Source organism: Amyelois transitella, chromosome 7 (genome assembly GCF_032362555.1).
Source record: "Amyelois transitella isolate CPQ chromosome 7, ilAmyTran1.1, whole genome shotgun sequence".
Lineage (NCBI taxonomy): Eukaryota > Metazoa > Arthropoda > Insecta > Lepidoptera > Pyralidae > Amyelois > Amyelois transitella.
Window position 1 is genome coordinate 818,794 of NC_083510.1, and position 144,179 is coordinate 962,972.

Genomic DNA, 144,179 nt, shown 5'->3' on the forward strand with positions numbered 1-144,179 from the left:
CTACCCCGCAAGGGATATAGACGTGAACATATGTATGTATGTAGTATTATTTTTACTATAAAATATACTATAGTTGAGTTAGTATCTCGTAACAAAAGTCTCGAACATACTTCGAGGCCAACTCAATCTGTGTAATCTGTCCCTCATTTTAATTAAAATAATTAATTAATTTCATAATAAAAGTGGCTTACAATTCATAATAACACTAGCACTAAAAAAACGGTAGGGTTTTTTTGTTGTAAATCTTGGATCAAAAAAGCAATTTTGATTGGACTATACATAAGACCACAGCTGCATCCGGAGGCCCTCATTATTTCCGTAACAACAAACGTCGACTCGCTTTGAAGATACCGAATAATTATGATGCATACATACATACATATCATCACGTCTATATCCCTTGCGGGGTAGACAGAGCCAACAGTCTAGGCTACAATCAGCTGTTAAGCTTAATGATAGAATTGATATTTAAATAGTGACAGGTTGCTAGCCCATCGCCTAAAAGAAGAATCTCAAATTAAGAAGCCTATCCCTTAGTCGCCTTTTACGACATTTCTTTTTACCATGGGTAAGATGTGGAGTTGTCCTATTCTGAAGTACTGGGAATAAAATCAATAATACCCAATTGATTTAAATCTGTTTTAATTAGATTTTCAAAAGAGACATGTCCCATGCAACCATAGGGATCTTCTGAATGGAGACTCGAATAATGGAAAAAGTTAATTGTTAAACCCAATATACTTCGTGTAATATTCGATCAGATCTGTGGATGTCGTAAAATGCGACAAGGCGACACGAGCATTAACAATAAGTGCCGTATGTGATTCTTGGAACTTTAAAACTGTCCGTGTGTTTCTTTTATAGACTGGACTCTGCTTACCTCGTAAAGCATATAGACGTTATTGAAGACAAGTGCTTTACAATATTACCATCCAGTTCTATTGATTCATTTATAAATAGTTCAAGATTTTTTTATGAGTTATCCAATTTTCAAAAAAATACTTGAATTAGATTACTCATAAAAAAACTTGTTCTATTTAGAACCTCCTCCTCCTTCGAAGTCAGTTAATGAAAAGCCAGTAAATTCTCAAAAATATAATCTATCCTCACCATACAATATATTTATAACAACCTATAAAAATTCCTCTGACAAACACCGACATAAAAAACACACATCACACAAAACCACTTGTTTCAACATGTCCTTTGAAATTAATAAATTCTAGTTGAATGTTCCAATGTGCTCAGTAAGAGTGATTTGTTAGGTATTGTTAGAAAACCAGTAAACAAAATTGGCTAAGCTAAGATACAAATGTTTCAAAATCAAAAATCATTTCTAAAGATTTGTTAGTTTAATAGCGCTTTCGGAGTTCAGTGAAAACTTGAAGACGCCATTTTAAATCGAATAAACCCTCATAGGTAGTCTCGAATCCCAAAATTATCAATAGTACTAAAACTATCGTAAACTTTGTAGAATGCACAATACGTGTTTCCTGATAAGATGTGAGTTAGTAATTTTAGACAAATGTTTATTTAAATATTCTGGTTAACGTAAACCATAACCTTCCTTATTGCCGTATATGTGTAATGGAGACGTGCATTATTTACAAAACAGTTATACTGCTCATTAGTGTTACGACTAGCTTTCGATATTTCATTAAAATCACAAATAGTGGTAAAAGATAATATCGTCAAAACAACATTCATCATTTCTTTCCAAGTAAATCGTCTAACAGATCTTGATTGGATAAATTAGAGTCTCCGAGTAAATTCGTTCTGGATTCCGTTCTGGATCCCCTCCTGCCCGATAAAGATCTTTTTCTTGGAACGGGTACATCCGTAAATACTTGATCTGTCAGCATTTTGAAATTATTATTCAACTCTGTCAATGCTTCCGCTGGTATCTCGCCGTTTGAATTAACGAAATCATTAATCTTATCCACAGCTTGTAACTGCTGCACCAGTTTATCACTCTCAAACTGAGACGTATTGAACTGTTTCAAATGCCTGTCTATAACTTTGCTACTCTTTTCAATGTCTTGAATTATATCTTTGCAGTATTTATCAATTGGTTTAGCTGCCAATATCTTCTCCAGGTTACTGTTTTCTCGTTTCGGTCTTACCATCTCACTTTCAATTCCTCCTACTCTTCTATCCAAGTTACTGGTTTCACGTTTAGGTTTCTTGTCATGTTCAATTTCATTATGGCTATTTATTGTGACCGTCGTAGTAGTTTCTTCCACGGTGACGTCGCCATAAAATGACACATTAGAATTCCTTCTACCTCTCGATTTTGGACGTTCCTGTACTTCTTCTTCCTCAATTTGTTCCTCAATGGATTCTCCTAAAGACCCTCTTCTCAATGCACTGGACTTTCTGGAAGACGGCTCTTCATTATTTTTAATTTTGGTAAGAAGTTCAACTTTCATACTTTCTATTTTTTTCTGAACTTCGTCAGGTGAAGAATTTTTGAAGTCTACATCATCGAATATTGCTAAGTCGGCCATTCCATCTTGAACGGTTTTAGCTAATTCGATCATGTTATCGTCAGATGAACTCTTTGAACTTTTTCTCTTGTGATTGGGAGTGGATCTGCTTGTAGAATTTGTCCTGCTTCGGGCGTAAGCTGAACGCGGTTCAGTTGACGAAGAAGTGTCATCATGGGATAAGGAACTGCTAATGTTGCGTGAGTTTTCACAAAGTTTCGCGAGGAAAGATTGCTCAGCCTGCAAAATAAAAATTATATCAAATAGGTAGATAATATATGTAAGTCCCTTTTGAGATTCCATATAGTTGGTTCAGCTATTAAATTTCATTTTCTTTTTTCTCATGTAAAGAACAATGACTGTTTAAATGAGTCGGTTTTAATTTGATTTTGGAGTAAATTTTTAGCTAAAAATTAGAAGAGGTTGAATAAGGACCGTTTTGCGCTATGCAATGAATTGTTATCGTAAGCAAGTACATATTAGTAAATACATATATCATTCTGCACATACATTACGTTCATCAGATCTTGTATTATCTGGTCCTGGTTTGGTTTTACTGACTGGGCGTGGCATGGCCGTCATTGATGATGATTTTACTGGTGATTTCACGGAACGGCTAGCGGCTGTACTCAACATCTTTTCTTTCATCTGAAATATTTTTGCTTTCTATTATTCATTCTAAGTGTCCCTCTAAATATTTCAGTCAAAAATACTAAATGTACAGACAAAATATTTTTACTGTTTTATTACATGTATAGATAAACGTTTAAATGATTGAATTGACGAAGCGACAGAAGTAGGTACTCTCTGCCTGTCACTTCGGAAAAGAGTATTTTATGTACCATGATATATAATTATTCCAGGGAATAATGTTAATTATTCCCTGGCATAAATAATAATCATTGTAATTATTATAATTAACCTCAATAATAGTCGACAGTTTATCAGCATTGGTGATGGCCAAGTCCAGGTCGTGCCTCGTGTCCTTGTGCTTGTTTATCTCGTTTTGTAGCTGATGTCTGAAGTTCTTCGCTTCCAACGCTATCCTTCGCTGGAGCATGCTTATCGTCTCGTTCTGCGAGTTCACCTTCAGCGTCAAATCGGAGACTTGCGCCTGGAGTTTCTCACGCTCGAGAAGGTTCCTGGAGATATTATTTATTTGTTAAATTAAATAGAAGTGTAACGTCAGCTAAGTTGGTTGGCAGTTGTTTAGTTTATGAAAAGTGCTTAAGAAAATGAGATGAAGACACCTTTTCGTCTTTCGCCACTATGCTTCGTTTACCGACATATTTTATCCGGTCTGCGACGTCTTCAGTTTTAAGGTCAACGTTAAGACAAAAAATCATACTTATTCTTTATTGAAAAGCAATGGCGATATATATTTCATTGGGCTTATAAAGATAGATCTTATTTGATTATTACATCAAAACTTTTAGTGAAATATTTATTGCAAATACCTATATTTTACTAATTTTTATGCAAAAAAAAATATTGTCAGTACCAGAAAATGTTACAAGCTAGATAGACAGATAAGCGGTCCAACCACCAAAAACAATTAATAAAACATTGTACGTATCGTTGATCAAAAAACAGAATATTTTACAGATAAATCTTTCACAGTCCGTAACAATTTAAATTCAAAATGCGAAAGCCAAATTCCAAACGCAAAACATCGTTACAGAGATTCTTAATCTCATCCAGGATAATGGCCCGTTTAAAGATACCACTATTATCTGTAGTCCAGATAAAGATACAAGAACCAAACTCTAAGCGAAAGGCTTAGACGTACCCTATTAGCATTGTCTGCTGGAGGCAACTTTACGTAGCTTTGTGTTACAAAGAAAATATTTTCCCTTTATTAGTATTATGAGTATGAAGGTTGAGGTTTCGTGTAATTTAAAAATTTTCCTGTTCATATTCTCAGAATCGTAAGAAAATAAGGTCGTCGATGTTTTTCAACTGTTCTTTGTAAATTTGCACCTGTGACTTAATCAATCCTTTAAAAGGCATTCGTGAAAGAAAAAGAAAATAAATGTAGCTAAATATAAAGATTTTTTATTTTTCTAGTTACTGTTCATCTGATTTCGATAGAAGCTTTTCCTCGCCTTTTTTATAATGCCTTCGTAGTTCATTTCAATAAGATACATTCCCATTTTACTCACCAAGGTACATGATAACGTGTTACGAACAGACAAAAGAGGAACAGAATATTTTTCTTTAGGGTACTTTCCAATTTTCGCTAAAACTTTTTCATCAACTTCATAATTGCAATTCAAATACAAATATCGTATATTCAGTATGTGTTTACAAAAGCTTGTTGTACTGCCCCCATTTAAGGTTTCCCTGTGGTATATGAGTCAGGATCCTTCCGATTTTAAGGAAGTGTGAATGGGACTGTTGGAGTGAGAAGGCCTAGACGACGTACCTTGATCAAATCGGGGACGTTCTAGTAAAAGGTCTGATCAAGAGTACCCGCAACCGACGAGCTTATGAATGTGGATGAAGCAAAAGAAGAGTGCAGGGATCGTGGCAAATCGAAAGATGTGGTCTCTGCCCCTTCGGGAAAGAGGCGTGATTTGTCAATCAAATTGTAATTATCTACCTGTCCTTACTCAACTCCAACAAATGTTGGTGTTCATCCTTCAGCTGTTGCAACTGCATCTCCCTCTCTTTCAGCTTCTGTGTCACTTCTTTGTACTGATGCTTCAGCTGCTTGTACTTCGTCTGCTGCACCCTCATCTCCTCGCTATGGGAGTTCAGGACTTGAGGCAGTTCCGCGTTCGAATTCTCGTACCTGTTTGGAATTTGTATTTAAGGTCTGAAGAAATTTACCAAGCAACAACACTAGAGGTAGATTAATTTTTGGACCAAAAGTAGTAATTGAACATTGTAATGATATATATTTACTATGAAATTTTCCAAAATAAAACTTGTTTCCGACAAATAGTTATTTATATCTAATGCATTATTTTTAGAAGTTCAAAATGAAGTCATGTTTCGCTTCATAATGTATTACACAAACATTTTGAGCATTCATTCATTAATATTATATTATTTACATTTAAAATATATATTCTGCTTAATTTGTGCGGTAAATGAGATTCAAATCGTCATAATTATAATACTATGCAAGTCCCTAAGCAAATAGCTGTCGAAAATTTAACCCAAATTTAATATCGACTTTTAACAAAGGATTTCATTTGTCACAGAAACGCCGATATATTCAAATCAAATTCCGTTCTATTTCTGAACAAATTCGGCAGTATTTCCTTAAAAGCCTTCCGATACAACGAACAATCACGTTTAAGGAAAACGGGAGGTACGGTCGACAAATAAATAATGTGAATATATGTATTTCATCATCGTCATTTTCCTGAAATTTTATCCCGTCACGCGTAAGAGTTAATATTACATAAACATAATAAATCAATATCTTCTTCCTCCTAGACCCTGGATTGGGTGAGTCATGTTTTTACACGATGCGACTCCCATCTGACCTCGCAACCTGTGCAGGTAAACCTAACCCGTATTGGACCGATCATGATAAATCGCCGTAAGAGTATCAGCTAGTATTCAAACTAATGTACCAAAAGTGTTTCTATAAATAATTTTACTATTCAGGTAAAATTATACAGATTGAGTAAGCTTCGAAGTGAGTTCAAAATTAGTGTAACGAGATACTAACTCAACGAAAAACAGACAAAAAACGATATGACAATTATTAAATGTCGTTGAAATGTCCAACAATAATAAATGCAAAAAATTTTGAATTTGATACTATGTTTTATAATATATATTTATATTGATAACCTTTGAAGACTCAGATCAAGCAGGAAAAGTTTGTTTATCATCATGCCCCGGCCGGGATTCGAACCCGAGACCAAACAAGCGCACTACCGCTACGCCACAGAATATCGTCATTACTAAAAACTTTGAGTGCATTTACCTCTGCAGCGCAATTTCTTGTTTCTTTTGCAACGCTCTCAAAACACGGTTCTCATTGCTAAGCTCCTGAAACAAAATATAATATTTACATTGAAAGCAACAAATGAACAGACGGCTCACATTACGTACACGAACCAAGTTCATTAATAGTTTTGAACTAACATTTGCAAACTAATTGCTTACATACATTTCTGGATTAAATCGTACAATCCGGATTTATGATAAAGTATATTATCGAATCTTTTAAAAAAACCGTGGCCTTTTAGTTTTTTCATGACGTTTCGTTGACTCTGGTTGCCCCGTAACTTCATAGTGATAAGGACGTAATTTCATAATGTGTAAACAAACAGTCAACTGGCATTTTAGAAAAGTGGAAATTTGACTTTGTTCTTTTTCTCCCTCCCGGCTTTAGTCCCGGTTGCATCCTCACCACTTTGTAAAGGAGTCCGGGGTATGCCTTTGACTTATGGAAAAGTTAACTTTATTAATTTTGTCGTAATTTATTTGTCGTCTAATAACAAACCGAGGTCTCTACGGGGCGTTAAACTTTATAATTGATTCAATTTAAGCTGCAGATTTACCGTTCCTAAGTAGCCACTTACTCCTAAACTTGTAAAGTACCTGAGCTTTAATCAAAATTGAGTGCACTTTGACGTCGTGCTTTCACTTTACGAGCTTTCATTAATTGACACCCGTCCAAGCCATGTCCAAAATATTCTTGTTTAAATTAGTTAATTACTTAAATACTGTTTTAGCAAATACGAAAGATTAAATTTAGTTATTTCAGTCTTTTACGCTTGTTGTAAGGATTCAACAAATTTTTAACTAACCATAGTCCAAGAAGTAAATATTCAAGGGTAACTCATAAATATAGAGTGATAAACCTCCATGATCATGTTAGCAGGTGACATTTTTAGCTGTGTCGCTTAGAGCCCTATATACTATATACTAGCTTACCTAGACGATTTGACGATGTAGGTAGCAACTATCATCCAACTTTAGCAACCGGAACTAGAACCACGAATTGATAGATATATTATAAATCTATTCGTGGTTCTTCTCTTCAGGATGTAATTTATGTGTAACAATGATTCTGTGGCGAAATCTATACGCCACAAGTCACAAAAATAAAAAATAGAGTCACGCGACGCTATCAGTCATAAACAGCGAAAAACCTAAATCGCGCTTGCAAAAATTTCTAGGATTGGAGCTATATATACAACCTCCGACGATGTTGTGTCGGAGGTTGTATATATCGGTTCCCCAGGCATAACACCTAGCCTGGCGGAAGATCTTCCCTTTGATGGCGGTCGAGTTACAGTTCTAACCTGCAAATGATAGTGCGCATCCGCCAGCTGGTTCTGCAGCTGCTTGACCCTGTGCGTTTTCGCCGACAACACCCGCTGCGTCACATACTTGTCGGGGCGGCCGTTGACCGTGTGGTTGGACATCGCCTCGCTCAACGGGTTCAGTCTCTTGCGCTTGTTGAGTAGATTCAGCCGCGAGTTGCTGCTGTAAACGCTTTCTAGCGATTCCTTTCTGGAATTATAAAAGGGTTAAGGATTGGTACATCGATTCTGAAACTGATATATCAATCTTGTCAACAATAAAGGCAAGAACGTGAGAATAGGTTGGCAATTAACTAAGGCTCGGACCAGGTGGTGAATAACTTTATTAAACAAACGCACAAACCAACCACTAATACCTTTCCGCCTGAATGAAATACATCCGGAAACTTTGCCAATTAATAATTGAGTTGTGTAAATTGTTGCAAATAAACCACTATTATTGACATATGTGCCGTGTGGTTTCCGGCACGGACGGAGGACCGGAGGACCACTCCATCTCTTTCCCATGGACGTCGTAAAAGGCGACTAAGGGATAGGCTTACAAACTTGGGATTCTTTTTTAGATTCTTATTCACAATTTTAATATTAAGATTATCAGCTAAATGTGACCTATCAGTCTTTCAAGACTGCTGGCTCTGTCTATTTCGCAAGGGATATAGACGTTATTATATGTATATAGCCTTAACAAACTGTCTACTACTCCGCGGTACAAAAAAGCTGCGATATGATAAAAGGATTAAGCCGAATCCGATCGATTTTCCGACCATTGATAACTATAATGTAGGCTGCCATGCATAACTTATAACAAAAAGCTTTCGACCTAGATTGCCTAGGTATTAGATATAATGCTATACGATGGAAAGACAACAATGGTTTTGTAGAGTAGCGCAATGCGGTGGCAGCAAGTTGAATTGACCACAATTTTCAAATAGCATGGTTACCTTTTTTTGTGATACTAGGTAGAATAAGCCCGCAGCTTCGTCCGCGTGTATAGTTAATTTCCCTTCTTACTTCCTACTAGATACATACATATAGTCACGTCTACATCCCTTGCGGGGCAGACAGAGCCAAAAGTCTTGAAAAGACTGAAAGGCCACGTTCAGCTTTTTAGCTTGACGATAGAATTGAGATTCAAATAGTGAGAGGTTGCTAATCCATCGCCTAAAAGAAGAATCCCAAGTTTATAAGCCAATCCCTTAGTAGGTTTTTACGACATCCGTGGGAAAGAAATGGAGTGGTCCTATTCTTTTTTTATTCGTGCCGGGAACCACACGGCACTTACTACTTAGACTAGCTTGTCCCACACTTTTTTTTTATGAAATATATAAGTATTTGACCAGCAAATAATGAAATATCATACATACCCTCTCTTCCAAACCGGTATGAATTTTTGATTGATCATTTTCTCTCCTCAAAAAAAAGGATAACACTTAATTTTTCCCGAATTTACCGCAAAAATTTGGGACTTTAGTTGAATTCGCTTCTGTGCAAAAGTTTAACCGCAATTTATTTATTTATTATTTTCGGCAGACCAAAAACCATTTCCAAAAAAAAAAACGCCACGTATTTAAAACAAATGGTCAACTACACGACCTCACTGATACAAAACACTATTACAATTATAATTTAGTATAGGGGCCTATCGAAAAATTTGATGCAAATTTAACTGCACTTAGTAATTAACTCTGTGGGAAGAGAAACACGACCGCGCTAGCCTAGACAGGCAAGCAAGCTACCTTTGACAATGGTGTTAGTACTAAGCTGACCTATGTAGGTTCTGATGACATAGCATTTTTAACTCTATCAACATTTGACATGATCTTGACATAATTTGTACAGTATGTACATATTTTATTGTATATTTATTTTATTTGACAAAATATTCGTATTGACATAATCAGTTCTACATTCATTCATGTTTTTTAATGTAGACAATGTGCATTCGTCCACGATTTAGATTTAAGAGATCTATATTTGTAAATTGACGTCCGATGAAAATGCTGCAGTGTAGTTTGTTCCGCCGCTTCTTCTACACATGCGCTTTGGAAGCGGTAGTACTTATAATTAGATTTAAGTTATGTGACGTCAATAAGTGATACCTTGTATCCAATTTTGAAAATAAATCTATTCTATTCTATCAGACTTGGCTTATTAAATAATTTAAATTAGATTAAAATAATATCTATAAATTACATTAGGACCACTCCGTATGTTTCTGATGGATATTGTAAAAGACGACTAAGGGAATGACTCATGAATTTCTTGTAGTAGGCGATTGGCTAGCGACCTGTCACTAGGTATATAAATATTAATTTTATCATGTGTGTGTCGTGTGGTTCCCGGCACCAATACAAAAATGAATAGAACCACTCCATCTCTTTTCCATGGATGAAGGGGTAGGCTTACAAACTTGGGATTCTTTTTTAGGCGATTGGTTAGCAACCTGTCACTATTTGAATCTCAATTCTATCATTAAGCCAAATAGCTGAACGTGGCTATCCAGGCTTTTCAAGACTGTTAGCTCTGTCTACCCCGCAAGGGTTATAGACGTGACCATATGTATGTATTTTATCATTAAGTCATACAGCTAATGAGACCTTTAGTCTTTTCAAGACTGTTGGATCTGTCTGCCCTTTGAAAATGTGTTAATAGTGAGATGTCAAGTGACAAGCAATTGAAGAGTATAGAAGGGGAAAAGGTACGTAGCGATAAGGAAAATAGAATAACAGGTAACTAAAATACGAGCAGGTAAATACAATATATATAACTAGCTGTGCCCGCGACTCCGTCCGCGTGGAATAGTTATTTTGGGCATCATTGAAGCCCTCAAGGATGAATAATTTTCCCCGTTTTTTTTCACATTTTCCATTATTTCATCGCTCCTAGTAGTTGCAGCGCGATGTTATATAGCCTAAAGCCTTCCTCGATTAATGGTCTATTCAACACAAAAATAATATTTCAATTCGAACCAGTAGTTCCTGAGATTAGCGCGTTCAAACAAACAAACTCTTCAGCTTTAGAATATTAGTTATAGCTTAGAGCCATTCTCGACAAATGGTCTATTCAACACAAAAATAATTTTTCAATTCGAACCAGTAGTTCGAAACAACGAACAAACAAGAAAAACGAACAAACTCTTCAGCTTTATAATATTAATATAGATTACAAATCTTCGGCCAAGCAACTAGAATAGCATAGTGACGTATGTATAACACAAAAATTATACTTGCCTGAATTCTTTTTTCCTATCTTCTGGTATCAAACTGAGCACGGACATTCTCACAGAAGGAACACCATTTTATAAAAAATATAAAATTCACGATTATAAATAATATTTTGATGAAAGTACGAGTAATTCGTGAGCGATTTGTTGTGTTCGCTCGTCTCCACGGTTACCGATAACTTGTCAATCGATTATTTTATTTTTTATGTGGTTATAATGCTGGCCGCTTCTTGAATGATCTGGGAAGACACTTCAACACAGAGCACAGAACCCTTAGCAATGTTGTATTTGTTCTGTGCGCTCGAATTTTAACAGTCTTAACAAAACTGAGTGAAAGGTTGCTTGTCCATCGCCTAAAAGAGTTTATAAGGCCTATCCCTTAGTCGCCATCCACGGGAAAGAGATAGAGTGATCCTATTCATTATTCTATTGGTGCCGGGAACCACATGGTACCACACTTCACTTTATCGAACCTGATTCGTTCAAATATGTGATACAAAATTATTGTCTAGCCAAAATTGATGTAATGTTTGTAATATAATTAAGCTGCAATATATGGAACTAGTTAATTTACCGCCATCTAGAAAAAGCGACGAATTTAAATTTAACGCCATCTAACAAAAAAAACGATGTAATCTACAAAAATTAACGAATCAAATGCCATCTACAAAAAACGGCGGATTTATCGCCACGAATACAGGTTTTATCTCATTTCATCACGGGAACTATAGTATTAACCGGAATGAACCCGTACCAATGTCCTTCTCCAGACCTAATTACATCGATACGGAAGAAATGCCAAGCAATTTCTTGAGTTATTTAGGCAGGTATGTATAAGATACAAAATAAAAACGAACCCACGCTGTTCGTCGTCTCCATGACGTTTATTTTAGAATATTTTCTCAGATCTTAAATACTTATCGGTAAACTGTAACAACGCCATCTAGTGTAAATCGGTGGAACTACAACGCAATTAATACATATTGTTGCGTGTTCACTCCTAATAAGTCCCGAGAAACCAGTTAGATGGCGCTGTCGGTAGACAATACGTGACATTTCAATAAGATTAGATAGAATCACGCCTGTTTCCCATTGGGGTAGGCAGGGACATTTCAATAAGATTGATTCAGTAATAACCCGTGAAGAGGTAACAAACAAACAAACAAATTAACTTACCTCCGCATTTATAAGGTAGTTGGGTTTTCAATAACAGTACGCAGTAGAATATTATTCCTATCATATTTTCTTCTTTCGCGAAATATACAAACATACAAACACGCCTCTTTCCCGGAGGGGCAGGCAGAGACTACCTCTTTCCACTTGCCACGATCTCTGCACACTTCCTTCGCTCCATCCACACTCATAACTCTCTTCATGCAAGCTCGGCGGTTTCAGGTACTCTTGACCTGACCCTTTACCAGGACGTCCTTAATTTGATCAAGATACGTTCGTTTCGAGATATAAAGGGTCGAATACAATAAAACAATAGATTTTAATAAAATAATATACTTATTTAACATTTTCTGTACAATTACATGCGTTAACAATATTTACATGTAAAACATATTGATTAACAATTTCTCATTTACAAAACCAATCACACTTTCATAAATAGCTTTAGACTTTTTAACTTTAACCGTATTCAAAAATGACTCTTGTTTACGAGTATATAAACTAGTTTTTGCCTGCGGCCTCACTCTCGTGGGAATTTCCATAAATTTTCTTCAGTCACCTGAGGAGTTAGTTCCAGTTTTGTTCGTTCAAACGCGCCGAGCAAGTTAACGCGAATTTGTATGTAATTTGTTCAGCGCCATCTATTGGTACCATACAAACTCGCGTTTACTTGATCGACGCGTTTGACAGAGTAAAACTCGCACTAACCCCTCTGTACCTGTTCTTTAGTCAAGTGTTCTTTAGTCAAGTGTTCTTTAGTCAAGTGTTCTTTAGTCAAGTGTTCTTTAGTCAAGTGTTCTTTAGTCAACTGTTCTTTAGTCAACTGTTCTTTAGTCAACTGTTCTTTAGTCAACTGTTCATTAGTCAACTGTTCTTTAGTCAACTGTTCTTTAGTCAACTGTTCTTTAGTCAACTGTTCTTTAGTCAACTGTTCTTTAGTCAACTGTTCTTTAGTCAACTGTTCTTTAGTCAACTGTTCTATAGTCAACTGTTCTTTAGTCAACTGTTCTTTAGTCAACTGTTCTTTAGTCAAGTGTTCTGTAGTCAACTGCTCTTTAGACGGTAGGTTTCACATACAATAATGTAAATTTTGTTGATTCATTTCATATAACTGTTGCCCACGACTTTGCCCCGCCTTAAATCTCTATAAATTTTTACGTTTACTCATTCCAATGTCTAAGCTACATTACTGCCACGGATGTCGTAAAAGGCGACTAATGACGACGATGGGATAGGCTAGCAACCTATACACTATTTCAATATAATTAAGCCTAACAGCTGAACGTGGCTTATCGGCCATACAAGACTGCTGGCTCTGTCTGCCCCTGCAGGGGATATAACCGTGATTATATGAATCAAAATGAAAAAAGTTTCATGAAAATCCGTTTTGTAGTAGTTGCGTAAATAAGTAACAAACACATCCACACATCTTTACAAATTTTCGCATCTATAATATTAGTAGGTTTTCACCAGAAATCAAGAATATGAGTTTCTTCATTTACGAGGTAGGATATTTAATTTATCTATAACATTTAACATCGTTTACATTATAATCTAAAATTATTTAACTTTTGTCACAGCTTTATACTTGTAATGTAATAATTATAAATTTGGCATACATTGAAACAATTTTTTGATTAGGTACTTAAAATATTCCATGAAATCAATAAGAATCACAGACCTTATGACTATTATTTTGGTTAAGATCGGAATATAACCGACTTTGATAAAATTACTGCGAACAAAAAGAAAATGTGTAAATTCGTCTTTTGACGTTATTCGAAAATTAATACGAAATAATATTGTACAAACACAAAAACATTATACAAATAAGACAATTTCTCATAAATATACATTGGTTTTACTTTTAAAAATATTTTAACATAATATTTGCAATGTAATTTGTATAGGCTGTGTGGTTCCGGCATAGTAGTATAGCACCACTCAATATCTTTCCGTGGGTATCGTAAGAGGCGATCAAGGGCTGCGGTAACCAACCCGCCAGCCCCGTGGTGACTGTGGGTATAATCCCCCATTTCTGGGGAGGCCTTAGTCCAAAAGTGGACTTACATAGGCTTTTAAGGAAGGAAGAATAGAAGGAACATTTATAATCTTTTACATGTTGTAAACAGATTTCGCGACATTATTATTTATAACATAATTACAGTTTGACCAAAAATATAACATACCACGCCATATTGAGAATTAAAAATTTTATTTGAGAGACGAATTCGAATGATATTTTGTAAACATATAGTTTACAAACCCGCATTCCAACATAGGATTTTTTTCAAACATCAACTTCTTAAAATACTAAAATGGGCAGTGATTAGTTTGTATAGACATCAATAAATAATGCTACCGCCCGTGGCTAGCCGCTTGTATTTTATAAATCGCAGAACTAGCGCCCTCATTGACAGATCCGTTATGTCAAACATTATATTCGAGTCGGCCATATTTATTTACTTGTCAAACTGTCACTTTCACACAAATTGAGTCGTAACATTCACTTGAGACTCGCGTCCCTATTCTGTTTCTCCCAGAGTCTATAATACAATGATTTCGGATTGTTTATAAGATCCGAATGTTTCCCCCTCTCGGTGATGCTTCCGTGTTCCAATACGAATATTTCGTCAGCATCGGCGACTGTGGAGAGCCGATGGGCGATACATATTGAGGTGCGGCCCACTGTGGCCGCTTTCAGCGCTTGGAGAATCGCCTGGGAAACAAAAATATACATACATACATACATACATACGATCACGTCTTAATCCCTTACGGGGTAGACAGAGCCAACAGTCTTGAAAAGACTGATAGGCCACGTTCAGCTGTGACGGCTTAGTGATAGAATTGAGATTCAAATAGTGACGGGTTGCTAGCCCATCGCCTAAAAGAAGAATCCCAAGTTAATAAGCCTATCCCTTAGTCGCCTTTTACGACATCCATGGGAACGAGATGGAGTGGTCCTATTCTTTTTTTTATTATTATACAAAAATATAGTTTATTTATTTATATATATAGCAGGTTGACTAAGCAGATATACAAGGAGAGTGTGGTGGGAAAGGTCGGAGTGGGAAGACCTAGACGAACGTATCTTGATCAAATTAAGGACGTCCTGGTAAAGGGTCAGGTCAAAAGTACCCGAAACCGCCGAGGATGTGAGGATTCAATGTGGATGAAGCGAAGGAAGTATGCAGAGATCGTGGTAAGTGGAAAGAGGTAGTCTCTGCCTACCGCTTCGGGAAACAGACGAGATTTTATGTATGTATGTATAGTGGGAGAAGTTTTGTTTTTTGCTTTTATTTAAATCCTTTTTTTTAGCTGACCTCTTACTTATTTTTATGCTGGCAACATTAAGAGATAGAATAGGGAGTCTGTGGTACGATTTAAGACGTAAAAAGATGTGTTTTGAAGAAGTCTAAGTGTTTTCGGCACCAATACAAAAAAGAATAGGACCACTCTATCTCTTTCCCATGGGTGTCGTAAAAGGCGACTAAGGGCCTTTCCCATGGGAAAGGCTTATAAACTTGGGATTCTTCTTTTAGGCGACGGGCTAGCAACCAGTCACTTCATACGATTCTCAATTCTATCAGTAAGCAAAACAGCTCAACATGACCTATCAGTATTATCAAGACTGTTCTCTCTGTTTACCCCGCATGGGATATAGACGTGTTTATATGTATGTATGTATATTCTCTGTTTACCCCACCAATGGATATAGACGTGTTTATATGTATGTATGTATATTCTCTGTTTACCCCACCAATGGATATAGACGTGTTTATATGTATGTATGTATATTCTCTGTTTACCCCACCAATGGATATAGACGTGTTTATATGTATGTATGTTTATTCTCTGTTTACCCCACCAATGGATATAGACGTGTTTACATGTATGTATGTTTATTCTCTGTTTACCCCACCAATGGATATAGACGTGTTTATATGTATGTATGTATATTAATATGTTCGTCCACAATACTCACATGTTCAGTAAGAGAATCGAGGCTCGACGTCGCCTCATCGAACACAATGATCGGGGAATCTTTCAAAATGGCGCGCGCAATCGCGACACGTTGTTTCTCGCCGCCGGACAGTTTCAGACCCCTTTCGCCAACTTGGGTCTCGTAACCCTGGAATGTTAATGTTACAAATAAACAAATGGCCATTCGGTCTTTTCAAGACTGTTGGCTCCGTCTACCCCGCAAGGGGTATAGACGTGACCATATGTATGTAATGTAAATAAATAAATATGACGGTGGTGGAGTGTGGTCACCGGCACGAATATAAAAAAAAAAGAATAGAACCACTCCATTTCTTTCCCATTGATGTCGTAAAAGGCGACTAAGGGATAGGCTTATAAACTTCTGGATTCTTCTTTTAGTCGATGGGCCAGCAACCTATCACTATTTGAATCTCAATTCCATCATAAAGCCAAACAGCTGAACGTGGCCTATCAGCCATTTCAAGACTGTTGGCTCTGTCTACCCCGCAAGGGATATAGACGTGATTATATGTATGTATGTATCTACATAGATGTATGTAACGCATACCTTAGGCCAAGTCTGCACGGAGTCGTGTAACTCCGCCATTTTACTAGCTTCGTACACTTGGTCCATACTCTTGGTGAGATCGCCGTAATGCAGATTGTGGTATATCGTGTCGTGGAACAAGACGCAATCCTGGAAAAAATAAATGCGGTCGAATTGAGAACCTCACTTTTTGAAGTGGGTTTATAAAATCAAATTCATACTAACAACTTATTGTTTGCCGGTTGGTTGACTGAAGAGATCCCTTCATGGGATAAGTCCGCCATTGCACGTGATTTTTTTCTTTTATAATAACTATGTACTTACTATTTTCTTGTTACTGTGTAAATTTCTATGCAATAACGGCCTCTGTGGCGCAGCGGTAGTGCGCTTATCTGTGTCACCGGAGGTCCCGGGTTCGAATCCCGGCCAGGGCATGATGAGAAACGAACTTTCTCTGATTGGCCTGGGTCTTGGATGTTTATCTATATACGTATTTATTATAAAATATAGTTGAGTTAGTAGGTATCTCGTAACACAAGTTTCGAACTTACATCGAGGCTAACTCAATCTGTGTAATTTGTCCCGTATATATTTATTTATATTTATATTACAAACAAACAAATAAACAAACTGAGATTCTTCTTTGTAGGCGATGGGCTAGCAACCTGTCGCTATTTGAATCTCAATTATATCGTTAAGCCATATAGCTGAACAAGTTGCGAGACTGTTGGCTCTGTCTACACGGTAAGGGTGGCAATAAGGACGTGATTATATGTATTATTAAGCTATTCAAAAAATAAATTAATTAAACACTACCGACTACCGACTGCAGTCGATAACGGTTAGCATTATAATGATACAATTAACCAATAACAGATGGCGCTATCACACTTATATAGTTTTTTTTCCTTATTTTTGTATTAATATAAAAGAGGAATTAAATTAGTTTTCATACCTGTGGGACTATAGCTATAGCCTTCCTCAAACTGACTAGATCCAAATCTTTTATATTCTGACCGTTAATGAATATTTGACCTGACTGTGGCTCGAAGAATCTGAATAACAGACGGACTAAAGTTGACTTTCTGTAAGAAGAAAAAACATTTTTAGTTATAGTAGCGTGATAAATGGATGACTTGAAAGACGACTAAGGGATGAGCTTTTAAACTTGGTATTATCTACATTCATTACTCTTTTAATACCCGATGTTTTCCACATCGAGATTCGAACAGTAAGTGTATAGACAATGTAATAAGGTTGGAAACTAACCAACAGAAACTCAAGTCTGGACCCTCGGCCATCATTCTCTTAGTCACAGGTTCGTTTCTCGGTGTGAGAAACTATGTCAAAAATGAGAACTCTAGCCTTAAGCCAAGTTTTCTAGCATTTGGCAGGCATTTAATAGTAGCCCTAGGTTAAAGTCCCGGTGAGAGAAATTTATCACAAGTGTGGAACTTGATCAAATTAAAGACGTCCTGGTAAAGGGTCAGGTCAAAAGTACCCGAAACCGCCGAGCTTGCATGAAGAGAGTTATGAATGTGGATGAAGCGAAGGAAGTATGCAGAGATCGTGGCAAGTGGAAAGAGGTAGTCTCTGCCTACCCCTCCGGGAAAGAGGCGTGATTTTATGTATGTATGTATGTCTGTATGGAAACTCACCCGCTGCCTGATCCACCGACTATTCCAATCTTCTTCCCGGCCGGTATAGTGAGAGAAAGGTTGTTAAAAATCGGCTTCCCGTTAATGTATTTGAAGCTGACATCTTTGAATTCAATGTTCGCAGTTTTGGCGTCCACTATTAGCGGTGGCGCTTTCTCTTTCTCCTGCAAACGTAAAAGCACAAAACCGTTGGCGTTTCTCACGATAATAATCTCTCTCTTTCTCTACAGTCAACTCCATATGGAGTTAGCGAGAATTTGTCTCTATTACGACATCATAGAGTAAGAAGTTCTCAATATATAAGATATGTCTTATGCCTGTGAATGTTAGTGAAAAAGTAGTTAGGGAAATTAATTTAATAAATAATTATATTATTTTTTTACAGACCGGAATTTAGATCAGTGCTATTTGTCAATTATTTATTTACATTTTCCCAAAATATAAGATAAATCATTCATAAATAAATGAGTGTCAAATTACACATATTTAAACATAAATATTATTGGGAAGACAAATGATTACAATATGTGACAAAAATAGTTATAAAAGAAGCGAATTACAGGTCCTCACAACTAAAAATAAAAATAGATCTTAGAAAAAAAAAAGAAGATTTGAACATTAAACTTATTATTTATGATACGTTCTCCATATAGAATAAAGACGCACGGACCTGAACCCGCGACCGCACAGTCATGAGCGTGAACATGGTCTGCATGTCGACGAGCGCCTGGCGCACCTCGCGGTACACGGAGCCCAGGAAGCCCAGCGGCACCGACAGCTGGAACAGCAGCCCGTTCACCATCACCAGGTCGCCCACCGACATGCGGCCTGCGGGAGGGGGGGGGACGTGATGACCAGAGATCGGAATAGGTACATTGATTTTTTTTTTCTTTTTTTACACTGATTGAGTTAGCCTCGAAGTAAGTTCGAGACTTGTGTTACGAGATACTAACTCAACGATACTATATTTTATAATAAATACTTATATAGATAAACATCCAAGACCCAGGACAATCAGAAAATGTTCTTTTCTCATCATGCCTTGGCCGGGATTCGAACCCGGGACCTCCGGTGTCACAGACAAGCGTACTACCGCTGCGCCACAGAGGCCGTCAGCTTATGTCCAGTCAGTCAGTCGCGTGTCATCACGTCTATATATCTACCAGTCATTTTATGTACTTGCATCATGAATTACCATAGAAAGCACAACATGGATAAGCCTCTTTTCCGGGATTCCATTTCAGTACTTACACTTACAGTAAACTACAGTCCGCGGGTAACATAGGACTACAATTAACGTGAACGAAGTCGACGGAAAACAGCTACCACTAATATATTCTTCATACAAATTGTAAAAATTCCGGAAAAAATCTTAATTATTTACAAATCCCGCAATCCCGGACGGAGGCATGTCCATATTAATATATACGTTTCAGTTCATTGACCCCAATTCAAATTAACTATTCCGATCTTTAGTGATGACACCACTCTGGAGAGGAGCCCGAAGTATGCCTTTGACCATGGATTGGGTGAGTCAGGTTTTTACACGAAGCGACTCCCGTCTGACCTCCGCAACTTTTGCAGGGGAACCTAACCCGTATTGGATACATTGTTACACATCAAGTTGCCTGAATGCGCAGGTTTCTTCACGATGATATAAACTTGGGACTCTTCTTTTACGCGATGGGCTAGAAACCTGTCACTATTTGAATCTCAATTCTATCATTAAGCCAAACGGCTGAACGTGGCCATTCAGTCTTTTCAAGACTATCGGCCCTATCTACCCCGCAAGGGATATAGACGTGACGTATGTTTACCTTTAACAATCTCGTTGGCGGCCATTATCATGATGGCACTCAAGCCGGCGCTGAATATCGCGTGCTGGCCGAAGTTCAACAGGGCCAAGCTGGAGGCGGTCTTCAGAGACGCCTCCTCATATATCTTCAGGCTCATGTCGTATTTTTCCAATTCGTATTTCTCGTTGTTGAAATACTGTTAAATAAATAATAATTAATGCATTAGATACATACATATAGTCACGTCTATATCCCTTGCGGGGTAGACAGAGCCAACTTCTTGAAAATACTGAATGGCCATGTTCAGCTGCTCGGCTTAATGATGGAATTGAGATCAAAATAGTGACAGGTTGCTAGCCCATCGCCTAAAAAATCATAAAAAGTCATATAGATAAATAGATAAAGGCATCGTGATTCATAAACATCCTAGTAATATTATAAATGCGAAAATTTGTATGTCAGGGTGTCAGTATAGATGGTTTGTTAATCTTTTACGAAAAAGCTACTGAACCGATTGCGATGAAATTTGGTATGTAGGAAGCTGAAGACCCGGAATCACACATACATAGGCTACTTTTTACCCCCAGATTTCCCGCGGGATTGATAAGGTTCGGATGCGGACGAAGTCGCGGACGGCCTATAGTTGTACATAAATTAAAAAAAATCAAAGAAGAATGGCGAACTTCTATACAATTTCAGACCTGGACTTAGGAGTCCCGTTCACGAAAGAAATCTATTGATACTTATAGAACTAATCTAGACAAACAAAAAAGTTGATGGTGTTAATTATATTAAAGTTGGGATTTCAAAAATATTTACACTTGAATGTAACAAGTGAGGTTATTATTTAAGTGTTGTTAACAACATCTAAGTGGCATTTTACATAAATTACTAAACCAATCACTTGCAAATCGAAATCCAGAAGGCAATGCTAAATGTTAATATTAGATCAAGAATCGTTGAAGTCCAAAAACACGCGTTAAATCGTCAAATAATTTAAAAACCACTAATAAAACTCGAGCATGAACGATCACAGAAAGTCACGAAAGTAGATTTGAATAGCGATTTGACGTTTGACGTGAATGTATGTAATGACATGACAATTATTGCTTTACGCTGATTGGAGCATACATTATTGAAAAGAAAAAACGTTTAGTTGTGCATGATTTTTGCACTTCAATACGTTTTGTTTTAATTGGTTTTAATAAAATTATGAACTAATTTATCTTAATAATCCCTACTTTTTAAATCAGGATTTTGTGGTAATAAATAATACGAATTAAACTCTTTTTATTTAATACATTTTCGTTCGGGCACGCTTTTGTAAATAAATGCGGTCCAGTTTCGCCAATCTTCTTTAAATATTTTATTCATTATCATGGGACACTTCATTATAAATTTGTAATTTTCAAATTTTTTGGTTTCACGACATTAGTTGACGTCAAATAACTTAAAACCAAAGTTTACTGCCGCTTCCAAAGCGTCAGTGCAGAAGAAACGGTAACAAACTGCACTGCATCATTTTCTTCAACAACGTCAACTTGATATGAAACTTAAATAATAAAAAAAAAATATATGGATTGGCAATTTTAAATAAATTTGTGTACAAATGTAGGTAAATAAAAGAAATTGAAAGACCATACATAAAAATAGGATCTGTTGTACATACATATATATAATCACGTCTATATCCCTTGTGGGGTAAACAGAACCACAATCTTGAAAAGTCTGAAAGGCCACGTTCAGCTGTACGACTTGAGGTGAAAATGAGATTGAAATAGGTTGCTAGCCCATTGGCTACAAGAAGTTTATAAGGCTATCCCCTAATCGCCTTTACAACATCCATGGGAAAGAGTGGTCTTATTCTTTAGTGCCGGGAACCACAAGGCACTGCAAAAATAGATAAAGAATATATATATATATATATATATATATATATATATATATATATATAGAAGATGTGTACCTTAACAGTCTCGTAATTGATGAGAGAATCGACCGCCTTATTACCCGCCTCGTTCTCAGCGCGGTTCATGTACACTCTGAATTTCGTCCGCCATTGTGTTACAGCCAGCGTGAACGCCGCGTAAACTCCTACGCAGCTGAATGCTAGACCTGAAATAATATATTGACCTTTAATAACTTGTTTAACCATAAGATATGACAATTATTAAGTGATATTGAAGTGTACAATAATAATGAATAAAGTTTTGAATTTTAATTTAAATTAGTAGATATAAGTAAAGGTACATTTATACATTTAAGTTTTTAAGCGATTAATATCGAATCGATAATTGACAGTAATAACGTGGTTTATTACGTATTGCCAGTAACCGCCAAAAGCGGAGTGTGTGACAATTACGACAAAAAAAAATTTCAAAATTTAATTTTTAAAACTATTTAATAGTTTAATTACAAACCCGCAAACGCCAATCCTCCCTTTACCCCCAATATACTGGAGACTAAAGTCAGCTCAAATATAGTGGGCACTATGTTGAACACCATCGCTGATAAGACGAAGTTTATGGCTCGCGACCCGCGGTCTATTGTCTGTGGATGAAAGATACAAATTGTTTGTCAAACGTATAAAAGAAATAGTTTTAGAAGTTAGATATTGTCAATGAAGGTGAGAAATAGCGAGAAACCAAATGTAAGAAAAATGAGAACACGTTTATTTGCTATTAAGTTCAATTTTTTAAATTGTTTTTGTAGTTGAGAGAAATCACATTAAAAGGCGAGAAATAGTAAGAAACAGCGACCTAAAAATTTAAAAAGTTATGGATTAAGTTATGGACACTTAAGCTAAGTCTCTGCCTGAAGTTTTTTTTAATTGAAAAATATGCACATTTGTCTCTATATAAGGTCGAAATCACTGTAATACAAAGAGAAAATTTTGAGAAGCGTGTACAGTCACCTGCACAGAAACTTGATCCCCGTGGTTTTTGGTTTGTATAAAGGATCGGTCAAGTTTTCCTGAACATTCACATTTTAGTTTGTTACTTTTCATTTCATTACATTCATTTCATAATCACATTGGCCATATATCAAAACCAGTTTGGTCCATAATTTTCAAAAGGGAAATAACTTATAAAGTTACCTTAGACAGAGCTCCAGTCTGCCTCCCCAAATGGAAACTCAGATCCAGGTTGTGTAAATGTGTGAACACATTGCAAGCGAGCTTCCTTATTGAATGTTGGGCCACTTTGGCGAACACCGCGTTTCTTAGTTCATTGAACCCGGCCGCTGTCGCGCGGGCAATGCCATCTGTGAACAAAGAAATTAACTAAATTAATGATACTCCTTATATAATAAAATAAGATTAACCCTTTCCATGCGGAAGCATTATTTCAATTTCGCCGTCTCTGTACGGGCGGTTTTGTATTAAGGCCCTTCCATAAAACGATGGGCGAGATATTACGTCCTAACAAAAATGGTTCTACTGTACGGAAGGCGTATTATTGCGTTCTGTAATATTTTTCGCAAGACGCGGTTGGCGTATTATTTCGTTTTCAAAATTATATAGACAATTTTGGTGTTGCCATACCTTGAAACAATAACGTCTTTATAAGCAGAAATGAGCAAAATTGAATTATGATTAAGAATAATGAACATTTGCTGCAAAAATACAAAAAGAATATCAAATATTTGTATAAAATTATTTGCATATATATTTTTTATAAAAAAACTGAATTATGTAGTATATTGAAATCAAATTTTTATTAATCATAATATTTTTTTGGGCAACTGGGTATGAGCAAGCATATAAGCAAATTAACACTCAGTTTTTTACATACTCAATTTACATTTTTTTTATTATTTTATCATGCTTTTAAAAAAAATCTATGGTTATAATAAAATGTAACGACGGTAGCTTAAAATTTAATTTATGAGGGTACATTAAGTAACTGGCTAGTTGACATATCTTGTACATTGTATCGTGTTTGTATTGGACATGGTGTTATCGGATTTTGAGAGTCATCATAACATATCACTTTATTTTGTAAAATTCGTTGCGAATATGGTTCATGCTCGGCAATTTGAGTCTCATCTGAAGATTTATCTTTAAAAATATTATCGAAATCAAAAGGATTCGAGGTAAAACACATTATTAAGAATTATAAGTAATAAACTTACCATTCATATTATTCTCCTTTTATTAGACTTTTGATATAAAAAGCTTACAACTCTATCGGCGTAAACCATGCACTCGTATCTACATAATAATAAGTAAGTATTTTTCCACCGTTTCACGTAAGGTTGTTGAATTTATAACTACAGTACAGGGGAACCAACTTTCATATTGGTCTAATCGTTTAACACAAGGATTTGTTTTGGACGCAATAATACGCCCACCGTGTGGCCAACGGTTTTTAGTTATACGTGATATTACGCCAGCCGCATGGAAAGGGTTAAAATCGAACGTATCTTGATCAAATTAAGGACGTCCTGGTAAAGGGTCAGGTCAAAAGTACCCGAAACCGCCGAGCTTGCATGAAGAGAGTTATGAATGTGGATGAAGCGAAGGAAGTATGCAGAGATCGTGGCAAGTGGAAAGAGGTAGTCTCTGCCTACCCCTCCGGGAAAGAGGCGTGATTTTATGTATGTATGTATGTAAGATTAAAATTATGCAGCCTCTGTAGCATGGCAAGCGCGACGCCGTTTTTATCGCGCGAAAAATTATTGCAGCCCCGTTTCACGTCATAATAAAAGCGAAATAACGAACAAACACAACAAAAAAGCTAATCAAATGATTTTCACGAAATTTTGCACAGATATATGTAGAATAGACCTTCGGGGGTAACATACATTAATCACGTCTGTATCCCTTGCGGGGTAGACGGAGCCAACAATCTTGAAGACTGTAAGACCTTGTTTAGCTTTATGGCTTAGTGATGGAGTTAAATTCAAATAGTGACAGGTTGCTCGCCCAGCGCCTACAAGAATCTCACATTTATTAGCCATTCCCTTAGTCGCCCTTTACTACATCCACGGATAAGGGATGGACATGAGTCCTTTTCTATTACACTGTAATACAAATAACACGGGAGTAACACAGGCACAAAAAAGAATAGGACCACTCCATCACTTTCCCATGGATGTCGTAAAAGGCGACTAAGGGATAGGTTTATAAACTTGGGATTCTTCTTTTAGGCGACGGGCTAGCAACCTGTCACATTTGAATCTCAATCTCAATTACATCATAAAGCCAAACAGCTGAAAGTGGCCTATCAGTCTTTTCAAGACTGTTGGCTCTGTCAACCCCGTGAGGGATATAGACGTGACCATATGTATGTATGTAACACAGGCTAATTAACTACTTTTTTTTATTACCCACGGGAGTGAAGCTCTGACAAAAAACTACCATAACAAGTTGTCATTATAAACTTACATCCTAATAACAGGCTAAAAGCGGCAGTTCCCAACGCCTGTGGTACCGTATCCATCCCCAACAACGCTTCACCACCTGACGTCATCACTGCGCCGTTCACTTCGTCCACCGCGTACTTGAATATGAATGGGACAGTGACATTCACTATCTTGGCCCCAAACAGGAGCGACAGAGACAGCATGACCCGGTTCCTTATCATCTCGTTGTCCTGAAAGATATGATTATTGGTCGATCACGAAAATTGATATTGCAGGCACGTAGAGGTATAGTAGTAAGTAGTTTAATGTTTTATAAAAATAATAATTTAAACGCTTTTTTTTAGTTCACAATTTCAACGTTCAAACTTATCTAATACCAAATAGGTTATACAAAAACGCCATTATGGAGTTAAGTAGTCTTTGTGAAGAGACTTGTCCCTGATATTATGTAGTCTTTGTGAAGAGACTAGTCATTTCGGACCTGAGAGGAGCCTTAAGTACAGAGGGGTTAGTGCGAGTTTTACTCGATCAAACGCGTATATTAATTTATTTTTTTTCAATATTTCTCACCTTGGGCCACACATACTCCAACATGCCCCTGACCATGTCAGTTCCCGTGACCGGCTTTGCGTCCGCCAAGTTGATATCTTCACGGGACAAAACAGAGGCACCTGGGTGAAAGCAGTCCCGTTTTTGGATACCTAGGGGCGGGAGACATTTCATCAGGATGATTTGGGAAAGGTATAATTGGGATACATTTTTTTTTTTTTTATTATATTTTTAACACTGACCCCTGATTTTGCACATGTGGGTAGTAAAAGTTAAACATGGCATCTCTTTTGCCAGACTAAATAAAATGTTAGATGCGATGATGTAACAAATATGAATAAAACTATTCAGTTTTATATTTAATATATATCATAAAATCAAAAATTTTAAATATTCGATTTTGTTTTTTACTTAGTAAAGAAATACGCCAGTTAAAATGTCTAAAAGTCCAGCAAATACTAGTCAATGTATATTATTGTCATACAATAAGTAACATAATTACACAAGTAGTAAGTAATTAGTAACAAATGTACACAATGTTCTCTATATTTCATGACATGTCAATTATATTGCCTACAAAAGGCTGAAATATTTATTTCGTTAGTTTCTACTTCTCAAATTTCAATTTGTTATTCTGTAAATTCCATTAATTCCTGAAATGTAATGAAATATAATTTTCATTCCATTCGATGGTATGTGCTTAATAATTAGCATGATAGTTTAACTATAACGAGAAGAGGAAAGAGGGAAGGAGAGAAGCGGACAAACAAAGGATGCGTGCGGGATGAGAACTGCATTTCAACCAAGTAATTAGTAACAAACACAATCTGTGAAAAAAGAACTACAAAAAAAAGCGCCACAACAAAAAAAAAAGTTGAGCAAAGAAAATGTTGACAAGTAACTTTTATTTATTTAAAACTTTATTGCACAAAAAAAAATGTACAAAAGGCGGACTTAATGCTGGTTGGCAATGTATTACCAAAAAAAAAAAGTATACATGGATTCTCTCACTGCTTTTTTGAATCTTTATTATTTCTGTCAATCATCAAATCTGAATAATTATATAACAGATAGATAGTTTTCCACGGTTTGGTAGTTATTTTAGTAGGTATTTTTATGGATTTGTATCTTACTATATTATATTAAAAAATAAAAATCTAGCTTTCTCGCGCGGCTCCGACCATGTGAATGTCGCTGACAAATAAATGCAAAATTTCAAAGAGTAAGTAAGTTAATGCTTTATTCTTTACTAAAGGAATACATTACAAATAAAAACAGTACAGTACAATGGCGGGCTTATCCCTAAGTGGGATCTTTTCCAGACAACCTGAACAAATTGGTTCAGTGGTTTAGTTTAGAGGTAAGAAAACAACAAACTCACGTTTGCATTTATAATATTAGTATGGATTCCATTAATTTTATTTGTACTTAACAAATTAAATACTTCAGACAGAAAGCAAGATTAAAACTACAAAACCCAAGCTGTAAATTACTATGATGTTTTACTATGCTAGACTATGCTATAAATAAAATACTATTAATATAAAAACCATTTTTATCAAATGTAAAACAGTAGAGCACACTACAATATTAATGATAGTGTTTAATGTGTATATTTAAAAATATTAAAAATTCTTTATTTACATCACAGTGTCTGCATCCCACAGTTTTATTTCCATGGGAATATGAATAATAACCAGTATGATGATAATGTGCCATGTGGTTCCCAGCACCAATAAAAAAAAAAAATAGTACCACTCCATCTCTTTCCCATGGATGTCGTAAAAGGCGACTAAGGAATAGGCTTACAAACTTGGGATTCTTTTTTATGCGATGGGCTAGCAACCTGTCACTATTTGAATCTCGATACTATAATTACGTCAAATAGCTGAACGTGGCCATTTAATATTTCCAAGACGGATTTCCTGCATGGGATATAGACGTGACTATATGTATATATGACTTTAGACTTATGCAAAGTGAAACATTACACAATAATTGATAATAAATGTAGCATTCTTTAATTGTATACCTACTTAAATGAGATAAAGTTAATTGTTTCTGATAAGAACTTTGTCTGCAGATTGCAGTCTAATTTGAGGCTTTGAATTACTTGAATCAATTCATAGCTACAGATGGCAAGGCAAGATGGATAGTAGCCATTACTTTCTTTATGTCATTCAAATTTACTAGGATGTTTTAAACTTTGTAAGAATTATAATTATGCTTTGACGTGAATAATTTGTCCTAAATATAAAGTGCAATGAGCATGTATTTCGTCTCTATTATAATAAATGTGCGGAAATTAGTGTCTAATGCCTGTAAGTGTATGTATATACACCAAAATTTAGTCCCAAGGTCAAACAAACATTATGTAATATTAAACTTAAGTTACCTACTATAACCTGCTAAGTATTCAATTCATTAAATTAATATGATGCTTGTTATTTAGAGTTATTACTGTTTATTCTTGGACTTACCTGCTGCTGGTATTTTCCCAGCCTTGGGTTTATTGGCCAAAACTGCCGCCAAAACATTTTTAGCCGTATCTGTGGATCCCGCATTGTTCGGAGGTGCTGAAGAGTAATACTAAAACCATAATAGAGTAATAGAAATAATTATAAACCCTAAGTTATTGGAATATAATTAAAAACAACAAAATTTCATTTAAGATAACAAGTAAGGTAATTCACACCTTAAACTGACTTGCAGCCGCGCATTGTTTGCATGGCAAGACGTATTGCGGTTTATTTAAAATCACAGATTTATTGCTCAAGAAAGATTTCGTGAATTTTAAATGATTTTTTAATATTTTATCAAAATTTTTAGATGACAGCAGCACAGCCGCCATGTTCGCAAACTGACAAATGAGTGATAAGCGTAATTTTGACAGTGACAGGATTGCTCGTGTTACCATTACAAATAATCACCCACATGTTACTATTATCTAGAATACTTCATTTCTACTTATCCGACTGTATAATGTGGTGTTATTTTAAACAAAGAGTATGTAAAAAACCGGATTTGTGCTTTCAATAAAAAACCAAACTTCAATAAATAGTAAGTTTAAAAATAAAGAAATGTAATAGCAGCATTATTTCGGGAGGCAGGTCTTCCGCCAGGGTAGGTGAAAACAAAAATTAAAGAATGAAATGAAAAATATTTGCTACACTTTAAAAAGTGGAACTTGAGTGAAAAACATGAACTCATCAATATAATCTTATGTGCCGTGTGGTTTCCGGCACCAATAAAAAAGCATAGGACCACTCCATCTCTTTCCGATGATGTCGATAAAGGCGACTAAGGGATTGACTTATATATTAAAGATTCTATCAGCATACCTGTCACTATTAACCTGGCTTAATGATAGAATCTCAATTCTATCATTACGCCAAACAACTGAAAGTGGCTTAATCTTTTCGAGACTGCTGGCTTTGTCTACCTCGTAAGGGATATAGATGTGATTATATGTATAGATGTATATTTTAATAATCCGAAGAAGTTTTGATTACAAAATGAAAGATCTTCTGAGTTGAGAGAACTTGAACCTGTTGGAAGTTTAGTTTGTCTCTAAGCACAGAAATATTAATCGTAAGTCTCTGCGCGCGGTTTTTTCGCGCTTTAATTTTATATGATGCTTTAAAATGTACTAAATCTGCAATATTCTCATTTCCCTACACCAACTTATAAGTTTTGCCAACAAGCTCATTGTAGAGTGGCCATATTATCTATAGTGTTTCTGGGACTTTTGACTCTGTCTTCCCTATAAGAAAATTATTCAGATTTTTGGAGTTTTAAGGCTTGATTAAGAAGCTACACTTAAACATTTTAACAGCAAGAACTGAATGTTTGTATCAATTTTATCCTAAAAAAAAAACAAATAAAACACTGTAATTGTCACAACTAACATTTATTAAAATTCTCCAATATTTTAACATATTGACACATAAGAGCTATACAGTTATCTAGAATGGCACTATTTTCCACACAATTAAGTTTACTAAGTTTTTCTTTGATTTTCCTCAATTTCTCACTTACTAGAGGTGCCACAATGCTATTCAAATCTTTGTTATTTGAACATATAGCGGCCGAGTACAATAACCTACTCACATCCATAGTCTGATTATAATAATATTTAACAACCATCAATAGGCCATACAAATTATAACTTAGGCCTTTCATGTCAATGTACAAGTTCCTATTCAACCCGTGACTATAAATAAATGAGATTTGATCTTGGGACAATCTTCTCCCAATAGATTTCAGAAACTCCTCAATATCTTCAAATGTAAATAAATAATAATCAAGATCATTATTGGGCAAGAAAAAACCATATTCTGTTATCAATTTCAAGTTATGGCTATCACCATAGCAAATAAATACTTGGGTATACGGATCAAAATTATTTTTTGTATAAATTGAAAAACGGACATCTGAAAATATATCTTGATTCAAATTCGACACATTCACAAGGTTAAAATCTCTACTTAACATTAGTTTTGTTTCATTCTTAGCACTAGGACTGTGATTGATCATATCTAAATATGGGCATAATGATATTTTTGTATTATCACATATAAGACTCAAAATAGATTTTTCTATATTTTTTAAATCTATAACTTTAGTTAAATCCATATAAACACACCTAGTATTCACAGTGAAATAGGCCCATTCATAAAGGGACATTGTAAAACTATCTCTTAGTTGCTTCACATTATAATTTCTACAGATATTGCTTTTTAAAATTTCATCAAAAATATGATAAGATGTATTGACAACATGTTTTTGTTTGGAAATCACAGCCGAAATATCATCATGTATATTACACAGTACCTCGTTTGGCAAAAAGTATGGTACAGTGTAGTTACTAGGCAGGCTACCTAAATACACACCCCATTTAGATTCCAAGTTTTGCACTTTTAAAAAAGTCAAATAAAATGCCATTAGGGACTGAAAAGACAGCTTTTGCTTATATTCCTGCAAGCACGACTTCGTGTTTTCTAAAAATATGTTACAAAACTGAATATCCATCAAAATAGTAGTCACATTAATGGTGGAGTTAAGGGGTAAATTCATCAACTCTTCGCCAGCCAATATCTTCCTCTTTGTGAGTACTCCTCGTCCTGTATCATTGAAAATAGCTAGCCTTAGTTTATCATTGCGCCTCATACCCTGTTTTGATAGCCAGGAATTTAAATAAACTATATCTTTGTCTTCATCACAAGTCCTAAAAGTCCTGTTGTTTCTACGTTTCTTGCGGTATCGCCGACCCATGCCTAGGTCGTTGCTGCAAACATATAAGTCATCTTTTGATTTTCTTTATAATATTTCATCATTATGTATGTCAAAACACTAAAATAATTATCTTAAGTCCACCCAGCCAAGAATCGATTTCTGTTTCTGTTTCTGAAACTTTAACAAATCATGTCGTCTATTTTGCCTGAATGACAATGATAACTGACATTTCACGTGACGCTGACAGCCAGTAACAAAAGAAAACATTGAAAACCCCATTGAAATTTAAAATTTATGAAGAAATGGGGGGCGAGTTGCATGCCAAAGTTAAGACTTACGTATCTTTATCAAGCATAAGGAGCGGGGTCTTAAACCAAATCCATGGAGCTTAGTGTACCTAAGTAAGTCAATTTGTTTCACTTTAAAAAACTCTTGGGAATATTATTATACATTATTTAACAAATGTAGGTATGTGCTGTGCGTAATCTTAATTATTTCTATCTGATTTGGAGAAACTATGGCTTTCTTGGCAATTCATTTCATTGGTCATATTTTCCTCTCCGTGAAATATTACATTTCAAAAATAAATATTTATTTGGCGCAATTGCAATTACATTGTTGCTATCATAAAGTCTAACGTTAACGTCAACAAAGTCAATTATATGTCATAGCTAAAAGTGTCATTTTTGAAACAATTTGAGCAACGGTTATTTTTGTAAATCTGTTTTGAAACTTTCTATTCCTTGTTAAAAAGTAATTGTGTAATATAATTTACATTTTATTTTTAATTTACAAACCAAAATAAGTAAAATGTCGCAACAACAAACATCAAATACCATTACTCTTCGGGGATCTGCTCAAATCATTTGCGAGTACCTTAGTATGTACCTTTATACGAATTCTTTTACTTTTGAAGAGCTAATTAGTATTGTTTCGTGTTGTACGTATTTATCACTTACAAGGTGGACAGAACCAAGTCTTTAAAATAATGAAGGGCCACATTCAGCCGGATGGCTTGGTAATGGAATTGTTCGAAATGTAAGTCTCAAAATAATAAAATTTATATGCTTGTTACAGAGTACGCAATCAATTCAGTATTATTCCAAAGAGGTCTTTATCCACCAGAGACATTTAAAGCAGAGCAACAGTATGGCATTACATTGCTGCTTTCAGAAGACCCAGAGATCAAGAAGTTTTTAATGAATTTACTATCTCAAAGTGAAGGTACTGCTATAACTATAATTTCTATCTTGTTCATATAGTCTTCTGCCTAATTTTTTAACTGTTGTTGGAAAACAGCTAACTAACAGCTAGCTAACTATGCTATTTATTATACATTAGTGCAGTTAGATTAATAATATTCAAATTATTTATGATTTTTTTTAGAATGGATAGTTACCAAAAAGGTTCGTAAACTATCACTAGTCATAATAAATGTTGCAAATAAAGAAGTCCTTGAATGTTGGGACTTCAACGTTCAGTACGAAGATGGTGACCCCACATTATCCCAAGAGAAGAACGAAACTGTTGGCACGAAAGAACTGAAGAAGATCCAGCAAGAAATCAGAGATGTGATGTTACAGGTTGCTGCGACAATATCTTATCTACCTTTCCTAGATTGTAGGTGTACATTTGATGTTTACGTTCACGCCAAACCAGATTGCGAAATACCAGACAAATGGGCGGAAGCCGAGTCAGTATCTATTGCGAATGCTCAAAATGTGCAGCTGAAATCATTTTCCACAAGCGTTCACAAAATGGAAACAGTGGTTACGTATAAGTTAGTGGATTAAGGTAGGTAAGTCATTTAATTTTTTAATTTGATTATGGATTGTGAAATGATGAGACTTATTTTACATCAGTCATTAGTCTGCGGCATAGTAGTGATGGTGTTTGCTAGCTTTACTGAATTGGTTCACCCTATAGATAGTACTATCAATATCTTAATTGTTAAGAAACTGATAGCCTATCAATCAACAATCATAAGTCCAGCAGTAATGCTCAAATTCAATGAATTGTACGTACAAAATTTCAATTTAATTATTTTAAGTGTGTGTGTGTGTGTGTGTGTGTGTCGTATGTTATTTAGTTTTAAGCTTAGTTAAGGTATTTCGGACCTGATCATTTGTAAAAATATATTGATTTCTGGCTTCAAAATGTCTGGTTCTGATTCATTTTAAAGGTAGTCGCTATACACAAATCTGGTGTCAATATCACTTATGGCAGATTATCCATTTATGATTTTTGAAGAAGGAAATTATGTAGATATAATATTATCTTCATTTTTTCATGGTCTGTCCTACAAAACTTTATTTATTTGAAACCAAATTCAAGGACCTTATTTTACTGTATTCTATTATTTATATTCCTGTCTGTATGATATGATATTTTTTAATTGATTATCTTCATGTAACTTTTGATAATATTATGTTTCCCTCTTGTGTATTTCAATTCCTATGTACATTTTAATTTTAACAGTATTTGTAAATATATGTAATTAAGTTAATAGTTCTTAAGTCTTAAGATTTTGATCCATTTTAAATTCGAAATAAAATTTGGTTACTTTGCTTTACTTTATACTTTTATTACTTTCTTTGAATATTTTTTCCTGGGATGAATGGTCATGTAATTAAGGGAAACTTCACATTGACCACATTTTCAAAGATGGTGATATGACATGAATCACGAATAAATAATAGCACATTTCTGGTGCAAAGCATCTCGTTGTAGTGTAATAATGATTTCTTCGTGGAGGCACAGGTCAAACCTGCATATTCAGGCCACTGAATGTGCAACCATGTTCCGGTATGCTTTAGGTTCCCCTGCATTTATCTACTTTCCCAATTCAGGATTGTGGTCAAAGGCATTCCGCGCTCTTATCCAGGGAGGTAAGGAATAATAGATGTAACCCTGACTATCGCCAGTTAGAAATTTAAATTTTGCGTCGCACTATATTAAATAGTCGTGTCGCGTCTCTGGTGTGAACCAACCCTAATATAACGAAAAAAGAAGCTAAAATTAAACAATTATACCAGCTTTTAAATGGTTTATATATAACAAAGCATTTACAAAAATAGCAATTAATGGCTACAATAAATAATGTCTATTCAGCAAATAATACTGTACACAACTGTTAATATAACTTAACATTTTAACGGAGAAACTGATACGAGATCTTACAAATAATCCAACCAATACATATTTTTTTTGTAGATCCATAATTCAAAAATAATCTCATATGGGTATGTAGGTAATTCATTCAAATTTGTGCCACAGAAATTTGAATAATATTTATGTTCCAAACTGCTATAGAAATCCTTTATTATTCTGATTTCTGTGATTTTCTCTAGGTTACAGAAAACTCTTTTAAAATCTTCAGATACTGTGTAAGGCTTTACTCTGTAAGGTTTATTCGATGTTTTACTTTGCTCAGCTTTGCATATTTGAAATTAGAAAGACCATAGGTGAATGTAAAAACAATATTAAATTTAAAAATGTAGGACAATAACCTGGCAACACTTAATTGGAGACTTAAAAATATTTTAATTTAACTGAATAACAATCATTTTAAGTACCGTAAGTCACAATGTAAGCACCACAATCTTATTAAATGTTTAACACACGAAATATCATACAAAAGCTATACAAATACGCCGTGTTTTCTATAGCATAATGTCAATCTTGGCACCTTTGACTATAATGGTTGACCAACGCGCTTATTCACGAACGTCGATTAGGCATTGTCTTCTTTTTCTATCTCATATCAAGAGAGAGAATATAAAATATGTTTTGCCAACGTCCCCGAATAAGAGCGCAAGTCTCGTTCGAAGTCATGGCGGGATTCTCTATCTTTGAGCGACTACGAGAGTCAGATTTCCCCTGTGTATGCGTCACTGCTAATGGCGATATAGGGCCCGCAATATAAGCATTGTGTAATACGGCCCTAAAATGGCTTAAGTATTGAAAAACTAAAACCTATCCCGCCGGGAAAAAGGCATGATTTAATAATTATCCGGTATTTGCCACATTAAAAATGACCAAATCGCATAGTATTTGGCCCTAAAAGATTATTATAAGAAGGAATGCTTCATTTTTCTTAATCGTAATCAGTATTCCGTTTTAGTTCAGTCGAGTCGTATTTTTCGTGTTTTATTCGATCACCACAGCGGTTCGCCTTTGCCTGTAGAGAGAAAAAACAATTAATTTTTGTTTTTTTTTTCTATTTGCTTTATTATGTTTTCATTAAATTTACTTGGGCAAACTTAAAGTGTATCCTGTTGCGCATGCAATGTTATCTCACAACAAATAGTAAGAATTACATTTTTTTAAAATTAGAACATGCTGCATCAGTATTAGTCACTTACAATAAAGCGTTAGTAACTAATTTTTAAATAAATGCATAAAAAATGTAACATATTTAAGTACATATATTTTGCAAGCTTTTATTCGAATATTTCATTAATTAAAAGTTAAATCATTTGTCAAAAATATATCCTAGTTTCGAAATACATATGTATCGCAAAGTTATTGAAAGAAAAATTATTAAATTAAGAAGGTAAATCCTGTTAAAATTTATTATTTATTATTAAATAAATTTATTATAAAAAATTATTTATTTAGTTTATTACAATTATGATAAAATATATAATTATTTTTTATATTTTTTATATCTTCGTTATTATTTATTCGTATCGAATTAGTTACATTTCTTATGCGGTAAATGAGTGCGGGTTGTTATACAGTGCACGATATAAAATTTCGAATAATACATACCATTTTCACAATGGAAAGTCCTTCCAATTTCATTGATTTGTTGTTTCAAGGAAGACAAAGCGAGTGAGTGAAACAAAAACAAATTATCGCCTCTCTGTTAATTCCAACACTCATTCTTTTATTTTATTGTAATTTTGGTATATCCATTACATTATAACACGATGTTTTCCGTCTTAATATTTGTTGTGAGACTACAAAATCAGTGAAGGTACAATGACGTCATAAAAAAATATAAAAATATATTTAAGTATGAAAAGTTTAAAAAGAATTTGGGCTAGAAATTGAGCGACTCGCTGCATTGGTACATTATTTTGGATTGAATGACGTCACTTTACCTTATAATGCCCTAAATCCTCGAAATGTATTATATAATAAATAGCCCTTTTCTAGTTTTAATTACATATAAATAAGGATTCGAACTTAAAAATAAAAGAACTATACAAAATGAAAAATTAAATAACAACTGTAAGAATTCGGTCCCATACAGCGATAGAGCACATTTTTAAAGGGTTCCTAAAGTTTCAATTAGATTAGTTACCACAACCATCCATCCAAATTGTTACAAAAAAAAAGACAAAATTACATTATGAGATATTGGCCTATCTAGGTCTATTAAAACTGTGATATGACTAGGTGGAGTATAACGGACATTGGTGTTTGTAAATCGGTTTGATTTAAATTGACTGATTAAAAATAACACAGAAATATCCTCTGCGCTTGAAAAAAAAAAAAAAATTGAAATAAAAAAAAAAACAGATTTTAATCAAGAAGATGAAAATACGAATTTAAGTTGTATAATTTTTGTACAATAATAAAAGAACAAAAATGTGAAATAATAAAATAGTTAAGCGCGCAGAGAGTGTGATACAAGAATGTTTTCTATTTATTGTTAAAAACCTTATGCTAATAAATATTTACATTATCGCAAGTCTCATAATCAAAACATTACATAATTCCTACAAGTTATCAAACCTTAAAGTTAACAATAAAATAAATCGCAATATTACAAATATGCGTAAAATATTTACAACTTCAAATACAGGCATACAAAGAAATACGAGTAAGTTGGATTTCGGTAGTATCAATGTTAGGAATAATTTTACTAATTAAGTATACATAGCTTACTCACAAGAATAGTTTATTCACTAAATATTACATGGATATTTCGGCATTTACCAAAATATACTCTATTTTCGTTATGCTAAAGTCAGTTCTGTTATTAAATAAAAAAAAAATATGATTAAATTAAACGGAACTGTTACAAATGCTAAAATCTCACTGAAACAGCTATCCTTTGAATTGAATATAACTAAATTAAGCATAAAATGTTTTTAGAATTAAGCAAAGTAAAAATCATTGTTCTCCATAAATGAAAAACAGGTTCTAAAACAAGAAGAGCTGATCCTTAAAGAAGTTTGTTTATTTCATGACCAGATCTAAAATAATTCTTGTTTTTTTAAGGCTATCATAGGCGTAGGTCCGCGGTAAGCATTAGGTCTGCCATTTTTGTATATCTCCTTCATAATCAGCAAGATAAGTAATTATCGTTTCATATCGAATAAGTCGAATGTATTATTCAAACGAATCACTCGTCTTGCCACTCGTTAGCCGTACACGAGTTTTGCTTGGTATAGCCGCTATCATTTGAAGTTCTTAATTATTACCCAGTAAATTTGATTTCTATACGACTGTTTCACACTATGTATCATCTGCTGAATTATTCAAATTCTCATCGTGCCACGGCCTCAATGGTAGCAACGCTAGTATATATAAAAAATAGGTTTTAGATTAAACACGAAAGGCAAGAATAAATACACTAGCGACCTTATCAAGCAAACTCATGATAACTGAACAAATTTGAGTGACTATAATCACTAATTAAAAAAATTGCTCGGGGCTTTACTATATCAACTTACAGTTTGGATACCTAAGTCCTACGACCATATCATTTTGGTCACGAAATAGGCCATTTATCAAAACACTACATAGTAAGCGCTGACTGTGTATGGAATTATATAGATGAATCTATTTACACTTAACTATAAAGAAATGCACAGTCGCTGTCATGAACGCGGCCATTTATTTTGCACATTCGTAATTCACAGAAATTTGAATAATATTTCTTTATTACACACAGAAATTTGAATATTATATATTATTAAGATTTCTATGATCCAACATACACGCTGTGTAAAATATAGGGCCGCGTTTTCCAAATTTTGACTTTACCATGGACATTCATGCCTAAAATAGTATTTTTCTTTCAGTATTTGGCTCGTTTACATACTCGTACATAGTTCTTTATTGTCTTTGAATCCTAAAATACCGTACCGTTTATTAGAAGAGCAATGTTACCATTAATACATTCTCACCTTTATGCGATTTGTACTGGCCTTAATAGCGGTAAAACAGTTTCTTTAAATAGTCAATAGTTTAGTACCACAGAAATCGTAAAAGTCTTACATTATTTAAATTTCTATGTCCAGTACAGATTATGTTCTCAAGCCTAGCGTTGGTTCCTCAAAATGCCTGTAGGTATTAATGTACAATAGCATCCACCATAGATTCTGCAATTTTTCTGCCCATCAAAACACAAAGCATATTTTCGTTCTAATTTTCTTGATTCTGTGTCTTATGTATGTCCATGGTCGTCAGAATTGTTAAGGTGGGGGTTTATATCCTTGACATAGCTAGACACAGCTAACAGTAGTACGAGGTCGACAGACCCAACTTGCAAGAGTACGGGAAGTGGTACCTACTGCTTCGGTTCGAAACGTCCTTATTCTCGCACCGTTGCCCGTTGAAACCTTCTGGGCATCTAGAAAATAGAAAAATCAAATAGTTAGGTATATTATAAATGCGAAAGTAAGTTTATTTGTATGTTTGTCGTCTTTTCCTGAAATTTCGCGTATATAATTGTCTAGATCCTTCTCCAACAACGGGTACTTTTCATCCCAGTAAAAGCTATAGTTCCCGTGGGATTTGTGTAAAACCTGTATTCTTTAGTAGGTGGCCCCTTATTCGCTAGGGCAAAATTGCGGATATAAGCTTGTATATTTATAATTTGATTAAGAGGAATATGATATTACAGGTATTTATTGCCCGCGAATTTCGCCATCATCTGTGTAAGTCCCGGTTGTGTCTTCCCGGCAGAGTAGCCATGTCATGCTACTGGATTAAGTTCCGTACATATTCACACGAAGCGACTGTCGTCTGACCTCCGTAATCTTTGCAGGTGAACCTAACCCATTTTTGATCATGGTTATAACATTCCACCAGAATTTTTAAGGGCAGGACTACTCCCGATGTTTCCCGTCACCGTGCGAACATCTACACAAGTTTGCATCACGCTTTTTATTCAAGTACTTCAACAGTTTAACCACCGTCGCTCTTGTTGGATCTAAGATATGTTATATTGTACCGTGTGGTTCCCGGGACCAATACAAAAAGAATAGGACCACTCCATCTCTTTCTCATGGATGTCGTAAAAGACGACTAAGGGATAGGCTTACAAACTTGAGATTCTTAGTTAGGCGATGGGCTAGCAACCTGTCACTATTTGAATCTCAATTCTATCATTAAGCCAAATAGCTGAACGTGGCCATTCAGTCTTTTCAAGCCTGTTGGCTCTGTCTACCCCGCAAGGGATATAGACGTGACCATATGTATGTATGTATGATATTGTACACTTACTTGCAAGCCTGTTCTTGAACCACTTCGAAGAATAAGCAAGTGCCTCCGTTGAGGCAGTAGGACGACGGGTCCGGCATCGGGCAGGGCGCGCCTGACGTTGCTGGAAATTGTAAAATATCAATTCAATTAAATAAATACGATGTGGCGTACCATTGACGTGGTAGGTACGCCATCGATGTGACGATCATGGATTTAGTGACCCGCGTTGTGCCGACGTACAGAAATATCTAATATAATATTACAAATGCCAAATTCTGTCTGCAAAGCTCGAGCCGTCAACGGAGAAAGAGAAATAGTCTGATAGAGAATTAAGTATTTCTAATAAGGGATGAGAAAATAATTGGATTGTTTTGTAAAGAAATCTATCAGCTAAAAATTGTCTCCTTAATACAAGAGGAGGGTCCAAACATTCAACCTGAAGGGCATTTGTCGGAGAAGATTTCATAGCACCGGTTATAATTCTGAGACATTTATGTTGAATTTTGTCTAATTTCGCCAAAGCTAATTTGTTGCATGGTTCTAGTAAAAAGGCACCGTAGTCAAAATGGCTACGTACAAGGGCATTATAAATTAATTTTTGACTATAGGGATGGGAGCCCCAGCGGACTCCAGAGAGAGACCTCATGACATTAACTCCCTTTTCAGCTTTTTGGACAACATGGTTTAAGTGAGTAACACCTGTTAGTTTGGAGCCTAAGGTAATTCCTAAAAATTTACAGTTGTCTTTTTGAGGGATAGTTACATTATTAATCGAAACAGTTAATAGGGACAAAGATCTCTTCCGAGTAAAGACGACACAGTTTGATTTAAGCCGTCGAGCCGAAAAAAAGCCAATTTTGTTGTAAGTTTGAAGAAAGAAGATAATATACCGTCTTATCAATCCAAGGGGAAACAGGCAATTTTTTCTAATAATTCCTAAGTGAATAGGAAAAACAGGAGTTTTTGCCTAACGTGGGTGAAGTTGTGAACAAAAGCTATTATTTATTTATTTATTTAAACTTCATTGCATAAAATACAAATGTATAGCACAATTGGCGGACTTAATGCCAAAAGCATTATCTACCGGTCAACCATTGGGTCTGCCAGAGAACTTTATATTATACTTATTACTTTACACTGTAAAAAAATATGATTATTCAGTCTACGTTTTTTTCTCATGAGACGCTACTGTTATGTCTAGGTTACGCAGACGTGCCGCTATTAAACCCCATTATTCACTAACTGATCATTCAGATCACACCCATTGTTTCGCTGATACTTCAAGGAAAACGCAGTAAAGTAGTTCCATGTGTTGTTGTTGAATGTAAAATTGCACCGGTAAATTGATGCTCATTGTAAAAAAATATATTTAAAACAGTTCGATTTTGAGTTCTAGTTCGTAGAGAAGTAACTCGGATATAACAAATGTAAGCATCCTCTGATTTTTGTACATGAGAATAATCTTCATCTTCTTGTCAATCATTCACTCATCATCAATTATCATAATCACAAATTACTACAGATTTACAATCGTGTTATTCCAAATTATCGTTTCTTGCTCACTTCAAATTGCAAAAGATTGACATAAAGTCCAAAAAAATTCAGAAGATAAGGCGGCAAATATAAAGCAATTTGTTTATGAAGTCAATTTATTCTAGTACTACATTATAAGCAATTAATAAGCCTAAGCTTATAGTCAAAATCAAGTGCCTGTGTCATTAGCAGAGACGCGATATCATGCTGTTAACTCATTCTCTATTCCCACAGACCGTTAATTCTGTAAACTTTCATAAATGCATTCGAACTCATCTAGTTCTTTCATTCTATTACTAACTGTGCCTATAATTTGCTAATAGTAACATGCGGCTATATCACTAACAGGCACGTTAGCTGCTGTGATACCAATATCTTTTTTTCTTCTTCCTTTACCCCAGCTCTACTTACCACTCTTACTTTACTCTTCATTTCGTTTATTGGCGCATTGGATTCTGTTGGTCCTAACATTATTCTATTGCTTTGTTACTTACTGATAGTATCAGGCGCCTGCGTCACTAATAAAGGCGACATCACACTGACGTTGGCAGCGGCGATGGCTGGAGGGCCCACGGCGCCCTGCGCTCTGCACTCGTACGTGGCGGAGTCTTCTCGTCTCGCGTGCCTTATGACTAAAACCGAGCGCCTCCTGAAAGTTTACAATCACATCTTTAATAAGTTTTACCAGTAGACACACCTACATACAGCTTAGCATTCTTAACAAGGAGAATTCTGTTTATTATTTGTTTCCGAAAAAATGTAATAAACGGTCTCTGATACCTGACAAAATTGCAGGAATTTCAGCCAATGCCGAACTTTTATAGCTAATCGAAGAGTCTAAGTTCCATATATTGGGAAAATTAAGATACAGCAGCAGATATAATATAAGATCAGTAATAATCCAAAATTTAATCTGCGCCAATATGCTCAGTAAGATAATCTGTTTAACAAAGACATACATTTCAAAATAACAGAAGATGACAATTCTTATAGTTTTAGGAAGTATAAAAAATCATTTCGGAACAATGAAAATCCAAATATTATGAGACCATGATATTTGGATTTCCATTGTTCCGATACTACTCGTACTACCATTATTCCGTATTGTTATTTTACATCTCTACCGGCAAAACCTTTATAATCAAAATTCTATAAAGAAATCAGATAGCTCCAAACGATGTCCAAGCGGCCCCTGACCTGCTTAATGACCCGACAAATTACTGTTCGCATCACTTGATCATAATTACTAGCAAATTGCAAATCCAAGAGTGACTCAACGTGGTTAAAATAAAGGCGACTATTGCTCGGATCGGCTGGTAAATTGGTTAAATGCCCAGGTCGGTCAATGGCAGTATGCAGTTTAGATTAGGGCAATCTGTTGGAACACTAATGTAAGCACCATATGAATGCAGTCGTTTGGTTGTTGATTCACTTGTTGATACAATGTCATATGGTGCAATTGGGTTAGGGTGCAATGGAGAGATAAAGACTGAAGGCTAAGCTAAGCTGATCAATTTAGTGCCTTAGTTGTTTATGTGTTTTCTATTATGTTAATAGAAACACCTAAACAATTAACAACTATATGGTTTTGAATTGAATCAAAACTTAGTGAATGCTTTGAAGAAGACGTGTTCTGCACTCATTAAGGAATATGTAGTGGCCTAAGAAATATGCCCGACTTTAGCTGGAGACTAGATGATGAATTAATTGTTTTTTGTGGATGAGAATGAAATGGATGAGTAAAATGATGGTGAGTTAGTGATTGATAAGAAGTTTCTTCATCAATTTCGTTAGTTTAGAAGCACAGCTTTCATAACCGATGATGGATTAAGAATGTGTAACAGAGATTAATGTCACCAAAGAAAGTTTACTTATGGCGTCATAAACATGAAAATTCTACTCTGTTTTAACAAAAAGGCTTTTATATGTACTTGTAATTCATTTAAGGTGATAAGCTTGCAACCTGCCACAAATCCGAATATTAATTACACATTAAGCCATCTAGCAAATTTCATGCAAACTTTCCATGTAACCTAAGTCATACCGACCTTCCTTGTAAATGATAAAGTCGTGATGTGTAAGTTTGTTTGTTACGTACCTAAAGTTCTGCACCCGAAACCTCCTGAGCGCAATTTCTGTGACGGGCTTTCCGTCCTTGTACCACATGATCCGCGGCGGCGGCCGTGCACTAGCGTTGCACTCCAGCTTCACCCGGGTCCCCTTTGTCGTCCTCACCGACTGCATTGGCTCCACTTTGGCTGGACTACCTGGGTGCAGAGGAAGATTTTTTTAAATATAAATATACGTACATATAATCACGTTTGTATCCCTTGCAGGGTAGATATAGCCAGCAGTCTGGAAAAATATAGGTAACGTTCAGTTATTTGGCTTAATGATAATGTAACAGTTTGTTATTCCAACGCCTTTAAGAATAACAAGTTTACGAGCCTACCCCTTAGTCGCCTTTTAAGATATGGGAAAGAGATAGAGTGGTCTAATACTTTTCCTATTGGTGCCGGGAACCACCGGATAATCCTATACTTATAGGGATAGAAAGAAAGTCGTGAAAAGAATCCTAATAAAACAGTGTACAGTTTTAAAGAGATTCGTTGGTAGTCTAATCAGTAAGGTGCCTGGTTAAAATGCGCAGAAAGGCACAGGTTCAAATCCTACCTCGGCTATTTACAATGACTTCTTCCTAAGTTATCTACATTAGTTTCAATACTAACTGATGCTTTTACGGTGTGGGAAAACATCGTGAAGACACCTGCAGATTCAAGCAACTGGATGTGTAACCATGGATCCAATAGGTTTACCTGCAAAGGTTGCGTAGGTCAGATGGGAATCGCTTCGTGTAAAAACCTGACTCACCCAATATAGGATGCATGGTCAAAGGCATGCCCCGGGCTCTTCTCCAGAGAGGTGAGGATGCAACAGGGACTAAAGACAGGAGGAAGAAGACAGTTTAAAAGATGATTAGTTGACACTGGTAGTAATACGTAGAAGTGTGGACAAACTGAAAAGATTTCTATTTCACCTAACACAAAATGCGTCGCCTTCAAAGTCCCAGACTAAAAATAAGCGACTGTCATTAGGCCAATGGCCTTATTATTTCGTCTGACGAGTAACATTTGTAAGATCAAAATACCGCGTGTTATCTAAACGTACAGTTTCCCCACTTATGGGTATTTTACCTTTATTTAGGGAAAACAAATCTTGTATACTCAGTGAATTACAATCCTCAAAGAGCACGCAAATTGTTTTTTATTTTTTATTAAAGAGATATTGTGTGGTCTCTAAATAAAGAAATAATGAATTATAAAATATTCATATTAACAATTAAGTTAGTAGCTAAAAACTTGTAGGAGTGTTGGACGTCACCAAAATTACCAATAGATTTTCTATATACTATATGGTGTGCTAGACAGGTAAATTGTGGTTGCCTGAAAAACTATTGCTTTTTGTTATGACGTGAAATAATTCCATGCCACGAGGGCTGAAAGAGATTGCATGACAGGTTGCTAGCCAATCGGCTTATAGAAGAATCCCAAGTTTATAAGCCTATCCCTTAGTCGCCTTTTACGACATCCATGGGAACGAGATGGAGTGGTCCTTATTTCTTTTATGTTGCCGGGAACCACGCGGCGTGTAAATAAAAGTATTAATTTAAAAATAAAGACCCACGGGAATTGAAGAACATTAAGCGGCAACACAGTACCTAAATCGCATTTTGGACATCATATTCATGACGACAGAAAAAATTGGCTCCGTTTCAGCAGCGAGTGTTTGAAGTAAATCATCTTCTATATCATTCCTGTCATACTTAATGTTCGTATCAGGGTCGTTTTTGACAAATCTTGTTTTTTTTAATATTATTATACTCGTAACAAATATTACGAATAATTTCGGGTCGTTCAACTTCGGTATTACGCAACATTTTTATGCGTCGCGTCATATTTATATTTGAAGAAAATTGTCGCGTGGTTTGAAGAATTTATTTGCATTATTAGCATTTTTTCAGATTTTATTTAGTAACTCCTGTTAGTCTATAATTATTAATAAATTATAATTATTATAACACCTAAAAACTTAGAATTTTATTTAGATCATAGAATTAGAAATGGATCACAAAGCACATAGTGATAAATTTAAAATTTCTCAAAGCTTAAAGATAGAATTGAGATTCAAATAGTGACAGGTTGCTAGCACATCGCCTAAAAGAAGAATCATAAGTTTGTAGGCCTTAAATGGATGTCGTAAAAGGCGACTAAAGGGATACCTAAGTCGCCTTTTACGACATCCATGGAAACGAGATGGAGTGATCCTATTATTTTATTAAACGTTGCCGGGAACCAATCAAATTTTCCTTTTTAATTTCACAATATACCTACTTATTTCTAACCAACTACTACTTCATATTGTTGTAGAGTACTCGTACTTGACTCACAAAACATCACAAAAATAGAGCCGGTATATCAGAGGTAGTGTTGTTCAAATTCAGGTGAACTCTGTAAACGAACATGATTTATAGCTGTTCGCTTGCTTTTAGAACTTTACAACATAATTTATCTTAGTATAGATACGTGGTCTTTGTGTGTAAATGAATATATTTATTATTGACTAGCTGTGCCCGCGACTTCGTCCGCGTGGAATAGTTTGGGCATCATTGAAGCCCAGGATGAATAATTTTCCCAATTGTTTTCACATTTTTCATTATTTCTTTGCTCCTTATAGTTGCAGCGTGGTGTTACTCATATATAGCCTTCCTCGATAAATGGTCTATTCAAAGCAAAAAGAATTTTTCAATTAGAACCAGTAGTTCCTGAGATTAGCCCGTTCAAACAAACAAACTCTTCAGCTTTATAATATTAGTATAGATGTTATTATATGTTACGAAATTATTCGAAGCTACGTTCATATGGATGGGGATGGATGGATTTCAGGTGATCAATATAAATAAATATATAATGGACAAATTACACAGATTGAGTTAGCCTCGAAGTAAGTTCGAGACTTGTGTTACGAGATACTAACTCATCGATACTTCCTACTACTATTATAAAGGCGAAAGTTTGTATGGATGTTTGTTACTCTTTCACGAAAAAACTACTGAACCGATTACCATGAAATTTGGTATGTAGGTAGCTGAAGACCCAGAATAACACATAGGCTACTTTTTATCCCAGAGTTCCCGCGGGATTGATAGGGTTTCCATGCGGACGAAGTCGCGGGCGGCCTCTAGTATTTTATAATAAATACTTATTATAGACAAACATCCAAGACCCAGGCCAATCAGAAAAAGTTCTTTTCTCATCATGCCCTGGCCGGGATTCGAACCCGGGACCTCCGGTGTCACAGACAAGCGTTCTGCCGCTACGCCACAGAGGCCGTAACAATATGATAGCCTGAAGGAAGTTCTTATATTCTTAGTTCTAGCACGTAATTAATTCCATGCTGTGTGCGTCTCGGTAACAATAAAAAAAAGGAATAGGACCACTACATCTCTTATCCAAGGATGTCGTAAAAGGCGACGAAGGGATATGCTTATAAACTTGGGATTCTTCTTCTAGGGGATGGGCTTGCCACCTGTCACTATTTGAATCTCAATTCTATCATTAAACATTTTCAAGACAGTCGGCTTTGCCTAACCCGCAAGGGATATACACGTGATTATATGTATGTATATCTGTACATAGTTAATTGTTTTGTTTCTTTTGTCTTTTCTGCTATGTTGAGATAGCCAGCCATAAATGATTTGCCACAAAATTTCAATACACAACACTGAAATAACTTCATTTTCACATAAAAATCGTGGGCTGAACTATGTAGCTTGGCAAGCTGACATTAGGAAATGAATGAACTCCATAACAGTCTACATTAAATGTGATGGTTGGGAGCTCATGACCTTTGACCTTAATGCTCCCAACAATTCGTTAATGGACTATGTCGTGACGTCACGCCATTCAGATACGTCTACGCCTACTGCCCATTCAGGATTCCTGATGGTATTCATGCCAATTTTTATCTAGCAGAATGGTTTTCGTGATGAAATATTAGGCATTGTAACAGAAGTAGGTACATTATTACCAAAATTCAATTCAAAATTTTTATTCAATATTTTTGGATACTTCATATCGCTTAATAATTTTCAATCAAAACTTTTGGTTTTACAACATTGGTTGATGTCAAATAAGTTATTTAAATTTTACTGTCGCTTCCAAGGCGTCAGTGCAGAAGAAGTGGTAACAAACTGCACTGCAGCATACCAAGCACAGAACAAATTTCAGTGCACAAGTGTTAAGAATTTCATTGGTTTTGGGGTCGTTAAGAAATGTGCATAAATTCAGTTTTCTAAATCCGACGTTTTAAGATTTACTGCTGCCTTGGCTGTTGATTTTTTCAGCGCTTACTTCTTCTCATTCTTTTACAAGACGTCACTTATACTTCGCCTTGGAATACTCGCTCGGAACAGAGATTTTGTGCTGATGTAGATTATTTACGGAGATCAGTAATCTGAGATCATCTAATTCAGCCCAGCTTTCTCTTTCCTGAATGAAGGAGCCTATAATTCTGGGTTGAGTGAGGGACTCTCAAGATGAGGAATGGAAATGAATGATGTTCTGTACTGGTAAAAAATTAGTCGTCAACTTGGTCAGTAGAACCGCCAGACATCTCGCCAAACGTGACAAGAGCTTAGTAATGACGTAACATCTTCAAGAATGCCCTTGCCAATTGAGCCTCCCACGCGTCTAGCCGACTACGTCACAGGATATTGACCTTAAAGGGAATTTATGAATGAAGTTGGATAGTCAGCGAAATGTGATGATAGATGAGCACTAATGGAAATAGTCTAGATACGTCACATTGGGATTTCTGCGTAGGTAGGACGGTACCGAAAGTGAGAGGGTGAATCACTTCCTCGAGAACTCCACAAAGTACTCAACTTTTAAATTTATTAATTAGTGTATCTTATTATTTGTTTGACTCATCGATTAGTTTTGCATGCATACCATTTAGTTTGGTATAAGACAAAAATGGGGTTATTATTAGGTATTCAAATGAAAGTTTTGAATTAAAACAAAGTTGTCAAGTACACTCTGTGGTAAAAAGTACCAGCTTTTTAAGGATTTTAGATGAAATAATTATGTGGTAAATGGAAAGTTATAGTCTCTCCTAATGGTTTACAGAGGCGTGATTTTATGTTTGAACCATATTTATATACTTCATGGTGTAACAATGTTCCAGTATAATGCTAATTCGAACCTATCACCTCTTAGCAACAATCTAGACGACGTTAATCCCAATGTTGTGGAGTCTAGCGGATCTGGTTATCAGACAGTTCGTCACCCTAGTATAAATAGTGGCTCGACGGAAGCCCGAATTGGAGCAGCAGGTGAGACGTGGCTCCGAGCCAACTTACTCATCGACTCCGTAAAAATTAGTTGAGGCGACAACCTGACAATAATTGGAAGGAACATCTAGATAAAGTATGACCTTGTCTTCAGCTTAAAAAATTCTTAGTCCACTTACATATATAGCATTTGTGGAACTTACATGAAAATTTAGAATTTCTAGATACAAAGGTTGCATAGCCCAGCTTGTCAGGCAGTCAATCAGTAATTTAGTAACGAAAGAGTTTTATATCAAAAGATACATACGGGGCTTCGTAAAAATGGACTGTGGTGATGAACTGGCAAATATTGAAGTAATTTTTGGTGTATCAAAGGAATTTGCTAAGCTTTATTGGCTACTAGAGGCCGCCCGCGACTTCGTCCGCATGGAAACCCTATCAATCCCGCGGGAACTCTGGGAATAAAAAGTAGCCTATGTGTTATTCTGGGTCTTCAGCTACCTACATACCAAATTTCATGGTAATCGGTTCAGTAGTTTTTGCGTGAAAGAGTAACAAACATCCATACATCCATACAAACTTTTGCCTTTATAATAGTAGTAGGATTTGATAAAGATTACGAGAACGTACAGAAAATCTATTACATTATCTGTACGTTCTTTGTAAGAGTATACAACAAACCGCTTGTGAAATATTGAAAAATCTTGTATTCCTGATTTCAAAACGAAATTAAAAGCTAAGAATATATGACCTTAAAATTCTGTAAACATAGATATGCCCTAAATTGTGTATAATAATATCACGGATTTGGTACATTATAATTTTATACATCATCAAAAATATTAAACTGGAGTCGACTGGTACATAATACTTTCAGCATTCATGATTAAGTTTGAAATTAACAAATTTGTACAACCTTCGATCGTTTTTTTTTCGAATCCCCAGGCATAGGACTATGCCTGTCGGAAAGTCTTAATTCCTTTGAGTTAAACTCTTACTAACGAATTCTTCCCTCCAAATAAAACTCGACGGAAACCTTTCGCTGCATCTATTGTGGTGCATCTTAAAAATAAAATGCGTTTATTTCCAATGCGCCGTCCTCTTAATTGCTTCAGTGTATTTATAAAGCCACCGCTCTCCTTATTTTTATTGGGAGAATAAACAAGCTATTATAAACATACAAGTATTGTCTTAAGTATTAAGTGGTTATGAAATTTGATACAATATTTTTATAGTGTACATGAAACGCTATTTATAGTGTTAGGGAGAAGGGAATTTTTTTAAGTACAGCTGGTTTTGTTCATATTTATATTACAAAGTGAAATCTACTAGACTTATTAATTGATAGGACGGAGTAACCTACCCTTTCTTCCTTGAAATTTTTACTGGAAGCAAATTATGAGGATAATGTCTAATTTCTGATAAACTAAACATTTCTTTGGTATTGCGCGCGTGGTCATTTTTCTATTGATAATGCTTCTAAATAACTAATTTCAATAAGCTTAAACTAATATACTTACAGCCAACAAGGATACAAAGTAGTTATTTATTACACACATTTTATTTTTGCATGTTCTTTTTTTACTTTTGGGATCTGTAATCAAATCGGGGTCGTTCACGCAAAAGGTACCCGAAACCGAGTAGCTTGCATGTAAAGATTTAGCGAAAGAAGTATACATGAAATTGATGCAAGTGTTAAGGTGTAGTCTCTGCCTAACCATTCGGGAAAGAGGCGTGATTTCATGTATGTATGTATGTATGTATGTTTTTTTTGTATATTTTTAGTCAGTGGCGACTACCGATTAAAGAAGTCTGATTTCTATGCTCTAAACTGTACAATATATAACATAATAACTTTAATATTAACCGTCATAACTCTGAATTGCTTTAAAATGAAGATATAAAAGTTTTATGGGTGTTCTATCGTATCTGGTGGTCTGCTCTGTACGGTTGTGGGCGGTCACATAGAGATATATTGGTGTAGAAGGGTAGTACTTTGTTTACATTCAGCGTGCTCTTTTTTTCATCGAGTTTACGTCTATGAAGGCACATAATAGGTACATAACAAGGTACTTACAATAATATTAACCCATCACTAGAGCATAAAATATGCTGTATAACAGCAAATTTGTGGTCGTGTTTAGGTAGTTGTCCGATGAGGAAACTGGCATATTTGCTTATTTACTTTTAGGTATATCAAATACTTAGTTGTTTATTTGGAATAATCCTGAAATATCACGATGTAATTGTAAATATAAAAATAATTTTTGCTTGACCTGAATTTTGAAATTAACTCGTTATTTTGAAATATACCTAATTTAAAGCAAGTTAGGGCGTATTAAAGTTTAATGACAACGAGCGATTGCGAAAAGAATAATTTACATTTGTAAATGTGTTTTTTTTTTCGTAATAGCTTCACTTGTTCTTCTACGAAACTCTTATATCTATGTTCAGCTGGATCTAGACTTGCGAATGAGTTATGCTGAGTGAGACGTAATGTATTGAGTGTCGCGATGTTACTTCAACTTTTGTACACGTTGAATGCTTTTACGAGTCAATAAGTTATTTATTCTAAATCTCACCTTGGGAGCGGTATTAAATTTAGTACTCACGAGTTGAAGTAACGTAAATACAGAAATTGTAGTATATTTAAATGGTTCTAAGCTGCCCGGTATATGGGTACCGTTTTTGTCGTACGAAAAAATTGTTTCGTTTTTTATTATGACCTAAAACGGGACAGCGATAGTTTTTCCTAAAACTAATCAAGGTAACGTACAAAAATCGGGTTTATTTTTTTTAAGGCGATGTATTAACAACCTGAAACTTCAGTGAATCTCATTTTAATCATTAATTGATGTGGTCAAAGATAATATACATGCCAGTAGTCTTAAAATTGAAAACGCTGCTGACCAGACAAGGTGGAAAGTGTTATGTCGAAAAGCTGATCCAAGGCCCTAAAGCTTAGTATAGTAGGGTACAACACCCATAGATAAAAGACAAGATAAGCCGTTGCCCTCGACATCGTCCGCTTTTGAATCTGTATAATTTTTAACTTATTCCAATATCTTAATTAATATTACGCCAAAGTTTCAAGAAATTCCGTTCAGTAGTTTTTGCATGAATGTGTTAGAAACACACACATATCCATCCATTCATAATATAGTGATTTGTTCGGGTGTTGTACCTGGGAGAAGTCGAATTGAAACGCTTGTACAACTTTTCCTCAAAATTCGCTTACTTCGCGAAAGTAAGCGAATTTCGAGGAAATGCGAAAAATATTTATTACATTTTCGTACCGTTATAATGACTCAATTTGTACCGAATCTAATGCAATGCCAAGTGTAATAAATCAAGAGATAAATGTGTCTATATTTTTGGATCCACGAGCTTTTTATCAATCTTTGTCGTATTCGAAATAAGTGTATAGTGACTTTAAAAAAAGATATTGAAAATCGTGCGTTTTCTCGGAAAAGCGTGATACATCTGGTAATATATGTATATCGGTGGAATTACGTTAAAATATACGACACTGTGAGTAATTGACAGTGTTGGCGAGGGAACAGTAGTCACTAATCGAGGTGAGCTCAGTTCGAAGACGCATTGTAGTGAGATATGGTCGTGCATTTTATATCACATTTCCTGAGGGTTTTCTTTGTCAACGGATGAGTTTTAAAATAAAACAAAAAAAGTATGCAATTATTGGCAAGTAATAAGGAGTAACCACTCTGAGAGGTATCATTTACATACATACATAAGGTCACGTCTATATCCCTTACGGGTTAGACAGAGCTTATTCAGTCTTCAAAAGACTGATTGGGCGCGTTTGGCTTAATGATAGAATTGAGATTCAAATAGGGACAGATTGATAGCCTAACGCCTTAAAGAAGAAGCCCAAGTTTTAGCTATTCCCTTAGTCGCCTTTTACGACATACCTACATGTGGAGTATTCTAAAATGCCGATAACCAAACATGTGTTTACTTTAGTCTTAAATCTGTTTTCTTTTCTTGAAGGTGATGATCTCGCAACTTGTCACTATCTCAATCTTAATCTCATCATACCAGCCCATAACCAACATGGTCCACGAGCCTTGTAAATAAAATATCTGTCTACACCGTAAGTCTAAAAAAATGTGCACGACCCGATGGTTGACTGGTAGATAATAATACTATTAGTATTAAATCCGCCAATTGTGCTATACAATATCGTGTATTTTTCTAATAAAGATAAAATAAATAAATCATCACTAGTGAATAAAGTATCCAAAACTAACGCTAAAGACTACGCGCTGAACTCAGATGCATCCCGATTGTTTACTTGCAAAAAATTGCGGCTCACGTAAGTACCTTCTCGTAGGGCAAAATATCTACGATACAGAAGAACAACTTGACAGTCGATGCTTTATTTTTTTTAATATTATGCCTGACGGTAACTGAGGTATGTAAAATCTTATTAAACATCAGATCCCAGAAGCACAAAAGCTTATGACGAGAAAGATATTAGACAGATAGATAGAATAGATTAATTTTCAAAATTGGATACAAGGTATCAATTATTGACGTCACATCACTTAAATCTAATTATAACTACTAACGCTTTCAAAGCGCATGTGTAGAAGAAGCGGCGGAACAAACTACACTGCAGCTAGAATATAGAATACTCTTAATGGCACATAAAATTATAACTATATAGATTTATTCTAAGGTTATGATAATGTAAGTAGAAAAGACTCATCGTATTATGCAATTTCATCAAAATCTTAAACAACAAATTAATAATGGCCGTGGCCTTGCGGTGAAGTTTGTTCATTGTTACATGATTGGAAATGTTCAAAATAAAATAAACGTACGTTACGTGCCCGTTTAATACATTACATACATACATACATATGATCACGTCTATATCCCTAGCGGGGTAGACAGAGCCACCAGTCTTGAAAAGACTGACAGGCGACGCTCAGCTGTTTGGCTTAGTCATAGAATTGAGATTAAAATAGTGACAGGTTGCTAGCCCATCGCCTAAAAGACGAATCTCAAGTTTATAAGCCTAACCCTTAGTCGCCTTATACGACATCCGTGGGAAAGAGATGGAGTGGTCCTATTCTTTTTTGTAATGGTGCCGGGAACCACACGGCACTAATTATTTTTAATACATTAATTATTTATAAATCGTACAAGAATTATGTGCGCACCACTTCTGCACTTTCAACATTTGTATCTCGTAGTACGCATGCGCGCGGGGAGCATTCTACTACGCTACGTCGTTTTCGTTTTTTGCCGCGTCCAGTTTCCTTTCGACTTGGTCCTTCGTTTTTTCACGCGCCCAGTTTGGCTCAGCAACTCCATAAACTGTTATACTCGTAAGGTAACCCCGAGGAATTGTTTTTAAATGATGACTCCACCGCGCAGACGTAACGACGCATGCGCGTAGGCATAGTGCGATCATTTTTTATGATAAAGTTAGTAATCTATTTCCCATTTTTGAATGCATTCAGCAATATGTTGGAAAGATAAAAAAATTGTGTGAAAACTTTACTGTTGATGATGATGATGGTGATTATAACTTTACCTGTTGTAAATTTCTCTAAATGGATTTCTGGTCCTTCTAAACAGGACTGCAGTACTTTTCTGAATATTTCTGAATATTATGCGTATGTAACTAAGTTATCAGCAGTTGTTTATTAAAACTTTTTATTCCTTCCTTTCAATAAACTATGTAGAATGTAAATCAGAATTATTTCTTTTCTTTCGTAATTTTGTATTTATTATATTACATACATACATATAGTCACGTCTATACCTTTTACAGGGTAAACAGAGCCAACAGTCTCGAAAAGACTGATAGGCCACGTTCAGCTTATTGGCTTGATGATAAGAGTTAAGATCCAAATAGTGACAGGTGGCTATTCCATCGCCTAAAAGTACAATCTCAAGTTTATAAGCCTATCCCTTAGTCGTCTTTTACGACATCCATGGGAAAGAGATGGGAGTGGACCTATTCTTTTTTTATTGGAGCCGGGAACCACACGGCATTTATTATATTATTTATACAAATTATTTATTATACTATTATAATTTATAAAAGTGCACCGTTTTTGGTCGTACGTGTTGCAGTCGGCAAAAATCAATACGGTCTGTTGTGGTCCCCACAAGGCAAGATAAGCCAGTCGCATCCCACGGTGTAAAGGCAGTAAAAGTATTTTATTGTTCGTATTCAGGGATCCGCACGTTATATTCGCAAGTACCTACATAATACATATAATCACGTCTATATCACTTGCGGGGTGGACAGAGCCAACAGTCTTGAAAGGACTGATGGGCCACGTCACAGCTATTTGGGTTTAAGATAGAATTGAGGTTCAAATAGTGACAGGTTGCTAGTCGATCGCCTAAAAGAAGTATCCCAAGTGTATAAGCCTACCCCTTAGTCGCCTCTTACGACATCCATGGGATAGAGATGGAGTGGTCCTATTCTTTTTTCTATTGGTGCCGGGAACCGCACGGCACTTCTCTTCTCATTAATTCATTATTATTCTTCATTATTCTTCTTTTGCTAGCCGATCGCCTAAAAGAAGAATCCTTAGTCTTAAAGAAGAACCTACGTAATACGTGGAAAGGTTTAGACTGTGAAGACGAGCTTGCATGAAGAGAGAATGTGGATGAAGCGAGAGAAGTATGCAAGGATTGTAGCAAGTGGAAAGATGTAGTCTCTGAGTGGGCAAGAGATGTGATTATATGTATGTATGTTATAGGTAAGTGGAGACTGTCTTGTAATTAACGTTACGGAAAAAATTTAATTTAATTCACATATTTATTTAAACTTTATTGCACAAAATACAAATGTATAGCACAATTGGCGGACTTAATGCTAGGAGCATTATCTACCAGTCAACCATTGGGTCTGTCTTACAGAGAACTTTATGTGGGTTAAAACTAAATAAATATATTTATACCTACACAAAATATAAAATAAAATAATTATAATATATAAACACACATAAAAACTACAATAGAAATAAAAATACATACATAAAATCACGCCTCTTTCCCGGAGGGGTAGGCAGAGACTACCTCTTTCCACTTGCCACGATCTCTGCATATTTCCTTCGCTTCATCCACATTCATAACTCTCTTCATGCAAGCTCGGCGGTTTCGGGTACTTTTGACCTGACCCTTTACCAGGAATAAAAATGCTTAGTTTAAATAAATATTAACTATATTAATACGCCAAGCTAGGTATAAAATAAGTAGAAGCAATTAGTGTTTTTATTTACTTCTATATTATCTCGCGGAACCCACTCAACTCGGGCCGGCACACGCTTGGCATCACTTCCCACTACATCAGTCTCCCCTTATTTCACATCACCTTTATCAGTGACGCCATATTTGGTCAGTTTAACTTGTTATTGCCAGACAATTGAGTTGGATGGAGATAAACCTTATAGGAGCTGAAGCTTTGAGCTTTACTGAGGTAATAAGAGCTAAGCTTTTGGTCAAGTGGCTTTTTGGGAACTGGGTGTGAAGTTAACTTGGGTGGACCAAAATATCTCTAGGTTTTTGACAAAAACAGTTTTTATTACACTTGATCAAATGAAGGACGTCCTGGTAAAGGGTCAGTTAAAAAGTACCCGAAACCGCCGAAGCTTGCATGAAGAGAGTTATGAATGTGGATGAAGCTAAAGAAGTATGCAGAGATCGTGGCAAGTGGAAAGAGGTAGTCTCTGCCTACCCCTCCGGGAAAGAGGCATGATTTTATGTATGTATGTATTACACTTGAATCAATGTGGATGACGCGAAAGACCCTCCGGAAAAGACGTGAATTAATAAACATAACATAGCATATAATCACATAATCACGTCTATATCCCCTGCGGGGCCGACAGAGCCAGCCATCTTGAAAAGACTGATTGGCCACGTTCAACCGATTGGCTTAATGATAGAATTGAGATTCAAATAGTGGCAGGTTGCTAGCCCATCGCCTAAAAGAGGAACCTAAGTATATAAGCCTATCCCTTAGTCGCCTTTTATGACCACTCCATTTCTTTCCCATGAACTTTTAATTCGATGGGCTGGCAACCTGTCCCTTCCCACTTCCATCACATAGTTAAATTTAAAAAGTGAAACATTTGAAACTTATCACGGCCAGTTACTACTACTTAGTTGTTTATTTAAACAAGATTCGTTCAGTTTCCCACGTAAACTAGAAATCATTGGCCCATATTACATTTGGGTCGCGTGTTACTGGGTTGCTACTCGTAGGTAAATCCACGATTTTGTACTAAAAGCTTTACAGATAAAGGAATACTTAACAGCTAAACGTGGCCTTTAGTCTTTTGAAGACTGTCAGCCTTGTCTACCCCGCAAGGGCTATAGACGTGATTATATGTATGTATATATGAATATTGTTTTTTTTTTTCTTTTAAATTTTATTTATGTACTCAATACAGTAGCATTGCATACAGAAATTTTAGTTTAAAAATACTACTTATTTCAATAGAAATCATTCTTTCAGTAGACCCGTGAGATGAGAGAATGAAAGGAGAGATGAATATTGGAGCAGTTGTATCGATTTATGTACTTATAGGACAATTTCTTTTTGTAATTCCCGCTGCACTGGATTCCCGTTGTAAACTACATATTATTTTGTTTACATTACCTAAAGTAACAAAAACGGGTAGCACTTCATCAGATGCTTGATAACCCCAAACCCCAAGTTCACATCAAGTGGACGATAGCATTCCTCATGAGTTTTATGCCGACGTTACTTCTCATCAGAATTCTATCGGGGGTAATCAACAGGCTCAATTCCAATTAAACAGTTTGGATAATGCGGCTGAAAACTTCGTTTTTGCGGGACGCGGACGAAGACTTCTAAATCTTTTAGAGGCGGCACATGTCGGCCTCTGTGGCGCTGCGGGTGTGGGACTTCGAATCCCGGGTAGGGCATGATGAGAATGAACATCTGTGTAATTGGACTCGTATATTTGAGATAAAAAATAGGATGGATGGAAAGGTACTAATGCACTAGTTTTTAATGGTTATTAAAATTAAAAATTAGAGTATATTATGGACAAAAAAAAATAAAAAATAAAAGATGTCACTTGAATGAAATGAAAATGTTAGAAAAAGGATTATGTTTCTCTAAATTGCTTTCAATTTTATGCTTTATTGCTCATAAGCTTTATAAAGAAAAATATATGTCTTACAATGATAAAATTTACCTAAAATCGTTTATATAGTATGATTTATATCTATAAATACTGCAAAAAAAGTTTTAACCCCAAATATTTAGCGAGCAACATCAAAATTATTATTCGATAAGGCTCATGTAATTTACATTAATTCTTATCAAATCGGTGCCAATAATAATACCAGCTTAGTATTTATAGCTTATACTTCTTCACGTATCTACACAATATATGTTTCAGTCATCACTCTTACTTTTTACCGTTCCGAAGTCTGTGGCCGCTCCATAATCGGTTTTAATCGGTCCGTAATTAAGACGATTGTTATCGATTTAAGGCCATAGGACGTGCCGACGAAGCAGCATGTGCGGCCATTTTTTTTAATTTTTAACATTAGCAAAATAATACCCCCAGTACCGTATTAGGCGTCTCATTTTCATAAGACACCGCTTTGTTTTCTTCTGACGAACGCAAATATGTTTAGATTAGAATTGGGATTCAATGTTTTGTACGATTGTTCGAAATGCCGGCCAGTATCTTATAGGTATGCATTCATGACTTTATTTGTAAAGCCTTTGTAGTTTCTTTGATATTGAAAGGCTTGCCGAGCGGACAGCGCGAAAAAATTATGGTGCTGTTCAAACGTTGTATATTCAATATACGTATGCATGTCTCTTGGTCAAATTTATTTAGAAATTATCTCCTAAACTAAAATAAATATCCGGAATTTTCTGATACACTTTTATTATTCAACACGAAGTCTTAGTAAAAAAATTAGATAAACAAAAGATGGTTTCAATTGAAAATATTCATTACAGATAAAACGTTTTATATTCTTGAAATCATTATATTATTCAGATCATTTAAGTACATTTGTCAAAGTCGATAAGCGTATTCGCTTATGTTGTTTTGTCAATAAAGAATTGTAGTTTAACATACAGAGATGAAATTTCAATTAGAAAACTTACTCCCATCTCAGAATCGCAACTATTTGCATCACCTCACCTCTAATTGCGGTAAGACTCACCTTTTAACCTACTTGGTCGAGTGTGGATTCCATTCCATTGTCACCAGTGCTCATTTGTATTCACCTCGGCCCTTCATCACAGTCCGCTTTGGTCGCAAGTGTTTCTTTCACCTGTCCCTTTCCATCATCAGTATTGTCTATTGGGCCATCTCACTCAACATAATATGCTCATTCCAGTGCAGTATCAGTAAACAAACATACAATTTGAATTATGTTCTGTTTTCAAATTTTCTGTAGTAATTAGTCTTTGTTGTTGGTGTCAAAACAAAGATCAGTTTTGTTTCTTTATCTGTGTATATTATGACAGACACATACGATATGAGTAAAAGTACAAATTGGTTCAGTAAAATTATAATCAACATACCTTTCCATTAGGCAGACAGATCCAATAGTCGCAAGTTTCTAAAGTCATGTTTAGCTGGATGGTCTAATGATGGACTGACTAATCCCTGAATCTCAATTCAGATATAAGTCTAACAGATCACAGTCTAGATTGACATAAATTATCTCAACGCAAACATATACCAAAGTTTACTTGAAATTTAACCAACCATTTCGTAAAGATGAATAAGAAGAAAGTCATCAAAATATCTGAAAAATATTAGATGTTTGCGTAGTCACCATTATTTGCATAAAATATATTCTCAAATTCCTCTGGGTGTTTGATTTCCATAGTTTATCCGATCGATGCTAGTTCAAACATCACCTTGATAGGTACTGACACCTGCTACCAATTGATTGTTTGCTCAAAAAATACTTCGGCATCTTTGATTTTAACACCGCCTACTTATGTATGCCGGTGACGTACAAATGTTTCGATTACGTTTATTGGTTCAATTGTTGCAAGACATTCCATTGACTTTCTTTTGTAGATGATATCATTATTAATTCCTTTTTTTACGTACTTACGTGTAAAAATTTGCATCGAGTTTATATGAGTAATAATAATAGGTCATGAGACCTAGTTGTTTATTTTTTCATATTTTATATTAAAAAACATTTTGCAATTGTGTTTTATGGACCGTTTGTCAAAAACAGATAAGCTTTGAAGTAAGCCTGAAGAGCGTTAATAGACCGCTCTAAATGAGCCATTTTAGGCAAGAAAAATCTACTTTAGCAATTTCAGTTTATATGATATCCTTTTCCTGTGATTACATGACTCAGATTATTCAAAAATCTTCTCACTTACAGCAACCAAATCATGATCTTGATCATTAACATGAGCTATTGTTGCCTGACTAAATACATTATCAGCACCTGCTTTCCAGACAAATGTTTAGGAGAAATTGCTTTCATCCTGTGAAAGTCTGCCTGGCAACTGTTCGACCTCTGTCCAAAAGTCATCGAACCCTAAAATATTTCCTAAATCGGTTAACGTACCTTAAGATCACGCGATTGAGCTAGACGTTTTAAATTAGGAATTATATCGAAATATGCTACCACGCATGCAAATATTTAAATTGAAATAGCCAGAAGGGTGGTGTGAAAAGTAAAGAATATACAAAAAAATTCAAAATGGACTAAAAACTAATCTTGTCGGAGACCAATAAATAAGAGATGTGATGACACAGAAAAAATCTAGTTTAGTAGCTAAGTCATTCTCAAATAAATCTTTATTTGTTTATTTATTTAAATGCCTAGGATGCCCAAAATAACTATTCCACGCGGACGGAGTCGCGGGCACAGCTAGTTTTTAATAAAGATTCTCAGCTTAACCCAATGGTACACTGTTAGATAATGCTATCAGCTTTAAGTCAGACTATTGTGCTTTACAAATTGTAATTGTTACAATAAAGAATAAAAAAATAAATACATTAGTTATACATCTGCACCGTCGTTATTTTATTTTATACAGAAAGTTGCAGTGAATGTTTCATTTTTCGTTACACTAATTTGATAGGGCGTAATTGTTTATTTGGCTCGGAGCACAATTCATTTACATTCTAAACGAGGGTGAAGTTATTGTTATTTGGGAAACATTGGCGATGGTCAGGGATCTTCATGGCATGCGCAGACGCAGGAACATTGTTGTATCTGATGTGAATTATTTCATTTGATAAGCAAATATATCAGGAGACTTTTAAGTCATGTTCCGATGGATAATTTAATTACAGAATTGAGAATTAGATAGCTTTTATGCCGCTTAGATTTAGATAGCTGTGCCGTGTGGTTTTCGGCACTTTAGAACAGAACCACTTCATATATTTCACATGGATGTCTTAAGAGATGACTAAGGGATAGGCCTATAAACTTGGGCATCCTCTTGTTAGTAACGGGCTAGCAACCTGTCACTATTTGAATCTCAATTTCCCCAATAAAACCATACAGATAAACGTGACCTTTTAGTCTTTTAGAGACTGTTGGCTCTATTTAGCCCACAAGGGATATGAATGTGACTTATGTATAGCTTTTATCTTGATCCTTAAATGCTTCAAAATCCTATTGTACTACAATATCTATAATTTCCAGACTTCTTTAGTCACCAAATCCAATATCTATTCCAAATCAGCTTATTGTTATTCTCCGTCGTTATTTACATCGCTGCGCCGGCGCCATCTTTGACAGTCGGCTTCTTTGCCGATCTCAAACTGTCAGAATCTAATTACCAAATCCATCCGAAATATATGCGGTACACGTAACCTTTATTCCTTAAGGAACAAAGTTGATTATAGTATGTTCTGTTTGAACAATAACATTGTGAATATTATATTTTTTGCGAACCAATCTTTATAGTAGCGGCTTTTTTAGTAGTATTTTTTTATTTCGAATGGGGTGTTAGGGTCAGTGAGAAGACGGCGCCACGGTTGTTAAGATTGATGACCTGTTTGGGTTCGACTCCCGGCTCTACGTCAAAAAATATAAAATGGAAACTAATTAAGTTCAATTCTTTATAACTTTCGGTAGGCCACGTTGTTGTACTCTTTGTAACACGTGTTACGGTAAAAGAGTAAATTTAATAAATAAATAGTACTTAATAATAATAAAATTACACAGATTGAGTAAGCCTCGAAGTAAGTTCGAGACTTGTGTTACGAGATATTAACTCAACGATATTATATTTTTATAAAAACTACATATATAGATAAACATCCAAGATCCAGGTCAATCAGAAAAAGTTCTTTTCTATTCGAACCCACGACCTCCGGTGTCACAGACAAGCGTAGGTACTACAGCTGCGCCATAGAGGTTGTGAAATTTGTAACTACTCAAGATTAAAAACTGTATTTATCAGCAAACGTAAAAAAAAATAATTTTTAAAGAAACGAGAAATAATTTTGAAAGATGCAATTACAGTGAAAAATACAATTGCAATATCATATTTTACAAGTTTCATACAACATAGATATAAGTTAAATAAAATTAATAACTTTTGTATAAACAGAACGGAAATTGATATTCTTTATTTTTGAAGTCTGTTAAATTCCTTCGAAAACCTTCTCCTAAGTGTAACAAACACTTTCATGTATACCGCATCAAAATCGGTTCAGCGAAACGCGAGATAATCGCAAACAAAATACATATTGAGTAGGTCTGAGAATCGGCTAACATCTATTTTTCATACCCCTAAGTGTTAAGGGTTGTCCACCCTTAACATTTTTTTTTTTTCTAAAAATTATTTATATGGCAAAACAACGTTTGCCGGGACAGCTAGTATGTATATAATAGATTGTGTCGCCGTACAAAATCAGCTGTTACCTATAACGCGAAACGTAAAAAAATCGTACACGTAAGTGCTTACACATGGTCATGAATGCGCAACCCGTCCGTCGGCGCCTTAGTGGCTCAAAGAGCCCAGGTATGTATGTAAATGTCTGAATTCCGAAAATGCCACCGCATTTGGCAAAAACAATGCGTCGAAAAAAAAAAAAAACGTGAGAGACGAGAGTGCGTCGGGTTGGTTCAGTTTTGCATAAGGTTTCGGGTTACCGCGGCTGGTTCACTTTTGTCGTGTTTATTCGACTGTGGGAAAACGTGACTATACAAATTTCACTTCTTTCACGCCGCTTTTCGACGAATATCAATCAAATTAATATGTTTTTCATTCAGAAAATAGACTTAGCAAATTTTCCACGTCATTTGACATTTCAATAAATTTAATTTGCGATTATAATAATGGCTTTTTTAACTGTTGAGACTGCTGAACGAATGGGATTTATTAATAAAACTACTTACTCGTTAACGAATAAGAACAGATAAAACTAACTAATCCTCCACATAATTTAAATGGGGAGGTGGTAAATCAGAGGTATAGGTATAACCTCTGACCCTATATTACATGCAATACTAGCTGTCCCGGCAAACGTTGTTTTGCCATATAAATAATTTTTAAGTACTTTCTAGTTTAAAAAAAATGTTAAGGGGATTAAAATTTTTTTCATACCCTTTACACTAAAGTGTATGAAAAATAGATGCTGGCCGATTCTCATACCTACATAATATGCTCACAAAATTTCATGAGAATCGGTCGAGTCGTTTCGGAGGACTAAGGGAACGAATAATGTGACACGAGAATTTTTATAGATATAGATGATCACACATCTTTTCAAGAGGAAGTCAGAAACTTCCAAAACATCTTTCCACTTGGTCAACTGCACTCTTAACTTGACCATTCAACAGAGAGAGATACATCTAGTCTAGACCTTTCATCAACGTTCCTAATTAAGAAGAATGACAAACCAAATACGGCTCTTTTGAAATGGAAAGTGTATATTTTATCCAGAGTCGTGGCGCCACGGGACTGACCTAACGAATAACGGTCTATTTTTTATTAAAAGTATCTCAATTTCAGCTTAGCATTGTCTGCGCGATCGCTATCTCTGATATAGGGAGCCGCGGCTGAGTGGCGGAATAAATTTTGTTGGATTTAGATTGAGAGAAAATAGGGTTTATTCATCTCAATGTGCGTTTTATTCACCGTTTTTGTGCCGTGTGGTTCCCGGCACCAATATAAAAAAAAATAATAGGACCACTCCATCTTGTTACGGATAGGCTTATAAATTTGGGATTCTTCTTTTAGGCGTTGGGTTAGCAGCCTATCACTATTTGAACGTCAATTCTATCATCAAGCCAAAAAGCTGAATGTGGCCTATCAGCTTTTTCAAGACTGTTGGCTCAGTCTACCCCGCAAGGGATATAGACGTGATTATATGTATGTATCATCTATTGATGCCGGGAACCACACGGCACAGGCACTGCCACAGGGAAAACACAATAAAGACAAAATGGCGACAGAACGTAAAGTGTGACAAGTATTTATAATCCATTGAGAGAGGCGTAACCTCAATCCCGGCCCGTGTGGGTGGGAATCCTTGACACTTCAGCGTTTGACCTCTTCTTTTTAACACCCGATGTCGAAGAGGGGTGTAAAAAGCCCTTGCCTATGTATATAAACTACCCGGCACTATTGTGCAAAGCTTCATATAGGTTCAATGCTGGTCTAGTATATAGGTTCAATGCTGGTCTAGTAGCTATAAAAACATGATGAATGCTTCTCTTTACGCGAATATTGTAAAAATAAATCAAAGGAAAGGATTTGTAAACTTGATATTCATGTTTTTTACATTTATCTAATGAACTCACACTATCTTAATCTCAATTTTATGATAAACTAGAGGCCGCCCGCGACTTCGTCCGCATGGAAACCCTATCAATCCCGCGGGAACTCCGGGATAAAAAGCCTATATGTTATTCTGGGTCTTCAGCTACCTACATACCAAATTTCATCGCAATCGGTTCAGTAGTTTTAGCGTGAAAGAGAAACAAAAATCCATACTGACATACTCACAAACTTTCGCATTTATAATATAGGATAGGATCTAATAAGCTGATTATAATTAAACATTATGACTGTTTTAAATTACACGAATCCAAATGTAAATACACATTGGTATAAATAAGATCACAATAATTAATTCCTCGCGTCAAATTATGAGTGTTGATGTAACTGAAATGAGCGACCGAGATTCAAATTCGTGTTTATATTGAGTTCAGTTGAAAACAAAGTTTTTCTGAGAAGGAAATCGGGCGTAGTGAGTGTATTTAAAAATACATTTTTATTCGGAGCTGCGATTGGATAAAATTAATAGGGATAATTATGATCGTGGCAAGTGGAAAGATGTAGTCTCTGCCTACCTATCCGGGAAAGAGGCGTGATCTTATGTATGTATGTATGTATAATTATTTAGCCGTGTGGATTTAGGTAGAGCGTACCTAAATGCAATAAGAGATCACTAGTATACTATACAAATACCTAGTAACAAAGAGGGCATTACAGCTTCAGATTTTCTAAAATTTTTTGTTACTCTGTTATGTGAAGTAAAGAACATACTATAATCCAAATAAAATACATACAAACATACATCCTACTAATATTATAAATGCGAAAGTTTATGAGTATGTCAGGATGGATGATTGTTACTCTTTCACGCAAAAACTACTGAACCGATTACGATGAAATTTGGTATGTAGATAGCTGAAGACCCAGAATAACATATAGGCTACTTTTTATCGCGGAGTTCCCGCGGGATTGATTCCACGCGGACGAAGTCGCGAGCGGCCTCTAGTACATACATATAATCATGACCATATCAAGCAAACCAAGCAAAGCAAAGTCCTTTTGAGATTGTTTCAATTAAATAAAAGATTCATAATCCATAGCAAAACTTCGTTAAATACAACAGAAAACAGCTGACTAAACAATCAGAATCTGAATATCTGAATAGATTCCTGGTAAATTGGTGAGTCATTGTACTGAATTTGTTTAAATTGTATAGGAAAAATAAAAACAGGCTTACCGATAAAAAAAAAAAACTTAGAAAATTAATTGTTAATAAACGTAAAAAAATGGTCACACTTATCATAAGGCTCTCTTCTGATCTTACCTAACGGATGCAATGCGAGGCATCTGCTTCTGATTTTAAAGATAGTTAAAATTTATAGATAGATAAGAAAAATCTCAACATTTTAATTCTCAACAGCTTTATCTTTTTTCTAAAATCAAATAATTCTCAAGCCCTCGAATTAAAGATTAATTAGTCTGAAAACAAGTGATAATTTTATTAAATTAGAAATGCATGTTAATCTATTGGCCGGTTGCCTATCGCCATAAAAAAAGGATCGAAAGTGTATAATTTCATCCCTTAGTCGCCTTTTACGATATCCATGGGAAAGAGATGGAGTGGTGCTATAGTCAATTTTTTTTTAATGATGTAACTTCGATAAATTCCATTCATAATTTCTATCTATTTGTAGATGCAGTCAGCGTTAGTCGCGGAGACCAGACGAAGTATATTTAGAAATGTCGTTTTTTTTTGTCTCAAAGTATTTTGGTTGCAAAATAACCATTTCGGCTCAATCATCAGAAGTGCGAGGTAAGTCCCTGAGTGATATTAAGCTGTTTAGGATTGAAGGCTTCCGTTGTGGCATTAGTTGTATGAAATGTGCAGAATGCTTTGATAAGTAGGCATAATTTAACTTGTGCCGTGTGGTTTCTGGCTTCTCTTTCCCATTGATGTCGTAAAAGGCGATTAAGGGATAAGCTTACAAACTTGGAATTCTATTTATAGGCGATGGGCTAGCAAACTGTCACTTTATGAATCAGTAATTATGTTAATGTTAGTCTTTTGAAAATTCGCGGGAAACTGTAAAATAAATTATGCTGAGTAAGTGGCCAAAAAAAGCTGTACCTGTATTGACTTAATTATATCGTGAAATGTCTTTTAATTAAAAAAAAAACATACATTTCTAAAATATACTATGGTTAATACTCGCAGCAAATGTTATTTCATTCGTTTTGTTTTGTTCTTCTTTATTGATTGATTTTTGGATTAAAAAGACTAAAAGAGTTTTTGATCAAAACTTAAATTATCAAGATTATTTACCTTTTTTTAATAACAAAATACGGAATATACTTATAAGTTTGTGAAAACTTTGGTTAGTAGAAAAACTGTTTGGTTTTGACGTGAACATTTAAACAACTTTCAGTTTAGTTTTTAATCTACATGCATACATACATATTATAACGTCTATATCCCTTGCGGTTAAGACACAGACAACAGTCTTTAAAAGAACGATGAATCTATTAAGTTTCTTATAGCATCAAGAGAGTTATGAATGTAGATGAAGCGAAAGAAGTATGCATAGATAGTGGCTAGTGAAAAGATGTAGTCTCTGTCTACCCCTCCGGGAAAGAGGCGTGGTTTTATGTATGCAGTGTCTTTTGTACTTATTACAATCAATATTAATTCGAAATATATCTTTAAATCAAAGGATCAATGTAATTGAAACAATATTAGGCGTTGTTTACGAAAACTCCTTTTGATAAAACATCCTCTTATTTGTGTAAATCCATCTAATGTCTCAATACAAATGTACGCACTATGGGAAAAATAGAGAAGTTTGCGAGTACAGACAGCAACGCAAGCGCAATTCATTTCGTATTTTTCTTCCAAAATTTTAAAAAAGAATTTATATTTTTTTATATTTCAAAATTTCTTATCTTAAATTTTTACAAGTTCACTGTGTGATACATGACATATCTTAACAAAACATTTTAAATAAAATAATATTTTAATCTCAATTCCATCATGAAGGCATAACGTGGGCTTGCAGTCTTTTCCAGACTGTTGACTATTTCTGCCCCGCAAGGGATATAGACTTGACTATATGTATGTATGTATGGACATAATTTTTTTTAATTACAAGAGTTATTGCGAGGTTTTTAGATGATACAAGTTCTGCCTTTGTATATGTATATTTCTTGTGCAAAAAATTTTTCAACATGCACTTGTTATTAAAAAAAAAATGGCTCAGAATAATGGCTATAGTAGGTAAGACAAGATACTATCTGGAAAAGCTTCCGTGTCACAATAGACACAACAAAGCTTCTAAACATCTTTAAGATAAAAAAATACTCCAAAGTCAAGTATTATCTAACACTATCAAACCGAACTATAACTTTTTCTGCGGTCAGTACTGGACGCGCCGTCTCGCCCGCATACTATTTCGAGCGCGGCCGCCCAGCCAAGTTTATTGACTTCGCCCAACATCGCTACACAACCCGGATTTTACTACTTTCAGCTACCACTTTCCATGCGCTCGCGCCGATGTTCGATAATATGGCGGCTGGAGTGCGAGATTTTCCACTTCTGATTTTGTTTGTGAAAAAGTTTTTGGGAAAAGTTGTTCTATTTTTGAATAATGTAGTTGTGTCGTGTGGTGTTAACTGGTTAGGTATATTCTTTTTTTTTTAAACAATTAACTTGGTTCCTGAAAAGCACATTTTATTCCCCGAAATGTGATTAGTTAGTTTTCTATAAAAATAATACCTACATTTATTTTATGAAATCAGTAGACACTAGCTTTTTCTCTCCCATGTGAAGAAATATTTTTTTTTTTAATAATTTTTATTAACCGTGTAAAATTTAATTTACAAACACTTGGTAGGAATAACTGTAAAGCAACAGCGCCTAAACACTGGCCAGTCATGCACACCTTGCGTTTACTCAAGGTTACGAAATTAAAAGAAAAAAAGAAAAGTAAAAAAATTCAAATTGAGAATGTGGCAGATGCGCGCGCAGCTGCGGCGCGTGCGTCGCGAATATTGCACGTGTGTATCTGTTGTAGAATAAAAAATACTTATTTACTGAAATTTAATTGTAATTCTTTTTGTCTTTGTATTTTTTTATTGTTTTAATATAGTTAGTTCTATTAATAATTATTTGGTAATAATTTAATTAATTTTCAACGTGATGTGTGGAAGAAAATATTGTAGACTTTTGCTCAGAAGACCCCACCATGATTCTGGAGTGTGTAAGGCAAGTTTATACTCGTACACGAAGCGACTCCCGTTTGACCTTTGCAACTTTTCCAGTGGAATTAACTATATTGGATCATGTTTTCATTCATATTAACCTGAATATGCTGGTTTACTCACGGTCTTTTTTAACCATAAAGAGTACTTATTAAAGGATTTTTTTTGGTTTTAATAGTACAATTAGTGTGTTTATTTCAATATAAGTTAATGGGGCTAGTACGAATGCGCATGCGTTTCTCTCAGCGGGATCCCAAGTCTCGCCTCACTTTACAATCTAGCTCAGTGATAATCTCAAAAATGTACATAATATGCTAATATGAGAGTGCAGTTAAAAATATCAACACAGTAAGTTAATTAGTGATAATAACCGAAGCAAAGCGGATTTTACTACGCCATTGTCTTAATTTTAGGTTAACAATGGTTTTAGGATTTCTCAGGATTCTTTTTATTTTCAATTTTTTTGATTGTAATACCTAATTATATTATAAATGCGACAATTTCTAAGGATGTGTGTTTGTAACTTTTTGACTTAAAATCTACCTTACCGATTTTGATGAATTTTAGTTCACGTGGACGTCAGAAAAATCAAAATAGTAAAAACAAAAATAAAACAATCGAACTTTATCATAAAATATTACAATTGTCGTTGCCTAGTAACCATCTTGTCTGGAAAATTATTTTGGGTAAAAAAATATAGAAAAACAATAATTTTTGTCCGGAAATATTTTATTTTTACCCCCTTATGTACCTATATTTCAACGAAATCGTTAAAGCCGTTTTCAAGAACACCAGTACAAATATATATTCATTCATTCAAATAATCACGTCTATAGGTATCCCTTACGGGGCAGACAGAACCAGCAGTCTTGAAAAACTGATAGGCCACGTTTAGCTGTTAGGCTTGATGATAGAATTGAGATTCAAGTTTCACGATGCAAGAGACGGATTAGTCCTATACTTTTTCATATTGGTACCGGGAATCACACGTCACCAATTTATAAACATATATAATAAAAACAAATTTAGCTAGGTTAATAGTAAAGGAAAGATCTCGATAAATATTTAACTTATCTTTTTTTTTTATTTCATGTAATTTAAATGTTTAATAAACACTTTGTCATATCCCATATTGTTTATGGTCACCCTACTAGTTGCTCAGTTCTCACGGACAACAAACACTGTTTGTTGTCAGTTTGTTCATTGTATCGTGACTTTGTCGGTATTTGCAGGTAAATTAGCAAATCTTAGTATCCAATTGCGAGTCTAAGCCTAAAGCACCCACCAATGGGTTCTTTCGTCACATGAGGTGAAATGAAAAGGTTAAAAATAGAACTATAGTCACGTCTATATACCTTGCGGGGTAGACAAAGTGAACAGTCTTGGATTTATTAGTTGAGTAGAATGGTTGCCAGCCCATTGCGTACAAAAAGAATTTCAAGTTTATGAGCATTTCCCTTAGTCGCTTTTTACGAAAACGCTTTTTACCCGAGGGTAAGATGTGGAGTGGTTCTAATCTAAAGTTCCGGGAACCAGATTGCCCCATAAAATTAGGAGCTGGTAGGTACTTAAAGTTTGGGATAGTGTTAAGGATATTAATTTACATAATTAGAAATATTGGTTTTAGATTTTTAGGATGAAAGATTTTCATGAAAAAAAATCTGCATTAGATTTTATCACCTTTCCTATTATTTTGTTAAAAGTTTAAACAAAAATGAATGACAAACTCACGTTTTTCAACCATTCACACATACATTCCTAGTAAATTTTTCTAGCGAAATGATGAAACACCGCGTTATTTCGAAGTGAAATTAAAAAGAGTTGGCAGCGGCGCCTGCGCAGAACCTTGGCCTACCTGTATTTACTATTGGCATTGATTCACAAAAAACAAGATATGTAACAGGGAAGTTATGTCATAATTCGTATTGTTTCATTTGTTTTTTGCTATACACACGAGGTACATTTACAACTAGGAGCTTTCAATTTTCTATAAGTATTCAAAGCCACGTTCAGTTGTTTGGCATAATGATAGAATAGAATTGAATAGATTTATGTATTTTCAAAATTGGATAAAAGGTATCACTCATTGACGTCACGTCACTTAAATCTCTAACTATAACTACTACCGCTTCCAAAGCGCATGTGTAGAAGCTGCGGAACAAACTACACTGCAGCATTTTCACCGGACGTCAATTTACAAATATATAGATCTCTTAAATCTTAATCATTGAGATAACATTGTCATGCACATTGTCTACATTAAAAAACATGAATGAATGATGTGACTGATAGAATTGTGATTCAAAAAGTGACAGGTTGCTAACCCATCGCCTGAAAGAAGAAACTCAAGGGGGCAGGATCGAAGTTATAGCGAACGCCAGTTCCCGAGAGAGATGGTGAGAGAGTGAGTGGGAGTGAGAGAGGAATTTGGACCCGTCAGGAGGATAAAGATGACGTCACGAATACAAAAATTAATCATCTGCAAATAGTTATAACACTTCAAATTGACAGGAAGTATGTTCTGTTGACATGACAAAACATCTAAAGTACAATAACATTAAAACGATATGTAGTCATAGAATAACAAAATACTAGTGGGATATTACTGTTCAATTAAACTTTACTACGAACTTTACTATAATTGTGTTGGTATTTTCTTTGCGTTTCAATTATTTTTTCCTCCACTTGCCTAAGAGCTATTCCTATTTTTTTTTATTTGCAACGATAGGTTTGGGTGTATGTTTCATAAATCCTCTTTCATCATAAATTTATTTCACTTTCACTAGTACCTATATAGGCTGAAGTTTAGCCACGTTCAGCTATTTGGCATAATGATAGAATTGAGATTCAAATAGTGACAGGTTGCTAGCCCATCGTCTAAAAAGTATACCAAGTTTGTAGCCTATCTCCAAGTCGCCTTTTATGACATCCATGAGAAAGAGATAGAGTGGTCCTATTCTTTTTTGTATTGGTGCCGGGAACCAAACGGCAATATACATTAATTATTTACAGTTTAATTAAGGAAAGGTCGAAGTGGGAAGACCTAGACGAACGTATCTTGATCAAATTAAGGACGTCCTGGCAAAGGGTCAGGTCAAAAGTACCCGAAACCGCCGAGCTTGCATGAAGAGAGTTATGAATGTGGATGAAGCGAAGGAAGCATGCAGAGATCGTGGCAAGTGGAAACCCGCCTACCCCTCCGGGAAAGAGGCGTCATTTTATGTATGTATGTGTGTTTAATTAAGAACTTTTGTTATGGAACAACTGTAATTCTACATAGTCTGTGGCAGGACAGATAGACGGCAGACATTCGATACGCATTCTTCGGATTTGTTTACACTGCTGCTTATCGTGCTGTAGATCCGGCAAACGGTGTCGAGTTTGCGTGCATACATCACGTCTTAATTGCTTACGGGGTAGACAGAGCCGAGTCTTGAAAATACTGAAATAGTGACAGCTTGCTATTATATATTCTATTAATATATTAATATATTCTATCATTGGGCCAAGTAGCTGAACGTGGCCATTCAGTCCTTTCAAGACTGTTGGCTCTGTCTACCCCGCAAGGGATATAGACGTGAACATATGTATATGACAGCTTGCTAGCCCATCGCTTGAATGAAGACTCACAAGTTTGGTAGCAAAGACAAACTAGTGAGTTTCAGCTATTTTTCTTTTCATGCGGTTCGTAAAAGTGAATCGAGGGAAAGGCTAATAAAGATGGGATTCTTTCTACTCTGTCTACTCCGTAAGATAAATGCGTGATTAATATCCTACTAATGCCGTGCACTGATAAATCTTTTCAGAGTATTTATATTAGTTTGATTGCCAACCAATGTTCTTTCGGTGTCGGGAGGAAACCTGAACATACAGGTTATTGAAGGAAGAGTTAATATAATCTAATAAGGGTAAGGTTCTCCTGTAATGGTTACCGAAGTCATCGTTTTGGGTGAAAATTTGACTAACTCTATCGCTGATCGTGGTCAGATGGGAGCGAGGAACCGGGACTTACGTCAGGTGTTTTAGATTTTACATACATATATACATGGTCACGTCTATATCCCTTGTGGGGTAGACAGAGCCAACAGTCTTGAAAAGTCTGATAGGCCACGTTCAGCTATTTGGCTTAATGATAAAATTGAGATTCAAATAGTGACAGGTTGCAGGCACATGGCATTTTAGATTTTAAATAGACATATTTCAGTTTATAAATAAGATATTATTATGCGCAAACTAAACAATCAACAACTTGTGACATATCTTATAATAGACAGTACAGACGCAGGATAATATTACGTGGCATCTAACGCCCATAACCCAAAGTTCATCGACCTTAGTTTAATGCCTATCATAAAGCGACCTCGGCGAGACGTAGAGCGTAACTTTAACGCCGGGAGACATATGTATGTTTATACCATCCCATTTACCCCACTTGCTTTTAAATGTCCAATAAGATGTTTAATGATTCCTCTAATTTGTTAATTTTTATCTTCAATATATATATATAAGGGATATAATTTGGGATTCGTCTAATAGGCGATGGGCTAGCACCCTGTCACTATTTGACAGGACTAATCTCAATTCCATCATTAAACCAAACAGCTGGACAAAGCCGATCAGTATTTTCAAGACTGTTGGCTCTATCTACCCCGCAAGGGATATAGACATGATTATATGTATGTATAATGAGTATTATAAGTATGTTGAGTTTAATACAAATGGGTACAAGTGATTATGCGTAAATAATTAACGAACAAATATAAATACACATATAATACAGACGCTCTAACTCAATGTGTGTGGTAGGTAATACATACATATAGTAACGACGTCTACATCTCTTGCGGGGTAGACAGAGCCAACAGTCTCAAAAGACTGAAAGGCCACGTGTAGCTGTATGGCTTAATGATGGAATTGAGATTCAAATAGTTGCTAGCCCATCGTCTACAAGAAGAATCCTCAGTATATAAGCCTTCCCCTTAGTACTTGTGTGGTGTGGTCCTATTTCAAAGTATCGAGAACCACACGGCAGGAAAGTGTGTGGTAGGTGGCTTCTTTTTATTCGGAAGTACTAAAATCTGCCTTAATGTGGCATTCAAAATCTAATATTAAATGGTTCATAATATCATGTCGATGGATCCTCTTTTATTACAGAAGTTAAAATAACATCTTTATTTAAAGATAACATAACATCTCATTTTATTAAACGTGTGTGAAAGTACTTTGATGGGCCGTTACAATTTTATTACATAATCAATCACTTTGAATATGTTTATCAGGTGTTTATAGGCTTTAATGGCCATTCTGATTTATAGTCTAATCTATGGTCACATCACTTTTTATAAAGACACCAATTTAATGGATTACAGAAGTACTTACGAGTACCATCAGGTTGGAATTCCAATAAAATTATATCTATGGATTTGGTGCGTAATTTACATTTATTTTAAAATAAATATCCATATTTCAAGTACGCGTTGAATAAATTAAAATAATTTTGGAGACAAAAAAAGATAAAAAATAAATAAAATGTACGGGTTGGAAAATACATTTGAACAAGATTAAATTTTAAAGAAAAGTCGCGAATTTTTTTTAAAACAGTATTTCTCTGCAACACATTATACATACCTACACACATTGTATTTATCACTTCCCATAAACCTCTTTATAAATAATTAATTCATAAAAGTACTTACAAAATATTTCAATGTATATCTATTAAACACTTATTTAGTCTTTGAAGTGATGAGTGCCAATCGATAATGTCGATGGATTTCAAGTGTTTACAATTTATGATACCAGATGGCGTTGAATGAAGTGCTATATGGATTACTAATAAATAAATTGGTTATTACTACTGTTTTAGTAGCTTCAGTTAAAGTTATGGTCCTTATTATTTTTATTTGTTTATATTTTCTTCTCATAAAATTTATACGAATGGACCATTATATATCGTTTGTCTAATTTACTTAAATCTTTGAATTAAAAACTAGTTATCACTAACATGCTTAGTGTAATGGCTAAAATTGCTTGATTTATAAAGAAAATAAATTTAGACAATAATTTTAGGTAAATTTTTTACAGTTTTATTTAGAATTGAGCAATAGAATCGACATTAAGATTCGTTTAATATACTTTTCATTTAGTAGTCATCACGAAATATATAAGAGTGCTCAACAAATATAAAAGTAAAAATTTAGCTTAGTATGATTATTGTATAAATATAATGATTCTTTGCATTATCTTAAATTAATTAAATGCAGTGAATCATCCCTAATATTCCATTAGCAGTTTTGTTTATAAATGAACTTTTAATGCACTAAGGCCCGCCCACTCATAAAAAGCTACTAAAAATAAAAATGAGCGGAAATTATAACACTATATTAAACATCCACCAAGTCCATACTTCTTGTAAATAATGTTAAATTTAAAGAGGTCGCAATTTTGTAAGGTATCAGCTACTAGGCGGAACTTTGTTGCTCCTGAAACTTTTGTCTGTCTCTGTGCTAAATATCATCAAAAGCAGTCCAATAGTTTTTGCGTTTATTTTAAACGAACCAGTAATTTACGAAAATATAGATATTTTATTTTTGTAATATTAATATGGTTAATCTTTTTGGTAAAAAGCTCATATATCAAAAAAGGTGTGACTAACTACGCCAGGCAAAAGGTAAGCCCTATATCATATGGCGCCTTTTGTAAGCGCAGGGCCTTCAAAAATGGTTATATTTATATAATACTATACTAGCTCACAACTGAGAAAAGGTCACTTCTTTTGCACGCCATTCCTTTCTACTCAAGAATAGAATAAAATAGACTTGTAGTGCAAAGGGCATGTGGAACGCCGGAACAAACAACATTTCAAGTCCTAATTTTATTTTAATAAAAAAAAACTTTTATTTTATCGACCTCTACCCATCACTAGCAGGCATCAAGTTACACTTTACGCTACCGAATATTTACGCATACATATGTCACAGTAACGATATGTTGTGACTTTTTTCGCGGCGGAAATGGGCGACCCTGAGACCGCTACACTAATTACTATCTTCGTGATGCTAAATAATGGGTTTTAAATAGCTTTCCAATTTTACTACGTGTAATAAGAATAAGTTAACTACTTTTGAAGGTTGGACAGTACCTAACTGTCTAATATTTATATATTTACACATATATCTTCACACGTATATTATATCTATATATTTTATCGTATTATAGTAGTAGTAGTTATAGCGTAGTGCAGCGTTTATTTTCTGCTGTTGAATTCAAATCAATCCACCCATTGACAGATTTTTGATTTCTAAGGAATAAGTATTTGTCTTATATTAAGAGATGGAATTTATAGGTATATGTAAATCATACATTAACTTATAAAATCACACCTCTTTCTAAGGGATAGGCAGAGACTAAGTATGTCTTCCACTTGTCATGATTCTTCTTGTCTTGTCTTCTTTAGTTTTAACCTTAACTCTTTAAAAATATTGGTCACTAAATAAATTTAATTGGGTTAAATTTTGGTTTGTAAAAAACAAATCAAAATATAAATTATTATCAAATTATCGTCCCTATTCTATAAAATCTTACTAAAAAAAACTAGTTCACCTACTTTCGCAGTTATTTTTACGATACAAATGGGCTGCGAACCTAGTATCCGGCGCGTACGAGACAAACATCGTGCGTAGACGATATTGCGGTTGTGTAGACGATTTTTTTTAATAATAACAGCTGGCAACAAACAAACAGCCCACCTTACACGATTTCTGATTATGAGTATCGTGTTTTGTTTTGAGGATACTGGTTCTGTCTACCTCGCAAGGGGTAAAGACGTGAAGTGTGGAGTCATGGTATGTGAGATTAAATAATAAGTGCTGATGTATCATTAAACTAATGTATGTATGTATGTACATTGTACTACCTCTCCGATCTACATTAACAGAGTACCTTTCATTATGATCTATGAGTGGGAAAGTCAGTTAATAAAGTAAATATAGTATGTACTGTATAGTAGTATATATTATAAGCGAAAGCCTTAAACAGCAGAAATAATTTATTTCCACGAAGGAATTTGTAAAAAGTACTAGTTCCAATCGCGTAAAGCTAAAAACTTCGAGTAATTTCTGCTCTCGTGGGAATTTTGGGAAATCTTTTCTTAGTTCACCTATAACCCCATATGCTAAATTTCAAACTTCTAGACCAAGCAGTTTAGGCTTTACGTTGCCCAAATCAGTCACTTGGCAACAAAAGACTTCAATATTATATATAGATTTAATTAAAGTCAAACAAAACCTATAGGCCTTTTTAGTTCAAGATTTTTTGTAAAAAAATTGGATTGTTGGTTTTGTTCTGCCAACATTTGTTTAGATCGTAATTAGCGCGGTGTGAACGAAATCGATAGTCGATGTGACGGAGCGTGGCACAACACTTTTTGTGCGATAACGTGTGGTACAAGTTGTAAGATTAATGCGATTATCGTTTATATATAAAAATCCCTCATATATAAAATGTCCCATAAATATTTTATATATTAAATATACATACATATCGTCACGTCTATATCCCTTGCGGGGTATACAGAGCTAACAGTCTTGTAAAGACTGAATGGCCACGTTCAGCTATTTGGCTTAATGATTTATTAAATATATATGGAAATTATTACACAGATTGACAGATGGGATTCTTTTTTAGGCGATGGGCTAGCAACCTGTCACTTTTGAATCGAAAATTTGAATCGCTGAATAGCCACGGCCATTCAGTCTTTTCAAGACTGTTGGCTCTGCCTACCCGGCAAGGGATATAGACGTGACCAAATGTATGTATGTATATTGACTCCTAACCGCTACATCTCTTATCTTAGACCACCATCCAACAATTATACAGCAGATGTAAGTTTATTTAACAGTTTTTGCGTCTATGGAAAACGTAGACACGGCAGACGGTTTTTGCTAGTCTTGCCAAATTATAACAGCTAACCTCTGTATCACCGTTAATATCATTTTTTTTGGCGTCCGTTGTGGGTAATTAAGCCTAATTTGAATGAGAACGCATCTGTTAAAAGAGTAACAGTTGCTGACTTTGGCGAATTAATGTTTTTTTTTTTTTACATTTAGAGAGCCGACGAATACTTCTTTTTTTTTTAAATTTTGGAATAAATTATTTACACAGTAGATTTTATCTTTCGCGGCTGGAGTTTCGGGCGTCGACCATGGAAATATAACCAACGAGAGGAAACTCAAAAATTTTTGTAAGTAAGTAAGTTATCTAATGCTTTATTGTTCACAAAAGGAGTACATTACAAATAAAAACAGTACAGTACAAAGGCGAGCTTATCCCTAAGTGGGATCTCTTCCAGCCAACCTGACAATAAAAATTAATAAAATTATATAAAAAAATAAAAGTAATTTATGTTAACACGGCGACCCATCCCAATCAGTGTCACGGACCTAAATGCTTACCATGGTATATCGATCCGAGGTCACGTGCTACGTTAGTATTGAATCTCGGCGTCTTTGATCTGTCGGCGTAAGTATAACTCAATAGGAGTGGGTGTGTTAGGTAAATGTGGTTATTTCCATGTTTAACACTCCAACAAAAAAGAGGTGTTATATAGTCATGAAATTGTTATCTTAAACAGGTCGTAAGTGGCGATTAAAGGCAGCACAAACAATCAGTGAGCGCATTCAGGACACTTTGACAGGGACAGTTTGATAAAATATATTTTAGAGCATTTGGTCCTTTAGTCGCCTCCTACAATGGCTACGATACTGGATTGGGTAAGACAGGGTTTTATACGAAGCGACCACCGCAACCTTTGCAAGGAAACCAAGGTTAGACTTGCAGCTATTTGATAGTGCTGGTTTCCTCGCGATGTTTTCTTTCACCACGACATCTTTGTCTTTCAATCAAACTAATGTAAGTACTTGCACATAATCACGTCTCTCTTGCGGGATAAACGGAGCCTACAGTCTCGAAAAGACTGGTTTGGCTTGATGGTAAATTGAGATTCAAATAGTGATAGGTTGCTAGCCCATCGCCTAAAAGAAGAATCCCAAGTTTATAAGCTTATCCTTTAGTCGCCTTTTACGACATCCATTAGAGATGAAGTGGTCCTATTCTTTTTTCTATTAGTGCCGGGAACCACACGGCATAACTGAACATAACAGTGAAAATAGTCATTATTGGCTGGTCTTGGATTTGAACCTGTACTCTCTTTTATATTCAGGCACCTTAACCGTTCGACCGCCGGCGTTCATACACCCATAACACTAAATTCTCACGTATTATTAGGGCTAATTTAACTGTTATTTATTGTCCATAAATGGTTTAACCCGTTACGACCTTTAACAAACATACGTCCTTCATTCACTTTCAAACTTTATGAGACAAATTACCCCTACATTATATTATGATATGTGATCGTATTATTTGTAATAAACCATGATTTATTTACAATGTTTACTTGTCTTTTGCATTGTAAAGGGATACAGACGTGACTGTGTGTATGTATGTTTTGCACTGCATCGGAATTGAGTGAAGATAAAAATAACTATATAAAAGAGATCCGCTTCAAATACTCCTATTTTTAAGTCGGTTAAATTTCTAAAACCATTTACTGAGTGTAACAAACAGTTTACTGAAAACCACATGAAAATCGGTTCAGTAGAACCCGAGATAGTCGCGGACAAATATGCAGGTCAAACTGAGAACCTTTATTTTGGAGGCGGTTAAAAATGGTCTATTGTACTATACTTGATACTATACGAATGATAAGTGAACATCATGCGCCGCATTTCGATGATTGCCTACGTACTGCAGTCTTAAAATTATGCTTAAAAAATTAATGAGACATATTATAGACAGTGTTTTTGGAAAATGAGTTTGCCTGAATAATTTTCTGTCTAAGTTCAGACCTACAGTCACACATTTATTTGAGTGTAGTTAGAGTCAAATCTCTTTCTTACCTACGACGTGAATACCTTCTTTTGCGACTGGGGTTAAAGATTTCTTGAGAAAACAACCACTTTCATAGACATTTGGCACTCGAGATAACAATAGGCCAGTTACTCACTAGTAGCTTCATATTATTAGAACTGAAGTTAGGGCTGTCAAATAAAATTTACTAAGATTGGTTATTTGAACTTTTGAGCTTTGCAAACGTTGCGCTCGCGCATTATGTTCATCTTCCTCCTGGCTTATATTTATTTATTAATTTAAACTTCATTGCACAAAATAAAAATGTATAGCACAATTGGCGGGCTTAATGCTAGAAGCATTATCTACCAGTCAACCATTGGGTCTGACAGAGAACTTTATGTGGGGTCCTTTTTTAGTCCCGGTTGCATCCTTATCACTGTGGAGAGGAGTATGAGTTTGACCATGGATCCTGGATTGGGCGAGTCCGCAACCTTTGCAGGGGAAACCTAACCCTGAATGTGCAGGTTTCTTCACGATGTTTTCGCTCACCGTAAGAGCATCGGTTGGTATTCTAACTAATGTACATAACTCGGAAAATAGTCATTGGTACATGGCCGATTCGATTACGCATTTCAACAGGGCACCTTATCGGGCAACTGAAAAAATGTACGTAGTCTCTGCCTACCCCTCGGGAAGTATGTATGTACTGACAGCCCTATGATCGATACGCATCTCCCGAGTATTTTTAGTGCAGAGGACTGAATCTTGACTTGGAACTGTGGTGACGAAGCTGTATGTGTAGTTCGTATAATTAATTATATAGAAAAAGTAACTATATTGCTTGAAGATTCGTTCCTGTTCCAAATTTTCTTAGCAGCCATTTTAAAGTTATGATGAAAAACTAACTTTTTATTTTTGGTTTTTGATTTTTAATGACATGTTCATTCATTCATGTAATCACGTCTATATCCCTTGCAGGGTTGACAGAGTTGCACTCCTGAAAATACTGATAGGCCATGATCAGCTGCTTGGCTTAATGATAGAATTGAAATTTAAATAGTGATAGGTTCATAGCAAATAGTACATATCAAATCCTACTACTATTATAAAGGCGAAAGTTTGTATGGATGTATGGATGTTTGTTACTATTTCATGCAAAAACTACTGAACCGATTACCATGAAATTTGGTATGTAGGTAGCTGAAGACCCAGAATAACACATAGGCTACTTTTTATCCCAGAGTTCCCGCGGGATTGAAAGGGTTTCCATGCGGACGAAGTCGCGGGCGGCCTCTAGTATGATATATGTATAGAAAAAGGCTTGATTTTATGTATGTATGTATATATAGGTTCATAGCAAATATACAAAGGAAGTGTGAATGGGACTGTTGGAGTGGGAAGGCCTAGACGAACGTACCTTGATAAAATCGGAGACGTTCTAGCAAAAGGTCAGGTCAAGAGTACCCGAAACCGACGAGCATGCATGAAGAGAGTTATGAATGTGGATGAAGCGAAGAAAGTGTGCAGGGATCGTGGCAAGTGGAAGGATGTGGTCTCTGCCTACCTCTTCGGGAAAGAGTCGTGATTATGTATGTATGTATGTAGGTTCATCGCCTAAAAGAAGTATCCCATGTTTATAAGCCTATCCCTTAGTCGCTTAGTCGAAACACACGGCACAATTCATCGTCGTTAACTTTAAGCCCCACAAGTCTAGAACTTATTTGAGGCTAGCTCAACATATGGTACTTGTTCCGTATGTAATCCATTTCCCTTATAAATCCCCAATACAGTTATCTATTTCATTATTCTACAAATCGGTTCGATTATATGGAAAGTGAGGCATAATATATGTAAATTGAATAATGAATATTTATGTGAAAATATATGTAATCAGATAACCTCAAGATTTATGTACAAACTATTAGCATTGTTAAACTGAGCTATAAATTTACAGTAGACCTATTGGTTACACTAGTTACATAATGATCAAAGCTATATAAAGTGATCTCCTTAACAGTTTGATATATATATATGACACACATGCATATGTTGTTTGAAAAATCTGTGATCGATATGGTCTTTGTGTTTTGAAGTAATCTATACTAATATTATAAAACTAAAGAGTTTGTTTATTTGAACGCGCTGATCTCAGGAACTACTGGTTCGAATTGAAAAACTATTTTTGTGTTGAAAAGACCATTTATCGAGGAAGGCTTTAGGCTACATAACATCACGCTGCAAGTATAAGAGAGCAAAGAAATAATGTAATATGTAAAAAAAAACGGGGAATATTATTCTTCCTTGAGGGCTTGCATGATGCCCAAAATAACTATTCGCGGACGGAGACGCGGGCACGGCTAGTATTTGATAAAACTTAAATGTAAATTATTGCAAAGTAAAATTACATGCAAGTGCCCGTGAAGACCGATTTAATAAAAAAATTACGTAATAAATTAAAGTCCGTTTGATCTCCGTTGCCGTGTGGTTCCCAGTACCACTAAAATAAGAATACGATCACTCCATCTCGTTCTCATGAATGTCGTAAAAGGCGACTAAGGGATAGGGTTATAAACTTGGGATTCTTCTTTTAGGCAATGGTCTGGCAACCTGTCACTATTTGAAACTCAATGCTATCATTAAGGCACGAACGAGGCCTATCACTCTTTTCAGGACTGTTGGCTCTGTCTACCCCGTAAGGGATGTGAACGTGATTATATGTGAGTATGTACATTTTAAATTTTCGCATAAAAAATTTCTCACTTAATGTTGCTTCTAACGAACTAAAACAAAGAGCGTTTAAAATCTAAACGTAAGTGAAATTGTTAACAGTTATAACTATAATGCCTTTGGCTGCTGATTACCTTTCGAAAACAATAAGAGATTCTAGGCGTCATTTGTAGTTTTCCTAATTTATTTATGCACTAAAGTTCCGACCACTGTTATGAAGAACTTCAAGTAATCTTACGTAGAAAAAGGTTTCGTAGCTCAGCTCTCGTGGAAATTTGCAGAAAAACGTAGCCTTTGTAACTCAGGTATGTATGTATGTATGTAAACAGCTAAAATGCGTAAAAAAAAAAGATTATAAGCAAAGAGTTTTAAAACTGAAATTTAAAAAAATAGGAACTAATCGCATCAATCATAAATTCTTAAATAATACTCTCTGTGTCTGTTTACTGCACCAATCACGGGATCCTCAAATGTTTACAAACGTTGTGAGAAATATTTTCCCTGATTGAATGTATGGAATCATAACACGAAAATAATCCATTCCTCTTTAATTAATGGCGCCTTTCGATGATGTTATGGTTTATTTATTTAGACATTTCAGCCTCTAGTCTTACTTTGTCTTTACCACTTTTAAAAAAAATACTTCTGTCACTTGCCATCTCACTCGCTTTCTCCTCATACTATCCTTTACGCTGTCCATCCATCTCTTTTTCGGCCTCTAGTAGTATGTAGTAACATTATTTTCTATTGGTGCCGGGAACCGCACGGTACTAAATAAGCCTTAGAAATTACGAGAAAGTATCTACATACTATTTAAAAGCTAATGTTATTCGCATAACTAATAATAAGTATTGTTTCTTCGAATGCGCAAGCCGGCGCCGACATTCCGCGTCGGAGCCAAACAAACAAACAAACAAAATTGCTTCTCTAATACTAATCACGGATCTAATCGGAGAGTGTTTATGTATAGTTATTTATTGGCTAATTATAATTTCTTCTCCCTCTCTCTCTCTCTCTTGTTATATTCTCACCTCCCTGGGGAAGAGCCCAGGGCGTGACTTTTAAACATGATCCTGTTAAGTTAGGTTTTTCATGAAGCGTTACCTCCACAACGTTGCAGCGGAACCTATTTTCTTTTAAATTTCTTAGTCTTTTAATTTGAATAAACTATTATTATTAATTTCAGTCTCTTTTACAATATTGTGCCAATTGAATTAAGGTTCAACTAACGTAACTGATCATCAGCTCATCTAGAGTAAACATGAGAAATCTTAATTAATATGAAAGAAGATAGTGAATGACTGACTGACATATCAATGCACAGCCCAAACCGCTGAGTCTTGAAATTTCACGTGTAGGTTCTTTATGTGATCTAACTAAGAGAGAATTTCCTGAAATTAACAGGAACTAGGGTGATTTTTCATTGTACGCGACGGCAAAGAGAAGTTATAGGATTGCAGGAATCGGAATAATATGACTTGGGATAAAAAGGTCTCGGCATAAAGTTCGTGTAATCTTAATTTTGGGAAATTCAGGGGTCAGCAGGGGGATAACTATTGTAGCAAGAAAGAATGCGTTTGATACAAAAGAGTTTACCTTGACGCTTGCTGTTCTAAGAAACACTGAATACATTGACCTATATGTTTACCTTACATGAAGTCATAAACGATATTTTTACGAGTCTAGACTTTAAAATGTGGATTAGTGTCGCGATAAAAAGTTTTAATACTGAACAAAAATTCAAGGAATTTTTAAGTCATTGCGTTCTCTATAAAAATATGATTATTCAAACAAATCCTGTGAAACAGTGCGCGAAAAATGTTATCAACTCCTGCTCAATGCTAAATTTTGTATGTTCAGCTATCTTCCTTCTTAACTTTGGAGATGAAAACAATCACTTTTTTATGTTCCTGTTATGTGTATAAACCTTATAAGGTGGGTTGTATGTAAATTTGTTTGTTAGTTTATTTGTAAGGAATTATATCGGAAATACTGAAACGATCATTGGAATCGTACCTCGTAACTATTGTCGCCAATAGAGTCGCAAGTTTAGCAAAATGTAGCTAAGCACTCTTAAGACACATGTCCATCGTACAGAACTAATCTTACAGGGTGGAAACTAGGTTGTACGAAAAATTTACCATGCAGGTGACATTTAAGACTTAAATCTATAGTACCGCGTTGGGATTACAGGAAAGAAACTTCTACTAGTGTTACATTGTTGTCTCAATCGGCATTAACACCTTCGCTACGTTTGAATTGGAGCCAAGCCTTCAATGTATTTATACGATTTCCTAGTATTTAGATGTATAATCTTGATCTAGAGCATAACATGTGAAATTTACGCTAATTTCACTGATTCATTGTGACTTATGTCTTTTATATCACCTAGAATTATGACTTTGCTATTGTTTGTATCTTTTGAATCATATTTAAAAGAATTGAGAGTGCCGTGTGGTTCCCGGCACCAATAGGAAAAAGAATGGGACTAATCCATCTCTTACCCGTGGATGTCGTAAAGGGCGATTAAGGGATAGGCTTATAAACTTTGGATTATTCTTTAAGACATAATCATTTAGCCAAACGTTTTTATATGTTGAATTTGATTATATGTATGTATGTTTGTTTCAAAGAATTTCTTTATTTTTCAATCAAAGCATGATATGAATTAGAAGCAAAATTTTTTTACTAGTCTATTTAGTAGCCTAAGCTTACTAACGTTGAATGTACTAAAAAAGATGATGCACATGTTTAAATCTCGTGAGGAAACCTGCACATTCAGAGTACTGGATGTCAAACTATGCTGGTCATAGATAAGGTTCCACTGCAATGTTAGCAGAGGCAAAGCGGATGTTGCCTCTTGTTTCACCCAAACCAGGATCATATTCACATTCGCATCTCGGGCTCCTCTCCAGACAGGCGATGATACAAATGGATCTCACGCCAGGAGGTCGAAGACAGGAGGTAGCTGTAATGATCCTATCTTGTATTATTTCAGTTTCCAGAAATATCAGAACTCTAGTAATACTAACATTGTTTCCTGACATAAAGGCTAGACTAAACAATTGGCTTTCTGCGTAGTAGCAGATGAGGAATTTCCTCTAAATATGGATGTTTATCATTCATCTTCCACTAACTTTTGCCCACGACTTCGCCCGTGCCAATTTCAAATTCTCCTTTTCCTGATATCAAAATAGGTCCACCGGTTTAGGTGTGAAAGCATAATAGACAGACAATTTTTTTATTAGTTTGAATGAATTTAATGCGAAAGTTTATGAGTATGAAATTATAGGTACCTACTTTATTTATTTATTTATTTTTTATTGTAACAATTGCAATTTGTAAAGTACAATAGGCGGACTTAATGCTGATAGCATTATCTAACAGTCTACCATTCGGTTAAGCAGAGAATCTTTATGTGGGTAATAATAAATAATGTATAATAAACATACTTACTACATTCTTTAAACTCTTTCTGTTCTGTCTATATATTTTTAACTCTACGCAAAAACTATAGAACTTATTTTGATGAAATGTCACATATAATGAAGCTGGAGTACATAAACGTAGGCAGCGATGAGAGGGGAAGCTTGTATGCAATTTTACTATGATCTCGTTTGAAAAATGACATCAGTATCATGACACTAGTAAAATTTTTATGCAATGGAGTAATCTATAACTGTCGTTATACCTTTTAGGGATGAAGGAGATCCAACTAATGTGTGGTTTAAATAAAAAATATGAGCGACGGCTTCGTTCAAATATAAATTAAACGATACCTTATTTAAAAAATATTGTCACTTTTTTAGAGGTATATTAAAAATAGAACTGTTAAACGCTGTGTTGAGGAAATTGTTGAGAAAATTTTACTAAATTATTCTTAGTTTTACACGAAAAATATAAACTATCGTGTGGTATCCGGCACGTTAGAATAAGACCCATGAATGTCGTAAAAGGCGACTAAAGGACGCTTATTTGACTTGGAGCTACTCTTGTAGCCGGTGGGCTAGCAACCTGTTGCTACAACCTGAAATTTTCAGTCTATTCAAGACTGTTGGCTCTGTCCACACCGCAAGGTAATATAAAGGTGACTATAATAAAATGTATATGATCACGTCTATATCCCTAGCGGGGTAGACAGAGCCAACAGTCTTGAAAAGACTGATTGGCTGTTTGGCTTAATGATAGAATTGAGATTCAAATAGTGACAGGTTGCTAGCCCATCGCCATAAAGAGGAATCCCAAGTTTATAAGCCTATGTCTTAGTCGCCTTTTACGACATCCGTGGAAAAGAGATCGAGTGGCCTTTTCTTTTTTGTAATGGTGCCGGGAACCACGCGGCACTGCCTGTATGTAGGTATATCTACAAAATTCACGGAAGATGTCACGGAAATGCAGTCTATCAAGCCTCAGATCACGGAAACAAACGCTAATACATTATGAATTGTACCACACGACACAGCGAGGCCGATACGTATTAGGTCGGAGACTATGTGACGCGGTTAGCAATAAATAGAGATTAGCTACGTTGAGATGCCTCTTCCCACTTATAATCTGCTTTTCTTTTTAATAAAAAAATGTGCCGTTTGGTTTCTAGCACTTTAGGAGGTTAAGTTGACAGTCCGTCATAGGATCTCTTCTCATGGATGTCGCAAAAGGCGACTAAGGGAATTGCTTAAACTCTACACAATCATCTTACTTGTGTAGTATATGTATGTTTATTTTATTTGGAGTATATCTTTAGTCATCCTTATTTGTATATAAAATAAACTATTATATGTAATTGTATTAAGTAACCTATTATTCATATTTTTAATATTATTTCTTTTACAGTTATCGCACCACCCGCACATCCATCTTTTTGTACAAACTTTTTGTACAAAGGTTTTTACGAAGTTCAAACTTTGGTTTCAGTTTGGTACAAAGGTTCGACTGGCAGAGAATGTCTAGTGGTATTAAGTCCACCTGTTGTACATTTCACGTGCATAAAGTTTGAATAAATCATTATTTTCAAGGGGACAGTCATATTATCGTAAGTATACTCTACTACGATGCTATCGTCAGTGAACAGTAGTAATTTCTTACCCTTTATGGGCCAGCCCTGTACGGCTTGAATATGCAAGGAATCTTTCTAACGTCATCTTGAAACTCTTTGTGTCCTATTTCTGTGTTTTATTATACATACATACATATAGTCATGTCTATATCCCTTGTAGGGTAGACAGAGCCAACAGTCTTGAAAAGACTGATAGGCCACGCTCAGATTTTTGGTTTAATGATAGAATTGAGATTCAAATAGTGACAGGTTGCTAGCCCATCGCCTAAAAAAAGAATTCCAAGTTTGTAAGCCTATCCCTTAGTCGCCTTTTACGACATCCATAGGAAAGAGATGGAGTGGTCCTATTCTTTTTTGTACTGGTGCCGGGAACCACACGGCACTGTTTTATTAAAATGATTATTAATTTAGATGTGTGGACGTCGGATGAAAATGCCGTGTGGTTCCCGGCACCAATGGAAAGAGAATAGGACCACTCCATCTCTTTCCCATGGACGTCGTAAAAGGTGATTAAAGATTAGGCTTATAAACTTGTGTTCCTAATGTAGGCGATGGGCTAGCAACCGGTTATTATTTGAATCTCAATTTCATCATAAAGCCAGACAACTGAACGTGGTCTTTCAGTCTTTTTGAGACTTTTGGCTCTGCCTACAAGGGATATAGACGTGACTAAGTGTATGTATTTATGGACGTTGATAAAGTTTCTTTTATTAAAGCTTCCATGCTGGTCTCGCTGTTCCCGCGTAAATTGTAAAAGTCAATTCAAGGACAAGTTCAACCCTTATCGGTTCATTCACATTTAGCCTGACTTGCTCTGTAGTTCTGATACTAAACAAAAAAAGATAGACTAAGCTTCAAATGTTTAATACCAGACTTTCAGAACACTGTATGTAATTGTATGTATGTATACAATAAAGTTTTTACTAACAAACAAACAAACTGTTGTTTTGTTACGAGATTTACGGGGTAGACAGAGCCACTAAAGATAGTAGCACAACAAATTGTAATGACTCTTGACAAATCCCCATTGGTTGCTCCGCATTCGACCGGGTAATAATCGTTATCAGCTAATATGGAAGCGGCTACTTTTTGCACTGCGCCTGCGCCACACATACTTAGCTCGGTCGCGGGCCCGTTATGTACCGTAAAGATCACATTGGTCGAGTGAAAAGGCGAGTGAGTTCGGACTTTGTAATCGCTCATCTTCTTCTCAAGTTGTAAATGGCGAAAGATAGAATTATGCTACTCTTTACAAAAATTATACTTGCTTGACTGTTCCGCATCTAATCTTCTAGCCAACAAAATTGTGGTTAATAATAAGGTTTCTCTATTGTGAGTAATAAGCGATGAAACACAAGACTCTATAGACTGATCCACTATGACAATGCGCCCGCGCACGCCTTCTTGGACACGACGCCAATCAAACTCCTGAGTCCTTCTCCTTACAATCAGAACCTGACTGATTTATAATGATTTCCAAAATTTGAATAAAAATGCTCAAACGGAAACATAACTCGCCATTTTTCACTGTAAAATATATCGAGCAATGTGAACTTAAACATTACTACGCGACATTGCCCGTGTCATTGGTTTTGGACCTTATTTGTGTGATTAAGATCAATTTAAAAGGTTGTAAGCTATGGATTATATAATATTGATTTGTTATTACATACATCTACTCTATAAGATTTTGTGTGAAATAATATCGAATATATATAAATTTTGTCTTTAGCTATTTAGTGAAAGAAGGTTCTGTAAAACATTTTCTGAATTATTATACGAGTAACTGAAAATTGTCAAATGTATATATGATAATAATACTTAAAAGGGACAATGTGGAGGCCACTTATACTACAACCAGGTTATTGCTTGGACCAATAATATTGAGGATTTTATTGTACATTGTCACTGGCACGTAGAAGAAGCATTAACTGCGCTACTTCTGCAAATTTTTCAAAACACATTCGAGCACGAACCGTTCTCTCACCTTTCAATATTAAACTTCACAAAATCCATAGCGTGTTCTTTTTTCTTAATTTATTGTCCAAAGGAAGCGCCTTGGTGAGTGATATGCGACACATGACGGGCACACAGCACCAGAAGGACCCAAATAACACCTTAGGGGACATTGCAAAACAAACTTTAGCAGGTAAACTAGAAGGTCGAAGTCGGATTGCTGTTGCACCGCGATCGTACAGACTCTGAACTCCTAAAATAATATTTCAGTTCGAACCACTTCGTCGTTGCGTAACCGCTGTTATAATTATAGTCAGGACGTCGCTTTAGGGCAACTTGATAAATATTTTCGGTTTTGGTTTCGATTTCTTTGAGAATTATGTAGTTTGCGTAGAATAGAATACTATTCTTTCCCTAGATTCAGATGCCTAACGCCTGCTACTCTACTGATAAAAATCAGCCAAACATTAAGAATATTATGCAATAATAGTTATACATTTGATAAAGAATGAAAAGAAAGTAATAAAAAAAAATTAAACGAGACGAATGTTAATAGGAACACTGGTCAGGGAAAACCTCGATGAACGTACTGTTAATAAATCGGGAAAGTCCTGGTTAAAATCAGGTATTTACATTAACAACATTATAATGACTCCCATATCTCTTGCGGTGAAGACAAGGCCAGCAGTCTTGAAAGGACTGAAATGCCACGTTCAGCTGTATGGCTTAATGATGGAATTGAAATTGATACAATGACACGCTTGCATAAAGATCAATGAAGCAAACATATAGATAAAGGCAGTGATCGTAGCAAGTGTACAGATGTAGTTACTACCGTTCCAGAAAAGAGATTTAATGAATTCTTATTACCTACGTATATAAATAAATATATACGGGACAAATTACACAGATAGAGTTAGCCTCGAAGTAAGTTCGAAACTTGCGTTACGAGATACTAACTTAACGATACTATATTTTATAATAAATACTTATATACTTATATAGATAAACATCCAAGACCCAGGCAATCAGAAAAAGTTTTTTTCTCATCATGCCCTGGCCGGGATTCGAACCCGAGTCCTCCGGTGTCACAGACAAGCGTACTACCGCTGCGCCGCAGAGGCCGTCAAAAGTAAGTCCGTATATACGAAAGGTATAAAGGAAATGTCCAATTCTTAAAGATCTAACGACAAAAGCGAATATGACTGAAGCATTTGCACAAGATGATCCAATCAATAAGCAAGGCATAAATGCGACATTAATTTTCGAAACGTTAGAAAAACCATCAGACCATATTTGGTCTGGCGCCATCGCGATCGATCTGTTGATCGGTTTTGTACGTGATGTGCTTATTTTACTAGTAGTATGACCTGGTGGACTTGATTTGCAATTAATGAGACAATTTTTGGGGATTCCTTTTCTTGACTGGCTAATAATGGTTGACTGTTAGATGATGCTTCTAGCATTTAGTCCGCCAATTGTGCTAATACATTTGTATTTTGTGCAATTAAGTTCAAATAAATAAATCAACTTGTGATTCTTTTTATGAGCTTTGGGCTAGCAGTCACTATTTGAATCTCAATTCTATCATTAAGCTATACAACTGAACGTGGACCATCAGTCTTTACAAGACTGTCGGCTCTGTCTACCCCGCAAGGGATATAGACGTGGTTATATGTATGTATGCTATCGTTAATTGCCATCATACCCGGTTACCCCATAGTTGACGGCGCTTTCTTTTCCCTCGTTTCATCGCGCCTCGCAATTAATTCTAAATGTCATATGAATTCGGCATTAATTTCGCTCCGGTGAAAGGCATGAGCGATGAGCGAGTTTCGCATGTTACAATTTATTATGATGTTGAAATTATGTTTACTGGAAATTGAAAGTAAAGTACGGATGTCATATGAATTCGGCATTAATTTCGCTCCGGTGAAAGGCATGAGCGATGAGCGAGTTTCGCATGTTACAATTTATTATGATGTTGAAATTATGTTTACTGGAAATTGAAAGTAAAGTACGGGGTCACGAACGTTGAACGTAAGATTTTTGCATCTCTTTTTAACTTTGATATAAAATGATAGATGTAGACGAACGAAAGTAACTGACATAGCATTCGGCTCAGCAAACTAAATTTGTAATGGGCAAGCGACATTTCTCGAAGAGCTGATGGCCGATTGGGTCAAGAAGTTCTGGAGTGGAGACCACGTACCGGAAAGTACAGCGTAGAACGTCACCCGCAAAATGGACCGACAAACGGCGGAATAAATCGGGGTGAAATTTGGGATGCAGGTTGCTTCCAACGGAACGAGGTAAAAATTATAGGGGGAGGTCTATGTTCAGTTGTGGACTTGGATTCTGCGTTTCCAGTTATTTGGGCTGTACGATCTGTACATATATACATACGGTCACGTCTATATCCCTTATGGGGGAGCCAACAGTCTTGAAAAGACTGATACGCCATGTTCAGCTATCTATCTTAATGATAGCCCATCGCCTAAAAAAGAAACCCAAGTTTGTAAGCTTACCCTTAGTCGCCTTTTACGACCTCCGTGGGGAAAAAATCGAGTGGTCCTATTCTTTTTGTATTGGTGCCGGGAAACACACAGCACACGATAAGATCTGTCATTCACTCCAAAGTCAGTAACGCAATAGTTGTATATATTTAAATGTAGCTCATATTTTGTTGTACTTTGGTAAAAAAGCTCATGTTTCACACCACACTTATGCCCTCGACATTTGCGGTGAGTTTTGCCGAAACTCGCCCCGCAGCCGGCCACCGGCGCATGCGCAACGGAACGTTTGTATTCATTACATTTATGAGGGAATAGAGATATAATTACAACGCGAAAGTTAAGACCACCAGCATGGGTGTTCTACATGCAACTGATTTCACCCAAATGAACCAGATGTTGTCATCCAAGCCGACCCCAGGGCCAGAAGCATAGTGGCGGAGGATGCAGCTAACAGGATGAGAGAGAGAGAGAGAAAGATGGTGAATCGGCCGAGTGTCTGTTAAGTCGTGTCTAAATATAATAGAACAGATTTTGCTTGTTCAAGATGTCTTATCGTCGTCTTGTCTTGGTGTCGATTGTCCTTTTTTTCATAAGTCTGTCAGTCGGTTTTGCTCATCTAAAAAGTTAAGCTTTGACTGTCTGTTTATCCATGAAGGCTGAACGGCCGCCACAGCACAGATGGTATAGACATAGGTATAAGATGACCAGATTAGTGCACCTCCTAGGTTACATAAGAAACCTAAATTTCAAACGTAGACCCAGTGTTCTGAACTGTGCGTTGATATCAGTCTTTCAGTGTCCGCTTTTTGACATTCAAACATATATGCCCGTCTACTTCCCTTGCGAGGTAGACAGAGCCAACAGTCTTGAAAAGACATGAGAGGCCACGTTCTATTGTTTGGCTTAATGACAGAATTGAGATTCAAATAGTGACAGGTTGCTAGCCCATCGCCAAAAAAAGAATCGCGTATAAGCATATCCCTTAGTCGCCTTTAACGACATCCATGGGAAAGAAATGGAGTGTGTCCTTTACATATCTGTATTGGGGTCACATGGCGTTTGACATGCTCTTTGATATTAAAAAAAAGAAAACAATTTTACAACATCTTTGAAGCTGACGAAGAAAAAAAATACAGCAAATTAAGTTTGCAATGGCATATAATAAAGTAATCGATCATTTCTACCGTTGATGCTTGTGGGTGGCGTTAATGCCCGTCCGATTACCGTTGTCAGCCCTACCGCACTCGGGAAGTGAGGTCACAGAATAATGTAGGTACAGAAATATATGCAGGTTAGGGAATGATTATTGTTCATGTGATTATTCTTAATTATTAGTAGTAGATTGAGCTTGCATGAGGAGAGTTACGAGTGTGGATGAAGCGAAGGAAGTATGCAGAGATCGTGGCAAGTGGAAAGAGGTACCCTACCCTACCCCTCCGGGAAAGAGGCGTGATTTTATGTATGTATGTATTAAGTACAATCAAGTGAACTGATAAAGAAATTGATTTTGGAAAAACAATCTAGGGTAGGTATGACGATTTTAAACTCCTTGATATATTCATTACTAAGAGGTGAAATTCAAAATAAATATTTTCTTTCCATTTTATCAGATCCCAGCGGAGATTGTAGAAAACAGATTTGATTTACAACAAACATTAAAATAAGAAAATGTAACTGAGAAAGAAGTACCTACCTAATTATTTTGTAAATCCATGATAAATAGAGAAAAACGGATGGGGAGATGATGTCAATGTGAAATAGATCTTACAAAGTGGACATTAAGTTTTTTTTTGCACGCCTTTTATTTTACATAAATTATGTTCAAAGGGTGAACGGCCTGTAGAACTTTTACATAAATTAGTTTTAGGTTGCCGTGTGCCGTGTGGTTCCCGGCACCAATTGAAAAAAAGAATTGGACAATTCCACCTCTTTCCCATGGATCGTAAAGGGCAACTATGGGAAAGACCTAGGTAGCTTAGTTTTATGTTCTATTACAAAGGCTCCTTCTTCACAGTATTTAATAGATGTAGGACGTATAATGAAGATATATTTTTTTTTAATGTAAATAATTAAATTTCATACGATAAAAAAATTAAATTATGCTATTTTAAATAATAAAGGAAGTGTATTTTCTATACTCTCGTTATTTTGCAGCATAAATACATACACTGTGGGAATGTCACCGTAATTTGTTGAGGAACTGGTAGTGAAGGCTCACGGGGATGGGTGACCGATAGTGGTAACTGTTTCAGACAATCCAACATTGTTGCTGATATGAAATTGTGTTAAGAACCTAATTCTAAAACAACTGAATATATAATCATGATCTGATCAAGCTAGGTCAGATTTCCTTATACATATGTAGATATCGTCACGTCTATATCCCTTGTGGGGTAGACAGAGCCAACAGTCTTGAAAAGACTGCTCGGCCACGTTCAGCTATTTGGCTTAATGATAGAATTTCCTTAAAGACGAGCAGTATATAAAATTATAATTTCCCTGATCTTGGATGACGATTATAGATGGATCAAATCAGAGATCAGATTCACAGTGACAAAAGTCTATGAAAAAAAGGTTATGAGATGGTAAAAAACTATAAATTGTGACAATTTTGCTCATTAAAAATGTTATTATATTACACACGTTTAACCTAATTAAATCGTAGACCAATAGGCGTATAAAAAAAGTTTCCTTGCCAAAGCAAACCAAGGTCAAACAATGATAAAAATCAATTCTTTGAGCGAAACATGTTGAAACACGTATCGGTGATGCGTTTAAAATCTAGACTCTGTTTTCCTGTTAATTGATGACATTAAGGGCGCTGTGCACATTGATCAAGTTACTGGCTGAAGCCAGTGACTACTATGAGTCAACTAATCAGATAAGCGAATTGGCACACAAACTAAGTGCGTGTAATTTCTTACCTTACGCTGAGACATTATACGCAAATGTGCGTGTAATTATGCACCTTAAGCAAGTAGGTTTAATTAAAGACAAACGTTTCTAACATAAATAAACAATTCAAAAGCTACTCTATGATTGATAAGTCGAAGTATCATTTATTAGTGCTGTTAATCATCATATCTTATCGACTCTCATAGCAACTATTTATTCAGTTCTTGTTTTAACTTACTCATTTAAAGTCACCAATTTAGTATTATCTTGACGAATACCGTTTCTACTACTAGGCTAGTAATGTGTGTAAACTATTTACTGTCACCTCACAAAACTGGCTTCAGCCAGTAGCTGGCTTAGTGTGAACAGCGGTCTTTATACGTGTTTATGCTGACCTAGTAGGCTCTAGTCGATCCAAATGGTCAAGCTATGTGGCTGCGAAAGATCTGACATCTTTATAGATTGGATGTTTCTTAGTACTATTGAGGATAGTTATTTTAGAGTTGAACTGTACTTATTTAATGGAAAATAATAGCAAATTCTACGTTCGCGAACCATTAAAATCAAAGTAAATCTACCTATCACATATTACTTGGACTCGAGTGTGTAAAAATACAAAGGCGACTTTTAATAAAAGATTTGTTACTATTTTATTTGTTATTTTCAGATTTTCTTGTTACTGTGTAAATTTCTATGCAATTAAGATATTACAAACAAGCAAACAAAGATTTCAAGAAAGTGTAACCAAAACGGAGATTTACACACTAAAATATTGCTTATCCTTTAAAGTTTTGATAAGTTCTACCCGAATAAGTTTTGAAACATCTTTCAATTCAAAAATATTCATTTAAACATTATTATAGAGATCGTTCACATCTCTAAAACCATATCATACTAGAATCCAGTCAAACCGACCACTGCAGTCGTCCCGCAGTCTAATTGGGAACCACATAAATACCTAGACGACTTTATGTGACAGAAAAATTCCACAATTCGGATATATTGGTCTGCCACCAGACAATTTTCATGTCTGAACGCTTTACTGCTGTCTGGATGCAAAAAAACGTATCTATTTTTAATTGTTTACGTTTTTATCTTACATGCATAAAGCGTCGCTGTCCCTTACGGGGTAGACAGTGCCAATCGTCACAATAGTGAGATTCTGATGTGGAAGAATTGAATATTGGTAAATTTAGTGGATTTTTAATTAAAGTACATTTTTATGGTTGACTTAGTTAGTGCATGATACAAAGTAGATAATATAGCAAGCGACTTTGCTTTATGTACAGAATATTTTCAGAGAAATACTGGCTTAAGTAGATAAGAATCAGGTAGACTTATTACTGTTTTAATTTAAGATTCAAAACTTCGCATGGAATTAAAAGTTTTTGTTAAGTTAGATAAACAAAGATTAATTGTTACCGGCATTGCATGGGAAGTAAATATTATTAGTATAATTGATGACACAGATCACGCAAAGGTGGTTTAGGTTAATTACATTAAAAAATGACCATTTAACATTGAAATTAAACCCACTAATATTAAAATTCAATTTGTGGTGAGGATAATTAGAAAATACATTGCAGAAGAAGGAAGACTTAACATGATGATGAATTTAGATATAGATATATATAAAACTCTTCCGTTACAGACTGACGATAATTCACAATCAAAACCGCTGGATCTGAATATTTGAAATATAGCATGTAGATTTTCTTATGTGGTTAAGGAGTTTTTTCTGTAAATAATTGTGAGAACTTAAAGGTATTTTAATATTACGGGCGCTCTCTAGTCTGTTAATATAAAAGACAAGTGACTGATATACCTGTGGATATATTTTTCAACGCATAGTCGACATCTTAGTGAATTTGGCAGAAATTTGACATGGAATATATATATCATACAACATAAACGCATTCGCTAGGTATTGGAAATCTAACGGGTGCAAAGTTTCGAGTAAATCTCGTTTAGTTTTAAAGTAATTTTGGAACCAGTTATTTACTAACTTTTTAATTAAATTTACCTAAAGGTGTAACTTGCCAATAATTCTGATTTGTCAATAGAAATTTAGCATTGAGAGATAGAAAATGAGGATCAAATTTTTCCTTTTAGAAATTAGTATTAGTTTTGTAAAAAAAATTAAATAGTAACACATACATAACACACGTTTGTAACTGCTACACGCTTGAATTAAAGATACCGAAATTTTCCAAGATTTGACAAAAACCATTTACCGATTGCAAAGTTTACTAAATTATTTATTAAATTCAACCCCATGAGAAATGATTTCAGATTTAAATGTCGTTTACTGGTTCAATAGAACTATCGCGTGTGTTCGTGCAGCTGCAGTGTCGTCAAAGGAATTAAGTAGCTTAGTGGTGACAGATAGCAACAATTAGTTGCCGCCACTGTCGGGTGGGTGCGGATGTCCGCGTTAATTACAAGGCCACCACCGCGCCATTGTGATCGACCATCGGTGACAGGACCCAATGCATCCATCGCTACACAATCATTCGCTTTATTACCTTCGGTAGTTACTTCTGCTTCGATGCCTGTCATATCATCAGAATCATCTGTTTTAACTATCATCTACAAACATTCATGTATTATTATTTATCCCTTAAGGAGTAGACAGAGCCAATAGAATGGAAAAGACTGGTAGAATGAACACATTCAGTTAGATAACTTATTGGTTCCTTAAATGTTATAATCGAAAAATGGAGTTTTGATTCTCAGAGGAACAATGTGGAAAGTTTATAAATGTGGATTGTAGATACTATACCAGAATAGATTTTGGAACGTAAATACATTAACGAATTTAGACAGTATTCGCATATTTTCAATGATATGTATTTTTAGTTTCCTGATTCACTATAGGCTGCGTCTATTGACAGATGAATATGAGAAACAGAGAAAAGTGAGTGGGCTCTTATTGAATTATGTCAATTCTGTCGGACTTTTTCATATACATTACTGAATTCCCTGGCAGTTTTCCACAAAATATTTAACGAACATTAACTTTGCCAAATGCAATATTTATTAAATACGATAGCTTTGTCGTTAGCGACAAGATGTCTTAAAGAGCTGCAAGGTTCTTCTAACAATTTACTTTTATTACAAAAAAATATAGCGAATCGTGTAATTTATCATCCAATCTTAACTCCGATCATAAAATTTATATACTAACGTATGTTAATATTATAATAGGACAGTGAAATCGTCGGAGCGCATCGAAAATAATGGAGGGTTGCCAGGGCGTAACGACACTGCTTAGGTTGCTATTAAAAAATTAAAAGATCACTTTAGTTCGTTCTCATGAATACTATTTACAAATGAAGTAGGAGCAGCATGCAATTCTATTATTGCACGTTGACTTAAGTCTGATTGATTTAATTCAGAGTGTGAAAATAAAAGCAAATTCTTTTTGGCAATTGAAAACAATTCCACATCAAGAGATCGATAAAAAGGAAAGTTTGAGAGCATCGCACATCGGAATCGCCGAGACAGATTTACAATCGGATAATGAAAGCGAAGCGAACATTAACAAAAGAAAAACGACGGATGATATCCAGAAAGGTAAACATTTTGCTAACAAGCAAGCAGATAGTATAAACATTGAGGCGAAGCGCCACACTTTCAAAGACTAGTGGCCGATGCCCAAGTTAATCGCGCAATAAATAAAACTGAACCCAGATACGAACGTAGATTAATCTGTGTCGGATTGGGTCGTCATCGCCTGGACTTTATGAGGGATACGAATTTGAAAAATATAGTTTTATAAGTAAAGCAGGATATGTTAAATTATACAACTATTTAATAGTTGTAAATTGTAGTTTGGAACTTATAGAAGATTTGAACCTATTGCATTTAACACTTTGGTTTATTTCATAGACTTATTTAAATTTATCAGTAGTCTGTAGGTTTCACGTCTATATCCCTTCCGGGGAAGACAGAGCCGACAGTCTTAAAAAGACTTTGCCACGTTCAGCTGCTGAAAAATGATTGTCTTATGCTCGATTTAATTAAACTATTAATTTCTAAAACTTAATTGTATGAACTTTTACTTTAATCCACTTTCGTAGCCGATCTTTGTTTATCAGAAACGAACATGGATTTTGCTTGATAAAATTTTTCCATTTATCTCGAAGCATTTTTGGAGGGTACTTAAAATTTTGACCTTAGAAAATTCCTAAGATCTTCGTCTAAATTTCATCGCCGACTGTTTAGTGGTTCACCGGCTTCAATGGGGTGACGTCACGATACGCTCTACTTGGAACTTGTCGGTGCTTGTCAAACGTAGCGTTACGCCTTACGTTATCTCATACTGTCGCATTGTTTTTCGACACTTGCCCGGATATATCCGGAGCTATTAGATCTTTGATCATTTCATTTGTATTATCTTGTACTCAAATCATTTTTATTGTAATTAATTAGTTAGTTAATTATGAAATTATCTCAGTTCTATAAAGTTCTGAAATGTAGGTTCGTTTCTTCCTTTTTGTCAAGTGAGGTATTTGATTTGTTAAAGTTTAAATGATTTACATATTCTTCTTATTCTCATTATCAGAAAAATTAAAAAAGGGATTCCGTTTTGATTTATATGTGTTTTAGGCAATAATAATTAAAAGCTTACAGAACGTAGTCACTTGATTACTAAAATAATTTTATCAACAAATAACACCTGTTCTACACTTATTCTCATTTTCGCATGAGTTAAGTTGTTACGTTATTTATTCAGTACCTATATATTAATAAAATATATATTCTAATTACAATTCAAACGATGCACAGACAGATTAATTATGAAATGTTTGGTCAAAGATAACGATCGCACGAAGCACAAATGATTAAAGACTTAAAGCTTCTGTGTTTCCTGATCAAGCTGACCGTTTATGAAGGGTGCATAAATGAGATCCGCATTTATAACTGGCGCGGGCGCAGTGTTTTGCTACTAACCACGTTAGACCCGACCACTATTCAATCGTGAACCTAAAATGGACTCATAATGGCTACTTGTTTCTCCGATACACCTGCTGCAGTTGCATATTCGTTAGCTTTTAACTTTATTAGGATCTTAAAATCTATTTGTGCAACTGCGAGTTCCCATTGTAACGTTATATCGTTTTCTATGCTAACATCCATCGGACCACATGGAAATCGTGTTATTTCGGAGTACCTCATTCCTGAATTTCCCGAAGACCATGTGGCCGGCGAGGGCGGGCGGGCCGCCCACACGCTTATCACTAGACACTCACTGTAACCCTCCTTGTAGACCGCACGTATCCTCCTCAGCAACTTCCCTGTCCTCTGCAGCGGCGGTCCGAGAGCGACGGCGGAATGCCCCCGCCTCTCCGCGAACACGATATAGTTCCTGCGATTAACCAACGGCACTTCGAAGCGTCCGGAGCACTCGAGGGGGTCCCGGGTGGGCAGTTTCAGCCTTATCACTGCGTCCTCGTGCGGCCAGTGGCCCTGCCGGCGGAGGACGCGCCTCACTTTGACCGTGGCGGCGTCTCTGGCGACGGACTGGACGCGCGCCTCGAAGGCGGCCGGGGCGCGGTAGGCCCGCCAGGCGACGTCGGCGCGCTCGCAGTAGAAGCGTCGCGGCGCGGCAGAAGCAGCGGCTGAGCAAAGCAGGAGCCAGCAAAACGCCGCGCGCCCGCTCGTCTTCATCGCGCCATCGCCGCAGCGTTCTCTCCCGCACGTCACGCGCTATGTTGTCCCGACCGCGGTCCGCGCGCGACTGACGAGGCCCCTACTCGGCTGAATCACTCGCTCCGCCCACACCGAAATAGTCTTGATACTCGGTTTGAGCACGCGTCTCTGATTTATCTCGTGCGATGATTAATTTGCGCTTGTTACGTGTAATTAGTGGGTAGATGTCGATTGTGGATTATCACCTGATTAGGGGTTTATTAACAGGCTGTGAAAACGAACGCGGTTGCATTTGTTTTGAGTGTCGATGTTAGGTTAGGCGTGCTTTCTATCACGTCGGAGTTAGGCGGGGGCTTTGTAAAAGCGGGTTTTCATCTAATGTTTGAAGTCGTAGACGCCTACGAGTCGTAGCGCCATCTCGTAGCTTTGACCTCTCGTAGACGTTGCTGCGTACAATTTGGTTTGTTTTCCTTGCATACAATGTAATTACGTTTTTTTGGTGTTTGTATTTTTCAATATGTAAGGTCAGCGCATTTATTTTAGATCAAATAAAGTAACTTAGTGCATTTTTCGTATTTATGTTTTATTGTTATAAAATTAAGTTTAAGGTTAAGTGAAAGTTGGTCGCAATAAAATGTAGTAACAATAAAAATAAAGTAAACTTGAATCAATGAAATATAATTGTGAGGATATAAAACGTACTTATGTAGTTTGTTGTAAGAAATATATTGCACTATCTCATGATAGGTCTCTCTCTTCTAATTTGAAATCTCTAGATTGGTTAGGTTTAGCTTAGTACATACATACATACACATCATCACGTCTATATCCCTTACGGGGCAGACAGAGCCAACAGCCCTGAAAAGACTGAAAGGTCACGTTCAGCTGTTTAGCTTTGTTAATAGAATTGAGATTCAAATAGTGATAGGTTGCTATCGAAAACGTTATAACAAAACGTGGAACAATTATTTCTTTAAAAAAAAACAACCGATTCGACAGAACTGAATCAATGATGAGTGGAAAAGTGACTTCGCCGAAGTAAATAATATGTAAAAGTAAGGCTGCGTAAGGTTTTACTACCAACATACATATAAAGCCAACTGACTTGAGAAGATTGATAGGCCAAATTCAGCTGTTTGGCTTTATGATAGAATTGAAATTCAAATAGTGACAGGTTGCTAGCCTATCGCCTAAAAGGAGAATTCAAAGCCTAACCCTTAGTCGCCTTTTACGACATCCATGGGAAAGAGATGGTCCCATTCTTTTTTCCATTGGTGCCGGGAACCAGATTTATTGTAATCTGTCTTGACATTGCATGATTCTTCATAAATTATCTAGGTCTAAGCTAAACCTTTGTGCCGTGTGGTTCCCAGCACCAATAGAAAAAAGAATAGGACCACTACATCTTTTTAGATATATGTATGTATATAGTTCCGACGCCTTGAGAGGTAAAATATTAGTGCACAAAAACTATACCTAGATAATTAACCTATTGTAATCATAATCAAGGAATAAATTATTTATTAATTATTTTAACAATCAAAATCGGTAAAGTACTCAATAGGCGGACTTAATGAATATGATTATGAAAAAAAAAAACACCGACTTACTTCGACAATACTATTTCCTACCAACACTAAAGACGCACGTGCGTATCTCAAAGGTAGATCCTCAGTAAAAAAAAATAAACCTTAGAAATTTCATTCATCCTTTATGAATGGGTCTACCTGAGGGTTCCATTACGTGGTTGTTTATACCATTTTTTTGGGCCGGATGTGAGGCAAATTGTCGGACACCGTTAGGCTTGGTCATTCATAGTATGGGAATGACAGATTTTGGTCACTTCTTGGGAACATGATGATTCAATAACTGCGACAGTATTTTGAATCAGTTTTTTTTAAATTCTGAATCTAGTTAAGCTTTGCTCGGTGACTCTTCAAAGTGAATCGCCGAATGCATTCTGTATTTGGCGATGTGAAAGTACGGGTTTAGTGCCGTGTGGTTCCCGGCACTAAAAAAAGAAATAGGACCACTCAATCTCGTTCTACATGGATGACTTGGAGTCATGGGGACTGATAGTCCACGTTCAGCTGATTGGCTTAATAATAGAATTGAGATTCACATAGTGGCAGGTTGTTAGCCCATCGCCTAAAAGAAGAATCTCAAAGTTATAAGCCTATCCCTTAGTCGCCTGTTACGACATCCATGGGAAAGAGATGGAGTGGTCCTATTCTTTTTTGTATTGGTGCCGGGAACCACACGGCACAGCTTATAATTTTTTGTTAATGAGTTTATCACCGTTCACACTTCTAAGCATTTGCAAAGGCCGCTTTCACACACCTACAACCTGCCTGTTTTAAATAGCCTCATTTACCTTTATCTTTGCGACAAAGGCTCTTTTTACCTTTCCTTTAGTCACCCAACATGTGGCGAACATCGTGAGAACATTTCGCCTCCGTTTTTTTTTGCTTTTCCTTAGAAAGTGTGACTGTAAAATTGTTGGACACCTGTAAAGGTTTTGTTTTATGATCGGATAATTTGTTTATTGTATAACATAATGGTTATTTACTTCGTAATAAGGCAGGTATGTCTTACCTGTTGCGCCGGTTACCGTGGGAACCGAGAAAATAGTTGTTTCACTTTATTTAATTTTTTTCAATTCTGTACTGTATATATATATATATATATATACTTGCCGTGTGGTTCCCGGCACCAATAAAAAAAAAAGAATAGGACCACTCCATCTCGTTCCCATGGATGTCGTAAAAGGCGACTAAGGGATAGGCTTATAAACTTGGTATTCTTCTTTTAGGCGATGGGCTAGCAACCAGTCACTATTTGAAACTCAATTCCATCATAAAGCCAAACAGCTTAACGTGGCCTATCAGTCTTTTCAGGACTGTTGGCTATGTCTACCCCGCAAGGGACATAGACGTGATTATACATATGTATGTACTGTACTGTATAATAACTCTTCTTGTTCCCCGCTGGCGTTAGTAACAGTTACATTCTCACCTCCTAGGGGTGTCTTTGACTCTTCCTGGTCTTTGACCATGATCTTGGATTGGGTGATTCAGGTATTTACACAAAGCGACTCCCGTCTGCCCTCGGTAACCTTTCCAGGGGAAGTTAACCCTTACGATGTGTTCACCGACGCACATTTTTCTAATTGAACGAACGAGCGAAGCTTGCGAGGAGGAAAGCCCTGATGAGACATATACAATACACATGATGGGGTAGACAGAGCCACCAGTCTTGAAAAGACTGATAGGCCACGCTCAGCTGTTTGGCTTAGTGATAGAATTGAGATTCAAATAGTGACAGGTTGCTAGCCGATCGCCTAAAAGATGAATTCCAAGTTTATAATCGCCTTTTACGACATCCGTGTTAAAGAGATGCAGTGGTCCTATTCTTTTTTGTAATGGTGCCGGGAACCACACGGCATATTATTGATATATGAGACATATTATTATGCTTTATCAACAATTCATGCATAACTACTCTTTCACAAGTTTCACTCATCAAGAGAAATCATGCAATTTTTGTACATTAAATAAAAAACGATGATAATGACCTCTGTACTTTGTAATCCCAATCTACCAAAAAATAAGTCCTCCTGTCATTTGGAGCTATAAATCGACTGATACCATAGAAATCGGAATATTGTAAGGCAATAGAAATGCCACACGGTATGGTAATATACCTCGGAGTATATTTTTCAGTTGATTGCAGAACTATGCTTCAGATTAGAGGCCTATAGAGAAAAATAAAGGGGAGTCCTATGCCTAACAGTGGGACCTAAAATAAATAGATTGTTAAAAAATTTGAAATACCATGTTGTACTTGGAGCTATAAGAACATCATTCTTATAGCTTCAAGTGGTCGCCTAGCAACGTTTGAAAATTTTTGGGCAGTTGTGAAGATGGTCTCATCACTACAATTCAATAGACTTACTATATTTTGCCGAGGCGACACAATTCACTTCTATAGTCTCATTTTATTTCGAATTCTATGACTGCTTCGTAATTATTGTTATCACACGATAAATAAATATTTATGTGAGCCATGCGGGTGAAATTATGACAATTTAAACAATTACTGCGCTAACGAGGAGTGTGCGCCGAGGGTGGCCCTCTGTATTGAAGGTAGCTCTACATCGATCCGCGTCACACATACACACACGCACGCAATTTAATAATACATATATATAATCACGTCTATTTCCCTTGCGGCGTAGACAGAGCCAACAGTCTCGAAAAGACTGAAAGGCCATGTTCAGGTGTGTATGGCTTCATGACGGAATTGAGATTTAAATAGTGACAGGTTGCTAGCTAATCGTTTCTAAGCCCATCCCTTAGTCGCTTTTTATGAAATCTATGGGAAAGATCTGGAGTGGCTTGACTATAAAGCGTCAGTAACCACACGGCACAGTTATAGTACACGATATGAAAAAAGATTTAAGTGATGTGACGTCAATAAGTGATACCTTGTATCCAATTTTGAAAATAAATCTATTCTATTCTACTCTAATGAATAATAATAAGCACCAATAATATATAAACTGCCGGCCCACTGTAGTAATACACGCCTCACGCAAAACACTCACCCAATAGTGTGACAGTCGGCCGCCATTGCGTCATAGATGCCTCGTAGATTTATCACACGAAATTGTAAGTTTTCTGTTACTCACACATCGCTCACATAACGCCTCCATTACGATGCTTCACTTTTTTTTAAGCCACACACCATCCGACTTTTTTACTACGTCTATGCTGACGATGATATTTTGTTTTGTATTTATTTAGATAGAGCAACATTTTAGTCGATTGTAATACCAAAATTTGACCATTTACGCGCTCGCCGTATTTTATGCGAAGTTTCGGAGTAATCTGAACTCTAATGAAGACATCAATGTTATATGAAACCTGTCAGTAAAGGGGTCACAAGAGTTTTTAAATGTTTCCCTGAGTGGGACTGCATGGAGCGGATATTTCTCAAAAAATTAATAATTTGATAATTGTCCATCACTTAGCTTCAGAGACATGTGGCTTAAAGACGTTTGTTTTTGTCTACCCCGCAAAAGGCTAAAACGTAATTATCTATATATATATATATATATATATATATATATATATATATATATATATATATATATATGTTTTGAGTGAGTGTATTTACTACCATTTTATCTGTCCAGTCTGTCTGTGGCCTCAGTTTCGTCTGAGTTAAAAGTTAACTAAAAGCATAGTCACTAAGAAAGTCTGCCTGTGATGCTTGTTCGAAAAACTGCTAGTCCGATATTGACAAAATTTTGTATAGTTGTAGTTAATTGACTTTGAGGCAAGTTCAGGCAAAGGCTCCTTTAAATTACCATGGAATAGAAATCTCGGGTTAAAGATAGTTCAAACATTTCAAGGGCGTACAAAAGTCGAAGGACTACCCAAGGAGACTGGGTATAGGAACACCTACATTCAGCCAAAAGTAACTATCGCTGGTTAACGTTTCTCGCGCCTTATAGTAAATATAACTGGCACATTACGGAGATCTGCCCTACCATTGTAACTCGATATTGCTATCGATCGAAACTCACTTTCGATTTTATTCATACATTAACTTTCGCGTGATGAGTACCTTATGTCCATCTCGATACGCCCTTTATGTCATTTTGCGTAAGTAGATTATTTCTTATCTGTTCAATGTCCACATTTCTATACAAAGTTTGGATAGTTGTGCAGTTGACGTTGTTGAAGAAAATGCTGCAGTGCAGTTTGTTACCGCTTCTTCTGCACTGACGCTTTGAAAGCGGCAGTAAACTTAGTTTTAAGTAATTTATTTGACGTCAACCAATGTTGTGAAACCAAAAGATTTGACAATTATTAAGTGATATGAAGTGTCCCATAATAATGAATGTTATTTTTTTATTTTGTATTTGATGTGGTTTTGACTTAATAGTCACTTTTCAAAATCACTCTTAAGAAGCAGACTTTGCTAGCTATGTGAGCTAAAATGCAGTTAAAAACTTAACAAATATTCTGTTAGAGTTTCTGCCTAGGAGAGGCGTGATTTTAAATATTACATATACATACATATAATCACGTTTATATCCCAAGCGGGGTAAACAGAGAGTCTTGCAAAGACTGATAGGCCACGTTCAGCTGTTTGGCTTAGTGATAGAATTGAGATTCAAATAGTGACAGGTTGCTAGCCCATCGCCTAAAAGAAGAACCCCAAGTTTATAATCATATCCCTTAGTCGCTTTTTACGACATCTGTGGGCCAAAGATGGAGTGGTCCTATTCTTTTTTCTAATAGTGCCAGGAATCACACGGCACCATTTAAAATATTGCATGAACTCGTATATATTCGAATTTTTATAGTAAAGTTAGTGCTCTCACCTTTTGGGGTCACGTGTTGTGACGTAGTAGTAACATATATATACATATATATATTATACGCAGATTTTATAATAGTGTTGTCTATTTCTATTATATCAGGTATTTTTTCTTTACGAAGCAGACAAAGTTAAGACTAAAAGGCCTCGTTAAGGTGAATTGGAGGAAAAAATTATGACTTTTCTTAACCACGAGACTTTTTTTTAGCATATTAATCTTCTCGTTTGAGTATAGAAGAGTTTTCATTAGAAATAAGCAGCACATGTATTTTTTTCTATCCGTATATACATAATTATTAAATAAAATTAAATAAACAAATAAATTCCGTCCGTCAAACAAATAATAGGTGCCGTGTGGTTCCCGCCAACAATAGAAAAGAGAATAGTACCACTCTATCTTTCCCTTGGATGTCGTAAGAAGCGACTAAGGGATATGCCATAAAACTTGGGATTCTTCTTTTAGGCGATGGGTTGTTACTATTTGAATCTCAATTCTATCATTAATCTCCAAACAGGTAAACGAGGCCTATAGGTCTTTTGGCTCTGTCTTCCCCACAAGGGATATAGACGTGATTATATGTATGATGTATGTATTTAAACAAATAAACATTTTTACAGAAGAAAAATTCCACATCTTCGTCGAATAAATTAATTAAATTTTATATATTATTAATGTATCATTTCAATAAGTCGTAAACTAATAATTGAATTGCATAGCTAGTGCAGCCATAAAAAAATATTGTAAAATGTTCGCATCTGCGTCTGCGCAGTCGCGTGTCTTCCACCGACGCGGCGGTCTTAATTACGGCTGGTCGAACCCGGCTTCAGAAATCCGTGGAGTTGCATTGTGTAAAAAAAATATAAATTCAATTTATTAACGTTTATTATAGGATATGAGTTATCGTCCAGGTTACTCCATCACCTAAGGGAATAATCCCAAGTTTATGAGCCTTTCTCTTGACTGATTTTTCATCGTTTTCAGACCACCGAAGCAGCTTGCCCTAAATGAATGTGCTTATTTACTTAGTCGATTTTAACGATAACGTTATAACGTGGGCCTTTCTTAAAGTGTCTCGACACTAAATATATTTTTATTCATAGTATAAAAACAATATTATATGTCGTCTCCCGGGTTTTCTTGTCCTTACGTTATACGCGCACCTGTTGCTACGATGACCTACTCGACACAAAATAAATACAGAACTCTTAGCATTTGCACCTTGATATTACTTACTTACTTTTTAATGCAATTTTGTTTAATTTGTTTTCTAAAAAAGAACAAATAAGTATATATCTTATTCAAATGTATTAACTTTGCTAACGTTGCTAGAACAATGGTTATAAGTAGGTATCGTAAGAAAATAAAATAATTCCGCTTACATGAAATTTAATTGATGATTGATTGAAAGTAGAAAAATAGCGGAACTATTCACTAAAGTTGATAACGCATGTCTTATCTGCCTTCATCCTTCAACTCAATTTTTATTATATTAAGATGTCCTGTAAATCTTTTCTTTGTCCTTTCCTAATAACTTAGCCTGTTTGATTTATTCTATCTAAAAACACAATTGTTGTGAACATTTCGCACAGAATTACTGATAGAATGTGTGTATCAAAACGCAATGTCAGTGTAACAAAACGAAATGTCAAAATTGTACTTCCCTCCTTTTTATTACTTGAATAAAGTCTGTTGCGAACATACACGTCTTTTAAGTGGTTATGGGCTTCCATTTGCCGTTTTATCAGTTATTTTATGTTTTAAAATAGATAATTTGTGTATAGTATTTCGCGGAAACATGACTACAAACTATATTGCCAATGTGCCGAAGTTAAAAGGCAGAGAGAACTATGATGAGTGGTGTTTTGCTGCTGAAAATTTGTTGGTCTTGGAAGGTATGGAGAAGTACATCAAACCAGCGGAAAATTTTGAAACAAAACCAGCGGAAGATGCAAAAACCAAAGCTAAGTTAATTTTAACAATTGATCCATCGTTATACGTGCATATAAAGAACACCAAGAGTTCGGCAGAATTATGGAATACGCTAAAGACCATGTACGATGACTCTGGTTTCTCAAGAAAAATTACTTTGTTGCGACATTTGATATCCTTAAGACTCGAAAATTTCGATTCGATGGCTAGTTATGTGACTCAAATGGTCGAAACAGCGCAAAGATTGAATGGCACCGGATTTGTTATAACGGAAGAATGGGTTGGATCGCTTTTATTGGCAGGTTTAACTGATCATTATATGCCAATGATTATGGCAATCGAGCATTCGGGTATTTCGATAAATACTGATGTTATTAAATCTAAATTACTTGACATGGAAATGACAAGTGATGGTGAAGCTAGTGGAGCAGCTTTCGCGGCAAAAAATAGATTTTCTAACAAACATAAGAAATATGGCGGGACGTCAACTTCACATAAAAAGTCAATGACATTGACAGATGAAAAACCGGCAAAAACAATAACATGCTACAAATGTAAAGAAGACGGCCATTATCGAAATCAGTGTCCTTTGCTAAAGAAAAACGCTAATAATTGCGTGTTTAATGTTGTTTTTCTAAATGGAAAGTTTAATAAGAACGATTGGTTTGTTGATTCAGGAGCGAGCGCTCATTTTACGCCGAATGAAACTTGGATAGAAAACAAGGGCATACCGTATTTGTCAGAAATTGTTGTTGCAAATGAATCTAAAGTGCCAGTTGTTTGTTCCGGAGATGTAACAATATTCTCAGAATTGAATTGTCATATAACAGTTAAAGATGTGCTATGTGTGCCGAGTTTAACTACAAATTTATTATCAGTAAGTCAACTTATAAAAAATGGAAATAAGGTTTCATTTAACAATAAGCACTGTTATATCAGAGACAAGAATAACATTTTGGTGGCGACTGCTGATTTAACTGATGGCGTTTATAAGTTGAGGTTACAAGAACCAAGTTGTTTGTTAGCGGCTACAAAAGCTAATGGTAACCTGTGGCACAGGAGACTAGCACATATTAACAGTCAAGATATGAATAAGATGAGAAATGGTATTGTGAAAGGTTTGTCTTATGAAAACAATTTTAATATAAATAAATCTCAATGTACCATTTGCTGTGAAGGAAAACAAATGAGATTACCATTTTCCCATATAGGTGAACGAAGTACAGAAGTTTTGCACAGAATTCACACGGACATTTGTGGTCCTATGGAAAAAAGTTCATTAAATGGAGCAAGATATTTCCTTTTATTTGTAGATGATTATAGTCGCATGACTTTCATATATTTCCTGAAGAAAAAAAGTGAAGCTTTTATCAGATTTAAAGAATTCAAGTCAGTTGTAGAAAATCAGCAAAATAAGAAAATTAAAATATTGAGATCTGATAATGGACTAGAATTTTGTAACAAGGAGTTCGATAATTTTTTGAAACAGAATGGTATCATCCATCAGAAAACTAATAGTTATACTCCAGAACAAAATGGACTGTGTGAAAGAGCTAACCGTACAGTCGTTGAGAAAGCAAGATGTTTATTGTATGATGCAAAGTTAGATAAGAAATTTTGGGCTGAAGCTGCAAATACAGCAGTATATTTGAAAAATAGGTCCATTGCATCTGGTTTGGATAAAACTCCTTATGAATTATGGTATGGGTCAAAACCAGACCTGAGTCACCTACGTTTATTTGGCAGCAAGGTAATGGTGCATGTATCGAAAGTACACCGAACAAAGTGGGATAAGAAAGCCACACCACACATATTAATTGGATATGGTGAGGATGTGAAGGGTTATCGTGTGTATAATACCGCCAAGAACACTGTCACTACTAGCAGAGATGTTGTAGTGATGGAGGATGACATATGTGTAAAGGAAAATAGTGAAGAGTCTGCCATATGGATTCCTACTGAAGATACACCAGCAGAGAGTGCAGAGGATGAGAATACAGATTCAGTGGGGGAAGTTGACAAGAATATTTCAAACTCTGAGGAAAATCTTGACTATTCTTCAGATTCTTCTGTCTATTTAGATGGTAAAGAAACATCAATTCATACTTTTGCACCAGAATCTACTATTGAATCTACAGAACAGGTACCCCAGAGAACCAGCAAGCGACAGATAAAGCCACCTGAGAGGTATGGTTTTACCAATATTTGTGTTTCCAGTTTTGTTCCAGCATCTGAAGAGATAGTTTTCTCAGAGGCTATTAATGGTCCAGAGCGGGAGCAGTGGAGACATGCAATGGCAGAAGAGTTGCAGTCTTTCGAGGACAATGAAGCGTGGGAGCTTGTAGACAATCCAGGTGACGTGACAATAGTAAAGTGTAGGTGGGTGCTGATTAAAAAAATTGATATTGACAATAATGTACGATTTAGAGCTCGTCTTGTGGCAAAGGGTTTTTGTCAGAAACCAGGTATTGATTATACCAATACCTTTTCACCGGTAGTGAGACATTCGACTCTAAGATTATTGTTTGCTCTTAGTGTAAAAATGAATATGAGTATTACTCATTTGGATATAAATACAGCTTTTTTAAATGGTTTTCTAAAAGAAAATATATATATGTCTATACCTGAAGGATTTGTAAACAAAAGTGGGGGAAAAGTATTAAAATTAAAGAGAGCAATTTATGGATTAAAACAATCATCACTAGCATGGTATGAAAGAGTTACAGATGTTTTAAGTAAACTTAATTTTAAGAGTAGTCAATATGAGCCATGTTTGTTTACAAAAATAGATGGTAAAGTTAAAATCGTAGTAGCATTGTATGTCGATGATTTTTTAATTTTTTCGAACAATGACAGTGAAACTAATAATTTGAAATGTATTTTAGCTTCACAGTTTAAGTTAAAAGATTTGGGCCCTGTCAGGCAATATCTAGGCATGAGAATAAATTTAGATAAGGATAAAAATTTTATTACTGTAGATCAACAGCAATATATAGAACAGTTAGTTTCTAAATTCCAGATGTCTGATTGTAAAACTCAAAGTACTCCAATTGAGCCCAAATTGAATTTAGAAAAGTCATCTGACTTACCAAGTGTTCCTTACCAAAATTTAATTGGAAGTTTAATGTACTTAGCAGTATTAACAAGACCGGATATAGCCTACTCCGTGAGCTACCTTAGTCAATTCAATACTTGTTACAGTCACATACATTGGAATTATGCTAAGCGTTTATTGAGATATTTACAATATACTAAACATTATTGTTTGAAATATGAAAAAGATGATAGTAATTTGCATGGATATGTGGACAGTGACTGGGCAAGTGATGCCTTAGATAGGAAATCTTATACTGGGTTTTGTTTTAAGTTGTCAGGGTCTGCCATTTCCTGGCAAAGTAGGAAACAGAAAACAGTTTCATTATCTAGTACTGAAGCAGAATACACTGCTTTATCCGAAGCTTCAAGGGAAGCTATATATTTAAGGAATTTACTACATGAGATTACCAGCACATTTTATGTAATTGATTTGTACTGTGATAACCAGAGTGCTTTGAAGTTAGCAGTTAGTAACCAGAGCCACAATAGATCAAAGCACATAGATGTTCGCTTTCATTATATAAGGGATATGGTAAAGAATAAGTTTGTTAGAATTAAGTATATTCCTACTGAGGAAATGCCTGCTGACTTACTAACTAAAGGTCTTTGTCAATTGAAACATTATAAGTTTATGAACTTGCTTGGAATAATATCCTTGTAATGTAAGTAATTTTGGTTTGTTTTGATAAGTGGGGGTGATAGAATGTGTGTATCAAAACGCAATGTCAGTGTAACAAAACGAAATGTCAAAATTGTACTTCCCTCCTTTTTATTACTTGAATAAAGTCTGTTGCGAACATACACGTCTTTTAAGTATTACTAACGCTTGCTTATGATTATGATAATTGACTAAAAACTAACATGGGATAAGTCCGCCATTGCAAGTGATTTGTTTCTTTTATTTAACTATGTACTATTTTCTTGTTACTGTGTAAATATCTATGCAATAAAGATATTACAAACAAACTAACAAATACACCGACTCCACACATTTCTATGTGCGAACACCTGTACTGTCGACGGCATATACTGAATAATACCATAAGACGTTATTTTCATAAATTCGGCGGGTGGCCCGCTAAGTACCGCCTCCGGGTACCGGCGTGAAGCCGGGGCACATCGCGAGCTAAACTCTTTAAGCTATAATTGACCGAGCGAGAAAGGTATACAAATCATAGTAATGTCTATTTCTATTATATCAGTTTTTTCTTCTTTACGAAGCAGACAAAGTTAAGACTCAAAGACCACGTTAATTCGGTGAGAAATATTTTATTTTGTATGCCTGTAATGCGATAACTTTTCAACTGTTGTTTTGTAAGATCTGTCAATTGAATTTTTAAGTTGAATGTTTAAGGGATAATAAAATCGGCTTAGTAGTTTTTGAGATATTCACAATTTTGTATAACATAAAAGTGTTCGCGAGTTTTAATTTAGCGGTTAAACATTAATATATTATAGCTTTAGTTGTACGAAAATCTTAAATAAAGGGCGGTCACATCGTTTCGGAGCGATTTTAATCGGTTCGCCGATCGATTCCGATTGACATTTAATATTTTTTAAATGTAACGCAGCCGCTCGTAAATACACTGAGGTTATTCGTTATGGTGTTTTGTGTAAGACTAAAATATTTACAGTAATTAGGAAACACTTTTAACAATGGCCACAACATAAATATTATATTTTTCCTTCTCAACCATAGAGGTGCATATAATCACGTCCATATCCCTTGCGGGGTAGACACTGCTGACAGTCATGAAAATACTAAAATGCAACGTTCAGCTAAATATCTTAATGATGTAATTGAGATTCAAAAAGACCTCATCGCCTACAAGAAACATCCCAAGCTTAGCCTTTCCCAGAGCCGTCTTCTACGATGTCCATGGAAAAGATACGAAGTGGTCCTATTTAAAAGTACTGGGAACCACACGGCCGGATAGAGGTACACTTGAAACATACAGCATGTTGAATGAGGAAGGCCTAGACGACGTACCTTGATCAAATCCGGGACTTCCTGGTCAGGTCAAGAGTACCCTGAACCCACAAGCTTGGATGAAGGGAATGATGTTTGTGAATGAAGCGAAGGAATTAAGGATCGTCGCAAGCTGAAAGATTTAGCTTCTGTCTTCATCTCCGAGAAAGTGATTTTATATATGTATGTGTTAAAATTAAAAAAAAAAAATTCAAATTCAAACAATTCAAAATTTTTATTTATTATTATAGGATAGGTAAGGCTTAATAATTGTCAAATCTTTTGGTTTCACAACATTGGTTGACGTCAAATAAATTATTTAAAACTAAGTTAAAAAAATATACCTTGTTCTTTTAAATCGGTAAAAAATCGAGTGCAACATTGTATACTCAGTAATTTCAAATTGTTGTTTATATCTGAACGAAAACAAGTTGTGTCGATGTATTTCAAACGAATTTATTGTACATAATATTTTCGGTTTATCTCGAAAATCAGCAGTTTTTCATCTGGTCGGCTTTTACGAATTGTATTTAGACCATAATGCCACTGTGATTCTCAATTAAAAAATATGGAGTTCTTGTCAAAAAATATATAAAACAGGACAATGACTAACTGACTGACTGAAAAATAAATGCACAGCCAAAATGGCCGGGTCTAGAGATTTGATATTTGATGTGTTCCTGCGTGGTCTAGGGTGGCACTAAGAGAGGATTTCACAAAATTCCCACGGGAACAGGAATTTGTGGAAATTTTAAGTTTTATGCTAGATGAGCCGCAAACTTACTCAAGTGACTGTAGCGGGAGCGATGATTCGGCTCAACCGTCACCAAAGGGAAGATCTTCCGCCAGGCTAGGTGTTATGCCTGGGGAACCGCGGCTCCGACGATGTTGTGTCGGAGGTGGTATATATGCTCCAATCCGTGAAATCTTTGCTTGTGCGATTTAGGTTTTTTGTTGTTTTTGATTGATAGCGTTGCGTGATTTTATTTTTGTGACTTGTGGCTTATAGATATCGCCAAATGACCAATAAATTGTAGAATAGATTTAATCTTATGGACTCGGAGAGTATATTAGATCTTAATTTATACGCCATTTACCGATTGGTCTTTAAACTATCTGCCGTGTGGTTCCCAGTACTTTAATAGAATAGGACCACTCCATCTTTTTCCCATGGATGTCGTAAAAGGCGACTAAGGGATAAGTTCATAAACTTGGGATTCTTTATGTAGGCGATGGGGTAGCAACCTGTCACTATTCGAGTCTCAATTCTATCATTAAGCCTAACAGCTGAACGTGGTCTATCAGCCTTTAAAGACTGCTGGCTCTGTCTACCCTGCAAGGGATATAGACGTGATTATATGAGCCGCGAACATTACTCTAGTGATCAATAAAATTGTACAATAGATATAATCGTATGGACTCAAAAGAGTATAATATTAGATCTTAATTTGTACGTCATTTATATTTCCCTAATCCATCGGTCTTTAAACTGTCAATTAGTGACAAAAATGAAGCAAATCTGGAATTTAGGTGCCGGCAACTTAAAATAGGCTTCGCCACCTACCTTGAAAATAAGACTACAAGATTTAGGTCTTATTTTTATATCGATATATTGTTGCTCCTTTGGTATGCAACAAATAAGAATTTTAATTAAGGTCTCGTGATTCGCTGCTGCCGGACCTTGAATATTTATTTTCTTTTCTAATATTTTTTATGTCATTTTCTACGGTAAAGGTTGGTGTTAAATGATTTTGAACCTACGGCGAAAAAGTGTAGTAATGATAATAATGTAATTTCAATGATACATTTTTTTTTTGCTCTTAATTTTGGTCAAGTGTTTTTCTAATAGTTTAAGTCAATAGTTTGTTAAAGTAAGCTCGCATTTTGCAATTGAAATGAAGATTGGTATAGTTTATATGCCGTGTGGTTCCTGGCACCAATAAAAAAGAATAGGAACCCTCCTTCTTTTTCCTAATATAGGGTTAGGGTTATAAACTTGGGATTCTTCTTTTAGGTGACAGGCTAGCAACCTGTCACTATTTGAATCTCAATTCTATCATCAAGCCAAAATGCTGAACGTGGCCTAACAATCTATTTAATACTATTGGCTCTGCCTTCTCTGCAAGGGGTATAGACGTGACTATATAAATTATATGTATACGTTCTGACGACGGATCCCTATCCATCAATTCGCGAGACAAACTCACACTTGACCAGTTTATTTTTATACACAAATTACGCAACGTGAGATGGCATTGAGTAATTTGTGAAAATGTCACTTGTTGCACTTCGACATAGCGCACCTTGATTTCAGGTCGGTGTGTGACGTCATAATGTTAATAACTGAACACTATTATAATCATAATAAATAAATAAATATAAATATATACGGGACAATTTACACAGATTGAGTTAGCATCGAAGTAAGTTCGAAACTTGTGTTACGAGATACTAACTCAACGATACTATATATTATAATAAATACTTATATAGATAAACATCCAAGACCCAGGCCAATCAGAAAAAGTTCTTTTTTCATCATGCCCTGACCGGGATTCGAACCCGGGACCTCCGGTGTCACAGACAAGCGTACTGCCGCTGAGCCAAAGAGGCCGTCAAAAAATCATGATGTTTCGATATTTCCTTCTTCTTATTCTCGCGTTAACCCCGGTCCCATACATCCTCTTTTCTCTGGAGAGGATCCTGATATGCTGTTCCATCATGATCCTGGAATGGATAAGTCATGCTTTTACATAGATAAATATTAGCTATAACTATAGAGCTGTCAAAATTTCGATTTGATTGTGCCGTGTGGTTCCCGGCATCAAAAAAAAATAATAGGATCAGTCCAAGTCTTTCACACGGTTGGCTAAAAAGGTAACTAAGGTCTAGTCTTATAAACATGAGGTTCTTCTTTTAGGCTATCCTGTAACCTGTCACTATTTGAATCTCAACTCTGTCAGTAAACTAGTTGATTGAAGCCATTTCAACGCAGTCTTTTCAAGATTGTCAGCTCTGTCAACCTCGCAAGGGATATAGACGTGATCATATGTATGTATAAATTTGATTGATATCATTTGATATCTGAAAAAATAAATACAAATCAAATACTTAGAACAATAAAACTCGTATAAACTCGGGCGCCGTCAGTCGAGACTCCACGGTCGGCGGCGCAGCCCGGCGTCCCTAGACGCACTAATTACAGGAGGGCGAATCTACACACCGTAACGGGAATCTTGATCCCGGACTGTGAAAGTTAATCGGGGAAATGGTGCTAAATATGAGAATAAGAAAAATAAATATATAATAAATATATAATTGCTTTCGATCTTGGATCTAAGAATTATTAAATAATGTTTTGTATGTCACGCATCACGAAAATTTATGGCGTTTTTGTTAGTAATAGGTATGTGTACCTCTGAAGCACAGGCCCTGGGTTCGATTGCCGGTCAAGATGAATACTACATAATAAGTGTAAAATGAACTTTTACTGAATTATAATGAGAGTAAAAAATCTATTTCGAATCTCGATACTATTAAGATTACAAAATAAATTTCTCAGGACTCCTCATTAAGATTTCCTGTGTTGTGGATGATTTGATGTTTATTACATACATAGGTACGTATATACCATCTTGTCTCCCATTGGGGTAGGCAGAGACTATGGATTTCCAGTTGCTACGGTCCTTTCAGAACTCCACACATTACTCTTTTAAGTTAACAGCTCACAAAATTTGACAATTGACAAAAGTTTTCTAATGCATCGTCTACCAGTTCACCTTTGGGATATTGTCCATACTCTAACCCAGGTCGTATCGAACCCAGACAGAAACCAAGATGACGGGCAGAAGAATAACCGGCAGAATTAAAATGTAACCACAGAGTCACTAAGGTCGAGGCCGATGGCAGGAAATGGCCGTCTGTAGGCCACGGTATCAAATAAAAAATTGAGACGGCGTAATGAGACGCAAGCACCGTAACTAAGACTCTTTAGACAAACAATCGTATAATGAAAGAGATAGCTACACTTGTACGTTGCCGTGTGGTTCCCGGCACCAATACAAAAAAGAATAGGACCGCTCCATCTCTTTCCCATGGATGTCGTAAAAGGCGACTAAGAGATAGGCTTACAAACTTGGGATTCTTTTTTAAGGCGATGGGCTAGCAACCTGTCACTATTTGAATCTCAATTCTATCATTAAGCCAAATAGCTGAACGTGGCCATTCAGTCTTTTCAAGACTATTGGCTCTGTCTTCCCCGCAAGGGATATAGACGTGACCATGAATATGTATGTATGTATAGCTATACTTTTAATAAACATTACTAGATTGCGAATTAAATTGCTGAGAGAGTGATGGTGATGTGGATGAAGCGAAGGAAGTATGCAGAGATCGTGGCAAGTGGAAAGATTTAGTCTCTGCCTACCCCTCCGGGGAAACGACGTGATTTTATGTACCTATGTATGAGTGATGGTGTGCAAAGTGATACAGGGCAAAGTGGATAAACAAAAGTCGGAAAATGCACCTTAATACGAACTGAGGAGGTGCATTTTCCATGAGAACATGTAAAGATGGGACTGACATACTAACAGACTGAACGAAGTAATGTTGAACCCTATTCTTCTTCCTCAAAATGGACTTGCTTTAAATAGTTACTAGTTTTCTTGGTAAAAACGAAACGCAATATCAGTGTCAAATCTTAAATAGTAAGCTATGTTTGAAAAAAAAAATGTCAATTGTTCAGATTCTACCATCTAAGTGTGACATCAAATACTACAAATTGTTCATATTCTACCATCTAAGTGTGACATCAAATACTTTATTTTCAAATGTAGGTAATTATTATATCAATTATTATTAATTATTCAAATTTAGGTAAGTATTATTCTGTGTATTTTTGGAGTTGCAAAAATTTTTTTCTTTATTATTGTTGCGTGTCATCTGGACGTCTTCAGCAAGAAACTCGTTATGTGGAAAAGCGAAAAAATTCTCGACAAATACACCTAACGTAATTATAACTTTTATGAAAAAGAGAACCGCCACCGATAAATGTCCTCTTTTTTTAATCCAGTTAAATTTCAGAAACCTTCTCCTAACCGTAACAAATAATTTCTTAGAAAACTTCATCAAAATCGGCTCAGCAAAACGCGAGATAATCGCGAACCTACATACACACAGATAAAACTGAAAACCACCTTTTCATTAAAAGGCGGTAAAAAAGAAAAAGTGACGTAAATAGTCTTTTAATTACGGTCTAATTACACTTTAATTCCACAATTTCTTCGTCAAACAATCAGATCATGATATGGTATAATAACGGCGGACAGACAGACATATAAAACTGCAATTTCGCAGACGATACGCTCCATGGCCGAGGGTAGATCGCACTGATACCGAGGCAGACAGGGGTGAAGTGCTTGTATGTATGTATGTCTGTTGTTATAATGTGGATGAAGCGAAAGAACTATGCGATGATTGTGGCAAGTGGACATAATGTAGTCTCTGCCTTCTAGCACTATCAATAACATAACATATGGTTACGTCTATATCCCTTGCGGGGTAGACAGAGCCAACAGTCTGGAAAAGACAGAATGGCTACGCTCAGCTATGTGGCTTAGATAATAATATCAACTAATTAAGTATATACTCGTATATAAATATATATTTATTAGTTATTAATTAACTTATCAATAAGTTTACATATATAGTTTTCACTCATTTCGAGTAATCGCTGCACCTATTTATTTATAAAGAATAGGCTTACAAACTTGGGATTCTTTTTTTCTTAGGCGATGGGCTAGCAACCTGTCACTCTTTGAATCTCAATTCTATCATTAAGCCAAATAGCTGAACGTGGCAATTCAGTCTTTTCAAGACTGTTGGCTCTGTCTACCCCGCAAGGGATATAGACGTATGTAGCTCTCCTTGGCAGCCTACGCGGCGCCTCGTTGCTAGGCAACGCGGCGCCGGCCAGCCGATACGCCCTCGTAAAGATTTCAATAGACATCAAGGAAACTAGATGTGTCACATATCACATACACACATAATTAAAATCACGCATCTGTCCCGGGGGGGTAGGCAGAGACTACCTCTTTCCACTTGCCACGATCTCTGCACACTTCCTTCGCTTCATCCAAATTCATAACTCTAGAAACTAGATGTGTCACATATCACATATAGTACGTATTCATACCAGATGTGGTGCCGTGTGGTTCCCGGCACCAATAGAAAAAAGAATAGGACCACTCTGTCTCTTTCCCATGGATGTGGTAAAAGGCGACTAAGGGATAGGCTTATAAACTGGAGATTCTTCGTTTAGGCGACGGGCTAGCAACCTGTCATTTGTATCTCAATTCTACCGTCAAGCCAAGCTGAACGTGGCCTATTAGTCTTTTTAAGACTGTTGGCTCTGTCTACCCTGCACGGGATATACACGTAAATATATGTATGTAAATCAATAAATAAAACATAAAAAGGCGAGAAGGGCCGCCGTCAATGGCCGGGGATTAATCTTACGGAATCCGCGTTCCCACGGTCCGGGAAGAGGTACCGTTCCACCGAACACACACGTTATCGAATAAATAAATTCACATTTGAAAATTATGCAGAGATCGTGGCAAGTGGAAAGAGGTAGTCTCTGCCTATCCCTCCGGGAAAGAGGCGTGATTTTATGTATGTATGTTGAAAATTAAATGATTACCGTGCGGTTCCCGGTACCAATACAAAAAGAATGGGACCACTCCATCTCTTTCCCATGGATGTCGTAAAAGGCGACTAAGGGATAGGCTTACAAACTTGGCATTCTTTTTTAGGCGACGGGCTAGCAACCTGTCACTATTTGAATCTTAATTTTATCACTAAACCAAACAGCTGAGCATGGCCTATCAGTCTTTTTAAGACTGGTGGCTTTGTCTACCCCGCTAGGGATATAGACGTGTTCATATGTATGTATGTATGTATGTATAATTAATAGAATTAATAGTATCACAAATCAATAGTTCGAAGTCTAGTTATATCGCAAGCCACAATAATTGACCTTTGTATAGTCATCAATAGTCTTGAAAAGACTGACAGGCCACGTTCAGCTTATTTTGTTTTAAGATAGAATTGAGATTCAAATAGTGACAGGTTGCTAGCCCATCGCCTAAAAGAAGATTTCCAAGTTTATAAGCCTATCCCTTAGTCGCATTTTACGATATCCACGGGTAAGACATGCAGTGGTCCTAATATTTTTTAGTAGCGATCCCGAAGTTCAACTAAAGAATCCCCTGAATCACCCAGTATTCAAAATTGAATCCATTTCAGTAAAACCGATGCACCTTGTATAACGCTTCGGAGTTAAACAATCGTTGCCTCTATAATCCCTCATTGGCTCACGCTATTTAAAGTCGGCCCTTACACCGTAGAAGCGAATATTGCATTCTTTACATTCCTCGGATGATGGTCCAATTCGAGAGAGGTAGGCAAATGTCGCGGTGAGATCAAAGTGGTTTAGAAGAAAGAATTAAGACAAGAAGAATACGAAGCAAAACCATATGGATTCACCGAATGGTCCTCGATTAATAGAACGCTGAAGAAATGAGGTTTTGAGACACGAATCTTCAAAGCTTTTGACAAGCCTATAAGCTCTTGACAAGAGAGTGCTGGCTGGGTCCACACAAAGTGGAGTAATAGAAAAGAATAAAATAGAACAGATTTATTTTCAAAATTGGATACAAGGTATCACTTATTTACGTCACATCACTTAAATCTAACTACTACCGCTTCCAAAGCGCATGTGTAGAAGAAGTAGCGGAACAAACTACACTGCAGCATTTTCATCGGACGTCAATTTACAAATATAGATCTCTTAATTCATAATCTAATGTTGGAGGCCTAAAATAATATTGTCAGTGAAAAAGGAATATACATATATTTAACAATGAAAGTAAAGCATACTTGTCCCTTAACCAAGGCTAAAACAATTGAGAAGAATATTTATTTATTTAAACTTTAGTCACGTAAAATGTACAACAGGCGGACTTGATGCCACAAGGCATTCCCTGCCAGTCGAACCTTTGGACCAAACTGAAGAATATGAGGAAATAAATGAAGAAAACGCTTCAGTTCCTACTTTGGACCAGCATGCAAGCGGTCCGATGTGAGAATTTGCATCGAATGGTCTTGGGACGCGCCGCCGTGCCTCCGCAAGGGACACACTTTGTAACTTGTATTTATTATAGCATCGTCAGAGCACTTATAAGGCGATTTGGCTACGTGTATAATTGTTTAGTTGTCGCCTTTATAAAATAAATATTACGTCACGGCGTGGGAGGAGTTTGATGGGACAGTTAATTTGAATTTTAATTCATTTGTGCAATTAATGTGATGGTGGTTTTTTAATAAGTTATTTTTGTATTTAGTACATCATGTTTTAAAAACAAAATTAAAAAAAAATTGCGTTTCAATTACACTGTTTTATAATGTTTGTTAACACTACATCGTTTTTGTATCATATGTACATTTTAATGTAATAAGGGAATGTTGTGATGTGAAAGAAGATGTAGTTACAGGAATAGAAAAGGGTATGTTAAGATGGTTCGGTCATGTGGAGAGGATGAATGAAAGCAGGTTGACTAAGCAGATATACAAGGAGAGTGTGGAGGGAAAGGTCGGAGTGGGAAGGCCTAGACGAACGTATCTTGATCAAATTAAGGACGTCCTGGTAAAGGGTCAGGTCAAAAGTACCCAAAACCGCCGAGCTTGCATGAAGAGACTTATGAATGTGGTTGAAGCGAAGGAAGTATGCAGAGATCGTGGCAAGTGGAAAGAGGTGCCTACCCCTCCGGGAAAGAGGCGTGATTTTATGTATGTATGTACATTTTTAATTCACATTTAATATAAATTAAATTTTAAATGTTTGTACTTGGTATACTTAATAGGATTTACAGGAATTTAAAATAAAGACGATAAAAATATTATTTATCTCCTGTACCGAATAAAAAAAACACTTATCTACCAATTCAGTAGCTAATTTCTGAGCCAAAATAAAATATTATATACACAGGATTTAAAATAAAGACAAAAAAAAAAATAACATTTATCATCTGTAACAAATTTAAAAAAAAAATACAATTTTCTATCAATTCTGGAGCTATTTTCTGCTCCGCTAATTAGAATGACCATTAAAGTTCTTACCGAAACGCGGACGTGTCCGTAACAGAGCGAGCAGGATTACGAACAATGTCTACATTTATACCAAGAACACTATTGTGAAGTGTAAACTGTTACATACATCAAAAATCGTCCTTTATCACGTCCCTTAAAAGTTCGGTACGTTTGATACGTTTTTTTGGCCACTTCTTCGTTTGACGGAAGGCACGCAGTGACTGCTACAATGTGGGAAAGTTGACCAGTGAGAAATTATTGTTTTTTTGTTTATTGTTGTTGGTGTAGTGATTTTATGATTGTTTATTTCTTAGTAAAAAGCAAATGTGATCTACAATATTTTGTAACCAAAAGGATATATTTGAGTCAGTAAAAGTTGTTTTTAACTTCTTCCTCTTAGCTTTAGTCTTGGTTGCATCCTCACCGCTCTGGAGAGGATGCCTTTGACCATGGATCCTGGGTTGGGTGAGTCAGGTTTATGCACGAACCTACTCCCGTCGGACCTAACCCGTATTGGATCGATCATGGTTACACATCCAGTTGCCTGAATGTGCAGGTTTCCTCACGATGTTTTCTCTCACCGTAAAAGCATCAGTTGGTTTTCAAACTAATGTAATAACTTCGAAAATAGTCATTGGTACATGGCCGGGGTTGGGTAAAAGTATTGTTTTTTAACATTCAATTATTAATATTTTGCAGTTTTATAAGAAATTGTTTCACTCATCATTACCTAACAAATATTATAAAAAAAAAAAACAAAACTTACAAAAGAGGTCAATATTAATGAAACAGGATTATAGTAAAAAAGAAATAAACAATATCTGTATTTGATCGAAGTACGAAATAAAAGTAAAAAAAAAATCGCGAATGTTTTTAATCACACCTCCCATCATATCGCATCATAATTCCGTGTGCAATTAAAAAAATCAAGCGAACAAGAAAGCACGCGGTCCGAATGCATTTCGCCCAGGAGTCGAGGAATTTGGCCCAGAAATCGTTGCGATACCAATTCCGTTTTAATCAAAATAATTAACTACTCAAATGATTTATGACCCTGGACCCAGGAGGGGGGAGAGAGAGGGGGTAGTCTCGGGGAACCAGCCGCCACCGGCGTCGATGTGAAACGCATTCAATATTGCGTCAATTTTTATCTTTCTCGGTATTTTTCATTACTGTTCCTGATTTAAATGTCGTTTGGTACGCGCTATTAAAGTTTCCATTCGTTTGGCATCGTGTGAAAGGTAACTTTATGAGATGTTAAATGCTTATTGGAGGAATTTCGATACTTACGACTACCTAAATTATGTTCTGTTTCATTTCAGGATTCATCTAGTCTGTGTGTATATGATACGACCGATTTTAGTATTTTTTTTTATTTTTAAATATAATCGTAATACGTTTTTATTGTATTCTCGTGGAATATGACCCTACATCCACAAGGTCAATAAGATCACTACGTACCCAATAGAAAATTACATTAATCGACAAATTTCAAATAAGCATCAAATTAATCGTATCTTATTAAGTAAAAACTATATAACCAAGTAAGTCCAAGTGCAACAGTTAGTAAACAAATAAACACACAAGTGATCACCGAAGACCGCCGGGTGAGCAAAGAGTAAAAAAAAAATACGCAAAAGCCTTACAACTCAATTTTGGAGGCACTACGCCACAACGATGGAAATAAAATGCAAAAAATGCAACGGGCCTTTATTGCTGCGCCTGACCTGGTTAGTGGTTTTTCGTGGAGAAGTTATTTTTTAAATAAAACTAAAAAAAAAAATGTATTAAAATTCTACTAGAAATAACAATCTTCATAAAATATAGCTCACTAGATTTTATTTTTGGGTTTTGATTTTGTTGCTATTTTATTTTATTTTTTTATTTATTTGAATACGTTTGACCTCATTCTGCCTGTTGTGTAAATGTCAGTACTGTTTCGTAATATGAATAAAACCTTAGATAATATAATCTTAATGTATCACTTCTAAAGCTTCTTTCTAAAGTTTCTTAAAGCTTTCCTGGGACTCTTTGGCTATGACAATAAAAAAAACCTTTTTATAACAAATTCTAAATTTTGATAATGTGTCATGCAAATAATTTTACATAGTAAAAGTTAAATATAGTTGAGTTTTCTACATATTCTCAAAATTACTTATAAACGAGAGAAACGCAACTTTACCCACTAATGATTTAGTCCCAAAAGTGTAAAGGCTTTCTAACTTCAGGTACTTGCATTGACATAAAAAAATATAATCCGAGCACAGCAATAAAGTCACTAAGCCTCACATTCTGCTGCGCGCGCGCCGCGGTGGTCTCCGCCCCGTACCCCACCCCAGTCCATTTGCTGTAGGCACGGTAGTATCGATTTAATTATCCAATCTAGAGCATTTGAATATCGAATGTGATTGATTGGACACATTTTTGAAATTAACGAATTGAAAACGAATGTTTTTTTTTTTATTAAATACCTAGATAGACCTATGCCAGAACGGTAGTCACACTAAAAAGAAACAAGAGATAATATTTGTATTTTTGTATGTTTCTAACAAATGAACTCAAAAAATTCTGGACTTATTTTTACGAAATTTGACATATATATATATATATATATATATGTATGTATAATGTATATATATAGAAAAGACCTCCGAGAGTGACTATTTTTTCTGGTATCTCCCACTGGAGAAAGCCCCCAGCAACATCATTTTTAAAAAAAGACAGTCTTTTGCAGCCAAAAGGCTTATCTTAGATTTGATAAGTCAGCCTAGATTTTTACACGAAGCAACTCCCGTCTAACCTCCGCAACCTTTGCAGGCGAGCCTATTCCATACTGGATCATAGTAAAAGCTGCACGAGATAAATGTGCCAAATCCCTCACTCGCCTTTTACGACTTTAATGGGAGAGAGACAAAATGATCATAATGTAAAGCGGCGGATTTTTTTTTTAGGTTTTAACTTGTATAAAATACTTTTTTTATAATAAACTAGTTGTTGCCCGCATCTCAGTTTGCGTGAGATGAGAAATACGAAGGTAAGGTTTTTACTCAAATTTCGGTACATAGTTGACCCCTTTAGCTTCTACATCACATGATCCAGATCTTCAAATTTTTTCACCAAAAGTAAATGCTCATCAGGTTTTATAACTTTTGTTAAGACGTCTTTTCCATAATTCGGATGATTTAGCTGGTCTATAATTGTTCTGCATCAGGTGTTTCAAATCTTCGATTATTATACGAAATGCTTATCAGGTTGAACAATTTTTGTTAAGACATCATTTCAATATTTCCTATAGTTTAGCTGAGTTGTTATGGTTCGATATCAGCTGTTCATGATTCCAAAATAAATCATACTCTATATGTTGGGCAAGCATAAGAGCTATAAAACAAACTAAGTTCAATTCAAATCCGTTCAGTAGTTCCGGACATTAGCGTGTACAAACAAACATACAAAAAGACAGACTTGTTTTTTTAAATTCATGCTCAGGTTACTATTTCTTCATCGTTATAAATTTTTTTTTTAAATACTCAATGTACGGACAGCATTTTTTTACTGTTTTATTATATGTATTGATATTCATATACTTAGTAAGCAAGTATTTGAGTTTTGGATTACAAATACGAGAAGGTACACCAGGTGAATGAAATCTACATGCATACATATATATGGTCACGTCTATATCCCTTGCGGGGTAGACAGAGCCAACAGTCTTGAAAAGACTGAATGGCCACGTTCAGCTATTTGGCTTAATGATAGAATTGAGATTCAAATAGTGACAGGTTGCTAACCCAACGCCTAAAAAAGAATGCCAAGTTTGTAAGCCTATCCCTTAGTCGCCTTTTACGACATCCATGTGAAAGATATGGAGTGGTCCTATTCTTTTTTGTATTGGTGCCGGGAACCACATTTTTTTACTGTTTCATTATATGTATTTTTTATACTAACTTAACTATATTTTATAATAAATACATATATAGATAAACATCCAAGACCCAGGCCAATCAGAGAAAGTTCGTTTCTCATCATGCCCTGGCCGGGATTCGAACCCGGGACCTCCGGTGACACAGACAAGCGCACTACCGCTGCGCCACAGAGGCCGTCTAATTATTGATATTGATATACTTTGTAAGCAAAGTAAGTACTTGAGTTTTGGAATACAAATAAGTACGAGTAGGTAACTACAACAGGTGACTGAAATCTAGACGCAGAAATCGGACACTTGAGAGGTATATAACAGGTGCTCCTCGTTATCCAAAACTAATTTTGGATGTATGACTGTAGCTCATTAATGTAGGTCATAGTGATTCATATAGGAACACACTACATAATTCCCTATTTGTTATTTCAACAGCTATCCAAATGGATATTCCTTAAATATAAACTTATTAAAAAGAAATTATTAAAAAAGAACAGCACCACTGCATCTCTTTCTCATGGATGTCGTAAATAGCGACTAAGGGATAGGCTTTTAAACTTGGGATTCTTTGTGATGGGTTAGCAACCTGTTATGATTCTGTGTACCAAGATGTTTTTTAAATAAATAATATATATACAAGACAAATTACACAGATTGAGTTAGCGTCGAAGTAAATTCGAGACTTGTGTTACGAGATACTAACTCAACGATACTATATTTTATAATAAATACTTTTATAGATAAACATCCAAGACACAGGTCAATCAGAAAAAGTTCTTTTCTCATCACGCCCTGGCCGGGATTCGAACTCGGGACCTCCGGTGTCACAGTAAAACTGCCGCTGCGCCACAGAGGCCGTCATGTGATGTGAAGATGTGATACATATATCATGCTCCAATGATACCATAAGAAAGATGCAAGTGCATTGTGTTCACGAAATTTAATATACCAACCGGAGTAGAATGGTAGAACTTTAGAATATGGGTCGCGGGTTCTAATTCCGTGCGATCAAAGGGAAGGGATACGGAAGTAGCAGGCTGCATTAGATATATAGACTCGACACCATAACGGCCCATTACGGGTTAGGGATCCGTCGTGAAATGGTTTATTTAAACAAATTTTAAAATTTAGTATCGAAATTTTATTTGCTAAGTGGTGAAAAAAAAATAAGATCACTCAAACTCATTCCCATGTAGGGGGAAGTCCCCCAGTGGCGGACACCTAAGGTTATTTCAAAATAAAACATAAAATATTTAAGGAATGTTTATAAAATTATGACTTATATTAGATAACAAAGTTAGAAATCAAATTAATTTAACAAAAATGCAACCTCTGCTAAAAAATAATTAATACTATCAAACAAACTTTGGTAACAAAAAACATAATTTTAAAAAGTGGCACCTAGTACCGGACGAATATTTGTGCACGCAACTGACACCAGTTTCATCACAGTTATAAATTCTTGAGGGTGTGAATGTTGTGCTGTTTCATCAGCTTTTCAAGGTTGTCGTAGAAGAGATCCACTCGTGGTTTGTTAAATCCTACGGGGCGCATCATGCTTGTCGATTCCGGTGTTCTCAGCGAAATGTCAGAATGCCTTTTCATGAAGTCGTAATTTTTTATTGCGACTTTTATTTTTTATTTATCAGCACTGCCCTTTTCTTTATTAAATCAATGAGGAATCTTCATGACTTCAGCTAAGTCGTATGCTAATTTAAGAAACTTCTTTTTCATGAGCGGCATGCATCTATTCGATAAATCTTTAATGTGGTCCACCAAGACTTCTTCATACTCTGCTGAGAAGGTGTTAGTGAATCTACCTAACTTTGGTTTCATTGTTACTTCTTCTCGATTTAGGGCTATTATTTAATGTATAGTGCTGTTAGGAATATTGTATCGCATTGCAGCTTGTCTTACACTCAGTTCTTTTGACATAACCTTATCAATAGCAGTTTGTAAGCTCTGTGGATCCCAGGATCCTTTCTTTTTCTTCTCTTCCATTTTAACTATCTTCTTTCTTCTATACTCTTAAACAAAATGAAATAATTAGAATAAAATACGTAATTTCTTACAAAAAATATCAATATGTTTACTGTCCGGCACTAAGAGACGACTTAGTGTCCGGTGCTAAGGGACACACATTTTCGTTCATTAGATGGTACCTACTTAAATTGTTTAAAAGATGTAATAATATTCTACCATTTTACGGATAACAATTGAGTACTGATTTTATCTTTGAATACCACTCAAATGTAAATGCATAAATATATTAGAATTACTTACATTGATATTTAGGTGACGCCGTGATTTCGAGCCTAAAACAGCAAATTGTTACTCCTGCCGCGGCCGTGTGCGTCACTGGAGAGGCACGGCGCGTGATCTTGTACCTGTATGCCCCAGCACCCCTTTCACTTGTATTTTGAAACGAACTGATTTGTACTCGCTTGAATAGTACGAGTGTCCGGCGCTAGGTGCCGTCCGGCGTTACGGGACTTCCCCCTAAAAGATCTGTAGTGAAATGGTTTATTTAAACAAATTTTAAAATTTATTACCGAAATTTTATTTGCCGTGTGAATTCCGGCACTAATAGGTAGAGAAAAAATAAGACCACTCAAACTCATTCCCATGGATGTTGTAAAAGGTGACTAAGGGATAGGCTTATCAAATTGGGATTCTTCTTGTAGGCGATGGGCTAGCAACCTGGCGCTATTTGAATCTCAATTCCATCATTTTGCTATACTATGCTATGCGGTACTTAAGTGGCCTTTCAATCTTTTTAAGACTGTTGGCTCTATCTTCTCCGCAAGAGATATAGATGTGACTATATGTTTATATGAGCTCGTTTCACTGCCACACGTAAGAACAGGCTCAATGATGAATATAACCATATACAGAACCATTAGGTTATTAAAAATTCGTACTTTACCGATCGAATTTAATCGAACTTCGTGTAAATATTATTTTAGTACTATCGTTAATCTTCAGTTAATCACCAAATTGGCTTTGTTGGATGCACTGTGTGAGGGCACCACGAAATTCCTGATAGAGTCTAGTTTAATAAAGATTTTACATATGGTCACGTCTATATCCCTTGTGGGGTAGACAGAGCCAACAGTCTTGAAAAGACTGATAGGCCACGCTCAGCTATTTGGTTTAATGATAGAATTAAGATTCAAATAGTGAAAGGTTGCTAGCCCATCGCCCAAAAAAAAGAATTCCAAGTTTGTAAGCCTATCCCCTTAGTCGCCTTTTACGATATCCATGAGAAAGAGATGGAGTGGTTATATTCTTTTTTGTATTGGTGCCGGGAACCACACGGCAAAGATTATAATAATAATAATAGCCTTTATTCGAACTTTAGTTTATTTTTTCTTTATAATAATTTCAATAAATTATTAGTTATGTGCCCGTCTGTCAGTTGACGAAGGCCTCCTCCATCCTCTTCTACGTCTCTCTGTTACGTGCCTTTATGGTCCAGATTGCACTCGCAACCACTTTGATTCCATTTGTATATATAGAGTTTAATAAAGATTACATATAAACACGTATATCTCTCTTACGGGATAGATAGTGCTAAATAGTCTTTAAAGGATTAATAGGCCACGTTCGGATGTGCAAGAAAATATAATAATGTCACGCTCAAAATTTCATGCTTACCTACGCTTGCGTTTCCAAATGATAACATTAATTTATTCTAATAATTTAGTTAGTCTTATAAATTTGGTTTGTATAGTTTGAAATAGGCATCTACCTATAGGTATAATTAACAAATTTTTTTGACAAATAAGTATATGACCGGTATAATCGATGTGTTAATTGGGAATTAAATGGGAAAGTAAGTTCAATTAAGTTTTATGAACAGGGGAGTTTGCAAGGTTCTACTTACCCTTTACCCTCATAGGGTAAAAACATTTTTATGAATTCACACAAAAATGCTTCCGATATTAAGTACCTTTCTACTTACGTAAATTGTAAATAGACTGATTTTGATAATAGTAAATAGAAAGCCAGTAAATGTGGACCTGTTAATAAATTTTTCAGTTCACAACAAAGACGAAACACTGAAAATAAGAAACAAACACAGTGACATCTAGCGGAGAACTTTGGAAGTATTTTTACCCTTTTAAAGTATATTACAAGCATTTGGAACCTTTTGGAACACAAATACGTGTTTGAAGTAATATGACAAACTTACGCTAGATGGCGTTGAATAACCTTAATTTGAACGTTGTACAGTTAGATGGCGTTAGTTGTTTCAGTGAATACGTTTGATCACTACATTATTTGTTTCGTTATTTTTTTTAACCACATGTCAATTTTTATGTAAAGTATCTAACTTATTTACTTTAAATTTTTCTTTTTACGCAGTATCTGGTGGTTAATTCTGGCTGCGTCATCTCTAAAATCGAGCCCTTAGGCTTTCTTTGATCAGGATCTTGGATCCAGACGAAATTTATCCAAAGTTGGGCATTTACAGGAAGCGACTCCCATTTGAACTTCGCAAACAATCCTATTTCCTATTAGATAATTTTTTTTGACAAGGTCGTTTGACTTAGGAAAAAATCATAGGTATTTTTTGTGGTAAGGGTTTTAACCTGTACAGTGCATTACGCTTTTCACGCCACAAACGCTCTTTGAATATTTTCATCGTTCACGACCATTAACAGGCAACTATTCGCAAACACAAATACCCATATTTTCAAGTGTAACTTCGCCACAGCTCGTATCAGCCAGTTCGCAACTAAAGTCACAAATAACATCACATTTACACCGCCAATAAGTTGTCAAACTAACCACATAGGTTCGCCAACCCTGGAATATTCAGAGTTCGAAAACATTTTGATGTTGTTTACACTTGTCAATATATATATCTATACTAATATTATAAAGCTGAAGAGTTTGTTTGTTTGTTTGTTTGAATGCGCTAATCTCAGGAACTACTGGTTCAAATTGAAAAATTATTTTTGTTTTAAATAGACCATTTATCGAAGAAGGCTTAAGGCTATATAATATCACGCGGCAACTATAAGGAGCGAAGAAATATTAGACAATGTGAAAAAAAACGGAGTAAATTTTTGAGGGCTTCAATGATGCCCAAAATAACCAGTTATTTCTGTTGCAGCGTGATGTAATATGACCTAAAGCTTTCCTCGATAAATGGTCTATTCAACACAAAAATAATTTTTCAATTCGAACCAGTAGTTCATGATATTAGCGCGTTCAAACAAACAAACAAACAAACTCTTCAGCTTTATAATATTAGTATAGATGAGTAAGTTATACTTATTGAAAGTTTCATGAAAATAGTAGTGTTTCGGGTGAAAAAGCAATTAACACATTAACAATTCACTAATTTTCGCATAATTCTTATATAAGTAGAATATGACAAAGGAGAGGCTAGAGGCTAGGCTATAGCTAGGGCTATAGCTTCTGAATCTTAATTCGGTCTTCTTTATGCTGTGCAGCTGATCATGGTAACAGAGTCTTTTCAAGGCTATTGGCTCTGTCTTGAAGACTCCAAGGCAACATTCAGCTGGATGCAGCATGGATTAGTGATGGAAATAGAGTAGGTACAGATGTGACAAGCTGCTAGTCCATCGCCTGCAAGGAGAAAATCTTTTACTTTATACGGTCTATTCCTATCCCTCTTTACAATCTACACGTAGAAAGAGGCAGTTAGCAGTTACACACAAAATTTTTCATTCGCTATAATTACTATCCTATTATATTTTGCTAATAATTGTATTTTGTGTGGTTTCCGGCTCTTTAGAATAGAACCACTCTATATCTTTCCCAAGGATGTCGTTAAAGGCGACTAAGTGATTGGCTTATAAACTAAGAATATCTCTTGTAGGCGATGGGCTAGCTACATGTCACAATTTGAATCTCAATCTATATATATAAAACTCTTCCGTTACTGAGTGACTGACTGACAGACAACGCACAGTCGAAACTACTGGTCGTAGACAGCTGAAATTTGGAATGTAGGTTCCTTGGGATATGTAGGGGAGCACTAAGAAAGGATTTTTGGAAATTCAACCTCCAAGGGGGGGAAAAGGGGTAAAAACGTTTCTATGAAAAATCTTATTCCTTGGGTTTATAAACTTGAAACTTGGCATGAACACGTACATAGGCAAGTAAATATGTTTGACATTATAAGTTTTTTCAAACTACCCTCCAATCGTGATTTAGGGGGTGCGATTGGGTGACTGATTTATTAACGCACAGCCGAAACCGCTCGGTATAGGAGTCTGAGATTTTGAACAGAGGTTCCTTTAGTAACATAAGTGAGCACTAAGAAGGGATTTTTGAAATTTCAACCCCCAAGGGGGGGAAACGGGATAAACTGAGCCGGGGCTGCGGGAAAGTTCTAACGAGATACCGTGGCCCCGGAACGCAAAGGGCAACTGAAGGAACGAGGTGGGTTTTAGTCATACAAAGTCTTTTTTTTTTAAGGATGGGAAATCATCAAATGACCTCTCCCGCTCTGGGTGGAACGGAAGGGAGAGTAAATAATAAAAAAACTAAAAATATTGTTTACAAGGAAATCCTGTAAGGCCTCTTCGTCTACCTCGCAAGGGATATAGATGACTATATGTATATATGTTAAATTTTGTTTTAATTTAAATACAGATATCGATATTCTATAACGCCCATCCCTATAATAGTGTCGTCGTAGATTGGTTTACGACTATCCCAATCAAGAGGCGACGCCGCGGCTAACTGCCTGCGAGGGCCGGTTGCACGAAGTGTTTAAATCATTACTTAAACAATACAATACTATACAAAAAAGAATAGAACCACTCTATCTCTTTCCTATGGATGTCGTTAAAGGCGACTAAGGAATAGTCTTACAAACTTGGGATTCTTTTTTAGGCGATGAGTTAGCAACCTGTCACTATTTGAATCTCAATTCTATCATTAAGCCAAATAGCTGAACGTGGCCTTCCAGTCTTTTTAAGACTGTTGGCTCTATCTACCCCGCAAGGGACAACGTATGTACGTTTCTGGTCTAAAAAGCGTAATGCATTGTACACTTATTGCAATTACTTACCAATGATTTTTCCCTAAGACAAATGTGGTATTATGTTACTATGATTTAATATGGTGGTAACACCACAATTAATTAAAGCAAATGTTACAATCATGTATGTTACAAGCAGCAAAAGGCGACTTTATTATTAAAAGCGATCTCTTTGAGGTACACAATAGATTTCGAAGGACAGATATAGAAGAAACAAGAGAAATACAATACTATAGAAGTGACTGATGTTTGATACGCACCATAACGTTTTAATATTGAATTTTAATTCTTATATTTATGGCTGTAATTGTGCTCTTTGGTGATCAATTTGCAGTTTACATATATATAGACACGTCTTGTCCCTTTCGAGGTAGACAGAGCCCACAATCACGAAAAGACTGGAAGGCTACGTTCAGCTTAATGGCTTAATGATAGAATTGAGATTCAGATTTGCAGTTTTCTCTAATTGGCAAACTAAAAAATAATTCTAACATACCATTTAAGTAACTTGAGTTTATTTAAACTGACCAAAAAAATAAACACCCCAGATAAATGTAATTTGATGTATCTGTTTTTGGCTTTGAAAATAAACACTAGTTAACGTAAACTTGACTTAAAAATCCCGAAATATTAGTTGTGAAACCCGCCCCAACTGCAGCTCCACTCAATATTGGTTAATAAAGCAATAATCATCAAAAGTTGGCGACGGCAGCGCCATAATGCCGCTGGTTCAAACACATACCCCCAGTAAAAAACCACTCGGAATTCTAGAGGGAAATATTAAAGGCATGTGTTGATCTGATGCATTCTTGAAAAGTTCATTTGCCGTGTGATTCTCGATTATAAATTGCAAAACTAGTCCTAATAAAAGTTGTAGTTTACTCATCACACTTACCTGTGACGTATTACCTAAACGTCACTGTGTATTTGTTTGTTTGTAATATCTTAATTGCATAGAAATTTACACAGTAACAAGATAATAGTACATAGTTATAAAAGAAACAAATCACTTGCAATGGCGGACTTATCCCATGGAGGGATCTCTTTCAGCCAAATTTAATTTCAATGTGTTTTTTATCCTTTTACGCAAAATCTACTGGGTCGATTTTGATGTTACATCCATCCATCCATATGAACACGTCTATTTCCTTTCAGGGTAGAATTGAATTCAAATAGAATAGGTTGCTAGCCCATCGGCTGAAAGAAGAATCCCAAGTTTATAGTCCCTTAATCGCCTTTTACGACACCCGTGGGAAAGAGATGCTGGCTCTTTCTACCCCTGGGATATAGACGTGCTCATGATGACGATATGATTATATGTATACTAGAGGCCGCCCGCGACTTCGTCCGCATGGAAACCCTATCAATCCCGCGGGAACTCTGGGATAAAAAGTAGCCTATGTGTTATTCTGGGTCTTCAGCTACCTACATACCAAATTTCATGGTAATCGGTTCAGTAGTTTTTGCGTGAAAGAGTAACAAACATCCATACATCCATACAAACTTTCGCCTTTATAATAGTAGTAGGATGTATGCAATTACCGAACATTCGCATGCGTAACGCGCAAATGTCCCCGGTCACACATCACCTTTACTCAAGCATTCAAAATAAACACGATGGTGTCGGAAAAGCGTGAAACGGCTTCAAGTTCTAAACAATAAAAAAATAAAAACAAATAAAGTTTAATCTTGTTTTGTAGTTGAGTTAATTCTGTTTGTTCATTGCGAACGTTTGAACTGACTTATTGTAAATGTTTATGGACTGTTTTTGTTTTTGGGAACACGGCATTGGTTTTAAGTGCTTATGTTTAGTTTTTTTGTTATGTTTTTTTGAGGCAAACGAAAATATTTGAATGAGAATATGCGCTAAGATTGAACTGAGTTTGGAATCCTACTAATATTATAAATGCGAAAGTTTGCGAGTCAGTATGGATGTTTGTTACTCTTTCACGCAAAAACTACTGAACCGATTACGATGAAATTCGGTATGTAGATAGCTGAAGACCCAGAATAACATATAGGCTACTTTTCATCCCGGAGTTCCCGCGGGATTGTTCGAGTTTCCATGCGGACGAAGTCGCGGGCGGTCTCTAGTAAATAATACATACATACATACATACATAAACTCACGCCTCTTTCCCGGAGGGGTAGGCAGAGACTACCTCTTTCCACTTGCCACGATCCCTGCATACTTCCTTTGCTTCATCCACATTCATAACTCTCTTCATGCAAGCTCGGCGGTTTCGGGCACTTTTGACCTGACCCTTCACCAGGACGTCCTTAATTTGATCAAGATATGTTCGTCTAGGTCTTCCCACCCCGACCTTTCCCTCCACACTCTCCTTGTATATCTGCTTAGTCAACCTGTTTTCATTCATCCTCTCCACATGACCGAACCATCTCAACATACCCTTTTCTATTCCTGTAACTACATCTTCTTTCACATCACAACATTCCCTTATCACGCTGTTCCTTATCCGGTCACTCAATTTCACACCCAACATACTCCTTAACGCTCTCATTTCCACTGCATTTATTCTGCTTTCGTGCTTCTTTTGCCATACCCAACTTTCACTCCCATACATTAATGTCGGGACCAACACGCCCCTGTGCACAGCCAGTCGAGCCTTTTTGGATAGTTTCTGACTGCTCATAAAGGCATGCAAAGCTCCATTCACCATGTTCCCCGCGTTCACTCTCCTTTCAATATCACTATCACACTTGCCATCTGATGTAAACTTTGATCCTAGATATACAAACTCTTTCACTTGCTCAACTTTTTCTCCTCCAATCAAAATATTACATGCTGTCATTTCTTTCTCCATTTCAAAAACCAGTGTTTTATGTTTTACTTACGTTCACTTTCATTCCTTTCTCTTTTAAAGCTTCATGCATACAGTTTACCATCTCCTGTAACTCCTCCGCTGATGACGCCAGTATAACCTGATCGTCGGCATAGAGCAGACATTTGACGAGTAATTCATTCATCCTTAATCCACTTTCAGACTCTTTCAAATCTGTCAAACAACTATCCATAAATAGGTTGAACAGCCACGGTGACGCAACACATCCCTGCCTAACACCTTTCTCAATCTTAAACCACTCAGTGTGCGCTCCGTTTATCCTGACACAAGCACTCGAATCCTCATATAAGGATTTCAGTGCTCGTATCAAGAGACTGCTCACCCCATGCATAGAAAGTGCTGACCACAATTCATTCCTCTCAACTCTGTCATAGGCCTTTTCCAAATCCACGAATGTGCAATAGACTTTTTGACTCTTGGCCAAAAACTTTTCGGCTATGCACCGCAAAGAAAAGACCTGATCAGTACATCCCATTCCCATTCGAAATCCCGCTTGAGCATCCCATATTTTGTCATCAGTTTCATTCCTGACTCTATTAATCAATACCTTAGCATACAATTTGCCGACGACGCTAAGCAGGCTTATACCACGATAATTTTTGCAGTCCAGTTGTGACCCTTTTCCTTTGTAAAGTGGCACAATAACAGCCTTACACCAATCTTTTGGTACTCGGCCGCTTCTCCAACACAAATTGAAAAGGCAGTACAACTGTCTAGCTACGACGCTTTTTCCTGCTTTAAGCATCTCGACCGACACTCTATCATACCCGGCAGCCTTACCCGCTTTCATACTCTTAAGTGCTTCCACAAATAGTAAATAATAGAAGGAAAATAAATAAAATTTTGTAAGATTCTTAATAGTAAATCAAATATAAAAACAGTTCCGAAGCTAAATATTCGAGTGTCAAGAAAAAATTATCTAGGAGCTTATTTGGGGCCGCGGCTCGTAATTCATGGGCTGTTTTCGTCGCATAGCTAATAAGGTGTAACGTAAGCTCGCTTATAATATACTAGCTGTGCCCGCGACTTCGTCCGCTTGGAATTGTTATTTTGGGCATCATTGAAGCCCTCAAGGAGGAATAATTGTCCCCGTTTTTTTTCACATTTTCCATTATTTCTTCGCTCCTTATAGTTGCAGCGTGATGATAAACAGCCTAAAGTCTTCCTCGATGAATGTTCTATTAAACGCAAAAAGAATTTTTCAATTCGACCGAGTAGTTACTGAGATTAGCGCGTTCAAACAAACAAACAAACTCTTCAGCTTTATAATATTAGTTTAGATGACCGAAGCTGTATTGATGAAGTATTTGTGGTTTTTGTCCTATTTTCTTTGGTATATTTCAGTGTGATAAATTTTTCTGATGCTCAGTTTAGTTAATTGGACATGACACATCTTTATCTCTTACGGGGTAGACAGTGTAATCATAAGACTCACAACCCAAGTTTAGCGGAATGAATCTATGAGTCACCTTAAGGAATCATACCTTATCGTGAAGTAATAAGAAAAAGTATGTAACGGCGGCTGACTGGCTGACTCAATCTTCTTAGGATTTTTCAATCAAGTCATCCAATCAAGACTATCTAATGCCACGTTCCTTGCAAACTTCTTTAATTTCATTCATTTACTTCAGTCTCGTCGGCTTAGGTTAATCTTGACCTGACCATTCTCCAGAAAATCCCTGATTTATTTCTTGCAAGAAGATGAAGATGCCGTGTGGTTCCCGGCACCAGTACAAAAAAGAAATAGGACCTCCATCTCTTTCCCATGGATGTCGTAAAAGGTGACTAAGGGATAGGCTTACAAAGTTGGGATTTTTTTAGGCGATGGGCTAGCAACCTGTCACTAGGTATTTGAATCTCAATTCTATCATTAAGCCAAATAACTGAACGTGGCCATTCAGTCTTTTCAAGACTTATGGCTCTGTCTACCCCGCAAGGGATATAGATGTGACCATAATTGTCTTCTTGCTAGAAAATAATGCAAAAAAAAAACTAACAAACCAACAGTCATGTCACAATTCTTTTTACAGCATACCGTCAATTGTCTAGTGAAATATTGGCATCTTTACATCGGTATCATCAATCAAATACGCACATTATCTGCCCATTCCTCCGAAACTGGCAACCGTAGATAACATCATGTAAAATTAAGGAGACTATAGATGTGGCACATCTTGGGCCTTTTAGTTTTTGACGAGTTTAACGACATATATATGAACATATATATAGCCACATCTAGGTATATCCCTGGACGTCCTGGTGAAGGGTCAGGTCAAAAGTGCCCGAAACCGCCGAGCTTGCATGAAGAGAGTTATGAATGTGGATGAAGCAAAGGAAGTATGCAGGGATCGTGGCAAGTGGAAAGAGGTAGTCTCTGCCTACCCCTCCGGGAAAGAGGCGTGAGTTTATGTATGTATGTATGTAGGTATATCCCTTGCGGACAGAGCTAACAGTCTTGAAAATATTAAGACGCTCGGCTATTTTAATACCTTCTAAGATGTTCATTGAATTCATTCAAAAGTACCCGAAACCGTTGAGCTTACATGAAGAGGGTTATGAATGTGGATGAAGCGAAGGAAATATGCAGAGATCGTGGCAAGTGGAAAGAGGTAGTCTCTGCCTACCCCTCCGGGAAAGAGGCGTGATTATATGTATGTATGTATGTTCATTGAAATAAATTGATGTCAAAGACAATTTCGTTTACAATTAAGTTCTCTTAATCAACAATACAGGAAAAATTCTTTCATACACATATATTTTTGGTATCTTGAACCATTTTCGTAGCGCACGCAATAGAAGTCCTCAAGGATGAATAATTTTCCACGTTTCTCTCACAGGAAAGAGGTAGTCTCTGCCTACCCCTCCGGGAAAGAGGCGTGAGTTTATGTATGTATGTATGTATGTTTCTCTCACATTTTCCATTATTTCTTCGCTCCTTATATTTGCAGCGTGATGTTATGTTTCTTTAAACGCGCATTGCGTAAATTACTTATACTTCTGTACACTAGATATTTTACGACATCGGGCAGGAAAAACTATATCTCGTGATTGACCAAATAAAAAACGGATGATTTATCATTTTTATTGCGAGAAAAACATGTTTATGAGAATGTTAAGAGGGTGTCTAGGGGGATTCAGTAAGTATTTGTTTTTGTAGTGATTTGCAATACGCGAACGTAGGTCTGTACTTAATATTAACGAATAGATTTTAATCGATAATTTATTGTTGTCACATTGGGTCTACATTACATTATTTTGTAGGTACACAATTAATAATAGATCTTGTGTTTAAATTATCAATAACTATTTATTACGAATTTATTAAGTGTGGTTCCAGGCACCAATAGGAAAAGAATAGGACCACTCCATCTCTTTCCCATGGATGACATAAAAGGCGACTAAGGGATATGCTTATAAACTTGGGAGTCTTTTATAGGCGATGTGCTACTAACCCGTTACTAAATGATGGTATCGCTTTTTCTATTGGTGCCGGGTACCACACGGCACAATAATCTATAACATTAATAAACATAAATTAGTCATGCCGTTTCATAGGCTTAGCAAAGTCAGTAAATCATTTATGGGGAACTGTATACGATTTTATAATAGGTTGCCGGAGTCTGTTCTTGATATGCCCTACCGAAAATTCAAAGAGTATGTAAAGAAAGTACTTTGTGAGAAGGCTTATTATAGGACTGATGATTACCTTAATGATAAAAACATCTGGCTCGAGCTTGGCACAGGAACCTCGTAATTAATTGTAGTTTAATTTGAACTTAAATCAAAATTTCAGTACACTCTGTACATAAATCTTTTTAAAATTGGCAATCCATAAAATATTTTTTTTTCAATATTAAATCTCATAAATATATAAATCTCCCGTGAACAATGTATTCTCCCGTCCACATTCTATTCTAAGTATAATTTAATATTGTGAAGTTGACGTTGTTAAAGAAAATGCTGCAGTGCAGTTTGTTACCGCTTCTTCTGCACTGACGCCTTGGAAGCGGCAGTAAACTTAGTTTTTAAGTAATATATTTGACGTCAACCAAGTTGTTAAACCATACGACAATTATTAAGCGATATAATAATATCCTATAATAATGAATAAAAAATTTTGAATTTTGAATTTTTGAATTTTATAATACACTTTTTCTATAAAAGACTGTTGGCTCTGTCTACCCCGCAAGGGATATAGACGTGACCAAATGTATGTATGTATGTTTGTACTTTTTTATACCAGTCCGTTAAGAATCCTCCCCCGGTTCAATCATTGGTTACTTACAGCGTCCCCCGAGGACTTTTTGGCTGTAAACGAAATCTGATAGCCGCGGAATATTGCTTTATGACTGACTATTATTAGACTATTTATTGCGATGTTTTTTTCTTAAGACATGATATTTTTTTTTTTAAATATGTGTAGACATTTTTACACTTTGGAAGCGATAATATTTCAAAAAAATATGAGTGTAATCCGAAAATTGTTACCTATCACTGTAATAATTACAAATATCTAGGTATCAAAAACTGCAAGATGTTTAAAAAAGAAATCATTTTTTTTATCCATTTCCTTAGTTTTTCCTGCTTGACGTCGTAAAAGGCGACTAAGATGGGTGCAAATTTATCTAGTTTAAGCTTCTGTGCTACCTACTCTAATAGCGTAGAAAAAACATAATGTACCAGCTGTTTCTCTTCCTGATCAGATTGTAAAAGTCTGTCAAGAAAAACTTATATACTTGGGATTCTTCTTTTAGGCGATGGGCTAGCAACCTGTCACTACTTGAATCTCATTTCAACCATTAAGCTGAACTGCTGAACGTTGCAGTGTTTTCGAGATTGTTGACTCTGTCTGTCCCGTTCGGGATAAAGACGTAATAATATATGTATGTACCTACCCAACCTGTTGGGTACATACATATTATGTTCCTTTGAAAATAAATGATGCCGAAAATAAGTATTCCACGCGGACGATATCGCGGGCACAGCTAGTGTTAAGATATAATATGGATTTTATGCCAGTATGTACCATCACAAACATAATACCTATTACAATTTACGTGATGCCTGATGTCTCCGCCCCTACACCAAGACGGCACATAGAAATAAAACTCCTTATCTCCAACAAAGAGTTATTTCACTCCCCTTTTATCTCCTCTCAGTATTCAGAAGGTGTTCTTAGTCATTACTCGCGACAATATAGATGTTTAAGTGGTCATTTAATATTTTATTAGCAAGATTCGTGGCGAACACGTTTTTAGGGTTGACTCTGACATGACTGACTGTCCAATAATAATCTCTAGCAATATTATAAATGCGAAAGTAAGTTTATTTGCCGTGACGTGTGGTTCCCGGCACCAATAAAAAATAGAATAGGACCAGTCCAGCTTTTTCCCATGGATGTCGTAAAAGGCGATTAAAAGATAGGCTTATATACATGGGATTCTTTTTTTAGGCGATGGGCTAGAAACCTGTCACTATTTGAATCTCAACTTTAATATTAAGCTTAACAGCTGAACGTGACCTTTCAGTCTTTCAAAGTCTGTTAGCTCTGTCTACATCGCAAGGGATATAGACGTGATTTTTGTCATCACTTCACGGGTCTTTTTTTTTCTTGAAATATCACGTATACCACGTCATGTATATTTAAATATTCCGGAGAAAGACATAGAGTACTTTTCATCACGGTACAAACTATAGTTAATCTATCTCTTTCCAATGGATGTCCTAAAAGGCGACTAAGGGATAGGCTTATAAAATTGAGATTCTTCATTTAGGCGATGGGCTAGCCTGATATGCCAAACAGCTGAACGTAGCCTTTCAGCCTTTTCAAGACGGTTGGCTCTATATACCTCGCAAGGTATATTAACGTGATTTTATGTATGTACGTATGTGGCGCTAAATTCGTTTCTTTAAACTAGCGCTCCTTTTTAAAATTGGAAGTCAAAAAGATACTTTATTTCTTATTTTGAAAATAAGTTTATTTCTTTTTCTAATTGTTGATTTTCTCAACTGCCAGCCCTAAGCTCGCGGGTGTCTTATCAGATCACGTAGCGAACTCGCGTCTTGCATATTCCCGAGTTAGTCCTTATCGTTTTATATAAATTAATTGCGCGGAACAGAGATTCGGATGCGCTGCTCGGAAGAGCTCCAAATGAAATACTGATAGTGTAAATTTTCATGTACATATCATCACGTCTATATCCCTTGCGGGGTAGACAGAGCGAACAGTCTTGAAAAGACTGAAAGGCCACGTTCAGCTGTTTGGCTTAATGATAGAATTGAGATTCAAATAGTGACACGTTGCTAGCCCATCGCCTAAAAGAAGAATCCCAAGTTTGTATACCAATGCCTTAGTCGCCTTTTACGACATCCATGGTAAAAGATATGGAGTAGTCCTATTCTTTTTCCGATTGGTGCCGGGAACCACACGGCACATTTTCCTGTGAGTGTATTAAATACTTACGGCTGTGAACCCGTATTGAAATAAAAAGTTCCTGATTTTTTATTTGGACTTTACCGCGATGATCTATGTCATTTAAAGGGCAACAAAAAATTAAAGATATGTTCTAAACAAAAATGGAAAGACTGTTATGTACCCAAATAACTTATGCTGAAGTTTATTTAAAATGTGAGCGGAATAGTACCCTATGTCACTTTGATAGTATAAGAAAATTAAAATTCTTTACGTCAAAACTTAGTCATTGTCTTTATAAATTGTGATTTTTTTGCCAATGTTTTTCTAATCATTTATTTTTCACGCTTTCACCTGCCCGACCTGACGTCAGCCATCTTTGAAATCTAGTTTTATACATACATACATATGATCACGTCATCCCTTGCGGGGTAGACAGAGCCAACAGTTTTGATAAGACTGAATGGTCACGTTCAGCTGTTTGGCTTAGTGATAGAATAGAGATTCAAATAGTGACAGGTTGCTAGCCCATCGCCTAAAAGAGGAATCCCAAGTTATCCCTTAGTCGCCTTTTACGACATCCGTGGGAAAGAAATGGAGTAGAACTATTCTTTTTTGTAATGGTGCCGGGAACCACACGGCACTAGTCTAGTTTTATAAATGTATTTATGTTGTTATCTCTGGTCTTAGAACCCAATGGAGTGTTTTTGCCAAGTTGAAGTTACGTATATATCTCCGGAATATGCATAACAACCGCGCAAACAGTTGTTCTAACGTCAGAATTACAGGAAAAGGGTTCTATACTCGCTCTCTTATGTTCCGGAGTGGTTATCGATGTTGGAAGAATTTGATGTGGTATTTGAAAATTTTTTTGGGTCACCAATGTAGCGGGAGCGATGATTCGGCTCGATCGCCACCAAAGGGAAGATCTTCCGCCAGGCTACGTGTTATGCCTGGGGAACCGCGGCTCCGACGATTTTGTGTTAGAGGTTGTCCAATTCGTGAAATCTTTGCTTGCGCGATTTAGGTTTTTCGCTGTTTTTGACTGATA

The 144,179-nt window shown here is 35.8% G+C and overlaps 6 protein-coding genes across 9 annotated transcripts; 1 reads left to right on the forward strand and 5 right to left on the reverse strand.

Moving 5' to 3' along the window:
• Positions 1–1,156: 1,156 nt before the first annotated feature.
• On the reverse strand, positions 1,157–11,057 carry LOC106143550 (lebercilin). The gene is made up of 7 exons (XM_060945089.1): positions 11,011–11,057; positions 7,760–7,970; positions 6,433–6,497; positions 5,089–5,280; positions 3,409–3,628; positions 2,997–3,134; positions 1,157–2,726 (listed from the first exon to the last, which is right to left on the reverse strand). The coding sequence occupies exons 1-7, from the start codon at positions 11,055–11,057 to the stop codon at positions 1,707–1,709; spliced, it is 1,893 nt and encodes a 630-aa protein (XP_060801072.1). The 3' UTR covers positions 1,157–1,706.
• Positions 11,058–12,493: 1,436 nt separating this feature from the next.
• On the reverse strand, positions 12,494–13,245 carry LOC132901908 (uncharacterized; the record flags this gene model as incomplete). The annotated part of the gene is made up of 1 exon (XM_060945090.1): positions 12,494–13,245. A coding segment is annotated over one exon (366 nt), but the record flags the coding sequence as incomplete, so codon positions are not given.
• On the reverse strand, positions 13,041–28,960 carry LOC106143548 (iron-sulfur clusters transporter ABCB7, mitochondrial). Of its 2 annotated transcripts, none has more exons than XM_013345671.2 (14): positions 28,776–28,960; positions 28,561–28,669; positions 26,102–26,178; positions 25,554–25,761; positions 23,262–23,428; positions 22,585–22,714; positions 22,131–22,279; positions 20,186–20,360; positions 19,039–19,196; positions 18,369–18,532; positions 17,666–17,795; positions 16,732–16,860; positions 16,165–16,311; positions 13,041–14,895 (listed from the first exon to the last, which is right to left on the reverse strand). In XM_013345671.2, the coding sequence occupies exons 1-14, from the start codon at positions 28,929–28,931 to the stop codon at positions 14,683–14,685; spliced, it is 2,112 nt and encodes a 703-aa protein (XP_013201125.1). In that variant the 5' UTR covers positions 28,932–28,960; the 3' UTR covers positions 13,041–14,682. The 2 variants fall into 2 exon arrangements, with proteins under 2 accessions (XP_013201125.1, XP_013201124.1); XM_013345670.2 differs by having other exon boundaries at positions 26,102–26,232.
• A 1,022-nt stretch (positions 28,961–29,982) lies between these two features.
• Positions 29,983–31,504, reverse strand: LOC106143516 (SET domain-containing protein 4). The gene has a single exon (XM_013345628.2). It carries the CDS (start codon positions 31,352–31,354, stop codon positions 29,984–29,986), a length of 1,371 nt encoding a protein of 456 aa, XP_013201082.1. The 5' UTR covers positions 31,355–31,504; the 3' UTR covers position 29,983.
• A 501-nt stretch (positions 31,505–32,005) lies between these two features.
• LOC106143517 (mitotic spindle assembly checkpoint protein MAD2A) lies at positions 32,006–33,767 on the forward strand. Its single transcript, XM_013345630.2, has 3 exons — positions 32,006–32,195; positions 32,393–32,539; positions 32,702–33,767. Exons 1-3 carry the CDS (start codon positions 32,126–32,128, stop codon positions 33,106–33,108), a joined length of 624 nt encoding a protein of 207 aa, XP_013201084.1. The 5' UTR covers positions 32,006–32,125; the 3' UTR covers positions 33,109–33,767.
• A 600-nt stretch (positions 33,768–34,367) lies between these two features.
• Positions 34,368–100,451, reverse strand: LOC106143576 (protein vein). 3 transcript variants are annotated; one of them, XM_013345705.2, is made up of 6 exons: positions 99,981–100,451; positions 43,392–43,560; positions 41,788–41,942; positions 39,782–39,881; positions 38,848–38,906; positions 34,368–35,495 (listed from the first exon to the last, which is right to left on the reverse strand). In XM_013345705.2, the coding sequence occupies exons 1-6, from the start codon at positions 100,396–100,398 to the stop codon at positions 35,473–35,475; spliced, it is 924 nt and encodes a 307-aa protein (XP_013201159.1). In that variant the 5' UTR covers positions 100,399–100,451; the 3' UTR covers positions 34,368–35,472. The 3 variants fall into 3 exon arrangements, with proteins under 3 accessions (XP_013201159.1, XP_013201158.1, XP_013201157.1); XM_013345704.2 differs by lacking the exon at positions 34,368–35,495 and having other exon boundaries at positions 36,036–38,906; positions 39,782–39,872; XM_013345703.2 differs by lacking the exon at positions 34,368–35,495 and having other exon boundaries at positions 36,037–38,906.
• Positions 100,452–144,179: the final 43,728 nt, after the last annotated feature.

Bases quoted from the DNA above. Each gene is read 5' to 3' on its own strand.
- LOC106143517 (XM_013345630.2), top strand. From the start codon at position 32,126: ATGTCGCAACAACAAACATCAAATACCATTACTCTTCGGGGATCTGCT. The intron at 32,196-32,392 runs GTATGTACCTTT...TGCTTGTTACAG, and splicing joins AATCATTTGCGAGTACCTTA to AGTACGCAATCAATTCAGTA. The intron at 32,540-32,701 runs GTACTGCTATAA...GATTTTTTTTAG, and splicing joins TTTACTATCTCAAAGTGAAG to AATGGATAGTTACCAAAAAG.
- LOC106143550 (XM_060945089.1), bottom strand. From the start codon at position 11,057: ATGTCCGTGCTCAGTTTGATACCAGAAGATAGGAAAAAAGAATTCAG. The intron at 7,971-11,010 runs GCAAGTATAATT...TTATAATTCCAG, and splicing joins GATAGGAAAAAAGAATTCAG to AAAGGAATCGCTAGAAAGCG. The intron at 5,281-6,432 runs GTAAATGCACTC...AATTCCAAACAG, and splicing joins CAAGAAATTGCGCTGCAGAG to GTACGAGAATTCGAACGCGG.
- LOC106143576 (XM_013345703.2), bottom strand. From the start codon at position 100,398: ATGAAGACGAGCGGGCGCGCGGCGTTTTGCTGGCTCCTGCTTTGCTCA. The intron at 43,561-99,980 runs GTGAGTGTCTAG...CTCTGCACCCAG, and splicing joins GGTCTACAAGGAGGGTTACA to GTAGTCCAGCCAAAGTGGAG. The intron at 39,882-41,787 runs GTAAGTAACAAA...TACAATTTCCAG, and splicing joins GCAGGCGCCTGATACTATCA to CAACGTCAGGCGCGCCCTGC.
- LOC106143516 (XM_013345628.2), bottom strand. From the start codon at position 31,354: ATGGGTCGGCGATACCGCAAGAAACGTAGAAACAACAGGACTTTTAGG.
- LOC106143548 (XM_013345670.2), bottom strand. From the start codon at position 28,931: ATGGCGGCTGTGCTGCTGTCATCTAAAAATTTTGATAAAATATTAAAA. The intron at 17,796-18,368 runs GTGAGTTTCCAT...TTCTTCTTACAG, and splicing joins GTCGGTGGATCAGGCAGCGG to AAAGTCAACTTTAGTCCGTC. The intron at 16,312-16,731 runs GTATGCGTTACA...TTAACATTCCAG, and splicing joins CCGTGCAGACTTGGCCTAAG to GGTTACGAGACCCAAGTTGG.